The sequence below is a fragment of the Mobula hypostoma genome, chromosome 3, assembly GCF_963921235.1.
Source record: "Mobula hypostoma chromosome 3, sMobHyp1.1, whole genome shotgun sequence".
Classification (NCBI taxonomy): domain Eukaryota; kingdom Metazoa; phylum Chordata; class Chondrichthyes; order Myliobatiformes; family Myliobatidae; genus Mobula; species Mobula hypostoma.
This window is the reverse complement of record NC_086099.1, coordinates 205,581,497-205,725,675: the sequence shown is the minus strand read 5'-3', so window position 1 is coordinate 205,725,675 and position 144,179 is coordinate 205,581,497. Positions and strand designations below refer to the sequence as shown.

Below are 144,179 nucleotides of genomic sequence, written 5' to 3'. Positions count from 1 at the left end.
CGCACCACTCACTGTAGAGTCCTGTGATGAGGGAGGTACAGTTCCCAGACCAGGCAGTGATGCAGCCAGTCAGGATGCTCTCAATTGTGCCCCCGTAGAAAGTTCTTAGGATTTGGGGGCCCATAGCAAACTTCTTCAACCGTTTGAGGTGAAGGAAGCGCTGTTGTGCTTTTTTAACACTCAGCTGGTATGTACAGACCACGTGAGATTCTCGGTGATGTGTATGCCGAGGAACTTAAAGCTGTTCAATAAATAATGAGAGCATGAAATAACAAGATAAAGAGTCCTTAAAGTGAGATCATTTGTAGTGGGAACATCTCAATAGATAAGTGTAGTTATCTTCTTTTGTTCAAGGGCCTGATGGTTGAGGGGTAGTAACTGTTCTTGAACCTGGAGGTGCAGCGATGGCAGCAGTGAGAAAGGAGCATGGCCTGGGTGCTGAGGATCTTTGATGATGGATGCTGCTTTCCTATACGAGCATTTCATGTCGATGGGCTCAATGGTTTTGAGGGCTTAACCGTGCAATACTGGGCCGAATTCACTTCCTTTTGTAGAATTTTCCATTCAAAGGCATTGGTGTTCCCATACCAGGCCATAAGGCAGCAGGTCAATACACTTCCCACTACACATCTACAGAAGTTTGTCAAGCTTTTTGACGTCATGCTAAATCTACACAGACCTCTAAGGAAGTAGAGCGCTGTCTTTGCAATTACATTTATGTGATGGTTTCAGGACAGTGAAACCCAGGAATTCATATTCTGTGATGTATCATGAAAGCTTTATGGAAGCTACATCACTGGATAATTGTGTTTATACCTCTGACTATTCTATAACAAATTCCTTCCACTTTTCAAGGCCATTTTTCTAACTTTATACAAATTATTCCAGACAATATTTTTACTGTTTTTTTCTCTCACTTGTGACTGCTTTTTAATTACTGTATAACCATTGTTGCCAGCAGAGGGCGCATTTACTCCACGATGCTCTGTAACTGTGCAGTTAAGCTGAAGTTCTCACTGTGACTAATTTGCCTACATTATTTAATCTTTGTTCATAAGTTCACATTCAATTGTCATTCAACCATAAATGAACCCCATGAATATAACCAAATGGAACAACATTACTCTAGCACCAAGGTGCAAAGCACAGTACCAACAGTCACACACAGCATAAGGCATACATAGCACATATAAGATAGCAGTAAACATTTAAGATACCAGTAAAGTACTATTACACAAAAAATAGTCCAAGATCCTGAGTCCATGAACTTGAATTTCTTTACCATTAACTGTCCCTTTTCATTTAGAGTAACGGCCCTTTCATTATCAGCATTATTATCAGAATCAGAATCAGGTTTAATATCATCGGCATATGTCGTGAAATTTGTTGACTCTCACCAATTATCAGTTGTACTTATTTTGGAGCCCAGCCGGTCCAGTTAGATTGGATTTCTCCAGGCTTTGGCTGCCCTTCACAAGTTTGTGCTCCTCCCCTACCTGGCCCAGCACCTTTTTATTCTCAAATTTCAAATTTCAAAGTTATTTTGTCGTCAAAGGTTGTGGGAAGTAGGCAGGAGAATGGGACTGAGTGGGATAGTACATCAGACATGATGGAGCAGATTGGCTAGGCGGAATGGCCTAATTCTACCCTTATGTCTTATGGCTTGTTCATTCCCCTCCATAGATGCTACTTGACCTGAGTTCCTCCAGCAATTTCTATTTTTTCCCTCTGGATTTCCGCATTTGCGGAATCTCATGTGTTTTCAACTAGCCTGATTGTTTGGCCTTAGGAATTTTAGCTAATGATTAACCTTTGGTTGGCAGCTAGCGTGACTAGTTTATATTCTTGTTCCTGCTAATTTACTTGCATTCATTTTAATTAATCTGCCAATTTAATGTAACCCACTAGTATCACTTACGAAGAGAAATTTACACATAGGCTGGCTGTGAAAACATGCTTTATTTTGAGAATGGAATTCACTCTTCCAACATAAATAACTATAAAATTAAAAGGGAGTGGATCTGTCCCTTCGGAACTCAAAACCATTTTAAATGCTTCTGGAAATAAAGCTCAAAGTAAGTTTATTCTTGAATATGGTACGTCAACATATACTACTATGAGATTTATTTTCTTGCAGGCATTCACAGTAGTCAAAGAAACACAATAGAATCAATGAAAAACTACACACAAAGACTGACAAACAACCAATGTGCAAACACAAACCATGCAAATATAAAAAAAAAGTAAACAAATAATACTGAGAACACGAGTTGCAGAGTCCTTGAAAATGAGTCTATAGCTTAGGGAATTAGTTCAGAGTTGAGGAGTGTGAAGTTATCCACATTGGTTCAAGAGCCTGATGACTGAAGGGTAATAACTGTTGCTGAACCTGGTGATGTGGGACCCAAGGTTGCTGTACCTCCTTCCCAATGGCTGCAGCAAGAAGAGAGCATGGCCTGGATAATGGGTGAATTGTGTTCTCAACCAGTACATGTGTAAGTGATATTAGTGGTTTACAGTTAATTGTTTGACAGATTAATTCGTTGATGGAAGCTTCTTCCTTGTGGCAGCATGCCTTGTAGACATGCTGGATGGTAAAGTTACCTTCTTCTTCCACAATATGTGTTAATCTGATAATGCACTAAAATTTCTGGATTTTGAACTTTATCTGCCTTTTATATATACAGTATCTTGCTGCTCAGTTTAACCAAACCTGGGAACATCTTAATCTGCCTAATGGGTCCAAAACTCTAAAACCAAATTCCCCAAATCTCCAAAATCTCATAGAGGAGCCGAAGCAAGGAAGCGCTGTGCAAAAAGAATGTGAATTGCCTTGCCTTGGTGGTAGAGATTTAACACCCTTGAATGACTTTCGATCTTCAGCTCTTGTGAAGGCTGAGGAATAGCTGCAGCGTTGAAGGGTCCCCAGTGGTTTTCTGCAAACGTTACTTTCACTGGAACAGTCTTGGAGAGCTTGAATGATCTTTCCCTGTGCCAAAATTCTAAAAGCATTTAGCAGTTTTTAATGAGTTCAGTGTGCTGGGTTCAAACATATGTCCTTGGCAAACTAATCCAATTATAATAAATCGGAACAATAAGGATGCAAGCCTGTAGCTTGTGTAATAGTGCAGAACGTTTAAGCTTATTTTTCTTATCTCCCTCCATTGGTCCTGCTCATATGTACTTTCAGACGCTAAACCAGCAGGGGCAAGGCGCTGGGTACATTTCAGACCTCTTCTCTGAGGACTGTCGCCTTGTTGTTGTGGAGAGGCTTGTGAGTTCCTGAGACCATGCATACCATACTGCCCGGAGTTTGGCCATCTGGCACTTAGCTCAAGGTAAGGTCACCCATGGCGGTGAGGCAGTTCCAGACAAAGAATGATTCAACCAAGAGAACTTCAATGAAGCTGGTGGAAAATAGAACATAGAACATAGAACATAGAATAGTACAGCACTGTACAGGCCCTTCAGCCCACAATGTTGTGCTGACCCTCAAACCCTGCCTCCCATATAAGCCCCCACCTTAAATTCCTCCATATATCTGTCTAGTAGTCTCTTAAACTTCACTCGTGTATCTGCCTCCACCACTGACTCAGGCAGTGCATTCCACGCACCAACCACTCTCTGAGTAAAAAACCTTCCTCTACTATCCCCCTTGAACTTCCCACCCCTCACCTTAAAGTCATGTCCTCTTGTATTGAGCAGTGGTGCCCTGGGGAAGAGGCACTGGCTATCCACTCTATCTATTCCTCTTATTATCTTGTACACCTCTATCATGTCTCCTCTCATCCTCCTTCTCTCCAAAGAGTAAAGCTCTAGCTCCCTTAATCTCTGATCATAATGCATACTCTCTAAACCAGGCAGCATTCTGGTAAATCTCCTCTGTACTCTTTCCAATGCTTCCACATCCTTCCTACAGTGAGGTGACCAGAACTGGACACAGTACTCCAAGTGTGGCCTAACCAGAGTTTTATAGAGCTGCATCATTACATCGCGACTCTCAAACTCTATCCCTCGACTTATGCAAGCTAACACCCCATAAGCTTTCTTAACTACCCTATCCACCTGTGAGGCAACTTTCAGGGATCTGTGGACATGTACCCCCAGATCCCTCTGCTCCTCCACACTACCAAGTATCCTGCCACTTACTTTGATGATGATGTCACGTCACAACGGCAGTGAAGGTGCACAAAGGCTGCGGCATTGAAGGATCCCCAATGGTCTTGCACTTGACGCCACTGGACCCTGACCCCGATCTGTCAAGGACCACATGGTAGCTGTCCACACATCAGCCTCCCCATATTAAGCAAAGTCACGCATAAGAATTCTCCTTTAAGGGAATCCACCTTAACATCCTGGATTAAGTCCAGTGGCAGTCATTAAGTGGCAAAGGGGGCAGGATTGTGACATCTGTAAGACCCTAGTAGTATATGGATTCCAGATTGGCCTCTACAGTCACCTGAGGACCACCAATAGATAACTTCTCAGGAGAACATCATAAACGACTTGAATGACTGCACTACCCTTGTAGATCTGGCCAAATATTAAAAATCAAAAGATAGAACTTATATTTACATAGCACTTTTCTGACCAAACCTCTTTGACCCCAATAAAGTACTTCTCAAATGTTGTCCATCTTGTAGTGTAGGAAACATAAGAAATAGGAGCAGGAGTAGGCCATCTGACCCATTGAGTCTGCTCTGCCATTCAATAAGATCATGGCTGATCTGGCCATGGACTCATCTCTACCTACCTGCCTTTTCCCCATAACCCTTTATTTCCCTACTATGCAAAAATCTATCCAACCTTGTCTTAAATATATTTACTGAGGTAGCCTCCACTACTTCATTGGGCAGAGAATTTCACAGATTCACCACTCTTTAGGAAAAGCAGTTCCTCCTCATCTCCATGCTAAATCTACTCCCCAAGTATTGAGGCTATGTCCCCTAGTTCTCGTCTCACCTACCAGTGGAAACAACTTTCCTGATCTATCTCTTTCATAATTTTATATGTTTCTATAAGATCTCCTCTCATTCTTCTGAATTCCAGCAAGTACTGTCCCAGGCGACTTCTCAGAGAAGAAGTCTAAAATGTGCCCGGTGCCTCACCAGTGCTGTTTTGCTGTTTTAGTGTTCAGTTAGACAAGCGGGTTCACACAGTATTGGAATCAGGATCAACTATTCTGTTTAACTTATGTTTCATAGGAATAAAAACAAATCAATGTTTACAAATTATTTCGGGCTATACAATTCAATATTTGAGAACCCAAATAAACAGGTTTATTTTTATTTATTTACAGGCTGTCAGCATTACTAACATGACCAGTATTGGTTACCTGTCACTGTTTACTGTTGATAAGTGGTGGTGTTGGGTCATTGCCAGCAACACTAGACCCATAAACTGTGACTTCCTCCAAGCCATCAGGCTGATCAATGTCCCCAGCAGGCACCACTCTTGTACCTAATAAAGTGGCCACTGAATGCAGCTTTGTGGACTTCTGATACTGTAGCCCGTCCACTTCAAGGTTTCAATAGGATTCAATAGATACATTGAAAATCAGAGAAATGTATTCAATAAACATCCTGACATTATTTTTCTTCACAAACATCCACGAAAACAGAGGAGTGTACCAAAGAATGAAAGACAGTTAAATGTTAGAACCACAAAGCGCCCTCCACTCCTTCCCACGCACAAGCAGCTGCAAGGCAATGACCCCCACCCTCCCCAACCAGTAAAAAAGCATTGGCACCCTCCACCAAGCACTCAAGCGTGCAGCGAAGCATCAATAAAGACGCAGACTTGCAGTACCTCAAAAACTACTCACTCACCGAACAATTCGACATACAGGTTTCCCCCGCCATCCGAAGGTAGAGCGTTCCTATGAAACGGTTCGTAAGCCGAAATGTCGTAAAGCGAAGAAGCAATTACCATTTATTTATATGGGAGAATTTTGTGAGCATTCGCAGACCCAAAAATAACCTACCAAATCATGCCAAATAACACATAAAACCTAAAATAACAGTGACATATAGTAAAAGCAGGAATGATATGATAAATACACAGCCTATATAAAGTAGAAGTACTTCTCTACAACGATTGCCTGCACAGATCTCCGTAGCGAAAATCTCACGCAAGCGCTCTCGGCAGAAAATCTCACGCAAGCGCTGTTGGCATAAACGCGCTCTCTAGTAACCTTTAAACTATGAAGCTGCCAAATCTACCAAATAACACGTAAAAATACATGGCCTATATAAAGTAGAAATAATGTATGTACGGTGTAGTATCACTTACTGGAATTGGGAAAACAGCGCAGAGCACACTGATGATGGTATGTTAGGCTGAGTCGTTGCAGGCTGGGTGGTGCAGTGCCCCCACCCTCCGGACCACCGATCCGATACATTGCTGTGAAGAACGCAACGGTAGCCGGGAGGCACACAGCACATCGTTAAGAAAAAAGCCGAAATAAACATGATAATTAATTAGGTGTTGCCGATTGCATCGCCTTTGATCTGGGCCGACAATTACGTGCAAGGTGGCACCTAATTAATTAGCATGTTTATTTCGGCTTTTTTCTTAAAGATGTGCTGTGTGCCTCCCAGCTACCGCTGCATTCTCCACGAATCGGTACAGTATCTGTCCGGGGCCCGGGTGTTGGGGTGATGGGACACAGGGGGGTGTCATCTCATCGTCAATCAGGGCAGGCAGCTCATCTTCCCCTATGACTGCCTGCTTCGATGTCGAAGGTCGAGATTCGTCGTTTGCTGTGGCTGATGCGGAAGGCTTGCTTGACTGCTGAGCCTTGCGCATTTTTCTATCATACAGTTGTTTGTAAGCACTCAAACCATCCTGCAAATACCCCCTAAACTTACGTACCCTTTCAAAATTAAAGTCGTACTTTATCATTGCAGCGAAAATCTCACGCAGTTGCTTCACTTTCTGCATTCGGTTGCATTCGGTTTCGATTGTTATCCTTTCCTCTTCCAATTGCATCAGCTCTTCATCTATCAGTTCTTGGTCATGGGATGCCAAAACCTCTTCAACATCATCTTCGTCAACTTCCACAAGTCAAACTCACTTTGTCCTTACTTCGTTCACCACGATCGAAATGCTTAATTATGTCTAGTTTTATGCTAAGTGTAACACCCTTACTCTTTCAGGCTTTTCCAATACCTTAGAACTCATCTTGCTAACGGCTGCTCAATGCAACGTGTTAAAGTAATGCTGTTCCGAATCCGGGGGAGAGCGGCTGCTCGGGGCGCGCGCTGCCTTTTATCGCGCGCTGATTTTTTTATCGTGCGCTGCCTTTCTTCCTAACAGTGAAAACACCTTCTGAAAGTAAAAACAAGATACTAATGTAGGTCTTTCGTAACAGTGAGGTTTCGTAAAGCGAACGTTCGAAAAGCGGGGGACACCTGTACTACAGGCTCTCTCTCTCTAATAAGGGAAAAAGAGGTGTCCCCGTTTCACAGCTAGAGGGGAGACATAACAAAATAGCTCGCTGATTTATGGCATTAAAGTCTGGTGGGTTGTTTTTTTCGAGCTCAGTGCCTCTGAGCAGACAGCCAGTAGCAAGTCTGCTGCATCCGATCTTCCTTGTTCTCCCGCGACGCCTCAGTCAGGGGCACCAGCCCTAACTCAGCCGCCACCAGAGCCATGAAAATCTGGCACCTTCAACACGCGCTAGTCCTCCAGGCCACATCCTTGGGATATCGAAAAGCGGCTGGTTGTGAGGCCCTGAGAACGGGTCCCATTCCCACAAAGAACCGAAGTCAATGTTTAACTCCAGGTCAAGGTCTCCAAAAGAACCTTGAAAGGGAAAATTAGAGATATCAAAGATAGAAATAGAGCTGTGTCTGAAGATGCAAAGAAAGAAATCGCCATTTAGCACCGTCATCCTAAGCTCCGCCCTCTTTGACGTGTTGTGCATTCAGAGATGCTTTTCTGCACACCACTGTTGTAACAGTGGTTATTTGAGTTACTGTCGCCCTCCTGTCAGCTTGAACCAGTCTGCCCATTCTCCTCTGACCTCTGTTATTAACAAGGCATTTTTGTTCACGGAACTACCACTCACTCGATTTTTTTTTTTGTTTTTTGTATCATTCTCTGTAAAGTCTAGAGACCGTTGTGGGTGCAAATCCCAGGAGATCAGCAGTTTCTGAGATACTCAAATGCCCCATTTGGCACTGACAATCATTCCAAGGTCAAAGTCACTTAGATCACACCTCTTCTCCATTATGATGTCTGGTCTGAACAACCCCCGAACCTCTTGACCATGTCTGTATGCTTTTATGCATTGAGTTGCCGCCCCATGAATGGCTGGTTAGATATTTGCATTAATGAGCAGGTGTAAAGGTGTACTTAATAAGGTGGCCACTGAATGTATGTACAGATACTCCAGTGCCTAGCACCGCCTTATGTATATACAATATGTCGACGTATATCAGCTAATTATATGTATTTATGTGTTCATATTGTATTCATATTCATAATATGTGTTCATATTGTATCATTCCTGCTCATCGTATGTTTTTTTAAATGCTGCATCAGATCCGGAGTAACAATCATTTTGTTCTCCTTTGCACTTGTGTACTGACACATGGCAATAACAATCCTGAATCTTGAATCTTGATTCTCGACTCTCGGCTTTTGCAACTCACACCGCACAGTCTGCAGGGTGCGGTGCTGAAATGTTCCGGAATTCTGGCACGGTAGTGAGAAAGGAATGAGGATCATATTTCCACCTTGGAATGATGTGCGGCTTGGAACAAACTTGGACGTGGCAGTGCTCACTGCCTTCATCCTTCTTGGTGGCAGCCAACGCGGGCTTTGGAACTGACATTGAAGAAACCTTGGCAAATTTCTGCAAGACATCTTCTCTGGTTAATGGAAAAACTGAATTCAGCTGGATAATTCCCAGAATCCGGGGAGTAAGCAGCCAAAATGTACTGCAGAGATGATGATAAATTGAATGTTTTTTCTAGTTTTCAAAGATCTCCTTTGGTTTTCCAGACATCGATTTACACTGCTAGGTGCCTTAATCAAACGCGTCTCCTTCAATCCTCCAGGCACTAACTCATCTGAAAATAAGATAGTTCAGGACTCAACAGTACTCTTGCTGGACTGAATTTCTGTCAAGTATGTCCTGATTTAGATCCCAGAGACAGACAGCACAGGAGCAGGCCTTTTGCCCCATCTTATATGTGTTGACTGCTGTTCTGTACCCATCCAAGCTAATCCCGTTGACCTATATCAGGGTCATTCTTGGTCTATTCTTCAAAGTTCAAAGTTAAATTTCAAAGTAAAATTCAAAGTAAAATTTATCATCAGAGTATATTTTAACTATTTTTAATATTTAATATTTGTAATCCAGGGAGTGGGAAGCGCAGAATCAAATATTGCTGTAATGATTGTACGTTCTAGTACCAATTGTTTGGCGATAATAAAGTATAAATTATATATGTCACCACATACAGCCCTGAGGTTTTTTTTCCTTAGACCATAAGGCCATAAGATATAGGAGCAGAATTGGGCCATTTAGCCCATCGGGTCTGCTCCGCCATTTCATTATGGCCAGTGGAAAGCAGCCAGAGCGTGAGTGGGCCGGTGAAGGAGTGGAGCTTTGAGGCTTTGACTTGAGAGGCTTCGACAAGAAGAGGCGGAGGGCAAGCTAGCTCGCAGTTAGTTTTTACAATGTCCCCTGAGACGGTGATGTGCCTCTCATGTGAGATGTGGCAGTCTTGCGGGAACTCCCCTCTCCCACAGAGTCACATCTGCCAGAAGTGCATACGGCTGGGCGATCTGGAAGACCGTGTAAGGAATCTGGAGCAGCAGCTGGATGACCTTCGACTCATAAGGGAGAATGAGGCAGTCATAGATGAGAGCTACAGGGAGGTAGTCACACCTAGGCTGTTGGAAGCAGGTCGTTGGGTGACAGTCAGAGCGGGGAAAGCGAAGGTGAGCAGACAGGTAGTGCAGAGCACCCCTGTAGCCATTCCCCTGAATAATAAGTTTACTGTCCTGGATACTGTTGGCAGGGACGACTGACCAGGTGTGAGCCACGGTGGCAGGGCCTCCGGCACGGAGTCTGACCCTGTGGTGAAAAGGGTGGGACGGAGAAGAGGAGAGCTGTCGTCATTGGAGACTCTATAGTCAGGGGAGCAGACAGGAGATTTTGTGGACGTGAGAAGGACGCCCGCATGGTTTGTTGCCTCCCGGGTGCCAGGGTCCGGGAAGTCTCTAACCGGGTTCACGACATCCTGGTACGAGAGGGAAAGCAACCAGAAGTCGTGATACATGTTGGGACCAACGACATAGGCAGGAAGAGGGATGAGGTCCTGAAGTGTGAGTTTCGGGAATTAGGCAGAAGGCTGAAGAACAGGACCTCAAGGGTGACGTTCTCAGGATTGCTGCCAGTGCTACGTGACAGAGATGGTAAGAATTGGAGGAGACAGCAGTTGACTGCGTGGCTGAGGAGGTGGTGCAGGGGGCAGGGTTTTAGATTTTTGGATCATTGAGATCACTTCTGGGGAATGTGGGACCTGTACAGATTGGATGGGTTGCACCTGAACTTGAGGGGGAGCAATATCCTTGCAGGTAGGTTTGCTAGCATGGTTCGGGAGGGTTTAAACTACTTTGCAAGGGGGATGGGATCCAGAGCGATAGAGCAGTGAAAGAAGTGCATGGAGTAAAGCCAGATCTAACATATAGAGAGGCTTTGAGGAAAGAGAAGCAGAATAAACGGTGTAAAGTAGTCAGGTAGAAGGGCTGAAGTGTGTGTACCTCAATGCAAGAAGCATCAGGAACAAAGGTGATGAACTGAGAGCTTGGATACATACATGGAATTATGATGTAGTGGCCATTACAGAGACTTGGCTGGCACCAGGGCAGGAATGGATTCGCAATATTCCTGGATTTCAGTGCTTTAAAAGGGATAGAGAGGGTGGAAAAAGGGGAGGAGGGGTGGCATTACTGGTCAGGGATACTATTACAGCTACAGAAAGGATGGGTAATGTAGCAGGATCCTCTTTTGAGTCAATATGGGTGGAAGTCAGGAACAGGAAGGGAGCAGTTACTCTACTGGGGGTATTCTATAGGCCCCCTGGTAGCAGCAGAGATACAGAGGAGCAGATTGGGAGGCAGATTTTGGAAAGGTGCAAAAATAACAGGGTTGTTATCATGGGCGACTTTAACTTCCCTAATATTGATTGGCACCTGATTAGTTCCAAGGGTTTAGATGGGGCAGAATTTGTTAAGTGTGTCCAGGACAGATTCCTGTCACAGTATGTGGACAGGCCGACGAGGGGGAATGCCATACTAGATCTAGTACTAGGTAATAAATGGGGTCAGGTCACAGATCTCTCAGTGGGTGAGCATCTGGGGGACAGTGACCACTGCTCCCTGGCCTTTATAATTATCATGGAAAAGGATAGAATCAAAGAGGACAGGAAAAATTTTAATTGGGGAAAGGCAAATTATGAGGCTATAAGGCTAGAACTTGCGGGTGTGAATTGGGATGATGTTTTTGCAGGGAAACGTACTATGGACATGTGGTCGATGTTTAGAGATCGCTTGCGGGATGTAAGGGATAAATTTGTCCCAGTGAAGAAGATAAAGAATGGTAGGGTGAAGGAACCATGGGTGACAGGTGAGGTGGAAAATCTAGTCAGGTGGAAGAAGGCAGCATACATGAGGTTTAGGAAGCAAGGATCAGATGGGTCTATTGAGGAATATAGGGAAGCAAGAAAGGGGCTTAAGAAGGGGCTGAGAAGAGCAAGAAGGGGGCATGAGAAGGCCTTGGCGAGTAGAGTAAAGGAAAACCCCAAGGCATTCTTCAATTATGTGAAGAAAAAAAGGATGACAGGAGTGAAGGTAGGACCGATTAGAGATAAAGGTGGGAAGATGTGCCTGGAGGCTGTGGAAGTGAGCGAGGTCCTCAATGAATACTTCTCTTCGGTATTCACCAATGAGAGGGAACTTGATGATGGTGAGGACAATATGAGTGAGGTTGATGTTCTGGAGCATGCTGATATTAAGGGAGAGGAGATGTTGGAGTTGTTAAAATACATTAGGACAGATAAGTCCCCGGGGCCTGACGGAATATTCCCCAGGCTGCTCCACAAGGCGAGAGAAGAGATTGCTGAGCCACTGGCTACGATCTTTATGTCCTCGTTGTCCACGGGAATGGTACCGGAGGATTGGAGGGAGGCGAATGTTGTTCCCTTATTCAAAAAAGGTAGGGATAGTCCGGGTGATTATAGACCAGTGAGCCTTACGTCTGTGGTGGGAAAACTGTTGGAAAAGATTCTTAGAGATAGGATCTGTAGGCATTTAGAGAATCATGGTCTGATCAGGGACAGTCAGCATGGCTTTGTGAAGGGCAGATCGTGTCTAACAAGCCTGATAGAGTTCTTTGAGAAGGTGACCAGGCATATAGATGAGGGTAGTGCAGTGGATGTGACCTATATGGATTTTAGTAAGGCATTTGACAAGGTTCCACACGGTAGGCTTATTCAGAAAATTAGAAGGCATGGGATCCAGGGAAGTTTGGCCAGGTGGATTCAGAATTGGCTTGCCTGCAGAAGGCAGAGGGTGGTGGTGGAGGGAGTACATTCAGATTGGAGGATTGTGACTAGTGGTGTCCCACAAGGATCTGTTCTAGGACCTCTACTTTTCGTGATTTTTATTAACCACCTGGATGTGGGGGTAGAAGGGTGGGTTGGCAAGTTTGCAGACGACACAAAGGTTGGTGGTGTTGTAGATAGTGTAGAGGATTGTCAAAGATTGCAGAGAGACATTGATAGGATGCAGAAGTGGGCTGAGAAGTGGCAGATGGAGTTCAACCCGGAGAAGTGTGAGGTGGTACACTTTGGAAGGACAAACTCCAAGGCAGAGTACAAAGTAAATGGCAGGATACTTGGTAGTGTGGAGGAGCAGAGGGATCTCGAGATACATGTCCACAGATCCCTGAAAGTTGCCTCACAGGTGGATAGGGTAGTTAAGAAAGCTTATGGGGTGTTAGCTTTCATAAGTCGAGGGATAGAGTTTAAGAGTCATGATGTAATGATGCAGCTCTATAAAACTCTGGTTAGGCCACACTTGGAGTATTGTGTCCATTTCTGGTCACCTCACTATAGGAAGGATGTGGAAGCATTGGAAAGGGTACAGAGGAGATTTACCAGGATGCTGCCTGGTTTAGAAAGTATGCATTATGATCAGAGATTAAGGGAGCTAGGGCTTTACTCTTTGGAGAGAAGGAGGATGAGAGGAGACATGATAGAGGTGTACAAGATAATAAGAGGAATAGATAGAGTGGATAGCCAGTGCCTCTTCCCCAGGGCACCACTGCTCAATACAAGAGGACATGGCTTTAAGGTAAGGGGTGGGAAGTTCAAGGGGGATATTAGAGGAAGGTTTTTTACTCAGAGAGTGTTTGGTGCGTGGAATGCACTGCCTGAGTCAGTGGTGGAGGCAGATACACTAGTGAAGTTTAAGAGACTACTAGACAGGAATATGGAGGAATCTAAGTTGGGGGCTTACATGGGAGGCAGGGTTTGAGGGTCAGCACAACATTGTGGGCTGAAGGGCCTGTACTGTGCTGTACTATTCTATGTTCTATGTTCTATGTTCTAATCCATTTTTCCTCTCAGCCTCAATCTCCTGCCTTCTCCCCATATCCCTTCATGCCCTAACCAATCAAAAATCTATTAACCTCTGTCTTAAATATATATAAAGAATTTGTCTCCACAGCTGCCTGTGGCACCATGCTCAGGCTAAAGAAATTCCTCATAATCTCCATTCTAAAAGAATGCCCCTCTATTTTGAGGCTGTGTCCTCTGGTCTTAGGCACTCCCACCATAGGAAACATCCTTTCCATATCCACTCCTTCAGCTTTCGATAGATTTCAATGAGGTCACCCCTCATTCTTCTAAATTGTAGTGAATACAGGCCCAGAGCCACTCTTCATATGACAAGCGTTTAATCTTGGAATCATTTTTATGAACCTCCTCTGAACCCTCTCCAGTTTCAGCACATCCTTTCTTGGATACGTGGCCCAGAAATGCACACAGTACTCCAAGTGAGACCTCACCCGTGCTTTATAAAGTCTCAACATTATATCCTTGATTTTATATTCTCGTCCTCTTGAAATGAATGCTAACATTGCATTTACCTTCCTCACCACAGACGCAACCTGCAAATTAACCTTTAGGGAATCCTGCACAAGGTCTCCCAGATCCCTTTGCACCTCAGATTTTTGTATTTTCTCTCCATTTAGAAAATAGCCAACTCTTTTATTTCTTCTATCAAAGTGCATAATCATACACTTCCTGACATTGTATTCCATCTGCCTCTTCTTTTCCCGTTTCCCTAATCTGTTGAAGTCCTTCTGTAGCCTCCCGATTTCCTCAAAACTACCTGCCTCTCCACCTATCTTTGTATCATCTGCAAACTTTTCAACAAAGCCATCATTTCCATCATCCAAATCATTGACATATATCGTAAAAAGAATCAGTCCCAACACAGACCCCTGTGGAGCACCACCAGTCACCAGCAGCCAACCAGAAAAGGCTCCGTTTATCCCCACTCTTTGCCTCCTGCCAGTCAGCCACTGCTTTGTCCATGCTAGTACAATACCATGGGCTCGTAGCTTGTTAAGCAGCCTCATGTCTGGCATCTTGTCAAAGACTTTCTGAAAATCCAATTACACAAAATTGACCAACTCTCCCTTGTCTATCCTGCTTGTTATTTCCTCAAAGAAATCTGATAGATTGGTCAAGCAAAATATTCCCTTGAGGAAACCATGCTGACTATAGCCTATTTTATCATGTACCCCAAAACAATATACTTAACAATCCACTCAAACGTCTTCCCAACCACTGAGCTCAGATTAACTGGCCTATAATTTCCTTTCTTCTGCCTCTCTCCCTTCTTGAAGAGTGGAGTGACATTTGCAATTTTCAGGTCGTCCAGAACCATTCCAGAATCTAGTGATTCTTGATAGATTATTACTAATGCCTCCATAACCTCTTTCACAACCCTGGGGTGTACACCATCTGGTCCAGGTGACTTATCTACCTTTAGATCTTTTCTCTAGGAATGGTAACTTCACACACTTCATGACCTCTGACACCTGGAACTTCCTCCATATTGTTAGTGTCTTCCGCAGGGAACACTGATACAAAATACTTATTCAGCTCGTCTGCTATTTCCTCCCCCCCATTACTACCTCTTCAGCATTGTTTTTCAGTGATCCAATTTCCACTCTTGCCTCTCATTTACACCTTATGTATCTGAAGAAACTTTTGGTATTCCTCTTTCATATTATTGGTTAGCTTACTTTTGTATTCCATCTTTATCTTCTTAATGATTTTTTTAGTTGCCATCTGTTGGTATTTAAAAGCTTCTCAATCCCCTAACTTGACACTAACTTTTGTTCCGTTATATGCCCTCTCTTTAGCTTTTATGTTGGCTTTGACTTCCCTTGTTAGTCATGGTTATGTCATCTTGCCTTTAAAATACTTCTTCCTCTTTGGGATGTATATATCCTGTGTCTTCCAAATTGCTTCCAGAAATTCCAGCCTTCGCTGCTCTGCCATCATCCCTGCCAGTGTTCTTTTCCAATCAGTTCTGGCCGATCCGCTCTCATGCCTCTGTAATTCCCTTTACTCCACTGTAATATTGATACACCTGACTTTAGCTTCTGCTTCTCAAAATTCAGGGCAAATTCAATCATATTATGGTCAGTTTCCCCAAAGGGTTCTTTTACCCTAAGCTCTCTAATCTATTCCAGTTCATTGCATAACACACAGTCCAAAAAGCTGATCCCCTAGTTGTCTCAACTACAAACTGATCTAAAAGGCCATCTCATAGACACTATAGAAATGCTCCGTTTTGGAATCCAGCACCAACCTAATTTTCCCAATCTACCTGCATATTGAAATACCTCATGACTATTGTAACATTGCCCTTTTGGCATACATTTTCTATTTCCCATTGCAACTTGCAGACCACATCTTTTTTGTGGGGGGATCTGTATATAACTTACATCAGGGTCTTTTTACTCTTGCAATTCCTTAGTTCTACCCACAACAATTCAATACCTTTCGACCCCATGTCACCTCCTTCTAATCATTTCATTTCATTTTTTACCAACACAGCCATACCATCTACTCTGCCTTCCTGCCTGCCCTTTCGAGACAATGTGCATTCTTGGACATTAAGTTCCCAGCTATAATCTTCTTTCAGCCAGGATTCAGTGATGTCTACTACATCATACTTGGCAATCTTAGCAAATATACTTGGCAAATGTAGTTCCCTTGTTTAAAAAAGGTAATAGGGAGAATCCTGGGAATTATAGACCGGTGAGTCTTAAGTCGGTGGTATGCAAACTATTGGAAAGGATTCTTAAGGATAGGATCTACGAGCATTTGGAGAAGTACAGTCTACTCAAGGATGGTCAACATGGCTTTGTGAAGGGAAGATCGTGCCTCACGAACCTAATTGAGTTTTTTGAAGAGGTAACAAAAGAAACTGATGAGGGTCGGGTGGTAGATGTGGTCTACATGGATTTTAGCAAGGCATTTAACAAGGTCCCCCACGAGAGATTCATCCAGAAAGTCTGAGGCATGGGATCAGTGGAACCTTGGCTGTTTGGATAAAAAATTGGCTTGCAGGAAGAAATCAGAGCGTAGTAGTGGAAGGAAAGTATTCTGCCTGGAGGTCGGTGACTAACGGAGTGCCACAAGGATCTATCCTGGGATCCCTGCTCTTTGTGATTTTTATAAATGACCTGGATGAAGAGGCGGAAGGATGGGTGAGTAAGTTTGTGGATGACACGAAGATTGGAGGAGTTATGGATGGAGCTGTAGGTTGTCAAAGGTTACAAGAGGATATAGACAGGATGCAGAGTTGGGCAGAAAAGTGGCAGATGGAGTTTAATCCGGACAAGTGTGAGATGATGCACTTTGGAAGGACAAACCAGAAAGCTGAGTACAAGGTTAATGGTCGGTTACTTAAGAGAATGGACGAACAGAGGGACCTTGGGGTTCAAATCCATACATCCCTCAAGGTCGCTGCACAGGTTAATAGGATAGTTAAGAAGGCCTATGGGATGCTAGGCTTCATTAATGGGGGATTGAGTTCAAGAGTAGAGAGGTCATGTTGCAACTCTACAAATCTCTGGTGAGACCACACTTAGAGTATTGTGTTCAGTTCTGGTCACCTCATTATAGGAAGGATGTGGAAGCTATGGAGAGGGTGCAGAGGAGATTTACCAGGATGTTACCTGGATTGGAAAACAAGTCTTATGAGGCAAGGTTAGCAGAGCTGGGACTTTTCTCTTAGGAGCGTAGAAGGATGAGAGGGGACTTGATAGAGGTCTACAAGATTATGAGAGGCATAGATAGGGTGGATAGCCAGTACCTGTTTCCCAGAGCACAAATAGCAAACACCAGAGGGCATATGTACAAAGTTAAGGCAGGGAAGTTTAGGGGAGACATCAGGGGTAAGTTTTTTTTACATAGAGGGTTGTGGAATGACTTGCCAGGAATGGTGGTGGAGGCTAAAACATGAGGGGTATTTAAGAGCATCTTGGACAAGCGCGTGGATGAAAGAAAGATAGAGGGTTATGGAGTAGTGTGGGTTTAGTACTTTTTTTTAAGGAATATATGGGTCGGCACAACATCGAGGGCTGAAGGGCCTATACTGTGCTGTGGGGTTCTAGAGTTCCAGTATCTGTAACTGTGTTACAAGTTCATTGACCTTAATTCAAATACTCCACATATTCAAATATAACATCTTTAGTCCTATATTCACCTTTTTCAATTTTGCCCACCATTTACATTACAACTCATCCTGTTGACTGCAATTCTGCCCTATCATCAGCCTCTTCTTGTCAGGAGTCTCACTACACATTGCCCCTGCTTGTAAGCCATCTACCTCACTTTAGCACTATCACTCCAGTTCCCATCCCCCTACCAAATTAGTTTAAACCCACCTGAACAACTCTAGCCAACCTGCCCGCAAGGACATTGGACCCCCTCTGGTTCAGGTGCAACCCATCCCTTTTGTGCAGGTCATACCTTCCCCATATGAGATTCCGATGATCCATAAATCTGAACTTCTGCCCCCTGCAACGATTCTTCAGCCACGCGTTCATCTGCCAGAGCATCCTATTCTTACTCTTACTGTCACGTGGCACAGGCAGCAATCCATAAATTACTACCCCGGAGGTCCAGTTTCTCAGCTTTCTACCTAGCTCCGGAAAGTTTCTCTTCAGGACCTCCTCACCTCCTGGCCAATATGTACCAAAACCCCTGGCTGCTCACTCTTGTCCTTGAGAAAGCAATGGACATGATCTGAGACATCCCTGACCTGGCCACCAGGGGAGGCAGCATACCATCCGATGTCTCTGTCACGTCCACGGAAGCTCATCTCTGTTCCTCTGCCTAAGTAATCTCCTATCAATATGGCAGTCCTCCTCACCTCCCTGTTCTTCTGAGCCACAGCACCAGGCTTGGTGCCAGTGACCCGGTCACTGTGGCTTCCCCCCACCCCCCAGTAGGCTGTTCCCCTCAATAGTATCAAAAGTAATATATTTATTATTGAATGGAACAACCACATGTGTACTCTGTACTGGCTGCTCATTTCCATTCCTTCTCCTGACAGTCACCCACTTACCTGTCTCCTGCTACCTGGGGGGTAACTACCTCCCTGTCGCTCCTGTCTATCACCTCCTCCTTCTCCTGTATAAGTCGAAGGTCATCGAGCTACAGCTCTAGTTCCTTAATACGTTCTCTCAGGAGCTGCGTCTCGGACCCTCCCAGACTTCCCACATCCCACACACAGTACAGGACACTGCCCCTGGAGCCATTCTCGCTAATCTTCAGATAATGAATGAATAGTTAAGGACAGAAAGAAAGCAACATACAAGTCAATCTATCTCACCCAAACCTGATGAGTCAAAGCCACTCAATAGAACGGCCGCTCTGCTTGCACTTGAATTATACTTATTGGCCCTTTCTAATGAATCCCTCTTGCCAATTGGTCACTCCTTCAATCAGAAAAACTGCTGCGAAACTCTGCCTTCAAAATCTTGATTGCTGCCCTGATTAAAAAGTAGCTCCTTTCACCTACCTGTGATGTGGATTCTTGTTCAGATCTCTCTCCTGTCATCGTGGCTATCCCTGGAGGTCCAGGATGATGGTTTTCATTCTGTTGATCTACTTATGGGCTCTCAAGTGGCTTATGAGTCCAATCTTGGCTTTGGAAGTTCTTCCGCATTCAGGACAGGTAGTTCCAGATGGCAGATCGGGCTTTGGTTGTTGCTGCCTCTCTTTCCATTTTCTTCTAATTCTGCACATCTGTTGGCTTCGAAAGTTGCTGTTCCTTCTCAGATGATGGCTTGTTAGAGTTTCCCGTCTTTGGCATTGGTTTCCCAATTGTTGATGTCGATGTTACATTTCTTCATGTTAGCTTTTAAGACGTCTTTGAATCTCTTCTGTTGTCCGCCTCTATTACATTTGCCTTCTTTAAGCTGGGAGTAGAAGATTTGTTTCGGCAGACATTCGTCTTTCATCCGAACAACATGACTGCTCCATCTTAGTTGGTTCTTGATGACGTAGGCTTCAATGCTTGTTGTTTTTGCTTCATTTAGCACACTGACGTTGGTTCTTCTATCTTCCCAGCTGATATTTAAGATGTTTCGAAGACAGCGTTGATGGAACTTTTCAAGTGCCTTCAGATGTCGTCAGTATGTTGTCCAGGTTTCTGATGCATACAGGAGCATTGGGATTACCACTGCTTTGTACACTAACATTTTGGTGTCTGTTCGGATGTCACGATCATGAAAGATTCCTGTTCGGAGATGTCCAAAAGCTGTTCCAGCGCATTTAAGACGATGTTGGATCTCGTCATTAAGGTCAACGTTGGAGGAGAAGTGACTTCCAAGATACAGAAAATGGTCCACGTTTTCCAGGGTTGTTTCACCAAGTTGAATTGATGGTTCCATCTGATTTGTCTCAGTTGGTGAAGGTTGGTAGATGATCTGAGACTTCTTGGAATTGATGGTAAGTCCAAGTTTCGTGTATGCACGGTTGAAGGCAGTCAGAATCTGTTGTAGGTGGTTTTCTGAAAGAGCTGCAACACTGTTGTCATCTGCGTATTGGAACTCGATGAGGGAACTCATGGATGTCTTGTTTTTGGATTTGAGATGGGCAAGATTGGAAAGTCTGCCATCTGTTCTATAGACAATTTCGATTCCTGGGGGTACGTCGTCCTTGATAATGTGGATGATTGTCACAATGAAGATGGTGAACAAAGCAGGGGCAATCACGCATCCCTGTTTTACTCCTGATCTAACTTGAAAAGGCTCACAGTTACTGTTGCTGACCATGACTGTGGCAAGCATGCCATCGTGGAGGAGTCTCAGGATTCGAATGTACTTTTCAGGGCATCCATAGGTGGATAGGACATCCCATAGGAGTTCCCTTGATACCGAGTCAAAGGCTCTAGTGAGGTCGATGAATGCCATGTACAAAGGTTGAAGTTGTTCACGACATTTTTCTTGTAGTTGCTGCATTGTGAAGATCATGTCGATTGCTCCACGTGATGGTCTAAAACTGGCTTGTGTCTCCGGAAGGATCTTCTCAGCTAAAGGCTTGAGCCGGTTGTTCATGATGCGGGTGAGGATCTTTCCTGCTGTTGCTAACAGGGAAATTCCACGATAGCTTCCGCATTCGGATCGATTGCCTTTCCTTTTGTAGATGGTAACGATTGCTGAGTCTCTAAAGTCTGCTGGTACGTCTTCATTTATCCAGACCTTGATGAGAAGTTGATGCAGTTGATAATGAAGCGGGTTACCTCCAATTTTGTAGACCTCGGCTGGTATTCCATTGAGTCCAACGGACTTGTTGTTTTTCAAGGTTTTGATGGCTTCCTTGAGTTCTTCCTTGAGTTTTGAGAGTGGCTTGACCATGAGTGGGTGGGCCAAAAATAGCTTTAGTTGCTCTCTCTCTCCTGTACCTCTCTACTGTCAGTGTTCCGCAGTCTGAGTTCTGAAGGAAGGCCCCAGACCTGAAACAGTACCTATTTCTCTTTCAATTGTTTCAAATAGTTCAATTTAATATCAGAGAATGTATTAGACTAGATTAGATTCAACCTTATTGTCTTTGTGCCGAGTACAGATACAAAGCCAATGAAATGCAGTTAGCATCTGACCAGAAATGCAAAGAATAGTGTTATTTACAAAATAACTGCGAATAAAAAGTAAGTACACAAATATAAAAGTACTGAGACAGTACGATATGGGTGCAATACTGCTTAGTGCTGTGATGTGAGGTTCAGCAGGGTCACAGCCTCAGGGAAGAAGCTCTTCCTGTGCCTGCTGGTGTGGGTGCGGAGGCTCCTGTAGTGCCTACCGGATGGGAGGAGAGTAAAAAGTCCTACAACCTGAAACTCTTATTCTTCGCAGACCTCCACAAAACATGAAGCCCCAAAGAATGAAAGATAAAAAACATCAAAACTATCCATGAGCCTATATTGCCATAAGAAGACATGATCCTATCACTCATCTCAGTACACGAACACCAAGAAAGATATAAGTTCAATTGGGAAACTACAAGAATCCTGGCAGAAGCACAAAACAAGAAATCACGAGAAATTCTTAGAAGCTTGGTTTTCAACGGAAGACTCTATTAACAAGCATATTAAACCGGACACAATTTGCAAGTGTGACACTCAGGCTCACCCAGATCGTGTTTATCTCGGGGAAACAGCCTTCGGCCCCGCCAAACTGCGTAATCACGTTCGTGTGGATGCTGTGTAATGTACCCCCCGTTACAAACTCACAATGCAAAATATCAGACAGTACACCATATGCAATTAAATGATTGAACTTTATGAATCTTAATATGAATATAGGGTTAGTAATGAAAATAAAACAGGACCCAAGTCAAGTCAAAGTCACGTTGGAGCTCACTCAGTAGTCATTCTTCCACCATTGATCTCTTCCGAGCATTGCCGACCTTCAAACCCTCAGATCCCCGTCCACTCCATCCGATGGTCTATCAGCTCTCTCCACACGCGTCTTCCCTCTTCATCTCTCCTCGACAAAAGACCGCGAAAGACAACATCCTTCCAGATACACAAGACAAAACAACAATCTCTGATTGGCTAACATGCATACTACAGTCCTGTTATCTCCAGCCATAACCCAAACATTGCTGCTACAGAGAAACCGTTACCTCAGCAGTAAACATTACAGAAAAGTCATTACATTAGCCTTAGCCGTGAAACATTACAAAGAAGCCATTACATTCTCCCCCCACCAAATTTAGTCATGTCCTCATGATGTTGAGATAATTCGCCAACCCTTCCTGCAAACACAAAGCCCGATCCAGGTGCAAAAGACAGTGACATAGCTCCCCAAAACAGTAGATATTATGCCTCGTTCCCCAGGCACAACATAGGCGAGTGGTCTATCCATAGGCCAGACTATCCAGTGGTCTCCCAATTCTCTGAGACCTCTGTACCTCCTCACATAACTCTTTGAGCTCAGACGCTACTGGGGATACTTCGGGTCTACTTGGCGAGTCCTCCCTCAATCTATCACTCATGCCCCCCTGCAACTCGGAGCGCTCTGTCCCATGTCCAGGCCCTGCTTCCTCTCCTTCAGGGTCCCGCTGTAACCCAGTCTGCCCACGGATAGCAACCCCACCCCCGCCCCTCAACTTCACCTGACTCAGTGGGAGAAGGGCCAGGACTCTCTTCCTCAATCAATGGGGAGTTAGCGAACAGCAGTATCTACCACACATCCAGATCATCATCCTCCGAATCAGTATCCCTCTCATGGGCGGGGCCCAGCCCAGTCTCTCCCACTGTGGGCCTTGCAGTCGCCCTGCGTTTTCGCAGAGTCCTCTTACGAGGTGTAGGCTCCAAGTTGGGCTCTGGGTCTACCTGCGCCTCTTGTCCCAGGGGCAACAGGTGGTTCCGATGGAGAATCTTGACAGGGCCATTCCCCTCCTCTGGTTTCACCTGGAAAACTGGTGGGTTTGACATCTGACTTTCCACTACATAGGGTGTGGCCGCCCAGTGGTCAGCCAACTTGTGCTTTCTAGGTAGCCCCAAATTCCTTATGAGAACTCGGTCTCCCGGCAGGAGTTGGGAGAATCTCACTTTCTGATCATACCTCCTCTTATTTCCCTGATTCTGCTTGGTGGCTGCGACCTCAGCCAATTCATAAGCTCTTTTCAGCTCTCTTCTCGTATCAGACACATACTTCAGATAAGGCTTTGGTGGTAAGTCACCCTCGTCAATCCCAGAACAAAGGTCAATGGGCAACCTCGCCTCGTGCCCAAATATCAGATAATATGGCGAGTACTCAGTAGCTTCATTTCATGTACAGTTGTAACAGTGAACCAGACGCCCAATATGCTGATTCCACCTGCTCTTCTTGCTGATCTCCAGGGTCCAGAGCATGTCATTCAAGGTCCGATTAAACCTCTCAGGCTGGGGATCGCCCTGCGAGTGATAGGGCGTGGTCCTCGACTTCTCAACTCCAAGCATGCCCAGTAACTCATAGATGAGTCTGCTCTCGAAGTCCCGTCGTTGGTCACTATGTATCTGCCTGGGAAGGCCATAATAAAAGAAATACTTCTCCCATAACACTTTTGCCACTGTTGTCGCCCTCTGGTCCTTTGTAGGAAAAGCCCGAGCATATCTGGTGCAGTGGTCGAAGACATTTGCCGTGTTGCTGGCATCTGGTTCTATGGACAGGAAATCCATACCCACCCAGGTCCAGGGGCCCTGCACTCTGCCAGTGGGACAAAGGAGCCGCCCATGTAGGCAGTGTCTTCTGCCGTATGCAGAAAATGCACAACTTGCAGTATTCTTCAACCTCCGACTTCATTCGGGGCCAGTAAAACAGGTCTCTGAGCAATCCATAAGTCTTTTCCACCCCCAAATGTCTAGAATCATCATGAAGTGACTTCAACGCAATCCTCCGATACTTCTTGGGCAGAACCAGCTGGCAACACCGAGGTTGGTCCGGGGGTGACGTGACCCGGTATAAGATCTGGTTCTTCAACTCCAACCGAGGCCATTCTTTCAGTAATGGAGGCACCAAAGTGTGTTTTGTCTTCTCCACCTGAGCCATGTCTTCCTTTTCGACTGCGGACCAAATAGTGCCAATGCCTGGATCATCTCGCTGAGCAGTTGCCATTTCCCCAAAGCTCAATTCCGGCAATTGATTTGTCTTCAGAGCAGTCAGGTTACAGTAAACTTGGGGTATGGCATCATCAGAAGCCCCCAATTGATCCACTGCTTGATCCTGCCTCTCCTTTTCCTCAGCCTTCATGGTGATGGTGAACTGACACATGGCCTTCACCCCAGGGGCAGGAGTGCTCTCCCACTCCTTGTCCCTGTCCAGTCCCTCATGCACCGTTGAGACAAAGCATCCGCATCAATGTTCCGGCTCCCTGGCCAGTACTTCAGGCTGAAATCATAGGCAGACAACGCTGCCAACCACCGATGGCCCGTGGTATCCAGTTTCACTGAGATCGGGATATAAGTTAGGGGGTTGTTGTCCGTCCTCACCTCGAACTTGGCCCCGTAGAGATAGTCCCTCAGCTTATCAACTACCGCCCATTTCAACACCAGGAATTCCAAATTGTGGGTGGGATAGTTTCTCTCGGAGGGCGACAAACTCCGGCTGACAAACGCCACAGGCCTCAACCTGGTGCCCTGATCCTGATACAGTACGCCCCCTAAACCCTTTCGGCTGGCATCTGTGTGCAGTACACACGGCAATCGGGGGTCCACAAAAGCCAGCACCAGCCCCTGGGTCAGCAGCTCCTTCAGTGACTGAAAAGCCTCCTCACATTTTACATCCCACCTCTGTCCAAAGGACTCCGACGGGTTTAGATATTCTCCACCGTCCTCTCCTTTTCTCCCCCTCCCTTTGTTCCCCAAGGGAGGGTAACCACACAGAAGCTGATACAAGGGGTGACTCACTTTGGCATAGCCAGTCACAAATCTCCGATAATAACCACAGAACCCAAGGAACAAGCGCAGAGCGCTCACAGTCTGGGGCCTTGGCCAAGTGGTCACTGCTTCTATCTTAGCCGGATCTGTAGCTACTCCATTCTGTGAGATTATATATCCGACATAGCTAACAGACGTCTTGCAGAGCTGGCACTTGTCTAGGGGAGATTTTAACCCTTCAGCTTTCAGGCAGCCGAGCACCTTCAGTAGCCTCGCTTCATGTTCTTCCAAGGTGGATCCAAATACTATGAGGTCATCCAAATACACCAACACCCCAAGCAAGTTCATGTCCCCCATCATCTTCTCCATGACCCGCGGGAAGGTTAACCTTCACGGCTCTTACTACATTGGCCTCCAACCCCTTCAAACTTTTAACCAATCTCTGTCACTTTTCGTCATCAGAGCACTGCCACTCATCTAACAACTGAGAGGTCCGCTCCACCCACATCTCATACTCCTCTTCCCCCTCGGGGGTGGGCGCCAGCGGGGCCCTGCTGCCTGTGCACTGGGCCACTTATTCGCCAGGGAGATAAGGGCTGATGCCAACTCAGAACCCTCACTCTTCACTGGGGGACGGGGACTAATTAAACTTCCCAAATCCGACTTTCCAAATCTTTCCCCTCACTCCTCAGAAATGATAGAGCTCTGTCTCTGAAATCTCCGTCCCTGACTGCGGGCAACTCAGCTTGTGACCCAGCCTGCTGGGCTCCCTTCTCCTCCTCCCTGACCGTATGGACAGGCCATAGCCCCACCTCACCTGGGGCACTGATAGACTCTGGCAGTCCCACTGCCATTACGTCAGCGCTAGTCTGAACTACAACAAGGTCTGAGCCCGCCATTTTATCAAACCTTCGTGCTACGATTTCAGCTTTGCCAACAGCTTTAACCAACTCAAGAATCGAAATAACAATTCATCTGGGGTGTGAATATCCACCCCACTCAAAACACAAGCATTAATTACCGGCAACCCCAAGGAAACACACCACTGCTCTACCCCAGCAACATCCATACCAGCACAGTTTTAAACAGGGCAATCACACAGCACCCAACGGAATCAATCCCGGACATATCCCCCACAGTTGTAACCCTTAGACTCGCCCAGCTTGTGTTCGTCTAGGGAAACAGGCTTCGGATCCGCCAAACCGGGTAATCACGTTTGTGTGGATGCTGTGTAATGTACCCCCAGTTACAAACTCACAATGCAAAATATCAGACGGTACACCATATGCAATTAAATGATTGAACTTTATGAATCTTAATATGAATATAGGCTTCATAATGAAAATAAAGCAGGCCCCAAGTCAAGTCAAAGTTACGTTGGAGCTCACTCAGTCGTCATTCTTCCACCATCGATCTCCTCCGAACATCGCTGACCTTCGGACCCTCAGATCCCAGTCCACTCCGTCCAGCGGTCTACCTGCTCTCTCCACACGCGTCTTCCCTCTTCATGTCTCCTCGACAAAAGACCGCTAAGACAACATCCTTCCAGATACACAAGACAAAACAACAATCTCCGATTGGCGAACATGCACACTACAGCCTTGTTATCTCCAGCCATAACCCAAACATTGCTGCTACAGAGAATCCGTTACCTCAGCAGTGAACATTACAGAGAAGCCATTACGTTAGCCTTAGCGGTGAAACGTTACAAAGAAGCCATTACACAAGTCTGTGTGCCTGCAGGATCGGGGCTGAAGGGTGAGAAGTGAACACCTGAGGAACCAACGCTCACAACGACAGATAACCAGGTATAACCTGAGATCACTCAGCGATCTGATTGGCTGGGACCCAGTGGAGCCTAGTGGACATCACAACCGTCAATCTATCAGAACAACAAGATGGACCAATATAAACGGGGGGCACTCGGCAGAAACATCACTCAATTGCGCACTGATGATGTCACCTCAACTGGTGACAAAACATTTGCGACCTAATCGCCAGGCTTGGTGAACAACCCCACAAACATATCCTACTAAAATAAATTTTGCTTCTTCGATGAAAAGTTTAAATCCACTGCAGGAAACATTTGGCACAGAGAAGGAAGTACAAGTAACAAGTTATCTTCAAAACATTGGTGTAATATGTGTGGAAAATTATCAACATGCAGACGATTCCAAACCTGAGCTAATTCCTCTGTCTATAAAATTCATCACATCAGGTTGATTGGAGTAGTTCCCAAAAGTGCAGTGATTCGTGTCATATTGATTGAAAGTTGAAACACCTTTTGCCAGCAGTCCCATGCCATAAAAAAGAATTTTGAAGAATTTCTGGCTGGAACATTGCGTTGAGATGTGACAGTTGATGTTAAGCCTTTGGCTGGCTCGGCTGAGGACTTGATGAATGTTGCACTCTCTTACTGCCTCTGCCCACGTCACTAATGCATTCTGGTATTTCTTTTAAGTACCTGGATGACAGAGGCGTCACAAGAGGATGAAGAAGTTTGGGCCATTTCCAGGTTTTCAATCAGAAGGCATTCCTATCAGTTCAAAGCAGGCTGAGTTTAACCATGACTCTGTCTTTAAGATTATAAGAGGGATGGATAGAGTGGACTTTTTTTCCACAGTGGCTAACACCAGAGGAAATCCTTTTAAGGTGTGTGGAAGAAAGTTTAGAGGAGATGTCAGAGGTAAGTTTCTGTTACACAGAGTGGTAGATATCTGGAGTGCACTGCCAGGATTGTGGTAGAGGCTGAAACAATATTTATTCTGAGTTATATTTTATTTAAGAGATACAGCATGGTAACAGGCACCTGTGCCCCATGAGCCCACACCATGGGAGGAATCTGGAGCAACTGGTTCTGGGCCGGTAGGGTAGGAGCAGCCCTGTACAGGACCAGCGACCTGGATTTAATTCCCGCCACTGCCGATAAGGAGTTTGTGCGTTCTTCACCTTTCCTCTGTATGCTCCCGTTACCTCCCAAGTCCAAAGTCGTGCCAGTTGGAAGGTTAATTGGTCATTGTAAATTGTCCCGTGATAAGGCTAGGTAGGATTAAATTGGGGGATTTCTGGGCGGCGTGGCTTGAAGGGCAAGAAGGGCTAAATGAATAAATAAATCTGGAGGAAACCCATGTGGTAATGGGAAGAACGTACAAACTGCTCATAGAGAGCAGTGGGAATTGATCTCAGGTCACTGTACAAACTCATCGCAGACAGCGGGGGGAAATGAACCCTAGTCATTGTACAAACTCATCACAGACAGCGGGGGGAAATGAACCCCAGTCACTGTACAAACCCATCACAGACAATGGGGGGAAATGAACCCTAGTCACTGTACAAACTCATCACAGACAGCGGGGGGAAATGAACCCCAGTCACTGTACAAACCCATCACAGACAATGGGGGGAAATGAACCCTAGTCACTGTACAAACTCATCACAGACAGCAAGGGGAAATGAACCCCAGTCACTGTACAAACTCATCACAGACAATGGGGGGAAATGAACCCCAGTCACTGTACAAACTCATCACAGACAATGGGGGGGGGGAATGAACCCCAGTCACTGTACAAACTCATCACAGACAATGGGGGGAAATGAACCCCAGTCACTGTACAAACTCATCACAGACAATGGGGGGAAATGAACCCCAGTCACTGTACAAACCCATCACAGACAATGGGGGGAAATGAACCCCAGTCACTGTACAAACTCATCACAGACAATGGGGGGAAATGAACCCCAGTCACTGTACAAACTCATCACAGACAGCGAGGGGAAATGAACCCCAGTCACTGTACAAACTGATCACAGACAGCGAGGGGAAATGAACCCCAGTCACTGTACAAACTCATCACAGACAGCGGGGGGAAATGAACCCCAGTCACTGTACAAACTCATCACAGACAATGGGGGGAAATGAACCCAGATCACTGTACAAACCCATCACAGACAATGGGGGGAAATGAACCCCAGTCACTGTACAAACCCATCACAGACAATGGGGGGAAATGAACCCCAGTCACTGTACAAACTCATCACAGACAGCGGGGGGAAATGAACCCCAGTCACTGTACAAACTCATCACAGACAATGGGGGGAAATGAACTCCAGTCACTGTACAAACTCATCACAGACAATGGGGGGAAATGAACCCCAGTCACTGTACAAACTCATCACAGACAGCAAGGGGAAATGAACCCCAGTCACTGTACAAACTCATCACAGACAGCGGGGGGAAATGAACCCCAGTCACTGTACAAACCCATCACAGACAATGGGGGGAAATGAACCCAGATCACTGTACAAACCCATCACAGACAATGGGGGGAAATGAACCCCAGTCACTGTACAAACTCATCACAGACAGCGAGGGGAAATGAACCCCAGTCACTGTACAAACTCATCACAGACAATGGGGGGAACTGTACCCCAGTCACTGTACAAACTCATCACAGACAATGGGGGGAAATGAACCCCAGTCACTGTACAAACCCATCACAGACAATGGGGGGAAATGAACCCCAGTCACTGTACAAACCCATCACAGACAATGGGGGGAACTGTACCCCAGTCACTGTACAAACTCATCACAGACAATGGGGGGAACTGTACCCCAGTCACTGTACAAACTCATCACAGACAATGGGGGGAAATGAACCCCAGTCACTGTACAAACTCATCACAGACAGCGAGGGGAAATGAACCCAGATCACTGTACAAACTCATCACAGACAGCGAGGGGAAATGAACCCCAATCACTGTACAAACTCATCACAGACAATGGGGGGAAATGAACCCCAGTCACTGTACAAACTCATCACAGACAATGGGGGGAAATGAACCCCAGTCACTGTACAAACCCATCACAGACAGTGGGGGGAAATTAACCCAGATCACTGTACAAACTCATCACAGACAGTGGGGGGAAATGAACCCCAGTCACTGTACAAACTCATCACAGACAATGGGGGGAAATGAACCCAGATCGCTGTACAAACTCATCACAGACAGCCGGGGGAATTGATCTCAGGTCTCTGTACAAATATTGTTTGGAATTTGTCCACTCCTCTTGCTCTGCATCAGTCCCAAACTTCCCTACCTGGCTCTGTTTGCTCATTGTTTCTGCTCAACCACCATCAGCTACCAGCCCCATCTCGCCTTTCCCCATCTGTTTGGTATATACTGACTACCCTTCCTCTCGGTCCCAACCGAAAACATCGGCCATGCCTTTATGTCCACAGATGCTGTTGGGCCCACTGGGCTCTTCAGGCATGTTATATTTTGCTCCAGATTCTGGCGTCTGCAGCAGTTTGTGTCTCTGTCCTCACGTGATTGTTTGTTCATGTTGTCATTCAGACATGTATTCATATTCACAGTGAGAGTCAATCAACATACAAAATGATGGAGGAATTCAGCAGGTCAGGTAGTGTCTATAGAGGAGAGTGATACATTCTGCGCTGAGACCCTTAGTCAAGACTCAACTATAAAACCATAGGACCATAAGATATAGGAGCAGAATTGGGCCATTTGGACAATCGAGTCTTCTCCGCCATTTCATCATGGCTGATCCATTTTTCTGCTTAGCTCCAATCTCCTGCCTTCTCCCTGTATCTCTTCATGTCCTGACCAATCGAGAATCTATCAAACTCTTCCTTAAATGTACGTAAAGACTTGGCCTCCACAGCTGCATTTGGTAAAAAATTCCACAGATTTACCACTGTCTGGCTGAAGAAGTTCCTTCTCATCTCCGTTCTAAAAGGACACTCCTCTATTCCGAGGCTGTGTCCTCTGGCCTTCGACTCTCCCACTATCAGAAACATCCTCTCCACATCCACTCTATCAAGGCCTTTCACCATTCGATAGGTTTCAATGAGATCACCCCTCAGTTTTCTGAATTCTAGTGAATACAGGCCCAGAGCCATCAAACACCCTTTATATGACAAGCCATTCAATCCTGAAATCATTTTCATGAACCTCTTTTGAACTCTCTTCAGTTTCAGCACATTCTTCCCAAGATAAGGGGCCCAAAACCACTCACAGTACTCCATTTGAGGGCTCATCAGTGCTTTATAAAGTCTTAACATTACATCCTTGCTTTTATATTCTAGTCCCCTTGAAATGAATGCTAAAATGCATTTGACTTCCTCACCACAGACTCAATCTGCAAATTAACCTTTAGGGAATCCGGCACAAAGACTCCCAAGTCCCTTTGTGCCTCTATTTTGTTTTTGTATTTTCTCTCCATTTAGGAAATCGTCATGTCTTTCATTTTATCTACCAAAGTGCATAGCCATACACTTCCCAACACTGTATTCCATCTGCGATCTCTTTGCCCAGTCTTCTAATCTTAGTGCTTCCGTGTCTCTCGACTTCCTCAAAATTACCAGCACCTCCAACTATCTTCATATTGTCTGCTAACTTTGCAACAAAACTATCAATTCCATCATCCAAATTATTGACATACAAGGTAAAAAGAATCGATCCCAACACGGAACCCTGTGGAACACCACTAGTCATGACAGCCAGCCAGAAAAGGCTTCCTTTATTCCCACTCTTTTGCCTCCTGCCACTCAGCCACTACTTTGACCATGCTTTAATCTTTCCTGTAATACCATGGGCTCGTAGCTTGTTAAGCAGCCTCATGAATAGCCTTCTGAAAATCCAAGTACACAACATCAACTGACTCTCCTTTGTCTATCCTGCTTGTTATTTCCTCAAAGAATTCTGATAGATTGGTCAGGCAAGATATGCCCTTGAGGAAGCCATGCTGAACACAGCCTATTTTATCATGGCCCCTGTTTTCTATGTGGCCAGGCTACACAACAAACTATAAATTAAAATGCTAGAGAATGGAGCTAAGTTAACAGAGGCTTTTACTTAATGGAACCTGAACTAAACACACATATACAGATCAATACACGCCTAATAGCGCATGCTCAATACAATGTATTATTACAACGTAAAGTAGTCCTATATTATACAGTAGGTTATATGGTACACTCCTCCCCTTTTATTTTAATAGTGTATCAACTTTTTTTTATTGGGGCACTACACTAAACAATATGTGTACCCTTAACATACAAACACTTACCAATTATTTACTTAGTAACTTAATAATATCAAATTATAATGTAAAGTGATAATGATAATTTTAATAATTATAACTTGAGTCTCTGGAGGGGGTCTTCTTTGCCCCTCTGGGTAATGTCTGTCAATAAACTTGTTTGTTTCAATACAGATTTCCATATAAAAGTCATGAAAGTTGACTCCTGAACATAGGGAGTTTCCATGGTCTGCTTCAAAGGTGACTTGTCACTAACAAAAGAAGTGGTTGGTGATCTGCTGTCTCTGCTAGTTATTCAAAAGTCAGGGCAATCCAATGACTCACAGAAAGATCAGTATTTTACCAGTAATCTTTCACCATTTGATTCACAGTTGATCGAAATCCTGTTGTTCGTTCCATTGTTCTTAAGCTGCTGTTAAAGTACAGTTTTGCTGACATTAAGGATTACCTGCAGTGCTATCTGTCTGGCTCGAGAGGGAGAATTCCTTCAGACGCACATTCAGCACAAGTGTGAAAATACAACAATAGAAACCTCACAGTTTGTTGCCAGAATTTGCTTCTGTTTTGATGCTGTTTCCCAACTTCTTTGTACAAAACAAGACACATTGGCTGAGGATTCAAAATATGTACGTGTAAAAGAAAGTTTCCTGCGAAGGATTAAGTGTATGATTCTCAATGGAGGAAATGATTAGTTCAAGATTTACCTTGTGTCCCAGCAACCTAGTTTTCATTTATTTCACCACCCTCAGTAATTTCTCCCTGAGGCTGGTCGCTATATTGTGGGCGGTGACCATAGCGACGACGAACAAAGTAAGGTGGGTAACGCTGACTTCTGTAAGGAGGGCGATGTTGCTGATTCTGATCATCTTGGTTTTCTCCACCTGTTGCTGTCTCTGCTCCATCTCCTTTCTCTCCACCTCCAATATTCTGTTGGCGGTGGACCTCGGCGGCGAGGGTTGTAGCGACGATAACGATTTCTGTCCGTGGCATCTCGGCTTCCTTGGACAGGATCTCCTCTGGGACCAGTTACGTTTGCTGCTTCTGCACCCTTTTCCCCTTTCACTACGTTGAACTCCACAGTTTCACCGTCTCCAACACTACGGAGGTATTTCTGTGGATTATTCTTCTTTATAGCAGTCTGATGTACAAACACATCTTCCTTTGTATCATTCTTGTTGATGAATCCATATCCATTTCATATGTTGAACCACTTTACTGTTCCACGAACCATTGTTGCGATGACTTTCTTCTCCCCGGGGGGATTTGGGTTTGTCTGGCTGTTCGGGTTGCTGCTCCATCCCGGCCTCGCTCATGGTGTTGACAGGCTGCGTGAGGTGGTTGCAGCTCGGCCCGGTCTGAGGTGGGGGCTCCTGCGCTCTCTCCACTTCTTTCTTCTCTCTAATATAATTCCTTTCCACTTTTCCTGTCTCCAGTTGCAGAAAAAGCTCTGCATTTCATATTCCTTTCTTGTATTGTTGATCTAGTTTCTTCATCCTTTTCTGATACTCCTGCAAAGTGCCTTCCTGTAACTGCTGCAACTGTCTTTTGAGAGATGTCAATTTCTCCTGGTACATCTGCTCTTTTACTTCCAGGTAGTCTTCATCATCCTGCTTATTGGCAATATCTGTCTCCCTTGCATCCTCTGTAACTTCATCGGAGTCGCGGCCATGGATACTGCGTTCGTCCTCATCGTTGACACTGCCTAGCTCCTCATCGTCATTGTAATAGTCGACAATGGGTGAGAGGAGAGCTGCGGACATCTTCCTGCCGAGCTACCCTCCTTTGTTGATGCATCTAGTGCCTTGATGGTGTGCCAATCCAACTGGATTTTCCTGAGCCATTCACGTCCCGGCAACAGTGGTCCTCATTTTTCAGTACACAGAGGTTCAGCAGCTGTGTGTTGTCTCTGAAGGTCACTGTCACTTTAATTTTACCTTTGGGACGTAGTTTCTGTCCTGTGTGAGGCTACGTGCACACTACGCCGGATAATTTTGAAAGTGAAGCTTTTTCCCTTGGTTTTGACCTTCCGTCCACACTGAAACGACGTTTTCATCCCCTAAAAATGAAGATTTTCAGAAACGGTCTCCAGAGTGAATAAATCTGAAAACGCCTAATATTCGTTGCAGTGTGTACGGGTAACCGGAGCTTTTTAAAACCGCTGTCATGACGTGCCGGAACAGATGGCGGCAGCACGGCATTTCATTGTTTTATTATTATTCTTACTACATTATTGTCGCCAAACAATTAATACTAGAGATAAAATCACAGCAATATTTGATTCTGAGTTTCATAGAACCTAACAATTTCAGAACAGACGGCAACAAGTCTGAAGCCAGAAGAGTTAGAAATGTACTCACCAAATATTTTGACCCATAGCTTACTGAATAAATAAGTATACTCACTTTGCCCTGTTTTCTGTGCTTGCTTGTATGAAGGTGGTTTACCTATTTGTGCAAGTACTTCTCTGACACTGTGTGGGCATGTGGCCAAGTGGTTAAGACATTGGACTAGCAACCTGAAGGTTGTGAGTTCAAGCCCCAGCTGAGGCGACGTGTTGTGTCCTTGAGCAAGGCACTTAATCACACATTGCTCTGTGACGACACTGGTGCCAAGCTGTATGGGTCCTAATGACCTTCCCTTGGATAACATTGGTGTCCTGGAGAGGGTAGACTTGCAGCATGGGCAACTGCTGGTCTTCCATACAACCTTGCCCAGGCCTGCGCCCTGGAGAGTGAAGACTTTCCAGGCGCAGATCCATGGTCTTGCAAGACTAACGGATGCCTTTTTTTTCTCTGACAATAGATGTGTAACAGCCTAATGTAACATTATATGGAAATACAAGATAACACTGATGCAGACATGTTTTATACATTTAACAAGGTGCCTTATTAGTGCAACAGAGTTAGTCAGTTTTTCAACGTTCATCATCAGCCGGGTCATACTGTCCGTGAACTCCCTGTCGGTTGCCTCCATACGCTCCAGTATTTTTTTTTAGTTTTAAGTCCTTCTGCGCTAGAGCCAAGAGCAATACCTTTTAAGTTCTTCTACTCTGTAACTGGACAAATGCGCACCAAGTATACTGTTTCCTCTTCGCTTGTTTTCTGTGTGTCCTGCGCATGCCCAGTAGAGGAGATTCGCCCAAATATCCGTCTAATGTGGACAGAGATATTTTGAAAAACGCTTAGTGTGGACACCTGTCATTTCTACTCAAAACCAGCGTTTTCAAAATTATCCGGCGTAGTGTAGACGTAGCCTAAGTCTTCAGCAGTAGTTTAGTTCGTTTCAGAGGTATGCGAGAAAACAGTCGTTTGTAGTTGTGTACAGAGATCACTGTTAAAGCTGACACCGTATCCAACTCCATTTTCAGTCTCACGCCTGCCACTTGTGGAGTGATCCTTTATTACTCTTCGATCATCTGTCTCTTTCACGGTGTAAAGTTGCAGACAAGACAATTCAATTTCGTCGGAGTTGTTTTCATCAGAACCGTTTTCATCAGAACTGCCTTCTTTCATTTTGTGTACCTTGTTGTATTTTCCTTTCTGGGGTTTCTTGTTTCTCTGTTTTTTGCCCTTTTCCTGCTGTTTACTAGCCTTGCATGCTTTGCCAGTGTGGCCCTGTTTGCCACAGTTTTGGCATTCTTTATCTTTAAACCAACAAGAATCAGGGTTATGTGACCTGTTCCCACAATGGTAACATTTCTTTCCTTCATTTCTGCGCAGTGACATTTTATTCGTGGCATATTCTAGAGATTTTTGTTGTATCTTGGAAGCACCCCATGCCACTGTTTCTGTTGATATTGAGATGTTCAGCGCTTTCTCGAATGTAAGGTCTTTCTCACACAGGAGCTTCTTCTGTGTGGTTTCACAGTATATGCCACACACTAACTTGCCCCTCAATGCTTCTGATAGACCAGCTCCAAATTGACAATGTTCTGATAATTTGTGCAATTCAGCACAATATTCAGAAATGCTAATGACAGGAATTCTGCAGATGCTGGAAATTCAAGCAACACACATCAAAGTTGCTGGTGAACGCAGCAGGCCAGGCAGCATCTCTAGGAAGAGGTACAGTCGACATTTCAGGCCGAGACCCTTCGTCAGGACTAACTGAAGGAAGAGTTAGTAGGAGATTTGAAAGTGGGAGGTTGCCTGTGTGTTATTCAGAAATGCTTTCATTTTTGCTCTGATTCTGATTGTGAAATTTAAATCTTTCAGCAATGACCAGTGGTTTGGGGTTTAAATGCTGTTGGAGAGTGTCTACTATTTGCTTGAACGTTTTGTCAGCTGGCTTTTCAGGGGTTAACAAGCTCCATAGCAGGCTGTATGTTTTCGCGCCCATTACACTAAGTAAGACACTGGCTTTCTTTTCTTCATTAACATCATTAGCATCAGAATATAACTCTATTCTTTCAATATAAATTGCCCAGTCTTCAATGCCACTATCAAATGCTGTAATGGTTCCAATTAACACCATCCTTTTTATGTTAATTCAGCCTTGGTCCCTTGTTAACTTATACTTTATACTTTATTGTCGCCAAACAATTGATACTAGAACGTACAATCATCACAGCGATATTTGATTCTGCACTTCCTGCTCCCTGGATTACAAATTGATAGTAAATATTAAAAATTTAAATTATAAATCATAAATAGAAAATAGAAAAATGGGAAGTAAGGTTATACAAAAAAACCGAGAGGCAGTTCCGGGTATTTGGAGGGTACGGCCCAGATCCAGGTCAGGATCTGTTCAGCAGTCTTATCGCAGATGGAAAGAAGCTGTTCTCAAATCTGGCCATACAAGTCTTCAAACTCCTGAGCCTTCTCCCGGAGGGAAGAGGGACGAAAAGTGTGTTGGCTGGGTGGGTCGTGTCCTTGATTATCCCGGCAGCACTGGTCTGACAGCGTGCCATGTAAAGTGAGTCCAAGGACGGAAGATTGGTTTCTGTGATGTGCTGCGCCGTGTTCACGATCTTCTGCAGCTTCTTCCAGTCTTGGACAGGACAACTTCCATACCAGGTTGTGATGCACCCTAGAAGAATGCTTTCTAAGGTGCATCTATAAAAATTAGTGAGGGTTTTAGGGGACAGGCCAAATTTCTTTAGCTTTCTCAGGAAGTAAAGGCGCTGATGGGCCTTCTTGGCAGTGGACTCTGCTTGGTTGGACCAAGTCAGGTCATTTGTGATATTGACCCTGAGGAACTTAAAGCTTTTGACCTGTTCCACTTGCGCACCACCGATGTAAATTGGGTCGCGCGGTCCGCTACTCCTTCTGAAGTCAACAACCAATTCCTTCATCTTGCTGACGTTGAGGGATAGGTTATTGTCTTTGTACCATGTCACCAGGTTCTTAATATCCCCTCTGTACTCAACCCCAAATTTAACTCCGGTCCCTTGTTTTTGACTCAAATGACTTTTTTTTTGCTAGCGTCGCAAGCGTACTCTAGCTAGATGCGTGTGTCGTTCCTTTTTTAAATCTCCGTTGAGGCAGGCAGACCCTCAGTCCTGGGGTTCAGCGCCGGCTGTGGTATCACCTGGAAGCGCCGTGGCTCCAACTGTTTCTTTCGGTCTCCCGACGTTCCCGATCCCGGCTGAACTTCTGCTTCCTTTCAGGCTGTCGGCCTCACTCTGCCTCTTCGAAGTGGCATTATCAATTAAAACATGGCGTTCCAATACGATGCAGGTTCATTTACCTCGTCGCCAATTTGTTGTCTATGTGGCCGGGCTACACAACAAACTATAAATAAAAATGCTAGAGACTGGAGCTAAGTTAACAGAGGCTTTTACTGAGCCAGATCTGAACACGCATATACAGATCAATACGCGCCTAATAGCGCATGCTCAATACGATGTATTAGTACAACATAAAGTCCTATATTATACAGTAGGTTATATGGTACAGCCTCCAAGTACCGAGACCTAATAATCAACTCTGACATCTTCCCAACCACTGAGATCAGACTAACTAGGTTATAATTTTCTTTCTTCTGCCTCTCTCCCTTCTTGAAGACTGGAGTGACATTTGTAATTTTCCAGTCTTCCGGAAACATTTCAGAATCTAGTGATTCTTGAAAGATCATTACTAATGCCTCCATGATCTCTTCAACCACCTCTTTCAGAACTCTGAGATGGACATCATCTGGTCCAGGTGACTCATCTACCTTCACACCTTTCAGTTTCCCCAAGAACTTTCTCCCTAGTAATGGTAACTTCACACACTTCGTGCTCCCTGACACCTGGAACTTCCACCATACTGCTAGTGTCTTCCACAGTGAATTCTGATGCAAAATACTTGTTCAATTCATCTGCCATTTCCTTATCCTCCATTGCTACCTCTCAAACATCACTTTCCAGGGGTCCAATAACCACTATTTTACTCTTCTTGTATCCGAAGAAACTTTTGGTATCCTCTCTAATATGCTTTTGTATTCCATCTTTACCTTATTAATGACATTTTTAGTTGCCTCTGTTGGTTTTTAAAAGCTTCCCAATCCTCAAACTTCCCACCAATTTTTGTTCTATTATATGCCCTCTCTTTGGCTTTTATGTTGGCTTTGAGTTCTCTTGTTAGCCATGGCTGTGTCATCTTTCCTTTAGAAGACTTCTTCCTCCTAGGGATGTATATATCCTGTGCCTTCCAAACTGCTTCCAGAAATTCCAGCTATGGAGGGGAATAAATCATTACTCTTATGACGTGTCTCGGCCTGAGACATCTTAACATAGAAAATAGGTGCAGGAGTAGGCCATTCAGCCCTTTGAGCCTGCACCGCCATTCAGTATATAATGGCTGATCATCCAACTCATCCAGCTTATTCCCTTCTGTAGATACTGCCTGGCCGGTTAAGTTCTTCCAGCCTCTGCAGAACCTTTTCTGTTTGCGAGACAATCAATATCCACTTTTGCCTGGGAAAGTTTATTCAAAATATTGTAGGCTAGATCCTCTTCTAGCAATCTTTCCCCCCTGAAATTGGTTCAACTGGTGCAAAAAATCATAGAATTTTAAATGCAAATTACATTCAGCCAGATTGGAGTACTGTGCAGACACAGCAGAAGTGTTCCCGCGGAGTTCCAGCAAAAAGCTTTAAAAACCCAGTCTCTATAAAAGAGAGGTACTGCCTAGCGGAGCGATCATCGTGGGAACGGTCATTGTCGGAGTAGTCTGAGAGTAGTAAGGCTTTGGTTCAACAAGGCTTCAGTGAGAACAGGCAGAGGAAAGATAAAGTAGCTAAGTGCATTCCCTATTTCTTATTTAAATTTTGAGACAATAGCGGGTATGGCAACAGAACCATTGTTCAGCTCCGGGTGTCAGATGTAGGATTTCCAGGAGATTCGCAAACTCCCCGATGGCCACATGTGGGCCAGGTGCATTGAGATGTAACTCCTTAGACACCATGTTAGGGAACTGGAACTGCAGCTCAATGACCTTTGGCTTGTTCAGAGAGTGGAGCATGTGGCTGTCCCTCTCAACAATGTACTCCATTTTGAGTAATGTTGATGGTGGGGGGGGGCATCTACCTGGGGGAAGCAACAACGGCTGTGCCTCTGGCACTAAGTCTGGCCCTGTGCTCAGAAGGGAAGGGAACTGAAGAGGTTAGCAGCAGTAATAGGGAACTCTATAGTTAGGGGGACAGATAGGTGATTCTGTGGACGTGAAAAGGAAACACAGATGGTAGTTTGCCTCCCAGGTGCCAGGGTCCGCCATGTTTCTGAATATGTCCACAATATCCTGAAAAGGGAGGGTAAGCAGCCAGAAGTCATAGTAAATATTGGTACCAATGACATAGGTAGAAAAAGGGAGGAGGTCCTGAAAAAGAATACCAGTACAGGGAGTTAGGAAGGAAGCTGAGAAGCAGGAGCTTAGGGGTAGTAATCTCGGGATTGCTGACTGTGCCAAGCGACAGTGAGTGCAGGAATAGAATGAGGTGGCAGATAACTGTGTGGCTGAAGAAATGAAGCAGGGGGCAGGGATTCAGATTTCTGGATAATTTGGACCTCTTCTGGGGCAGGTGATACCTGTACAAAAGGGACGTGTTGCACTTGAATCCGAGCCGGACCAATATTCTTGCAGGCAGCTTTACGAGAGCTTTTGGGAGTGGTTTAAACAAATGTGGCGGGCGGGGGGAGGAAGGGTTGGGAACCAGACTGATAGAGCTGAGAATGAACCAGCAGGTTTACAAATAGATGATGGGTGTAAGATGAATGTAAGGATGGATTGGGTACAAATACAGACAGAGCAAAGAGTTAAATCATCTCACAGAGACAAAATTCAAAAGGGCAAAGAATGCAGGACTGAAGGTGGTGTATTTAAGTGCACGTAGCATTCAGAATAAGGTGGGTGAATTTGTGGTGCAATTTGAGATTGGCCGGTATGACGTTGTGGGCATCACTGAGTTGTTGCTGAAAGAAAGCCATAGTTGGGAGCTTAACATCAAAGGATATACTTTATATCGAAAGGACAGGCAAGAAAGCATAGGCGGTGGTGTGGCTCTGTTGGTAAGAGATAGAATTATATCTTTAGAAAGAGGTGACATAAGGTCAGAGAATCACAAATCTTTGTGGGTGGCGTTAAGAAACTGTCAGGGTAAAAAAACCATTATGGGAATCATATGCAGGCCTCCAAATAGTAGCTAAGATGTGGGGCTGAAATTGCAAAGGGAGCTGGAAAAGGCAAGCAATAAGGGTAATGACACAAGTATAATGAGGGACTTCAATATGCAAAGGGATGAGGAAAATCAGGTTGGTGTCAGATCACAAGAGAGGGAATTTATTGAATGCCTGTGAGAAAGCTTTTGAGAGCAGCTTGTGCTTCAGCCTTCTCAGGGAAAGGCCATCTTAGATTAGGTGTTGTGTCATAACCCAAATCTTATTAGGGAGCTTAATGTAAAGTAACCCTTTGGAGGCAGTGATCATAATGTGATAAAATTTATACTGTAATTTGAGCCGGAGAAGCAGAAGTCATATGTATCAGTTTTGCAAATTAATAAAGGGAATTGCAGAGGTATGAGAGAGGAGCTTGCTCAGGTGGAATGGACAAGGATAGTGGTGGGGATGACGGCAGAGTGGAAATGGCTGAAATTTCTGGGAATAGTTCACAGGGCGCAGGATAGATATATCACACAGAAGAAGTTGTTCTCAAATGGCAGGGGTCGGCAACTGTGGGTGACAAACAAGTTAAGGACTGTATAAAAGCCAAGGGAAGGGCAAATAAGGTAGCAAAAGTGAGCGGGAAGTTGGATGATCGGGAAGCTTTTAAAATCCAATGGAAGGCAACTGGAAAAACTATAAGAAGGGAAAAGGTGAAATATGAGGGCAAACTAGCCAATAGTATAAGCAGAGACCGAAAGTTTTTTCCAGTTATATGAAGAGTAAAAGGAAGATAAGAGTTGATATTGGACCACTGGGAAATGATGCTGGTGGGGTAGTAATGGGGGACAAAGAAATGGCCCATGAACTTAATGGGTATTTTGCATCTGTCTTCACTGTGGAAGACACTAGCAGTGTTCCAGAGGTCTGTGAGTGTCAGGGAGCAGGAGTGAGTGCCATTGCTATTACAAAGGAAAAAGTGCTAGGCAGACTCAAAGGTCTTAAAGTGGATAAATCACCTGGACCAGATGGACTACAAGCCGGAGTCCTGGAAGAGGTTGCTGAATAGATAGCGGAGGTGTTGGTCATGATCTTTCAAGAATCACTTGATCCTGGAAGGTCCTGGAGGACTGGAGGGTTGCAAATGTCACTGCACTCTTTAAAAAGGGAGGAAGGCAAAAGAAAGGAAATTATAGGCCAGTTAGCTTAACCTCAGTGGTTGGGAAAGTGTTGAAGTCTATTATTAAGGATGAGGTTTTGGAGTACTTGGAGACTAATGATAAAATACGTCAAAGTCAGCATGGTTTCTGTAAAGAAAAAACTTGACTGACGTATCTGTCAAGTTCTGTGTGGAAGCAACAAGCAGGGTGGACAAAGGAGAGGCAGTGGATATCATTGACTTGGATTTTCAGAAGGCTGCTTAATCAGATGCAATTCTATGACATTACAGGAAATATACTGAGAACGGTAGAATGGCTGACAGGCAGGAGGCAGCGAGTGGGAATAAAGGGGGCCTTTTCTGGTTGGCTGCCAGTGACTAGTGGTATTCCTCAGGGGTCAGTATTGGGACTGCTACTTTTCAGATTGTTTGTCAATGATTTGGATGATGGAATTGATGGCTTTGTGGCAAGGTTTGCGGATGATACAAAGATAGGTGGAGAGGTGGGTAGTGTCAAGGAAGGAGTACAATTGCAGCAGGACTTGGACAAATTGGATGAATGAGCAAAAATGTGTCAGATGGAATATAGTATTGGGAAATATATGATAATGCATTTTGGTAAAAGGAGCAACAGTGTGGAATATTATCTAAACGGGGAGAAGGTTGAAATATCGGAGGAGAAGAGGGACTTAGGAGTCTGTGTCCAACTCTCCCAGAAGGTTAATTTACAGGTTGAATCTGTGGTCAAGAAGGCAAATACAATGTTGGCATTTATTTCAAGGGGAATAGAATATAAAAGCAAGGAGATAACGCTGAGCCTTTATAAGACACTAGTCAGGCCGCACTTGGAGTATTGTCAACAGTCTTGGGCCCCATATCTCAGAAAGGATGTGTTGTCATTGCGGAGAGTCCGGAGGTTGTTGACAAGGATGATTACAGGAATGAAGGGGTTAACATATGAGGAGCGTTTGGCAGCTTTGGGCCTGTACTCACTGGAATTTAGAAGAATGTCGGGAGGGGTGTGAATCTCATTGAAGCCTACTGAATGTCGAGTGGACTCGATAAGGTGGATGTGGAGGGGATGTTTCCTATGGTGGGGGATATCAAGAACTAGAAGGCACAGTTTCAAAACTGAGTGGCAACCTTTCAGAATAGAAGTAAAGAGGATTTTTTTTAGCCAGAGAGTAGTGAATCTGTTGCATTCTCTGCCACAGACTGCGGAGGAGACCAAGTCCATGGGTATATTAAAGGCAGAAGTTGATCTTTTCCTGATCGGTCAGGGCATCAAAGGATATGGTGACATGGCAGCTGCATGGGGTTGAGTGGGATCTGCGATCAGCCAGGATGGAATGGCAAGCACACTCAATGGGCTGAATGGCTTATGGACTTTCCACGATCTCTTTGTCAGGTTGAAAAGCATTGCATAGAAACTGACCTTTTTCCCAATTAGAATGGATCACTTTTGCATGTTTCCAGTAATTACATTTATTTTTGGGACTTTCAGTAGACTGCTTAAACTAAACTGGGTGCACTTGGCTATGCACAGGAACTTAAGCTCAACTGCTTTCAGATGCATCATGAACATGTCCTAACGTGCAGAATTATTATTGAGGGAAGTCAGTCCTATTCTTGCTCTCCCCACTCGCACACTCCCCTGGACAAGAATACTAAGACTGGTGAAGCAACTACTTCTTAAGAAAAGCATTCAAACCCTACAGAATCACTTTCAAAAAGTTTACAACTCAAGTTCTCAATATTACTTATTTATTTGCACATTCTGTCTTCTTTTTCACAACGGTTGTTTGTAAGTCTTCTTTATGTATGGTTTTTCACAAGTCCTATTGTGTGTCTTTATTTTCCTGTTAACGCCTGCAAGAAAATGAATCACAAGATGGTATTAATGACGTATTTGTACTTTGTTAATAAATTGACTTTGACTTTGGTGCCCAAATGGATTGGCTTAAGCCAAGCTTTGTTTGCTAATGTTCAGCTGACTTTGAGTGGAAACATGAGGGTTAAGAAGTATTACTGAGAAATAGAAAAATTATAAAAGGGCAGTGTTTTGTTCGGTCTTCAATGACATTCAAAGCAACATTCCAGTTTATTTGATATCCATTCCTCCCTTTTACTACGGTCAGGGAGGAGTGAAGGAGCCAGGAGATGCTCATTGAGTGATTTAGGAGCAGCTTCATTCCTGTCACTAATGGATTTCTGAAAGGTCCATGAACAAATGAACAATATCTTGTTGTTCTTTTTTAATCCACTACTTATTGGTGGATTTTTCTGTCTTTGAGCTGTGCAGCCGTCATCATATGTTAATGATAATAAATCTGATTTTGACATATTGGATATTATTTCTAACTTAATCGACTTAGTTCATAAGACAATAAGACCATAAGATATAGGAACAGAATTAGGCCATTTGGCCCATCGAGTCTGCTCAGCCATTTGATCAGAGCTGATCCAATTTTCCTCTCAGCCCCAATCTCCTGCCTTCTCCACATATCCCTATATGACCTGACCCATAAAAATCCATCAACCTTTGTCTTAAATATACATAAAGACCTGGCCTCTACAGGTGCCTGTGGCACAGAATTCCACAGATTCACCAATCTCTGGCTAAAGAAATTCCTACTCATCTCCATGCTAAAAAGATGCCCGTCTATTCTGAGGCTGTGTTCTCTGGTCTTAGACTCTCCCATCATGAGAAACGTCCTCTCCCTTTCCACTCTATCAAGGCCTTTCATGATTTGATAGGTTTCAATAAGGTCACCCCTTATTCTGAAATCTGGTGAGTACAGGCTCAGAGTCATCAAACGCTCTTCAAGCGACAAGACATTCAATCCTGGAATCATTTTTGTGAATCTCCTTTGAACCCTTTTCAGTTCAGCACCACCTTTCTAAGTTAAGGGGCCCAACACTATTCACAACACTCCAAGTGAGGCCTGATCAGTGCTTTATAAAGTCTCAACATTACATCCTTGATTTTATATTCTAGTCCTCTTGAAATGAATGCTAACATTGCTTTCATTTACATAGTATTCCATGAGAATAAGTGGTTGGGTCTGTTTATCACACATCTGACTCTTTTTCTATGGAATAATAGTTGCAATTTACAGCACACAGACCTGATTTCTTAATCTAGAGAGCTTTGGACAACCATCAGCAACACACACAAAATGCTAGAGGAACTCAGCAGGTCAGGCAGCATTCAACGTTTCGGGCCGATGTTTCAGACAACCATGACTGAGTTGAAATTTCCTTACCCAGTTTTCATTGCAATGGTCTGTGGTCTGATCAATAACTTTATAACTCCGTGATACAAGCTTCAGGAATGCTCTTCTTCCTAAAGTGATGAGTGGGACGGCCAATGCCAGAATCATAAGATGTCTGATGCGTAGCTGAGCCAGAAACCATGGTTCCCATGCTTCACAGCTCAATATAATATATGATGTGACAATCAAGACACACTCATTATTTTTCATCACTGCCTAAACTTTTATCATCTGGAGTTTCTCTCCATTTGTCACATGATCTTGTTGATCCTGGAATGATTTGGAGTCCATGTCTTGATTATAGTTCAAAGGATTTTACACATGAGTAATGAGAATAACATATAAATATTGCCAAAGTATTTCGGAGGTCATGTGAAGTTGTAAACTAATCACATTGTGAATTTGATATGTAAAGTGAATATGTACTTTTGAAGTTTTTTGATATTGCCCGAAATTCTGTTTAAAGGACTGTAAATAATTGTCATCATTGTAGGAAGGAGAGTGAATTTTAGTAGTTGGAAGTTACTGAGCATTTGAAATCGCATGTTTATAATGCAGGAGAGAAGTTGCAATACTAGCTGCACTACTGTGGACTATACAGCGATGCAGCTGATAGAGTTGCTACCTCAAAGCACCAGCAACCCTGGATCCAATCTTAATCTCTGCTGCCACTGCTGTGGAATGAGTATGTTCTCCCCGAGGGTCACGGTGTCCTCCCACATCACAACATCTGGCAGGTTGGTTGATGAATGCCTGCTGTAAATTGTGTAGGTGCGGGGTAGGTCATTGAGAGGAGTGGGATAAATGGGCCCTCAATGTTCTCATTGGCCGGAGGGTTTGTTTCTGTACTCTGTCTCCATGGCTCCTGCTCACCGGTCGGCTCCTGTCTGGATTCAGAGACTGTGCATTGACTCAGTCCACCGGGATGTGGACTCCGAGATTCAACTCCAGCACTTGTGATGCTGGACTTAACAATATATGTGCTGAGGAGAGAACCTTGCTTCTTGCCCCCTAACCTTCTGCTTCAGGATAGCTGATGTAAGAGGTATGGCCCAACTCATTTGAATAGGCGCTTTATTCTGCATTCCCTTATTGCTTTTCCTTGTACTCACCTTGTCCTTGATCAACACACACAAAATACTGGAAGAACTCAGCTAGTCGGGCAATATCTGTGGAGAGAAATCAACAGTTGACATTTTTTTGCCTAAGCCCTTCAGCAGGACTGGAAATGAAGGGGGCAGAAGACAGATGAAGAAGGTCGGAGGAGCGGGAGGGGGAGGAGTACAAGCTGGCAGGTGATAGGTCAGACTAGGTGGGTGGGGGTGACGAAATGAGAAGCTGGGAGACGATAGGTGTAAAGGGATCTAATCGGAGAGGACAGTGGACCACAGAGGGGGGAGAAGCAGAGGGATGTCATGGCCAGGTGAGGAGAAGAGAAGCAGTGAGAGGCTAACAAGAATGGGGAATGCAAACGGAACGAAGAGAGGAGGGAGGATAAATTGCTGGAAGTTGGAGAAATTGATGATCATGCCGTTGGCTACTGAGACGGGATATGCGATGTTGCTGTCCTTGAGCCTGACGGTTTTCCTGTGAGGCACGTTCCAACACCGTCTAAAGCAGTAAAGTATCTCAGTGAGAGAGGGGAATAGCTTGCACTACCTGCCTTCCTCTCCTGGTGATCACCTGTCCAGCTGGTTGAATCTACAGTGTGACTCCCACCCTGAAACGCCTGCCTGCAGCACCTCCTGCCTCCTGTTTGCTCCTCATGCTGTTGTTCCAGCTGATGCACGTAGGTTGAGAGGAGCTTCAGGTGGGCACATTTCCCACAAATATAGTTGTCGAGGATGCTTACTCTCTCCCTGATCTCCCACATGTGACAAGAGGAGCATACCACTGACTAACATTTCTACTTCTGAAATGAGTGTCGGATTAAAAGGAAGAAATGAAAGGAAAGATATTATCCCGACACACCCTGTCAAAGCTGTTCCACCTCCACTTCGGGCACAGGACTTCAACCTCTTAAAAATGAACACTCTGCTTAGAGCTATCAGCTTTTCAAAATCCCTCCTTTCCCTTTATGCAAGTACTTTTGGACTAAAACTTTGGGTGAAGATGCTGGTGGTCTACAATGGTCACATCACCAGAGGGAATAGTGTCCATCAACTGCAAAAAGTCCTTTAATCAATTACTTCAATAGGACCATCAGTTTTATAATTCAATATCACCTAACCATTTCAGCCCTCATCTCTAGAATGGAGCTAACCTTCCCAAAGAGCAGTGCTCAGAGCATTAAGTAAAATTGTATCAGAATCAATGAAATATAGCTTTTACCTCCCTGTTTTACAGTTCTTCATGCTATAAAGTCCACTTTTACCAGAACTTTGACATGGTAAGCTGGTCTGGAAGATTCCCATAGGATCACATGGGATCCAGGGTGAACTAGAGAGTTGGAATTGGTGGAAGGCAGCCTGTGAACAGTGGTGTACACCAGGTGCTGGTGCTTGGTCTCCTGTTATTTGTCAGATATATGAATGATTAAGAAGAGGTGGAGTGGAGTAATAATGGCGCAAAAAGCCGGCTCCTTTGCTTGCATCTTCGGAAACAGCTCTATTTCCATCTTTATTATCTTTATTTTTCCCTTTCAAGGTTCTTTTGAAGACCCTGACCTGGAGTTACACGCTGACTTTGGTTCTTTGCGGGAATGGGACTTGCTCTCGGGGTATCACAACTGGCCGTTGTTCGGCACGCCAAGGGCTCGGCCTAAGAGTCCAGCCTGGATTTGGAAGCCTAGGCTCTCGGGGCTCTGGAGACGGCTAGATTGAGGGTCGGTCTCATGGCAGGAGACCCGTATGTCATCGGGGGAGTCGGGATATCTGCGGCTGGGTGCCTGGAGACCCGAGATCTTTGAGATCTTCAGGCACAGAGCTCGAAAAAAGTGACGTAACGGACTTTTAACATCATAAACCAGCGAGTTGTTTGTTATGTCTCCCCACTCGCTGGGAAGATGGAGACACATCCTTCTCCTTTAGGGAGAGAGAGAGCCTGTGGTATGTCGTATACTGGGTGAAATGCAAAGTCTTTGGGGTGCCTGCAAGTCTGTGTCTTTGCTATTGCTTTGCTCACGCTTGAATGCTTGGTGGCGGGTGCCAGTGCTTTTTTTTGCCGGTGGCGGGGTGGGGGGAATCATTGCTTGCTGCCGCTTACGCAGGGGAGGGAGGGAAGCTGGGGGGAGCTTTGGGGTTCTAACATTTAACTGTCATTCATTCTTTGGGGCACTCCTCTGTTTTCGTGGATGGTTGCGAAGAAAAAGCATTTCAGGATGTATGTTGTATACATTTCTCGGACATTAAATGTACCTTTGAAACTTTTGAATCAATAAGATAGGCAGGAACACCTCCAGCACTTGTTCGCCCGCTATTCGACATACCACGGGCTCTCTCTCTCTCCCTAATAAGGGAGAAAGAGATGCCTCCGTTTCACAGTGAGAGGGGAGACATAACAAACAACTTGCTGGTTAATGATGTTAAACGTCCGTTGCTTCGCTTTTTCTGAACTCTGTGCCCAAAGCTCTCTGGTTTTTGGGCACACAGCCTTAGATCTTCCATCTCCCACAACATACCGATCTCCTGCCTGGACACCAACCTCTGATCCCCCTGTCTTCAGAGCCGCGGAATCTTGGTTCTCCAAAGGCAAGCGGACTCTCAGGTCACACCCTTGGTGTGCTGAGTAATGGACATTTGTGCAAGCCCAAGAGTGGGTCCCATTCCCGCAAAGAACTGTAGTCAGCACGTAACTCCAGGTCAGGGTCTTCAAAAGAACCCTGAAAGGGAAAAATAGAGATATTAAAGATGGAAATAGAGCTGTTTCTGAAGATGCAAGCAAAGGGGTTGCTGTTAGGTTGTGGTCTGTTGGTCAGGAAGTCGAGGATCCAGCTGCAAAGGGAGGTGTTGACTCAACAGTGAGGAAGGCTATCATGGCTTGCAGAGGGATCTGGATGAGCTGGAAAAATGGGCTGAAAAATGACAGATGGAATTTAATGCAGACAAGGGCGAGTTGTTGCACTTCAGCAAGACCAACCAGAGTAGGTCTTACAGAGTGAACGGTAGGGCACTGGGGAATGTGGTAGAACAAAGGGATCTGGGAATACAGGTGCATAATTCTAGATAAGGTATTAAAGAAAGCTTTTGACATATTGGCCTTCATAAATCAAAGTACTGTATTAAGTTCAGGGGCTGGGATGTTATGTTGAAGATGTATGAGATGTTGGTGAGGCCTAATTTGGAGTATTGCGTGCAGTTTTGGTCACCTATCTACAGGAAAGATGTAAAAATTGAAAGAGTACAGAGAAAATTTACAAAAATGTTGCTGGGTCTCGAGGACCTGAGTTATACAGAAAGACTGAATAGGTTAGGAATTTATTCCTCAGAACATAGAAGATTAAGAGGAGATTTCATAGAGGTATACAAAATTATGAGGGGTAGAGATAGAGTAAATGCAAGCAGGCTTTTTCCACTGATGTTGGGTGGGGTTACAACCAGTGGTCATGGGTTAAGGGTGAAAGGTGAAAGGTTTAAGGGGAACATGAGGGGAAACTTCTTCACTCAGAGAGCTGTGAGATTGTAGAGTGACTTGCCAGCAGAAGTGGTGCATGTGAACTCAATTTCAATGTTCAAGAGAAGTTTGGATAGATGCATGGACGGTAGTGGTATGGAGGGCTATGGTCCCAGTACAAGTCAGTGGGAGTAGGCAGCTTAAATGGCTCAGAATGGACTAGATTAGCTGAAAGGCCTGTTTCTGTGCTGTGCTTTTCTATGACTCTATAACTCTTAGATTTAGGAGTTTGAAAATGAGTTTCCTTGGAATTATAGTATTAAAATGATGAAACTATGTACAGGGAAGAGGTCAAACACCTAGAGAGCTGGTGCAGGGATAACAACTTGATGCTTAATGTCACCAAAACCAAGGCGATGATCGTCGATTTCAGACGGTCTCAGCCTGAGCACACACCCCTCAGCATCAGCGGCTCCACAGTGGAGAGAGTGGAAAACATCAAGTTCCTTGGGGTGCAGATCTCGGACAATCTCACCTGGTCCAGGAACACTACTGGGATTGTGAAACGGGCCCAGCAGAGATTGCACTTTCTGAGGAAGCTTAAACAAGCATCACTCCCCACTAACATCTTAACTACATTCTACAGAGGCGTGGTTGAGAGGGTGCTGACCTTTAGCATCACAACCTGGTACTCCAGCTGCAGTGCTGTCGACAAAAGAGCCTTGCAGAGGGTGGTTAGGGGAGCAGAGAAGGTTATTGGGGTCTCCCTACCTTCTGTCCAAGACCTCTTTCAGAGTCGATGCCTCCAGAAGACACGGTACATCATTAAAGACCCCTCACACCCTCTCCATGAACTGTTTGTTCTTCGGCCATCAGGCAAACGTTACAGGAGCATCAAAACTAAAACCACAAGGCTACTAAACAGCTTCCTCCCACAGGCAGTCAGACTGCTAAATAGCTGCTCTACCTGACTCTACTTTGGACACTTTTAACTTGCACTGGACACTTATAACTGATTTTAACTGACATGTGACTGCTGTGTTTTACTATTTATTGTTATGTTTATTATTTAGTGTTGCGTTTGTTATGTTATGATTGCACTGCCCCTGACAAATGCTGTCTCATTCTGCCCTGCAGAGCTGATGTATGGTTAGAATGACAATAAAGTTTTTTGAATCTTTGAATCTTGAATCTTTGAATTAAAGGCAGAACTGTAGTCAGTAAACAATAGTCTGACATAAGCGTCTTTAACATCCAGATGCTCCAGGGCCAGGGGAATAATGCCTGCCCATGACCTTTTTAGCACTAGGCAAATTGCTGTGGATTGAAGCTGTCTAGCAGTCCCATTCCAAAACATTGACTATCCATTTCCCTCCATAGATGCTACCTGACCTGTTGAGTTCCTCATCTCCTTTGTGTGTAGCTCCAGATTTCCATAATCTAGTATTCTACTGTGCAACCTACAGTTTGCTGCGTCTATTTTTCGGTAATTGCATTACTTACAATCACCATTGATCTCTCGAGGAAACAATTGAGGTTACAGATAGACTATTAGTAGCTGAAAGTGAATTTAACTTCTATGTAAATGAGTATTGTCAACATGTTAAACAGGACCAATCATCTAACACCCTTCGAATTCTATTATCATATCTGCCTCCAGCCCTACCTCTGGCAGCCTGCTGTAGACACATATATTAATATACCTTAGTCCTGAGCAGTGAATCCTGATGAAGTTTCGTGGCCTGGAACATTAACTCTATTCCTCTCCATACATGCTGCTTCACCTGCTGAGTTCCTCCAACATTTTGTGTGTGTTATTCAGGATTTCCGGTATCTGCAGAATCTCTTGTGTTTAATTACCTTCCTATACCTGGTTTGAAGACGAATACGCCGTCTTGTATTTTGGCTTTGACAAAGGGTGCCTAAATGAGACATTGCCCAAACATCCTGAGCTAGACATAAATAGGTCAGCAATCCGTTTCCAGCTGTTTTAGTTTTTTTTACATAAGATTCTCAGCTCTGGCTGCTCTTCCTTCTCAGTAGTATTTATCATTGTTTTGATTACTAAATTTATTTAAATCCTGTTCTTTAGTGCTGCGTCTGATGAAACCGATGCTGCTTATTTTCTGTTAAATCTTTGCAGTCGCTTTTCCCTTTTTTCGCTTTTGGACGTGGTTAGAGAACCATATGTGAAATACATAATAGACTACATGCAGAATTAATTGTAATTTTGCTAATTAAGACCAAGAGCTCACAGGATTATAGAATTCATTTATTCATTCAGCCAATTAGTCTCATCTGTATTTTCGCTTTCATTACTTTAGCCCACTTATTGCTGATTAATTAACATTCCAGCTCATTATTTTAATTCCTTTGATCTCTTTACATCTTTTCTAAGACATCCTGATTCTCCTTTGCGTCATTTGCACTGACACTGACAGATGATGTCCTTGAAACTCTCCTTTTATATGGTGTTTCTCTCCTTCTCGTTACCCTCTCTTGCTTTTCTGGCCCCTCTCCTTTGCACCTTTCCCTCTTTCTTTCTCTCTTGCTCACAGTCTTTCCTTTCCTCTCCCCTTCTTCACTCTTTTGAGAGAGGAGTACACTCAGTGGAGGGGGGTACTGGCAGGGGTGTCAGCAGAACAGAGGTGGCAGACTTTCTGGGAATAGTTCACAAGCAGAGAATAGATATGTCCCACAGAAGAAGTTCTCAAATGCCAGGGCTTGGCAACTGTGGCTGACAAGGGAAATTAAGGACTGTATAAAAGCCAAGGAAAGGGCATATAATGTAGCAAAAGTGATTGGACAGTTGGATGATTGGATAACTTCTACAATCCAACAAAAGGCAACTAAAAAAGCTATAAGAAGGGAAAAGATGAAACATGAGGGCAAACTAACCAATAATATAAAGCAGGATACTAAAAGTTTTTTTCAGTTATATAGAGTAAAATGGAGATCAGAGCTGATACTGGGCCATTGGAAAATAATGCTGGGGTACCACGAAAAGGCGGATGAACTTAATGAGCATCAGTTTTCACTGTGGAAGACACTAGCTGTATGCCAGAGGTCAGGGAGCAGGAGTAAATGCCATTGCTATTTCAAAGGAAGAAGTGCTAGGCGAACTCAAAGGTCTTAAGGTGGATAAGTCACCTGGACCAGATGGACTATATCCCAGAGAGAGGTTGTTTACGAGATGATGGTCATAATCTTTCAAGATTCACTTGATTCTGGCACGATCCCGGAGGACTGGAAGATTGCAAATGTCATTCCACTTTTTAAGACAGGAGGAAGGCAAAAGAAAGGGCGTTATAGCCAGTTAGCCTGATCTTAGTGGTTGGGAAAGAGTTGGAGTCTATTATTGAGCATGAGGCTGCAGGTACTTGGAGACTAATGATAAAATAGTCAAATTCAGCATCGTTTCTGTAAAGGGAAATCTTTCCTGACAACCTGTTAGAGTTCTTTGAGAAAATAACAAGCAGGGTGGACAAAGGGGAGACAGTGGATGTCACTCACTTGGATTTTCAGAAGGCATTTGATAAGGTACCACACATGAGGCTGCTTAACAAGATAAAGTCCTATGGTGTTTCAGGAAAGACACTGGGAATGGTAGAGGAATGGTTGACAGGCAGGAGGCAGTGAATGGGAATAAAGGAGGCCTTTTCTGGTTGGGTACCAGTGACTAGTGGTGTTCCTCAGGGGTCAGTATTGGAAGCGCTATTTTTCAGATTGTTTGTCAATGATTTGGATAATGGAATTGATGTCTTTGTGGCAAACGTTTGTGGATGGTACAAAGATAGGTGAAGAGGCAGGTAGTGCTGAGGAAGCAATGCGATTGCAGCAGGACTTGAAACAGATTGGAAGAATGGGCAAAAAAGTGGCAGATGGATTTCAGAGCGGAAAAATGTATGAGATGCATTTTGGTAAAAGGAACAAAAGTACAGACTGTTATCTAAATGGGGAGAAGGTTCAAACATCAGAGGTGCAGAGGAATTCAGGAGTCCTCGTGCAAGACTCCCAGAAGATTAATATACAGGTTGAGTCTGTGGTCAAGAAGGCAAATGCAATGTTGGCATTTATTTCAAGGAGAATAGAATATAAAAGCAAGGAGATAGTGCTAAGCCTTTATAAGACACTAGTCAGGCTGCACTTGGAGTATTGTCAACAGTCTTGGGCCCCATATCTCAGAAAGGATGTGTTGTCATTGCAGAGAGTCCAGAGGAGGTTCACAAGGATGATTCTGGAAATGAAGTGGTTAACATATGAGGGGCATTTGGCAGCTTTGGACCTGTACTCTCTGGAATTTAGAAGAATTCAGGGGAACTCATTGAAACCCACCACATGTTGAAAGAACTCAATAGGGTGGATGTGGAGAGGATTTTTTCTCTGGTGGGGATATCCAGAACTAGAGACCACAGCCTCAAAATTGAGGTTGACCTTTTAGAACAGAGGTAGAGTGGATTTTTTTTTAGCCAGAGAGTGGTGAATCTGTGGGATGCTCTGCCACAGACTGCTTTGGAGGCCAAGTCTGTGGGTATAATTAAGGTGGAGGTTGATTGTTTCCTGATTGGTCAGGTCATCAAAGGATATGGCGAGAAGGCAGGTGTTTGGCGTTGAGTGGGATCCGGGATTTGCCATGATGGAATGGTGGAGCAGACATGATGGGCCAAATGGCTTAATTCTGCTCCTATGTCTTATGGTCTTATGGTTTTTTTCTTGTTTTTCTCTTGTTCTTACTCTCCACCCCTTCTTCTTTCCACCTCTGCTCTACCTACGGTGCTAACAGCAACCAACACTACTTCAGAGCTGATTCCTCAACCGAATACCGAATCACACAGCCTGAATGGTTCAAAGTGTTAAATGTAGTGTAGTTAAAACACATTTGACGTACTTGGTAAATCTTCATGCCATGAGTAAAACTTTGTGACCTTTTTAAATAAGCTCAGTTTAGACATGAATGAAGAAATTGAACTGAAATCTGAGGAAATCATCTTGCAGAAAGAAGGAATAGAAACAAGATTCTCTTCTTCTTTTTCTTCCTCAGCCCATCACCCTTACTGGGGCATAGACCTCCGACAGCAGCTTATCAGGATCCTCTGTCCTGCACTGGTAGTTGATAGATCAGCCCAGTAGCTTTCACTTTTGCCGCATAACTTCATATGTCTTATAGGTGGAGATCCTTCCTGCCTGTGTTTTTTATGGGTTGGGATTGCTAGCTCCATGCACAATCCTTCTCCTTTTACAGCCGGGCTTTCGATCGTCCATGGCGGAACCAAAAATAAGATTAATTTCTGAAAGTTCTTAAGAGTACTAAAGCTTCTATCCCATGAGTGTAGCTTTCCATTCGTCAGTAGCCACATAACTACTTTTAAGTTCTCCATAGCTAATACTCCAAACGTTCTTGGTGCTTATATTCAATGATGACCTGATGAAGGCAATCATGCCCCTATGCCTTCTTTGCTAGTCTATTTGTGTTGCGTGAAGCTATAGACCTGCACTGCAAAATTGTCGATTTCAAAGCTCCTAATGCCATTAACGGTATTAACTTTTCTCTTGCATTCGATCTCCTAAAGTGTAACACATCACACTTGCCCTAATTGATCTCCATCAGTCATTTTGTCCCTCATGCCTGCAGGTAACCTCCAAGAGGACTACAACCTTGTTGTAGGGTTTGGAGGCTTGCAGACCTCAATGATCTGCAGAGCTATGTTGGCTGGAGTCAGGACTCTTGGCAGGGTCACCCATGCCAAAGGGGTCAAAAGGTAGAGGCCAGACAGGCAGTGGTCCACCTGTCCTTCAGGTTCAGCTGAGGGCTAACAACCCTGACTGGTAAAACAGAACAGTTTCAGCAATGTTGTCTGTGCACTTTACACTAGTGTGTGGCTAATTCTGGAAAGGAACTTGGTGAGGTACAATATAAACACACATTGTGTTAGTATCTGTGCTTCTGACGTTCTAGCAAAGGTATGCACCTATAAATTTTGAACAGTTTAATGTCTGTCTTAAAGCAGCTGAGAAAGGAATGTGACGCAAACACTGAAAGCATTTTTACGGTCATTTCCAAGCTATAGAAACGTCTTGATATAATCATAACAAGCTGTCATGGAAGCAGATGGATAGGGAGATAAACACATGAGCTTGGGTGAGAGAGGGGGATTACTTTTCATGGAGCACTGGTTATAGCACAGGGATAGAACAGATTCATACTGATGGGACAGTTTCCGCAGTAGTCAAAATTGAAAGAATACTCTTGAGGAAAATCTATGGGTTGGCAGAGGTTATAGGAGTTGGAGGTGGGGTCTGTAAGAAATGAACCAAACTAAAATATTAACAAAACACTAAAAACAAGGGTTGGGGGGGGGGGCAACAAACTCTGTCCTTTCTTGTACTGACTAACTGCTGAAAAAAGAATAAAAATTATTTATATTGAGCAACACACACAAAATGCTGGAAGAACTTAGTGGGTCAGGCAGCATCTGTGGAGAGGAATAAGCAGTTGACGTTTCTGGCTGAGGCTCTTCGTCATGGGTGCCACAGTAGCGTAACAGCATAACGCCGTCACAGCTCGTGATGTCGGAGTTTGGAGATCAATCTTGGCTTCCTCTGAACATCCTCCTGGTGGAATGTGTGAGTTTCCTCCGGGTCCTTCAGTTTCCTCCCACAGTCCAAAGGTGTGTTGGGTGGGTTAATTGGTTATTGTAAATTGTCCCGCGATTAGGTTAGGAACGGTGTTGTCGGGGGTTGCTGGGTGGTACGGCTCGAAGGGCTGGAAGGGCCTATTCTGTGCTGTATTTCTAAATAAAATTAAATAAATCAGGAGTGGAAAGGAAGTGGGAGGAAGCCTGATGAAAGGTCTCTGCCTCAAATGACATCTCTCCATAGGTGCTGCCTGACCTGGTGAGTTCCTCCAGCAGTTTGCTTGTGTTAGTCTGGATATTCAGCAACTGCAGAATCTCTTATGTTTAAAATTATTTATCTGCCATATTTCTATAATCTTATCGATACCCTAACCCCCACATGGAAGCCCATTGGATCTATGGAACTCCCATGTCAGCAGTCCTATTGGTCTCATTCACTACCTTCTTATTTCCTTGCATGCTGTTAAATATGTTTAGACAGTCTCTTCTTGGAGGTAGTCAATACCTGGTACAAATGAGTTGTAACTTACCATTTAACAGGCCAACTCTGAATATTACCTGAGACTCTCTGCACATAGAGAAGGGCTCTTCCATTGCTCGAGGACTTACGTTTGAAATTTAACACTAGAATTAGCACTTCTGACCAAGTTACACACACAAACTGCTGGAGGAACTCAGCAGGCCAGGCAGCATCGATGGAAATAAGTACAGTCGATGTTTCAGGCCGAAACCCTTTGGCAGGACTGGAGAAAAAGAAGCTGAGGTGTGGATTTAAAAAGTAGGGGGAGGGGAGACAGAAGCACCAGGTGATAGGTGAAACCTTGAGGGGGAGAGATGAAGTCAAGAGCTGGGAAGTTGATTGGTGAAAGAGACAGAAGGCCATGGAAGAAAGCAGAAGGGGGTGGAGCACCAGAGGGTGGCGATGGGCGGGCAAGGAGATAAGGTGAGAGAGGGAAAAGGGGGTTTGAAATAGTGAAAGGAGGGGTGTGGGGGGCACTACCAGAAGTTTGAGAAATCGATGTTCATGTCATCAGGTTGGAGGCTACCCAAATGGAATATCAGGTGTTGTTCCTCCAACCTAAGTGTGGCCTCATCACGACAGTGGAGGAGGCCATAGATGGACATATTGGAATGGGAATGGGAAGTGGAACTAAAATGGGTGGCCACTGGGAGGTCCAACTTGTTCTGGAGGATGGAGTGTAGATGCTAGGCGAAATGGTCTCTCAATCTACGTCAGGTCTCACTGATACACAAGAGGCCACACCAGGAGCGTCCTGACCTAGTGTTGGAGAAGCGAGCATTGATGAAGCAAATAAAAGTGGATGCCTCAAACATTCTATCCCAAAAGCAACTGAAGATCCTTCCTGGGGAATATGATAGGTTTCTATCATCCCCCTGTGTGCCTTCCCTCTCACATCATCTCTGGAAATCAACTCTTTATACAGAGGTCTGGAGCTGTGCAGTCCTGGTAAAGTTGTTGGAATCATTAATAGTACATTCTGATGTAATTACTGAAGCGTATCTCTTTGCTGGTGATTGGGAGTGAACCGATAGTGTGATAATTGCCTGAGTTATCTGGGTCTTGTGTGCTCTGTGGACATGGGCTGTTTTCTGTATCGATTGGCAGACGCCAGTGTTGCAGCTGCACTGGAACTGAGCAGCAATCTCCAGTATCTGTTAACATTAGTAAATTGCACTGATTTTGTCCCCAATTTGCCACTGTGCTGTCCTGGTGAGCACCGGGAGTCAGTTGGTAATTGGCAATTAGTTTATTATTGTGCACGTGTAGTGAGATGAAGGTGAAAAGCTTTTATCTGTACACTATCCAGACAGATCATTCCATATATACAGCGGCATGCAAAAGTTTGGGCACCCCTGGTCAAAACTTCTGTTACTGTGAATAGTTAAGTGAGTAGAAGATGAACTGATCTCCAAAAGTCATAAAGTTAAAGATGAAACATTCTTTTCAACATTTTAAGCAAGATTAGTGTATTATTTTTGCTTTGAACAATTTTAGAGTGAAAAAAAAGGAAAGGAGCACCATGCAAAAGTTTGGGCACCCCAGGAGATTTGAACTCTCATAACTTTTACCAAGGTCTCAGACCTTAATTAGCTTGTTAGGGCTATGGCTTGTTCACAGTCATCATTAGGAAAGGCCAGGTGTTGCAAATTTCAAAGCTTTATAAATACCCTGACTCCTCAAACCTTGTCCCAACAATCAGCAGCCATGGGCTCCTCTAAGCAGCTGCCTAGCACTCTGAAAATTAAAATAAATGATGCCCACAAAGCAGGAGAAGGCTATAAGAAGATAACAAAGTGATTTCAGGTAGCCGTTTCCTCAGTTTGTAATGTAATTAAGAAATGGCAGTTAACAGGAACGGTGGAGGTCAAGTTGAGGTCTGGAAGACCAAGAAAACTTTCCAAGAGAACTGTGTGGTTGTAGGATTGCTAGAAAGGCAAATCAAAACCCTCGTTTGACTGCAAAAGACCTTCAGGAAGATTTAGCAGACTCTGGAGTGGTGGTGCACTGTTCTACTGTGCAGTGTCACCTGCACAAATATGACCTTCATGGAAGAGTCATCAGAAGAAAACCTTTCCTGCATCCTCACCACAAAATTCAGCGTCAGAAGTTTGCAAAGAAACATCTAAATAAGCCTGATGCATTTTGGAAACAAGTCCTGTGGACTGATGAAGTTAAAATAGAACTTTTTGGCCGCAATAAGCAAAGGTATGTTTGCAGGAAAAAGGGTGCAGAATTTCATGAAAAGAACACCTCTACAACTGTTAAGCACGGGGGTGGATTGATCATGCTTTGGGCTTGTATTGCAGCCAATGGCACGGAGAACATTTCACTGGTAGATGGAAGAATGAATTCTATTAAATACCAGCAAATTCTGGAAGCAAACATCACACCGTCTGTGAAAAAGCTGAAGATGATAAGAGGACGGCTTCTACAACAGGATAATGATCCTAAACACACCTCAAAATCCACAATGGACTACCTCAAGAGGCGTAAGCTTAAAGTTTTGCAAATGGCCCTCACAGTCCCCTGATCTAAACATCATCGAAAATCTGTGGAAGACCTCAAAAGAGCAGTGCATGCAAGACAGCTCAAGAATCTCACAGAACTAGAAGCCTTTTGCAAGGAAGAATGGGCAAAAATCCCCTACAGAAGAATTGAAAGACTCTTATTTGGCTACAGAAAGTGTTTACAAGCTGTGATACTTGCCAAAGGGGGTGTTACTAAGTACTGACCATGCAGGGTGCCCAAACTTTTGCTTCGGGCCCTTTTCCTTTTTGTTATTTTGAAACTGTAAAAGATAGAAATAAAAAAGTAATCTTGCTGAAAGTATTTAGAAAAATATGTCATCTTTAACTTTATGCCTTTTGGAAATCAGGTCATCTTTTACTCACTTAGCTATTCACAGTAACAGAAATTTTGACCAGGGCTGCCCAAACTTTTGCATGCTACTGTAGGTACATTGAGGATAAAAAGAAACAAAATGCAGAACATAGTGTTTGAGTTACAGAGAAAATGCAGTGCAGGCAGACAAATATAGTGCAAGGGCCGTACGAGGTAGATTGGGAGATCAAGAATTCATTATTATTGTACAAGAGGTCCTTTAGCTCTGCCATGGATGTTCCCAAGCCTGACTGTGATAGATGGAGAGTTGGGCATGGAGCTCGCAGCCCATCCCGTAAAAAACCCAGTGCTACAGAAATGCCAGTCGTCCCTGGGACAGGAAGGATCTTCACCAAGAAGATATAAAAGAAGGGCTACACCTGGGGACACCTTGAAAGACTGGCCCAGGACAGGGGGCTCTGGTGAGTACTGTCAGCAGCCTATGTCCCAGTTGGAGTGATGGGCTCAAAAGAAGAAGATGAAGAAGATGTCCTTTCAAGAGTCTTATGACAGTGGGATAGAAACTGAACATGAGCCTGGTGGTAAATGTTTTCAAGAACTTTGTACCTTCTGCCCAGTGGGAGGGAGGAAGAAGAGAGAAAGGTGTCCTTCATTATGTTGGCTGCTTTTCCGAAGCAGTAGAAACTGTAGACAGATTCAATGGAGCAAAGGTTGGCTTGCCTGACAGGCAGTGCTGCATTCGCAACTCTCTGCAGTTTCTTGCAGTTTTGAGCAGAGCAGTTGCCATGCCAAGCCATGATGCATCTGGATATACTGTAATGTTTTCACTTGTGTATCTGTAAAGTCTAGTGAGGGTGATTGGTGGCAACATAACAGTAAAAATACTTACAAGAGTGTGACAGACAAATATCTGGCAGTAGCTCTCCACTCAGGACTACAGTATGATTCCAGTAACAGGGCAAAGGGCACAGGAGCTTGGTTACACTTATAGTCACTGACACATGATGTTATACATCTAGAGACTCGTCCAGCATATCCATGTGGGTATTAGGATAGAATAGAGTTGGATCCATTACTAATATCCACTGGTTGAAAGCCTTGACTAAGAAGATTTATGTACATATTCAAGTTAATCCGCCATGGCTGGAGAAGCCAACAGTTTGACAGGTGAAGCTCACAGACAAAGTGGGGTGTATGACACAAGAACGTAAGAAAATAGGAGCAGGAACAGACCACTGGGCTCTACAAACTTGCCCTGCAATGAAGATGATCATATCTCAACTCCTCCTCTGTACCAGTTCCACACAGACCTCGTTTCCTTTATCTTCCTCTTTAAGTATCACTCGTGATCTGGGCTAGTACGCCCCTCTAGAGGTTCACCAACCTTTGCAAGAAGAAATGTCCATACACCTCTGTTTTCAATTATTATTACTCCCTACCTTATACAGTAACTAGGTTGCCTCATTCGAGAGCCCTCCCCCCCCAACATTAACCTTGTCATGGCCCTTAGTCCTCATATATTTAATAAGATCACCCTTCATTCTTTAAAGCTCTAAAGAATACTTATGTAGTTGCTTGTGATAGGACAACCCACTCATTCCATCAATTAGCCTAGTAATCTCTTCTGGACTGCCTCCAGTGCTAATATGTTCTAAAACCACTTAGCCTTTGGCAGCCTTGTTGCTACTGGTAAACTGGAGGCGCTGACTGATGGTGCCCAGAGGCAAATCCCATAATGGAACTTAAATGTAATTAATTGAATAAAATGCTTGCAATAAACATAAGACTCTCAGCTTGGCATAAAAACCCAAGTGTTTCTTCAAAACATGCCATTGTGAGATTACATATTGCAGGGGAAGGAGGAGGGGGGTGGGGGGAGGAGGTCTAGTGTTAGAAACAGAGCACTGAATATTTTTGAGGAAGCGACTCTACAACTCTATGGTTTCTTCATGTATGGATGAGCAAGGAAGAGGAAGGGTGAAAGGAATAGGTGTGCAGAGCTGAAGCAACTCTCCCAACTACAAATTTTCCTTCGTTCTCACAGCTATTGATAGCAAGGTATGAGGCAGCCACCCACATCTGCCTGAGATGGTGAGCCTGCCTGATATTGGTACCATGAGGTACAAGGTGCAGAATGCTGGAAAAACTGTGGAGGGAAATAGATATTTACAGATGCTGCCTAATCCTCTTGATTCTAATCCTCTAACCAACTAAGATGGAGCGGTCATGTTGTTCGGATGAAAGGCAAACATAAAAGAGGCGGACAACAGAAGAGATTCAAAGGCGTTTTAAAAGCCAACATGAAGAAATGTAACATTGACATCAACAATTGGGAAACCAGTGCCAAGGACAGGAAACTCCGGCAAGCCATTATCCCCAAGAAGGAACAGCAACTTTCGAAGCCAACAGATGTGCAGAATTAGAAGAAAAGAGAAGAAAATGGAAAGAGAGGCAGCAACAACCAAAGCCCGATCTGCCATCTGGAACTACCTGTCCTGAATGCGGAAGAACTTCCAAAGCCAAGATTGGACTCATAAGCCACTTGAGAGCCCATAAGTAGATCAACAGGATGAAGACCATCATCCTCGACCTCGAGGGATAGACATGACAATGAATCTTCTTGAGTTCCTCCAGTGTTTTGTATGCAGCTCCCAATTCCAGCATCTCAATCCTTCCAAAAAGGTACAATGCCTGATTTGTGATGGAATGCACAATCAACAAATGGCCATTTTACGACATTTTTTCATTAAACTGATTTCCCTGTTATTCTTTCTTTGGCACGTGCTTATAAAATGTGCTTATTGTACAGACATAACAATACAAGTTAACCCTGCAGTTCATTATACTTAACTACATAATTTACATTGATTATTTAATGGGTTATGTTTTGGTGTCTTATTTCCAGAGCATGAACATTATAAGAACCGTTGACACCGGAGTCGTCAATAGCCTGTTATAAATCTGCAAATTCTGAATGTAATAGAGGTGATTTATTTTGGTGCAAATTAGTGTGAATTGCCTGCCAAGTATTTAAAAACATTAGATTTTCAATAACATTTATCTTTTAATAACACACATGAGGATTCAATATCAGGATAATGAAATAGATGAAGTTTTATTTAAAATATAGAAATGGGTTTCTTGTTCAGCCAATAAGCTTTCCTTAGCTTTTTGACCCTGCATGTTATCTTGGGAATAGTCTCATTAACAAAATGGTAGACAATAAGACTGGGTCTCAGCCCGAAACATTGACTGTTTACTCTTTTCCATAGATACTGCCTGGCCTGCTGAGTATTGTGTGTTGACAATAAGACCATGTATGATCCTTCCTGTATATGCTGCCCAATGGAGGGCAAACCTACTGGAGTTACTCCAGTTTTCTTTGGAGAGGGTTGGGGTGGGGATGAGGAATTAGGGCAGCAAGGTGAGCAGGGCAAGGAGGGAGGGTGAGGTAGAGTGGGAAAACTGAGGGAGAGGGGACAAGATGCAAAGGGGGATGCGAGTTGGAATGGGGGGGAGGAAGTGTAGGAGTTAAGGAAGGGTGTGACAGTGGCAAGTGAGGGGGTCAGGATGAAGGGAGGAGGGATGACAATGGGTCTGGTTAACCCAGCTAGAGCTTGGGCTTTTAGAAGAAATATTCTTGCATTTTTAAATACGTCCACTGATCGTAAGCAAATGAATATAAGGACATATGGAATAGGTGCAGGAGTTGGCTAAATAGCAGCTCAAGTCTGTCCCACCATTCAATAAAATCATTGTTGATCTGCTAGCTGATCTCGACTCTTCTTTCTTGCTCTTTCCCAGAAAGCAGTCGTTATATTGGAATTGAATAACTCCAGTGCAGACAGTTGGCTTCAGTCATAACACGTTCCAGTACTTAGGCATATAATTAATCATTCAGGTACTACATAGAACATAGAAATCTACAGCACATTACAGGCTCTTCGGCCCACCACGTTGTGCCAACCATGTAACCTACTCTAGAAACTGCCTAGAATTTGCCTGCTGCATAGCCCTCTATTTTTCTAGGTTCTGCTGAAGGGTTTTGGCCCGAAACATTGACTGTACTTTCTTCCATAGATGCTGCCTGGTCTGCTGAGTTCCTCCAGCATTTTGTGTGTGTTGCAAGGGTAAAAAGACCCTGATAGGAGTTACATACTGGCCTCCAAACATAACAGGAAATTATAACAGGAAATCGAAAAGACATGTAAAACTGGCAATGTTACGATAGAAATGGGGGATTTCAATATGCAGATATAGTGGGAAAATCTTTTTGCTGTTGGATCATAAGAGAGGGAGTTTGTAGAATGCCTAAAAGATGGCATTTTAGTGCAGCTTGTGTTGAGTCCATGAAGGAAAAGGCAATTCTAGATTGGATGTTGTGTCATGAACCAGGTTTGATTAGGGAGCTTAAGGTAAAGGGACTCTTAGAAGAAAGTGATCATATTATGATAGAATTCACCCTGCAGTTTGAGAGGGAGAAAGAAAAGTCAGATGTATCATTATTACAGTGGAAAAAAAGGGAATTACAGAGGCATGGGAGAGGCGATGGCTAAAATTGATTGGAAGAGGACACTAGAAGGGATGATAGCAGAATAGTAATGGTTAAAGTTTCTGGAGCAATTGGGAATGCACAGGATAGGTACATTTCAAAGATGAATAAGTATTCTAAAGGAATGATAAGGCAACCATGACTAACAAGGGAAGTCAAAGAGCATAAAAGCAAAAGAGAGGACATATTATATATAAAAATTAACAAGCCGTAGAAAACTGCTGCACAGAAACAGACCCTTCGGCCTATCCAACCCAAACTATCTAGTCTCATCGACCTGCACCTTGTTCACAGTCCTCCATTCCCCTCCCATCCATGTACTGATCTAAACTTCTCATGAACATTGACATTGAAATCATGTCCAGTACTTGTTCTGGCAGCTCATTCCACATTCTCACCACTCTCTCAGTGAAGAAGTTTCCCCTCATGTTCCCCTTAAACATTTCACCTTTCACCCTTAACCCATAACCTCTGGTTGCAGTCTCAGTGGAAAAAGCCTGCTTGCACTTACTCTATCTATACTCCATCATAAATTTGTACACCTCAATCAAATCTCCCCTCAATCTTCTACATTCTAGGGAATAAAGTTCTAATCTATTCAGTCTTTTCTCATAACTCAGAAGGCCTGCTGATTTCCTCCAGCATTTCCTGTGTGTTGCTCGGATTTCCAGCATCTGCAGATTTTCTCTTGTTTGTGACCTCACACTTATCTGCTTTAAGTTCCATCTGCCATTTTTCAGCCCGTATTTCCAGTCAGTCCAAATCTCACTGCAAGCTTTGATAGTCTTCCTCACCGTCCACTACAACCTCAACCTTGGTGTCATCCACAGATTTGCTGATCCAGTTAACCACATTATCATCTAGATCGTTGATATAGATTACAAGCAACAATGGACCCGGCACCTATCCCTGCAGCATTCCACTAGCCACAGGTCTCCAGTCAGTGAGGCAACCATCTGCTACCACTCTCTGGCTGCACCCTCGTTTTGAATGCCAAGCGACTGAACTTTCTTGAATAACATTTCATGCGGGACTTTGTCAAGTGCTTTGTTGAAGTCCATGTAGACAATATTCACTGCCTTGCCTTCATCAACTTCCCTGCTAAAATCCTCAAAAAACTCTGTAAGATGGGTTAAGCATGACATATCACACACACAGAGGGGATTTGGAGGGACGGAGCAAAGTTATGACAGCACCAAATGGCGACTCTTTTGCTTGCATCTTCAGAAACAGCTCTATTTCTATCTTTGATGTCTCTTTTTTTTCTTTTCAAGGTTCTTTTGAAGACCCTGACCTGGAGTTACACTCGGACTTCGGTTCTTTGCAGGAATGGGACTCAAGACCGGCTGCTTTTTGATATCCCAAGGATGCAGCCTGGAAGACTAGCGTGCCTTCAGGGTGCTGGATTTTCGTGGCTCTAGAGACGGGCCGATTCTAGGCCGGTACCCCTAACTGAAGCGTCACGGGAGAACACAGGACACTGGGAGCAGCAGGTTAGCTGCTGTGGGTTGTGTGTCCAGAGAGCTGCATATTTCTGGGGTCGAATCTCCAGGCGCAGAGCTCAGAAAAAGCGACACAACAGACTATTAACATCATAAATCAGCGGGTTGATTGCTATGCCTCCCCTCTTGCTGTGAAATGGGGACACCTCTTTTTCCCTTATTAGGGAAAAAGAGAGCCTGTGGTATGCCGAATTACCGGGTGAACGAGTAGTCTTTGGGGTACTGCAAGTCTGCGTCTTTATTAATGCTTGCTGCACGTTTGAGGGCTCGGTGGAGGGTGCTGATGCTTTTTAGCTGGTGGGGGAGGGGGGTCATTGTCTTGTTGCTGCTTATGTGTGGGCGGGCGGAGCTGGGGGGGTTTGGGATTCTCACGTTTAACTGTCGTTCATTCTTTGGGACACTCCTCTGTTTTCGTGGTTGTTTGCAAAGAAAAATAATTTCAGGATGGATATTGTCTACATTTCTGTGACATTAACTTGATCTTATTGAACAAAGCCATGCTGTCTATCCATAATCAATTTCTGTCTATCTATTCAGTCTCTTGGAATTCCTTCCAATAACTGTCCCACTACTGATGTCAGGCTCACCAGTCTATAAATTCCTGGTTTATTTTCAGAGCCTTTCTTAAACAGCGAAACAACATTAGTTATCTTCCAATCCTCCAATACCTCATCTGCCACTAAGGATGATTTAAATATCTCTGCTAGGGCCCCTGCTATTTCTGCACTTGCACCTGCACTCCCACAGGGTCCGAGGGAACACCTTGTCGGGTCTTGGGTATTTGTCCACCCTGATTTGCCTCAGGACAACAAACACCTCCTCCTCTGGGAAGTTAGAGGATTTTGAAGCTTTTAAAAACCAACAGAAGGCAACTAAAAAAAATGAGAAAAAAAAATGAATTATAAGGGTAAGCTAGCCAATAATATAAAAGAAGATACCAAAAGTTTTTTCAGATATATAAGGAGTAAAAGACAGATAAGAGTAGATATTGGACTACTGAAAATGATGCTGGAGAGATAGTAATGGGGGGCAAAGAAATGGCAATGAACTTAATAAATATTTTGCTTTAGTCTTCACTGTGGAAGGCATTAGTGATATGTTCAGAATTTCAAGAGTGTCAGGGAGCAGAAGGGAATGTAGTTGCTATTACTAAGGAGAAGGTGCTTAGGAAGCTGAAAGGTCTGAAGGTAGATAAGTCACCTGAACCAGATGGACTGCACCCCATGGTATTGAAAGAGGTAGCTGAAGAGATTGTTAAGACATTAGTAATGATCCTTCAAGAATCACTACATTCAGGAATGGTTCTGAAGGACTGGAAAATTGCAAATATCACTCCACTCTTTAGGAGGGGCTGAAGGTAGAAGAAAGGAAATTATAGGCCAATTAGCTTGACATCAGTTTTATTGTGAAGATGTTAGAATGCAAATAATAAGGATGAGTGGGAATAAAGGGGGCCTTTTCTGACCAGCAACTAGTGGTGTCTGCAGGCGTCTGTGTTGGGACTGATTATTTTTGCGTTCTATGTCAATGATTTGGATGACAGAATTGCTAGCTTTGTAGCTAAGTTTGCTGGTAATGCAAAGATAGGTGGAGGGGCAGGTAGTGTTGAGGAAGCAGAGAGTCTGTAGAAGGACTTAGGTTGGAAGAATGGGCAAGGAAGTGGCAGGTGGAATACGTGGGAAAGTCATGCATTCACTTTGGTAGAAAGTATAAAGATGTAAACTACTTTCTAAATAGGGAGAAAATTCAAAAATCAGATTTGCAAAGGCACTTGGGAGTCCTTGTGCAAGATTCCCTAAAACTTAACTTACAGATTAAGTGGGTGGTGAGGAAGGCAAATGCAACGTTAAGATTAATTTCGAAAGGACTGGAATATAAAAGCAAGGATGTAATGCCGAGGCCTTATAAGACATCGATCAGACCACACATTGAGTATTGTGAGCAGTTTTCGGCCTCTTATCAACGTGCTGGCATTGGTGAGGATCGAGAGGAGGTTCACCAGAATGATTCTGGGAATGAAAAGTTAACGTATAACAAATGATGGCTCTGGCCCTGTACTCACTGAAGTTTAGAAAATCGAGGGCGCATCTCATTGAATCCTATCAATAATTGATAGGGTTAGTAGATGTAGAGGGATGTTTCCTATATCAGAGGAACCTAGGACCAGAGGGCACAGTCTCGGAATAGAGGAACATCCATTTAGAACAGAGGAGGAATTTCTTTGGCCAGAGGGTAGTGAATCCATGGAATTCATTGACACAGCTGTGGAGGCCAAGTCACTGAGAATGTTTAAAGTGGAGGTTGATAGTTTCTTGATTAGTAAGGGTATCAAAGGTTACAAGGAGAAGGCAGGAGGATGGGGTTGAGAGGGACAAAAATTGGCCCTGCTGGAATGGTGGAGCAGATTCGATGAGCCGAATGGCCTACTTTGTTCCTATGCCTTATGGTCTTATGGATTCTAATGAAGTCTAGATCCATTTTGTAGTTGATAGCAATCGGAGGGTCTCCTGCCATGTGCCTAGGGAGAGACGGCACTGATATTTTACAAAACTCTAGTTTCTCAGAAATAGTTTCCTGACAGTGGAAAATCCATTGTCCCTTCAAAAATGTTGGAAAAAAGTGTTGCAAGAATCCAGCCCCACAACTTTTTTTTTAGTAAATGGTATTTTAACACTTTGGAAGTAATTTACGAGCAATGACCTAATGCAGTTTTATGGATATGAGTTTATGCTGTAAATCCATTAGCAATTTCCAAGCCCCTGTTACAGAGCTCAGAGCTTTCCAAAGCCGTGATTTTGAAGTGTTGGAGAAATGGTTCCATTGGCAGGGATGCAGATGGAGAATGCCAGCGTGCTTTATCTCTGTTCTTCCATTTCACAAACACAAGAGGTTCTGCAGACGCTGGAAATCTTGAGCAGCATCCACAAAATGCTGGAGGGACTCAGCTGGCCAGGGAACATCTATGGGGAGGAATAAACAGTCGTCTTTTCGGACTGAGACCTGATGCTGCCTGACTTGATGAGTTGCTCCAGCGTTTTTGTGTCTTTTTCCTTCATTTCATGCTCTGTTTCTCAAGCCTGTCAGAAAAGGAAATTCCCGCTTGTGCTATCGTCAATGAACAATTGTTGTCCTTTGTGGGATAGAAAGGGAGGATACCATTAGAAGCAATAAGGATGTGAACTCTTTTTTTTTATCAGTGCAATACAACACTTCAGAGGATAGATGGTCACACAGAACTGAAGGGTGCTGGGTCAAAAGCGTTTGAAACCATCTGCTTTGGTGTCCCTCATCCCCACCCCAACCCTCTCCTGTAGGCAAGGTGCAGAAGTCCTCAGTGATCAGGTGGCATGGTAGGGTGGTGGTGTGCAAAATGCTTTAAGCACTAGCCGCTGTTTGTACATTCTCCCTGTGACTGCGTGGGTTCCCCCAGCTGCTCCGATTTCCTCCCACTGTTCAAAGAAGTGCCAGTTTATAGGTCAATTGGTCATTGTAGATTGTCCAATGATTAAGCTAGGGTTGAGACGGGGGTCGTTGGGTGGTACGGCTTCAAGGACTGGAAGGCTTACTCCACGCTGTATCTCAATAAATAAACGTGGAATCTGCCTCCTGCATTTTAATTATGATAGACCTCATGGTAGGTGGGCAACCTGAATTAGTTGGTGCACCAATCAACAGAAAGCCAAGCACACCTTTACCTGCCCCACATTCTCTGTTTCCCCCAGGGATCATTCCCTCTGTGATTGCCTTGTCCATTCGTGCCTCCCCACTAATCTCCCTCCCGGCACTTATATCTGCAATCAACAGACATGCCACACTTGCCTATTTACATCCTCCTTTACCTCCATTTTGGGCCCCAAAAAGTCCTTTCAGGCAAGGCAATGCTTCACTGGTGAATCTGTTGGGGTTGTCTACTGTATTTGGTGATCCCTATGCAACCTTCTCTGCATTGGCCAGACCAGACATAAATTGGGGAACCACTTTGTTGAGCACCTCTGTTCCATCCGCCAAAAGCGGACGTTGCTGGGTAGCCAACTATTTTAATTCTTATCCCCATTCCCTTTCTGACATGTCACTCCATGTTCTCCTCTTTTGTCATGATGAAACCCCTATCAGAGTGGAGGAGCAGCACCTCATATTCTGTCTAGGTAGCCTCCAACCCAATGGCATGAACATTGATTTCTCCTTCTGGTGATTTTTTCCCCTCCCCTCCTCACTTCTTTCATACCCTACTCTGGCCTCTTACCTTTTCTCCTTAACTGCTTATCACCTCCTCCTGGTGCTCCTCATCCTTCCCTTTCTCCAATGGTCCACTCTCTCTCCTATCAGTTTCCTTCTTCTCAAGCCCTTTACCTTTCCCACCCACCTGGCTTGACCTATCACCTTCTAGCCATCCTCCTTCCCCTCCCCCCACCTTTTTATTCTGTCGTCTTCCTTCTTCCTTTCTAGTCCTGAAGTAAGGGTCTTGGCTTGAAACTTCGACTGTTTATTCAATTCCACAGATGCTGCCTGACTGGGTGAATTCCTCCGGCATTTTGTGTGTGTTGCTCTGGATTCCCAGCATCTGCGGAATTTCTTGTGATTGCATCTAATTGTGTCTGATTGATTAATCAACAAATATTTTAAACTATTCCAGTTCCCCAACCATATCGCTGCCACCACCCTGTGACCAGACATTGTCCTAGTGTCTGAGTCTGCTAAGCAAGTGGTGCTGCTGGAGCTGACAGTCCAATGGGAAGATAGCTTGGAGGAGGCCTTTGAAAGGAAGCTCTCCAAGTACGCAGGACTGGTCAGCAACTGTCAGCAGGCTGGATGGAGAGCGAGGTGTCTCCCAGTGGAGGTTGGTTGTAGGGGATTCGTAGCCCGTTCTTTAGTTAGAGCCTTCAGCATTTTGGGCATCGAGGGAGAGAGGAAGAGGAGAGCCATCCGCAATACCACTGATGCGGCAGAGAGGGCCTCAAGATGGCTGTGGCTCAAAAGAGGGGAGCCAAGGAGTCATAAGTAGCTAGCCATCTGGACAGAAGCTGGGGTATGATCAGCCCCGGCTGGGTCACCTGGAGGAGGTTGTATGATGTTGAAAGACCCAAAACACCCGATGATTCCAGGAACATCACTGAAGATGTGTCCAGAAGCACCAGTAGGTGTAGGTACACAGTTCAATTCCACAGATGCTGCCTGACCAGCTGAATTCCTCCAGCATTTTGTGTGTGTTGCTCTGGATTCCCAGCGTCTGCGGAATTTCTTGTGATTGCATCTAATTGTGTCTGATTGACTAATCAACTAATATTTTAAACTATTCCAATTATGCTGAGTCATTCATGTTTCATGCAATTTGTTTTACAGCATAAATATCCTTAAAAATATATTAGATTTAAGAGTTTAATTCAGCATGTTCTGGCATAGGTTTAAGTTGGCTTTCAGCATTCAGTTTAAATGGTAACAGCAGTGATATTTATTTAAAATAATGCTTTGGATTTAAATATTGAAATATTTAATGTTGAAATATCCTTTCATTTTATTGCACAGATATGATCCTTATATATTTATACGTCTAAAACAGTCTTAAATTGACGGTATGTCATTTCTTTTAAATATGCATTCTCACGATGTGGATGTCGCTAGCAAAGCCAACTTCCTGTTGCCAAATCCAAAACAGGCTCACAGAGATCATAAACACAATGATTTAAACAAAGTAAGCACAATCTTGATGAAGGGCTTTGGCCAGAAATGTTGACCGTTCATTCCCTTCCAGAGATGCTGCCTGACCTGCTGAGTTCCTCCAGCATTTTGTGTGTGTTGACTTGGAGAGAGTCATTTTCTTTAGCCACTACAGTTCACTGGTGTATGGTTTTTCCTGACCTGACGAATCTGGTATTTTGACTCAGTGACACTGAAGGGACAGCCACGTATTTTCAAATTGGAATGGTGAGTGGTTTGGTGGGAAACCTGTTCACTTCACTTCAGACTGTATTTGAAACCTTTGATATAGTCAAATAAGACATGAAATGTAGTCAAGGTGCCCACTTAAATGATTAGATATCTGTTTGGAACGTAACACATTGAACAGTACAGCACAGCACAGGCTCTGATGACCTTTCAACTTTCTCCATGGTCAACCTAACACTTCCCTCCCACAGAGCCCTCCATTTTGAAAACCAAGATATCACTTCTTTGTGGGGAATGATGAACTGAATTAATTCTGAGAAAGTGGTAAGGCAATGATCAGCAGAAGTGACATAAAATTTTAACTGTGATGTACAAAGAAAAGAATGTGATACTTTAACTTGAGCTGAATCTACAAGTGACATCAATTCCCCATGATAGAGCACTATGATTAAACAGTATATTCTATAATTCCATTGTACAACACAGAGTAAAATACCAATGTGGAGCGAAGGAAGTGAGGTCACCCTTATCACCTTAAGTCACGATCCATGATAAAGTGATTCCAAGAGAGTATGCTGTTTCTAGATAGCCTTTCTTAGCAATTCAAAGGTATGCAGAGGTGATATTGAATCCCCTCCCATTTGCACCATGTTCTTTCACCCAATCCCACTGGAGAAACTCTTTAGCCCATTGCCATCCTTTTTACACCCATGCACACATTTTCAAAAACCCAAGCTAGGCACCATGTGACTATTATTTCTTGAATCATTTCACCTTTTCATCCATACCCTTCCATCCTTTTGGTGGCCCACATTGCCTCTTTGCTCTGTGTGTCACTAGACAACCAAACAAAAATAAAATAATCAAAAGTGGGGGAGCAACACCTGATATTCTGTCTGGATAGCCTCCAACCAGATGGCATGAATATTGATTTCTCCTTCCAGAAAAAAAATTCCCCACTCCCCTTTTCTTCTATTCCCCACTCTGACCCTTCACCTCTTCTCACCTGCCTATTACTTCACCCTGGGTCCCCTCCTCCTTCCTTTTCTCCTTTTGTCCGCTGTCTTCTCCTATCAGATTCCCTCTTAACCATATAACCATATAAAGATTCCTTCTTCTCCAGCCCTTGACCTTTCCCGCCCACCCGGCTTCACCTATCTCCTTCAGACTAGCCTCTTTCCTCTCCCCCACCTTTTTACTCTGGCATCTTCCGCCTTCCTTCTCAGTCCAGAAGGAGGGTCTCAGCCGGAAACGTCAACTATCAATTCATTTCCATAGATGCTGCCTGACCTGCTGAGTTCCTCCAGCATCTTTTGTGTGTTTCAAAAGTTATTTTGTTCTAACCTGCATTATGGCCATGGAAGGGTACCCTTTTATGTTATAGTAACCATAGAGTGTTCATATAGTTAATAATCTGTTGCTATCGATCAGCCATGCCATTCCACATTCATGCACCAATAACTAATATAGTAGAAATAATATTTAGAGATTTTTTTTTCTGTTTAGAGATACAGCACGGTAACAGGCCCTACTGGGCCCAATGAGACTGCACTGCCCAATTACACCCATGTGACCAATTAATCTACTAAACTGTAAGTCTTTGGAATGTGGGAGGAAAGCGAAGCACCAGGAAGAAACCCACATGGTCACAGGGAGAACGTACAAAATCCTCACGGGCAGCGGCAGGAAATGAACCTGGGTGTAAAATTCATTCACTTTTTTTGTAACGTTATCTTTGAATCTTATGTTGTCACCCTTTTGGTTAATCCATTTCAGGCCACAGCTTGTTGAGCTCAAGAAGTCAACACAGAGGCAACACGTCTTTATATTTACCAATTATCTGAAAACTGGAATAATTGTGTAAGGGGTGTCTTCTTTTATGTTACTGCGTATGTTAATCAAAATGGCTTCTTTGTTATGTTAAATGCTGAGAAGGTTCTCTCGCTGCAGCTTGTTTGGGTCATTGAGCAAATGAACCAATGGGTGTCCATGTTATTCTTTTTTGGGGTGATGTTCTGTCTCATATGGTTGGGAAACGGTGTTTTTGACGGGTGTTTGGAGGAGAGACCGGGAGTAAGACGGACGTGCTGGGAGCGCTCTGGTCGATCACTTTGGCTGGTCCCGAGCTGCGAGTCGAGGGGGTCGAAGTGGATCGCAGGGTGAAGAAAGAAGACGGTCCCGGGTATTTGAGCTCCGACTGTGCGCACAAAGAAACTGAACTTAGACAAGTCGGGCGCCTTTTTTTCCTTTTCCTTTAATATTGTATCTCTATTAATCGCATAGTCCTAGTAAGATTTATAAAGTGTAATCTGTAAGATATACACTGTGTGCTGGCTGATGATTGATGTTTGAGGCCGAATCAGGTGGCATTGCACAGCAACTGATGCAACCGGGAGACACGGTTGGGCGGCGGACAGGGCTCCCCCTAGATAAATACGAGCTGAGCATTACAACTGACTTTTCTGCCAGTTCCCTTGCACGTCATCTAATATATCAATTTCATAATCTGTTACTGAACTTTTTTTTTCTAAAGACTTGAAATTATTCTCCGTCCATGTATCTTGGCACTGAATTCTCCACAACACATACTGCCACCGTCTGTAAGAAGTTCGTACGTTCTCCCTGTGACCGCTTGGGTTTCCTCCGGGTGCTCTGGTTTCCTCCCACAGTCCAAAGGCATACCAGTTAGTGGGTTAATTGGTCATTGTAAATTGTCCTGTGTCCTATGCTAGGGTTAAACCGGGGGGCTGCTGGGTGACGTGGCTCAAAGGGGCAGAAGGGCTTATTCCGTGCTGTATCTCAGTAAGCATTGTGTGAAAGAATAACTCCAGCGTTCACTTTTATCATCCTGAATCTAATTTCCCAGTCTGTTTAAGAGTGGTTGAGCCTTACAGAATCATTTTACATATTGTGATGAATAGCAAGTTTAATGCATACCTGCAATTATGTGGAGGTAGCTTCATGTTTATAATTGGCCAAAAGAGAAAATCAAATGATCAGTGAAAGGATGCCATGATAGGTCAAATTATATTCAATCAGCTTGAATTAATCTCTTTAATCTTCATAATGTTTGGTAGAAAGTACATACTTCAGTTTTATTTTACATTGATAAGCTGGTTTATTATTAATTTATTATGGTAATGTGTACCGGGGTGCAGTGGTAAGCAAACAACAGGAATTCTGCAGATGCTGGAAATTCAAGCAACACACGTAAAAGTTGCTGGTGAACGCAGCAGGCCAGGCAGCATCTCTAGGAAGAGGTACAGTTGACGTTTCAGGCCGAGGCCCTTCGTCAGGACTAACTGAAGGAAGAGTGAGTAAGGGATTTGAAAGTTGGAGGGGGAGGGGGAGATCCAAAATGATAGGAGAAGACAGGAGGGGGAGGGATGGAGCCAAGAGCTGGACAGGTGATAGGCAAAAGGGGATATGAGAGGATCATGGGACAGGAGGTCCGGGAAGAAAGACAAGGAGGGGGGGGACCCAGAGGATGGGCAAGGGGTATATTCAGAGGGACAGAGGGAGAAAAAAGAGAGTGAGAGAAAGAATGTGTGTATAAAAATAAGTAACAGATGGGATATGAGGGGGAGGTGGGGCATTAGCGGAAGTTAGAGAAGTCGATGTTCATGCCATCAGGTTGGAGGCTACCCAGACGGAATATAAGGTGTTGTTCCTCCAACCTGAGTGTGGTTTCATCTTTACAGTAGAGGAGGCCGTGGATAGACATGTCAGAGTGGGAATGGGATGTGGAATTAACATGTGTGGGTAGTGGGAGGTCCTGCTTTCTCTGGCGGACAGAGCGTAGGTGTTCAGCAAAGCGGTCTCCCAGTCTGCGTCGGGTCTCGCCAATATATAAAAGGCCACATCGGGAGCACCGGACGCAGTATATCACCCCAGCCGACTCACAGGTGAAGTGTTGCCTCACCTGGAAGGACTGTTTGGGGCCCTGAATGGTGGTAAGGGAGGAATTGTAAGGGCATGTGTAGCACTTGTTCCGCTTACACGGATAAGTGCCAGGAGGGAGATCAGTGGGGTAGGATGGGGGGGACGAATGGACAAGGGAGTCGCTTAGGGAGCGATCCCTGCGAAATGCAGAGGGGGGGGGAGGGAAAGATGTGCTTAGTGGTGGGATCCTGTTGGAGGTGGCGGAAGTTACGGAGAATAATATGTTAGACCCGGAGGCTGGTGGGGTGGTAGGTGAGGACCAAGGGAACCCTATTCCTGGTGGGGTGGCGGGAGGATGGAGTGAGAGCAGATGTACATGAAATGGGGGAGATGCGTTTAAGAGCAGAGTTGATAGTGGAGGAAGGGAAGCCCCTTTCGTTAAAAAAGGAAGACATCTCCCTCGTCCTAGAATGAAAAGCCTCATCCTGACAGCAGGTGCAGCGGAGACGGAGGAATTGCGAGAAGGGGATGGCGTTTTTGCAAGAGACAGGGTGAGAAGAGGAATAGTCCAGATAGCTGCGAGAGTTAGTAGGCTTATAGTAGACATCAGTGGATAAGCTGTCTCCAGAGACAGAGTCAGAAAGATCTAGAAAGGGGAGGGAGGTGTCGGAAATGGACCAGGTAAACTTGAGTGCAGGGTGAAAGTTGGAGGCAAAGTTAATAAAGTCAACGAGCTCAACATGCGTGCAGGAAGCAGCGCCAATGCAGTCGTCGATGTAGCGAAGGAAAAGTGGGGGACAGATACCAGAATAGGCACGGAACATAGATTGTTCCACAAAGCCAACAAGAAGGCAGGCATAGCTAGGACCCATACGGGTGCCCATAGCTACACCTTTAGTTTGGAGGAAGTGGGAGGAGCCAAAGGAGAAATTATTAAGAGTAAGGACTAATTCCGCTAGACAGAGCAGAGTGGTGGTAGAGGGGAACTGATTAGGTCTGGAATCCAAAAAGAAGCGTAGAGCTTTGAGACCTTCCTGATGGGGGATGGAAGTATATAGGGACTGGACATCCATGGTGAAAATAAAGCGGTGGGGGCCAGGGAACTTAAAATCATCGAAAAGTTTAAGAGCGTGAGAAGTGTCACGAACATAGGTAGGAAGGGATTGATCAAGGGGGGATAAAACCGTGTCGAGGTATGCAGAAACGAGTTCGGTGGGGCAGGAGCAAGCTGAGACAATAGGTCGGCCAGGACAGGCAGGTTTGTGGATCTTGGGTAGGAGGTAGAAACGGGAAGTGCAAGGTGTGGGAACTATAAGGTTGGTAGCAGTGGATGGGAGATCCCCTGAGCGGATAAAGTCGGTGATGGTGTGGGAGACAATGGCCTGGTGCTCCTTAGTGGGGTCACGATCGAGGGGTAAATAAGAGGAGGTATCCGCGAGTTGTCGCTGTGCCTCGGCAAGGTAGAGGTCAGTACGCCAGACTACAACAGCACCCCCCTTATCGGCGGGTTTAATAATAAGGTTAGGATTAGTGCGGAGGGAGTGGAGAGCAGAGCGTTCCGAAGGAGTGAGGTTGGAATGGGGACAAGGTGCGGTGAAGTCGAGACGGTTGATGTCCCGTCGGCAGTTAGCGATAAAGAGATCCAGAGCAGACAGAAGACCAGAGCGGGGTGTCCATGAAGAAGAGGAGGGCTGAAGACGGGAGAAGGGGTCATCGGTGGGCGTGGAAGAGTCCTTGCCGAAGAAGTAGGCTCAGAGACGGAGACGGCGGAAGAAAAGTTCCGCATCATGGCGAACACGGAACTCGCTGAGGTGTGGGCGAAGGGGGACAAAGGTGAGGCCCTTACTGAGAACAGAGCGCTCTGCCTCCGACAGTTGAAGGTCGGAGGGGATGGTAAAGACCCGGCACGGATGAGAGCTGGGATCAGAGGGGGGATGGGGGAGGCTGGGGGTGTCAATGGAGAGGGGAGGGTTGGGGTGAGAGGAAGATGGAGCCTCTGAGGGCCCAGGAGCTGACGGTGGGATCTGAGGGAGATGGAGTTGCAGAGTATTGGTGGGGGAAGGGGAGACGGGAGTCACAATAGCAGCACATAAAGACCCGGCCTGGAGTTCAAGGCTGGAGTCGCAGTTGGTGGTTGCGCAATCACTTTGAATGTGTCCATGGTCGTTGCTGGAGTCCGGGTTTTGAATATGCCCTGAGGTGTTGGAGCCGGCGAGATCAATGGCAGAGGCCGCAATCTGAATTTCAGGCCTTCTAGTTTCATTGTTTCATAGTTTCATAGTTGCAGTGGTAAGCGTTGTTTTGCATGCCGTTCATGAAGATAGTTTCGTTACAACTATTCAAAAATCTGAGATGCAAAGGAACTTGGAAGTCCTTGGGCAGGATTCCCTGGAGTTTAACTTGCAAGATGAATTGGTGGCGAGGAAGACAAATGTAATGTTGGCAATCATTTTGAGAGGACTAGAATATGAAATCAAGGATGTAATGCTGAGGCTTTATAAGACACTGGTGATGACTCAATTGGAGTATTGTGAGCAGTTTTGGGCCCCTTATCTAAGAAAGGATGTGCTGACATTGGAGAGGGTTCAAAGGAGGTTTGTGAAAATGATTCAAGGATTGAAACTCTTGTCATATGAGGAGAGTTTGAATGGCTCTGGGCCTGTACCAGCTGGAATTTGGAAGAGTGAGGGGGGATCTCATTGAACTTATTGAATGTTGGAGGACCCTGCTGGAATGGATGTGAGCAGGATGTTTTCTATAGTGGGAGAGTCTAGGTCTAGAGAACACATCCTCAGAATAGAGAAACATCCACTTAGACTGGAGATGGGAAAGAATTTCTTTAGCCAAAGGGTGTAGAATCTGTGGAATTCATTGCCACAGGTGGCTCTGGAGACCAGATTGGTTACTGATTACATTTAAGAGGGATGTTGACAGATTCTTGATGTCAGGGTGTGAAAGGTTATGGGGAGAAGGCAGGAGAATAGGGTTGAGAGGGAAATAGATCAGCCATGATGAAGTGGCAGAGCAGACTCAATGAGTCAAATGGTCTAATTCTGCTCCAATGCCTTATGGTCTTAATGATGGATGCTGTCTTTTTGAGGCATCGCCTTTCGAAGATGTTCTTGATGCTGGGGAGGCTAGTGCCCATGATGGAGCTGGCTGAGTTTGCAACCCTCTGTAGCTTTTCCCCTTCGTTTAAGTTTCTGAACCACTGCATTTCAGGACTGTTACTCGTTATTAGCGTGAAACAATGGGCAAAATGGCCTCCTATGCCTTTAATTATCTACAGTTCATTGGTGATCCCAGATGAAATACAAAGAGAAGATTGAATTCCTCAACTGCATTGATTATTTTGAAGAACCATTTGCAAATCAGCCACGCTTTTCATGTTAAACTTTGTATTGAGTTTATGGTTGAAATTCTTAACTCTCACCATGGGCACCTGGCCAACTCTGGGGAAGATTTACAGCCTCAAAGCTTGATATCGTTCCTCAATCGTTTTGAACTTAATTCAATATTTTCTCGATAGATATCTTTTATTGAACCAACAGGTTTCTATCATCCACCCCTCATGAAAGCCCTTCTAATTCATCTAATGTGGATTTTTATTGGAAAACGTGATTGCCCCTATTGAGCTTCCTGCGGGACTCTCAGTTTACACTTCAGTAACTCCAAGAAGTAGAAAGGATACTCGGATGTCTGACAGATTATTTCAATCCTGCCTCTCCCAAGGTACTTTGGAGCTTTGAAAATGCACATTATTTTTTATGTAGTGGTGAATTTGGAATAATATTTCCAGATGGTTTGCTGTTATTTTCTTATTCCTGCTGTTACACCATATTGTCAAGAATTTCATGATAAACGAAAAGAAGTAGTGCTAAAGGAAACCGTATTTTGAAGAAAGCTTTTGAACAATGGGGAAAATATAAATTTATTCTATAATTTATGGTTCAAGTGGAAATTATTTTTGGGATTCATGACAACGCATTAGGTGATTGTAGAAAAAGACACCTAAAATACACATAAAATAGCCTTTCTGCCAAAATGGCTGCAAATCAAACTCAATCAGAAAATGCCTTTCAAGCTAATGTAAGTTCTTCTTTGACTACAAAATAAAATTATTTTGAAGGTTGGAGGTTGATGGGTATTTCAATAGGGAAATTCTGGAACAGGTTACTCAAAACTAATGCAACAGCAAAAGAGTCCAGATTATGACTACATGGAAAGTTCAATTCAAACCAAAATCACAAAGTCAAGAGAGCAGTTGCTTCATTCTGAATCTTGACCAGGTTCATTGTACCGTCTTAGTTAAATTTGTGGAGATTGTGAGGCTGTGGGTTCAAGCAGAACTCTAAGTGTTTTCCAAAGGGAAAAGGTGAAATGTTTTACTTCAAATTGTTCTCAGATGTGGAAACTGTTGCCAGGTCTAAACTTGTTGTTCATCCCTAGATACCCTGAAAAGCTAGAAACTGATCTTCTCCACGGACTGGGATCCACTTACTCTTGGCTCTCTCAGTGGTAAGCAGGAATTCCAACCATGAGTGAGCTAACCCAGAGGCAATGAAGGAAACCTCTCCAATCCAGGCCAACTAAGAAAGACCAAGACTTCCAGTCAAGATGGCAACGCTCCTTCGGTCAATGTCTTCTGGATAGGTCATGAAACCAAATATTTCACTTCTTTTATGTCTCTTACATCTATTTTTCATCTTGGGTATAATTCTAGAACAGTTGGAGCTGTTTGGAGATCGTCTAGGCATTCTTGTACTCCGTAGCCTCCGAGAGGATTCCAGGAGACAGAGGTAACGTGCGTGAACCTCATTTTGGGCAGGCTGCGGGACAAAGTTGGACTCCATTTTGCTGATTAAAGCTCCCATTGTGCACTGATTAAAGAGACGGGGGAGACTGAAGCATCGAGGTGAATGCAGAAGGTGCGTGCTGACTGCCTGCCTTTAGGTCGCTTTGCTAACAGAGAGGGAGCGGCCTGCCGCTGTGCTCAGAGAATGTTACCCGGGTTTTCTACATTTTGGATATGGACTTGGACTATAGTCTTATAGTTTTTTTATATTCTGTGTTTTCTTGCCTGATCTTTCTAATTTTTTTTTGTGCAGGGAAAGGGAATTTGGGGTCAATGTTCCATTTTGTTTGGGTTTTTTTTGCGTGGGGAGGGAAGATTTCGGGATTGATGTTCGTGCTACCTTTCTTTTCTTTCTTGGTTTCCTGGTTACCCGGGGAAGAAGAATTTCAGAGTTGTATACTTTCATAATAAAAGAACCTTTGAACCTTTGAAAAATAGATATAAATCAGGATCAAACATGACCATAGAGCAGGGGTCCCCAACCTTCTGCGAACTGCGGACCAGTTTAACATTGACGATATTCTTGCGGACCGGCTGACGGGGGGGGGGCGCGGGTGTTCAAGTTCAACAGTGTGTGACAGGGAATGAGGAAAGGTGCAGCTGACTCATATCGTTTCCGCGTGGCCCAGTAGCAAATGCTCGCAGTCCCGTACTTGGGGACAACTGCCATAATGTATATGGACATCTAGTGCAGAAAAAGACCCTTTAGTACACTGTGCCCACAACAGCAAGCAAGCATCAGTCTGGAGCAAAGCTATTTATCTGCACTTGGAATGCCAGAAGAACTCAGCAGGTCAGGCAGCATCTATGGCAGGGGTTCACAACCATTTTTATGCCATGGACTCCTACCATTAACCTAAGGGTCTGTGGACCCCAAGTTGGGAACCCCAGGTCTATGGAGAGGAATAAACAGTTAACATTTCAGGCTGAGACTCTTTATCAGTATAATAAACCAATATTAGATTGTTTTATTATCAGTCTCATGAATGGACTTCTTGGACAGTAAGATGGAATCTTGGCCTTACAATCTACCTGATTATGATCTTGCACTTATTTTTTACCTGAAACTGCACTTTATAGCTGTTACACTTTATTGTTATTTGTTATTGCTCTCTCTTGTTTTCCTCAATGCACCATGAAATGATTTGATCTGTGTGCACAATATACAAGACAAGCTTTTCACTGTATCTTGGTACATGTGACAATAAAAAAACAATTCCAATACCAATAGCAATACTAGTTACAAAGAATGTGCTGTAGAAGATTTGAGATGTTATGTTACAGCTACTTAAGCACAGGCAAAAACGCACATGGCAAACAATGTGCAGTTCTGGTCACCATATTATAGGAAGGATGTGAATAAGCTGGAGAGGGTGCAGAGAATATTCACAATAACTTTGCCTAGATTTGTGTACTTGAGTGGTAAAAGAAATTGGGTAGGCTGCCGTTGCACTTCTTAGAGTGAAGGATGCTGAGAGGTAACATGATTGTGGTAGGGATAATTATGAAGGCACAGAGAGACAATAGACAATAGACAATAGGTGCAGGAGTAGGCCATTTGGCCCTTCGAGCCAGCACCACCATTCACTGTGATCATGGCTGATCATCCACAATCAGTACCCCGTTCCTGCCTTCTCCCCATATCCCTTGACTCCGCTATCTTTAAGAGCTCTATCTAACTCTTTCTTGAAAGCATCCAGAGAATTGGCCTCCACTGCCTTCTGAGGCAGAGCATTCCACAGATCCACAACTCTCTGGGTGAAAAAGTTTTTCCTCAACTCCATTCTAAATGGCCTACCCGTTATTCTCCAATTGTGGTCTCTGGTTCTGTACTCCCCCAACATCAGGAACGTGTTTCCTGCCTCTAGCGTGTCCAATCCCTTAATAATCTTCCGGCATCTGCAGAATTCCTGTTGTTTCCATTAATAATCTTATATGTTTCAATCAGATCCCCTCTCATCCTTCTAAATTCCAGTGTATACAAACCCAGTCGCTCCAATTTTTCAACATATGACAGTCCCGCCACCCCAGGAATTAACCTCGTGAACTACGCTGCACTCCCTCAATAACAAGAATGTCCTTCCTCAAATTTGGAGACCAAAACTGTACACAATACTCCAGGGTGTATACCTAGTGCTTGTTTTCCATGGTAGGAGTGTCTAAAACAAGAAGGTATTGGTTTCAAATGAGAAGGAGGAGGTTTAGAGAGAATTGTAGGGGTAAGATTCACATTTTTTCACACAAAGAGTAGCTGATATCTGAATGAGAATCCAGAGGATGTGATAAAAGCAGGAACAGCATCAATATTTAAGAGGCATCTGGACAGGAATGAGCAAGGTATAGAGGGACATGGAATTAATGCAGACAAGTAGGATTAGTGTAGATAGGTATGATAGTTAACAGCGAGGTGAGAGGCCCAGTTGTATGTTGAACAACTCTATGAATCCATCTTCACTTAGGCACCGGGGTAGAGATTTTAGAATTAGAGGACACAGACTTAAGGTAAGAAATTTGAAGGAGATCATGAGGGGAAATTTTTCACACACAAGATGGCGAATGCGTGGAATGAGCTGCCAGAAGAGGTGCTGGAGGCAGATAGTATTACATTTATTGGCATTTGGACAAGTACTTGAATAGGAAAGTCTAAGAGGGGTATGAGCCCAATGCTGGCAAAAGGTATTAGCATAGACAGACATTACGGTTGGCAAAGAGAAGGACCCAGTTCTGTGCTGTTCGTTTCTGTGATTCAATGATAACTGCATAAGCTGTTTTGTAGTTGTTTGAAGGTTTCATTAGACTGGGATGCTGATATGCAGTTATTTTGCTCAGATACAATTAATTAAACACTGAGGGCACCCTGATGAATACTCAAAAAAGGTAAACTGTTGAGATAGCTAAAGAAGGATTCACATAAAGCAGCCGTTCCATTGCCAAGGGACAATGTGCCTGCAGAATCTTGCATTTATTGCGTCCCCAGTGTGAGCAACACTCTTGTGGGAAAGTTGCCTCAGAAAACAGCAGTGCATGGCATGGATCAGTAGCAGGTAGAATTAATCCAGGCAAGTTTGAGGTAATGTAATGTTGGAGAACAAATTTGGGTAGAAGCACAGAGTGAATGGAAGGGACCATCGAAAGGTTGATGTACAGATAGTTAAATCTTTGAGAAGAATACAAAAGTCTGCACAGCGACAAAGTAATCCCAAAACCATGCCACCTATGGAAAACCCCTTAGAGCCCACCGGTCTGCTCACCAGAGCCAATGGCAAACTTCTAAAAAGCCAAAACAAAGTGAGACAATATCCTGGAGGGGGGGGGGGCGGGAAAGCAGGAAGAATGCTTTTCCCACAGAGCAATAAAACAAAGGATTAATTATGGGTAGTACATAGAATTTACAGCACTGATAAAGGCCATTTGGCCCATGATAACTGAGCTGGCTTTGTAGGAACTATGTGAAAAGGTGGACCTGAAGTAGCAGAACCTCCATTTTATTGGATGGCAGTTCATGCTACAAGAGGGCCAAAGTCTACCTGTGCTTCTTTTTCTTGCAGGTCGGCACTTCTGCTCATGAGTCTGCTCATTCCAGCCGATTAGGGTTTCTTGGAGGTTGCATTTCACTCCCTTCCATTTGTTTCAGTCTTGTTGAGCCTTGACTGAAGCACAGTGACGGCAATGCTTCCTGCTTACTGTAGCCCACATTTCAGGATTGAAGACTACGATTTTGATTGATGCCATAAAGCAGGGGTCCCCAACCTTTCTTGCACCGTGGACCGGTTTTAATATTGACAATATTCTTGCGGACCGGCCCACCGGCGGGGTGTTCAAGTAGGGTTAAACTCACCTCAACATGTCTTTTACAGTTAGGGTCACCAACTTCCTCACTCCCAAACAAGGGACAAAAGTAGCAGTCAAATCCCGGGACACTTTACCCCAGGAAAGACCATAAGACCATAAGACAAAGGAGCAGAAGTAGGCCATTCGGCCCATCGAGTCTGCTCTGCCATTTTATCATGAGCTGATCCATTTTATCCTATTTAGTCCCACTGCCCCGCCTTCTCACCATAACCTTTGATGCCCTGGCTACTCAGATACCTATCAATCTCTGCCTTAAATACACCCAATGACTTGGCCTCCACTGCTGCCCGTGGCAACAAATTCCATAGATTCACCACCCTCTGACTAAAAAAATTTTTTCGCGATTCTGTTCTGAAAGGGCCCCTTCAATCCTGAAGTCATGCCCTCTCGTACTAGACTCCCCCATCATGGGAAACAACTTTGCCACATCCACTCTGTCCATGCCTTTTAACATTCGAAATGTTTCTATGAGGTCTCCCCTCATTCTTCTAAACTCCAAGGAATACAGTCCAAGAGCGGACAAACGTTCCTCATATGTTAACCCTCTCATTCCCGGAATCATTCTAGTGAATCTTCTCTGTACCCTCTCCAACGTCAGCACATCCTTTCTTAAATAAGACCAAAACTGCCCACAGTACTCCAAGTGAGGTCTCACCAGCGCCTTATAGAGCCTCAACATCACATCCCTGCTCCTATACTCTATTCCTCTAGAAATGAATGCCAAGACTACCATGACCATGAAGCCTTGCGCGGGCACCTGTGTGCGCATGCGTGACGTGCGCATGTGATGTGCACATGCACGTATGTGCTGATTTTTTCTCCCCACAGATCGGTTTTGCCTTCATCTTCCCGACTATACTGTACATACATTATTTCTACTTTATATAGGCTGTGCATTTATCATATCATTCCTGCTTTCACTATATGTTAGTGTTATTTATTTTTGGTTTTATGTGTTATTTGGTATGATTTGTTAGGTTATTTTTTGGGTCTGGGAACGCTCAAAAATTTTTCCCATATAAATTAATGGCAATTGCTTCTTCTGTCGGCACAAGAGGTTTCATAGGAACGCTTTACCTCAGCGGGGGAAATACGGGACAGGGGCGGTCCCCTATGGGACAAACCAGTTTAGCCCAATATACGGGATGTCCCGGCAAATACGGGACAGTTGGCAACCCTATGTTCAAGTTCAACAGTGCGTGACAGGGAATGAGGAAAGGTGCAGCTGACTCATATCGTTTCCTCACGGCCCGGTAGCACATGCTTTGCGGCCCGGTACCGGTCCGCGGCCTGGTGGTTGGGGATCACTGCCATAAAGGAGTGGTATCAATTAAGCATTAAATTACTGTTTCTGAGCTGCGGTGACAGTGTTAGATTTTAGTTTGAGAGTTTTAGTTGGCGGCCCTGTTAGCCTAGTGCGTATTATTTTCCTTTTGTTCTGAACAGTTCTTAAAGCTCAGTGAACTGTTTATTCCACTTCTGCAGCTCTCCCTCTGAACTTGGCTCCTCACTGAACACCACGTCAGCCAGACTCAGCCATCAAAATGGACACAGAGCAGAGAGAACAGCTGACCTTGGCCCTGAAATTTGTTGGTCAAGTTAGGAGAGAAGTTAAGGTCAGTAGAGACTGGGTTGGCAAAAGTAGCTCATGCAGTGCGACAGCTACTCTCTGAGACACTCCCAACCGCGCCAGTTTCTGCTCTAACCTTCTGGAGTATGCATAGCTGGTGTGGCCCCTTTAAGGGTTCAGGACCATCCCACTAATTGGCAACCATGTTTTGGGTGCCAATAATTGAGTATTTAAAGACCACCTAAACTGAGGTCCAGTGCTATATTAAAAGACTGCTGGGAACATAATATGTCAAATTATAATAGTTTTGGATGGATCGAAGATGCAGCAGCACAAAAATATGGTCTACACTTAATGGAATATAGCCCTACAGTTCCAATATCTGATGTTCCTCCATGGCTCTTTACAATGCATACAGTGGATATAAACCTGCAACAACTTTTAAAAAAGAAGTCGAACTATGGAATCAAACTGATAATTCAAGAATATATAGGCTCGCATTTTAGAAATGAACTTGTAATATTTACGGATGGATAAGAAGACCCTAGATCTGGCCACACAGGTATTGCAGTCTACATTCCTCAGTGCAAAACTAGTATCAGGAAAAGAACATCAAACCATTTATCAGTGTATGCAACAGAATTAATGGCAATATTGAATGCATTATCTTGGAAAGAAGAAAATAATATCAAAAAGGTTGTAATCTGTTCAGACAGTTTATCTGCATTAATCTTGATCAAATCAAGAAAACCAGAAAGTAGACAGGATATTTTATTGGAGATTCTATGCAAGTTATATACACTGACCAAAAATGGGGTAGAAGTAAGCTTTCTTTGGGTTCCTGCTCTTTGTGGAGTGGAGGGTAATGGAAAGGTGGACAGTATAGCTAAACAATGGCTCAAATCATCTATAATAGAGGTCCAGATCCCTCTTAGCAAAGCAGAAGTCAAGAGATTTATTAAAACACGTATTGAGGAGACATGGCAGAAGCATTGGGATGAGAGTGAAACAGGGAGACAACTGTACAAAATACAGAGGCAAGTCAGATACAAAAGAATATCAAGGGAATATAGAAAGACAGAAGTGATCATCAGTTGTTTGAGAATTGGGCACACTAGTCTTAAATACACATTACACAAAATAGGGAAACATCCAACTGGGTTGTGTGAGTACTGTAATCAACCAGAAACAGTTGAACATGTATTGATAAAATGTAAGAAGCATCAAAAAAGAAAGAGTGAAGATGATAGGAGCGCTTAAGATAAACAAAAAAACTGATGTGGGTATAGAAGACATTTTAAGTGGGAATTCAAGAGAAATACAGACCTGTATCATGAAGTATGTGAAAGACTCAGGTTTATTATATAGAATTTAGGGAACGCAATTCTTTTCCCTTCTCCTGTTTATCCAATGATCCACACTTCAGTCTAGCAGGTGGCGGTAATGCACCTAAAAGCTGGTTTGCCAACCGCCAAAAAACAACACAAGAAGAAAAAGGTCCAGTGCTCAATGTAACCCTACTAGTGATATCGTCTAGCATTTGTTTTGAGCTCAGTTCTCAATCCTTGCCTTGGATACTCCAGCACGTTGGTCCAACCCATCCTCGTCAAGGACTCTTGTCACAGGCAAGTCCAGCTCCATCCCTCCCCCTCCTGTCTTCTCCTATCATTTTGCATCTCCCCCTCCCCCTCCAGCATTCAAATCCCTTACTCACTCTTCCTTCAGTTAGTCCTGACGAAGGGTCTCGGCCTGAAACGTCGACTGCGCCTCTTCCTATAGATGCTGCCTGGCCTGCTGCCTTCACCAGCAACTTTGATGTGTGTTGCCCAAATTGAAATTCCTTGGTTAGGTGGAGAAGTTAATGTCAGTGGAGGCTGGGTTGGCAGAAATGGTTCACATAGTGTGACAACTACTTTCAGAGCGGCAAGCCCAGTTCGAGCAGAAAGGACAGGTGTCAACTCCTGCAGTGACAGTTCAGCAGCTCACTACAGACAGGCACAATCAGGTGGCAGCCATTACGGCTCTCACTGCTGCTATTCAGCTGCCTTCTGCCAGCCAGGACAGAGGGCAATGTGGTAGGGAAATTCTAGGCAGTTTCTAGAGTAGGTTGGCACAACATTATGGGCCAAAAGGTCTGTAATGTACTGGAGCTGTCTATGTTCTATGACAGTTCCACTCCCAGCATCAACATCTCCCACACTCTCCTCAAAAGCAGTCTCATCAACCTCAGCCAGTAATGCCCCGATTCGCTTGGCAGATTTCAGATCTGAACCGATCATTTTTCCACCTGGCAGATACTCCAGTGACCCCTAACTGCAGCAGAAACTTTATTACCCAGTGTGAGCTGATGTTCCAAGCCCAGCTAGGCTGGTTCAGGGATGATGCACGTAAACTGGCTTGCAAGGTGAATCTCTTAGACGGACCCCTGCAGAGCCTGTTCAACCCTCTAGCCCAGTCTTTCCAACAATTTGTAGTTGAGTTCAAGGGAGTGTTTATTCTTCCAGTATGGGGTCAGGAGGCTGCCCAGTGACTCCTGGACCTGGGCCAAGAGAGAGAGAGACTACACAGTAAAGTTTCACACTCATGCAGTTGAGATGAAATGGAATAAGAAATCTCTCACCAGTGCTTTCCAGCGTGGGCTGAGCACAGGTGACCGGCATGAGGTCGCAGTATGTGAGAAATAGAACAACCGGGATGACCTGATAAGCCTGGCCATTCAAACAGACAGCCAGGCAATGGAATGGCACAGAGGGAGAATGCCTGAAGCCTCCTACTCTTTAATCACCATCTGTCCACACCCTCTCTCTCATCCCCCAGTACACAGCTTGCAGAGAAGCACAAGCAAGCAGGGTCCTTCACCTATCTCAGGGGGAACCAGACTGGTGCAGGAGAACAGGGTGCTGCCTCTACTGTGGCTCTCCAGAACACTTCTGGGCCTCATATCCAAAGAGTTCAGTAAAAGAGGATACCCGTCAACAAAAAGGGGAATTCTGATGGGTCAAATTGCTGTGCAAGAAACTTCCCCTAACCAAGTAATGCTCTGAGCTTCCTTGTCATGGGGGGGTGGGGGGGTGTGGTGGTGTGAAGGGGAGTCTCGGGACCATGAGCTTCAGGCATTTAATAACCCTGGGGTAGCCGGGAACCTCATAGAAACCTCTCTTGATCAAAGATGGAGAGTTCCAACTCAGCAATTGAGAGAGAATAATGATGTCAGCGCTCTGTCTGGTCAGCTTCTGCGCACTGGCTGGATTCACCCTTCCACAGAACCCCTCCGACTTGTGCAAAAGGCAACCACAGAGAACAGCTCTCTTTCTATCTTTTTTTATTCACCTGAACTGCTGCTGGTGCTTGGCCTTCCCTGGGTACCTTGACACAACCCATGGATCAATTGGTCCCTAAAAGCGTTCCAAGAGTGGGGACTGGCAGGCCTGTCTACTTGTCTGGGTTTAGCTCAAGCCACTGTCAGCGTATCCCCTCCTGTGCTGACTGATGTGGACCTGTCTGGCGTTCTGGGCAGCTGAATATGCTGAACTCTTGAGGCCTTCAGGAAGAAGAAGGCCGCCTCCCTGCCTCCACAGCTGCTTTATTGCTTCGTACCTGGTTCTATTCCTCCCCGGGACAGGCCCTTTAACCTCTCTCATCCTGAAATGGTGACCATGGAAGAATGGATCAAGTAGGCATTGCCCTTAGGATACATCCATCCGTCAACCTCGTCAGCAGGGCTGGGCTTCGTTTTTGTGAGCAGGAAGGATATACGCATCCATCCCTGCATTGATTATCACATTGAAGAACCGCTACCCCCTCCCCTGCTTGCCTCCGTGATTGAACATCTCTAGGGAGCAACCATATTCTCCAAGATAGGTCTGCACTATGCTTACAACCTGGATCGTATCTGAGAAGGGGCTGAGTGGAAAACAGCATTCAGCACCTTCACTGGTCACTGTGAGTACCCTGTGATGCCAGCGGCCGAGATGTTTTTCAGGCCCTAGCTAATTACGTGCTCCGGGACATGTTAAATCAGTTTGCTTTTGTGTATTTGGACAATGTTCTTATCTATTCCCACTCTTGCCAGAAACACATCCAACATGTCTGGAGAGTTCTCAAATGGCTCCTCGAGAGCAACCTTTATGCCAGTGTGAGTTCCACAAAGAGCAGGTATCATTCTTAGACTACATCCTCACCCCTTCCAATGTTCAAATGGACCCAGGTAAAGTTCATTAAGTCACAGAGTGGCCCAAACCACCAACAGTCAAGCAGGTGAGGTGCTTCATGGGATTTGCAAACTTTTATTGCAACTTCATCAAAAACTTGAGCTCTTCTGCGGCTCCCATAAATGCACTTAGCCAGAAGATATCTGCAGGATCCCTGTGGACAAGTGAAGTAGACCAACAATTCTGCTTCACTTAAAGTGACACTTCACCACCATCCCAGCACTGCAATATCTAGACCCATTCTGTCCATTCATCATTGAGTTTGATGCATCAGGTGTCAGCATTGGAGCTATACTCTCCAGGGGTTCTTCTGTAAATAATCGGCTGCACCCCTGTGCCTTTTTATCCCATTGCTTGACTCCTGCAGAGTGTAACTATGATGTTGGGATCTGAGAACTTCTGGATGTCAAGGAAACCCTGGAGGCATGGTGACACTGGCTGGTGAGGACAGAGCACCCCTTTCTGATATGGATAGATCACAAGAACCTCTCCTACACTTGCGATGCCAAAACACTAAACTCCCGTCAAGCCCGTTGGGCTCTCTTCTTCGCCCGTTTTGATTTCAGTCTCACCTACCGTCCTGGCAACAAGAATACCAGGGCTAATGCTCTCTCCTGTCAGTCTGACATTTCTGAGAACAATACCAATCCACAGCCCATCCTTTATCACTTGTGCTCCAGTGATTAGGGGAATAGAAGCAGAGGTGAGGGGTGTCCAGTAATTGGATCCAAGCCCAGGTGAGGGAGCCTTCTAACCAGTTGATTGTCCCTGATACTGTGCATCCCAGAGTGTTGGAGTGGGGACATTCTTCCCATCTGGTTGGTCATCTGGGAATTCAATGGAACCTGGAATTTATAAAGAGATGATTTTGGTGGCCATCTATTTTGCAAGATATCCAAGGCTTCATCTTTGCTTGTACCCAGAACAAGATGTCACATCAGCTGACTTTTGGTCTGCTCTGCCTGCTGCCTGTGCCTCATTGCCCCTGGTCCTACCTCTCAGTAAATTTCATCACTGGTCTGCCTCCATCAGATAGGAACACTACCATTCTTAGAAGTAGGAAAGTTGTTTCCATTGGTAGGTGAGACTAGAACTAGGGGACATTGCCTCAAGATTCAGGGGAGAAGATTTAGGACAGAGATGAGGAGAAACTGTTTTTCCCAGAGAATGGTAAATCTGTGGAATTCTCTGCTCAGGGAAGCAGTTGAGGCTTCTTCACTAAATATATTTAAGATTCAGTTGGATAGATTTTTACATAGTAGGGGAATTAAGGGTTATGGGGAAAAGGCAGGTAGATGGATCTGAGTTTACGTACAGATCAGCCATGATCTTATTGAATGGTGGGGCAGGCTCGATGGGCCGGATGGCCTACTCCTGCTCCTATTTCTTATGTTCTTATTCTGGTAGTTGTGGACCAGTTCTCCAAAGCTGCCCACTTCATTCCTCTACCCTAATTCCAATCAACTTGTGAAACTGACACCCTTATGATTCAGCACATATTCCGGCTGCAGGGCTTCCCTCAGGATTGAGGAGCAGAGTTCCTGTATTTGGAAGGCTTTCTGTACTCTATTAGGATCCACCCCTCATCTAATAGTCAGACTGAGTGAATCAGGAGCTGGAGACAACTCTGCGCTGTCATGTCTCATCGTAATCCATGACCTGGAACTCCCAACTGCTTTGGGCAGAGATTGCCCACGATGATCTTCAGTCTCCTCTACTGGCATGTCCCCCTTTGAATGCCAAAAGGAATTCCAGCCACTTCTCTTCCCTGACCAAGAGACAGATGTGGAACTTTCTGCTGCTGAACATGTGGAGATAGGCCTGGGCTTCTCTGCTGCGAATTCAGAAACAACATGACCGACAGGTTGATCGACTCTGCTAACAGGTGAGGCCTCTCAAGCCAGGGGGAAAGGTCTGGCTAGTATCTAGGGACCCTTCTTTGAGACTAGGGAGCCCCAAGTTGGCTCCATGTTATGTAGGTCCATTCATAGTTGAGTAGGCTTTCAACAGAGCCCCCTTTAGACTGTGCCAACCATCACAGATGAAGATTCACTCAGTGAATTTCCTAGCTCAGGCTGGTGACTTCCCTCCTCCTTGCTCCAGTCACCCCATCTTCCCCTCCTCTGCATTTGATGGATGGGTCCTGGTTTATTCTGAAAGGCGTCTCCTGACATCTTGATGGGGGTGTTGAGCCTGGTCCAGTACCTTGTAGATTGGGAGGGGTGCGACCCAGAGGTGATTTCTTGGGTTCTGGCTCGTGACATCCCAGACAAGCTTCCCATCTGGGACTTTCAATGGGCACAGGTCTCTGTCGCCTCGGGATCTGTGCCTCAGAAGGGGGAGCCAGTCACAGCTATGGAATCTGCTGAGGAATCTGGGCACCCCTGCACTCGTGAGTATGCACATTTCAGCCAATTAGGGTTCCTTGCTGATTGAGTGATGCTGTGAAGGAGTGGAATGCGGCAGTGATGGTGTTAGATTTTAGTTTGGGAGTTTTAGTTAGCAGCCCTGTTGCTCCAATATTTATTATTTTCTTTTTGATCTGTACAGTTCCTATTCGAATTCAGTGAAGCGCTCATTCCACTTCTGTGTGTGTCTCTCTCTCTCTCTCTCTCTGCACTTGGGCCATCACCGAACACTGTGTCACCTGATGACGGACGGGGAGCTGAAACCAAGGCCCTGGTAATGGAAAGGGAGGTTCTGCTGATGGGATGGGAACCAGCCCCACGGGGGTTGGGAAGGGAGCCACAACCAGGGCTCCTGTGATGGAAGGGGACCACAGCAACCTGGGTCCCAGAGAGCGGGAAGGTAGTCTGGGAACTGGTCGCTGGTAATTGGGAAGGGACCATGGTAAACATCACCTGGTCAACCACATGCAGGATTTACAGGCTTTTAGACAACAGATTATCAGAGTTTTACTGTGGTGTTATTTCTTGATCTTTCTTTACTAAGATAGGCAAGCTCTTGGCTCTTATAAAGACAACAACCCCCTCACCCAGATGAGCTCAGTATAGAAGTGAAACCGTCTTGTGGATATTTTACTGTTTTTAAGCAAAAACGTGTGATTACCAGATCAGGACAAGCACGCAGCCTCTGAAGTTGTTATTGTATGACAGCAGTCTACAATGCTGACTCATCTAATACACAGCACGCATCTGCAAGGCCCTTGTGCAATGGACAGCTGAGCTTTGGAATTTGCTGAAGAACTTTGTGTGTGTGTGTGTGTGTGTCCTGCCTTCTCTGTTGTTCCCACGTCTATCAGATGCCCCGGGGAGGTCAGATGTGGACAGTCCAGATCACTGCTACGTGTATTGAATGGCTCAACTCTGTCTCTTTATGGGAACTGGTCAGAAATGGTACATGTGGCTGTTAGTCTAATGATTTGTTACTAATGTAAATAGAAACTGAGGCAAATTCAGCGTCAGCTGAACGATTGCAATACCTACGTGTTGAAATTTACCAGGGCAAATTTTCCTGGTCAAGTTAAATCACCTCAGTCAGGAAGACAGAGTTGCCTTTGTATTGTCCATAATATCAAAGAAAGTTCACAATGTAAACATCTTCTGCCGACTTTCCACACCACAATCTAATCGAACATTTCTACACAATATCATTTAATGAATCTATCGGGTGTTTCACTTCTTTCACACAAACCCTTGTGAGTCTGTTCTTGCAGTGATGCTTCTAAATCATTGAATGCGGAAATAGAAATGGGGCTTCTTACAGCTTTATGTTGTTTGGGTGTGATCTGTAACAGAAAACCCAAAATAGGTCTGAAATTCAACAAGCCTCCTGTACCTCGTTCTGCAATCTCTGTGTGACCAGCAGAGGGCATACTGTACCCAGCCAGAAAATGACTGCCATTGGAGAGAGTTTCAGTTAAGGTAAAAGCTGCAGGGTACAGATGTAAGCGCACTTAGCCCAAAGGATGCAAGCAAATTTACCCTTTCTTGCTTCTGGAAAATCATTCAAGTGTCTCCTTGGCATGACTTCTGCTGAGGCAGTTTCAACCATGTAGACACCACACCCAAGAAAGCTCACCAAGCCTGTACTCTCTCAGGATGCTGAAGACATTTGGCACGCCCCATCCACCCTTCTCAATTTTTATCGATGCACCGCAGAAAAGTATCCTACATTGCATCAGTCTTCACTGTGGAAAGCATTAGCAATGTGCCAGACATTGAAAGGTGTGAGGGAAGAGAAGTGAGTGTGGTTACTATTACAAGGGAGAAGGTGCTCAAAAAGCTGAAACACGTAATGGGCACATAAGTCACCCAGACCAGATGGACTGCATCTTGGGGTTTTGAAAGATGTAGCAGTAGAGATTATGGAGGCATTAGTAATGATCTTTCAAAAATCATTAGGCTCTGGCATGCTGGCAGAGGACTGGAAAATTGCAAATGTCACTCCACTCTTTAGGAAAGGAGGAAGGCAGTAGAAAGGAGATTATAGCCTGACCTCAGTGGTTGGGAAGATGTTGGAGTCAATTGTTAAGGATGAGGTGATGGAGTACTTGGTGACACAGGAGAAGAGAGAACAAAGTCAGCACAGTTTCCTTAAGGGAAATCTGCTGGGCAAACCTATTGGAATTCTTTGAGATTACAAGTAGGATAGATAAAGGGGATGCAGTAGATGTTGTATATTTGGACTTTTAGAAGGCCTTTACCAAGGTGCCTCACATGAGGCTGCTTACCAAGTTAAGAGCCCCTGGTATTACACGAACGTTACTGACATGTTTAGAGCATGGGCTGATTGGTAGGAGGCAACAAGTGGGACTAAAAGGATCCTTGTCTGACTGGCTGCAGTGACTAATAGTGTTCCGCAGGGGTCATTGTTGGGACCACTTTTTATGCTGTATATCAATGATTTAGATGTTGGAATAGATGGCTTTGTTGCTAAGTTTGCAGATGATACAAAGGTTGGTGGAGGGGCAGGTAGTGTGGAGGAAACAGGCTGCAGAAGGACTTAGACATATTAGGAGAATGGGCAAGAGAGCGGCAAACAAAATACAATGTTGGAAAATGAATGGTCATGCACTTTGGTAGTAGAAATAAATGTACGGACTATTTTCTAAAAGGGGAGAAAATCCAGGAATCTGAGGTGCAGAGGGACTTGGGAGTCCTTGTGCAAAACACCCTGAAGGTTAACTTGCTGGTTGAGTTGGTGGTGAGGAAGGCAAATGCCATGTTAGCATTCATTTCAAGAAGTCCAGAATACAAGAGCAAGGATGGGATGCTGAGGCTTTATAAGGCACTGGTGAGGCCTCACCTTGAGTATTGTGAATAGTTTTGGGCTCCTCATCTAAGAAAAGATATTCTGGCATTGGAGAGGGTTCAGAGGGTGTTCACAGGAATGATTCTGGGAATGAAAGGGTTATCATATGAGGAGCATTTGACGGCTCTGGGTCTGTACTCGCTGGAATTCAGAAGGATAAGAGGGGATCTCATTGAGGCCTTTTGAATGTTGAAGGCCTGCACAGAGTAGATGTGGAAAAAATGTTTCCAATGGTGGAAGAGTCTAGGACAAGAGGGAGCACCCTCAGAATAAAGGGGTATCCATTTAAAATAGAGATATGGAGAAATTTCTTTAGCCAGATGTGGTGAATTGTGGAATTTGGCACCCCAGGCAGCTGTGGAGGCCAGATCGTTGGGTGTATTTAAGGCAGAGATTGATCGGTTCTATATTGAGCACTGCATCAAATGTTATGGGGAGAAGCTCGGGGAGTGGGGCTGATTAGGACAAAAAAGGATTAGCCATGGTTGAATGGTGGAATAGACTTGATGGGCCAAATAGCCTAATTCTGTTCTCATGTCTTATGGTCTATATGGGCGCATTAGGCTTGGTATGGTGGCTGCTCCACGTGTAACCGCAAGTAATGGCAGAAGGTTGTGAACACAGCTCAGTGCATTACAGAAACCAGCCTCCCCTCTATGGATTCTGTTTAAATTTCATGCTGCCAGAGTAAAGCAGCGGGCATAATCAAGATTCTACCCACCATTGACAATCTCTCTCTTCAGGCAGAAGTAACAAAAGCCTGAAAGCACGTACCACCAGGCTTAGGGATAGCTTCTTCTCCAGTGTTATAGACGTTTAAATGATTTGGTATGATTGGATTTCAGCTGTCCCCCGAATTTCCTCACCACCCCACAGCAGTTTTATGAAAGCCAAAGTGGTCAGGTTAAGTACAATGGTGACCCGTCTGACCCATTCCCCATCAGTACCAGCAAGGCTGTGATTTTGGCATGCAAGAGCCCATTCTCGAGCTACTATATGTAGATGACCGTGCTCTTCTCACACACAGAGGACATGCTACAGGCTGCAGTTACTCAGTTCGCCAAAGCTGCAAGGGCTTTCAAGTTAATGGTCAGTCTGAAGAAAACAATGATCTTCCATCAGAAGCCCCCTCGTGGTGGTTACAATCACCCCGGATCACCATTGGTGAGCACCCTCTCACCATGGTAGAGCAGTTCACTTATCTGTCATCTCCAACAACACTACAGTAGCAAGGGACGTTGACAATTGACCCTCCAGAGCTGGCAGTGCCTTTAGGCTTTTCCAGAAACGTGTGGATGAACCACCAGCTGCGTCCGCCCACAAAGATCCAGGTGTCCAGGGTTGCTGTTGCCACAGCACTGCTATACAGTTCCGAATCCTGGACCTTGTAACGTAAACAAATCTGGTCATTTGAGCGTTTCCATCAGCACTGCCTCCACTCCATCACAGGTATCAACTGGCAGGATCGTGTCTCCAACAACAAGGTCCTGGAGAAGGCTCAACTTCCAAGCACTGAAGCCCGTTTGCTGCTGAAGCAGCTCTGCTGCTCAGGCCACGTACCTCACATAGGCAACTCCAGGTAAGCAAAAGCACTATTCTATGGAGAACTCTCTCAGGGCAAGAGTGATCGTGGTGCCCCGCACAAGAGGTACAAAGACCAACTTAAGGAGCGGCTCCCTCAGGCAAACAGAGATCACAGAGTGGCAGCAGATGACTGGTGACAGAGACCGCTGGAGAACACTGATCCACGGAGCAGCCAAGAACTTTGAGGCATCCAGAAGAGCGACTGCTGAAGAGAAAAGGAGATGCGGGAGGGATCCTAGTACCCAAGCACCTGTATCCCAGCTGTTTTCGTGACCCTGCTGCTCCAGAGTCTGCAGATCCAGAATTGGCTTCTTTCCTCCTGATCTTCACAAGCGAAGAACCAGCTATCAGCATGATAAGATGAACTCCTGACCTAACAACCTACCTTATCACGATCTTGTTCCTTGTTGCTTTACCTGCACTGCACTTTCTCTGTAGTCTTCACACGTTGTTCTGTATTATCTTTCCCTACTTCAGTGCACTGTCTAATGACTTGATCAGTGACAAGTTTTTCACTGTAACCTGATACAGGTGATAATAATATTCCAATCCCAATTCAAGGATGACTTGCTTCCACTCCAATTCAGTTGCATCGGAGATGGCTGATGGGGGCAATGTAGAGATCTTCAGACTATGACACGAGGTGCTTGAGTGGCTGAGTAGCTTCAGAAATGACGTGCTCCTTCCACTGATCTCACTAGGATTCCAAATGCTCTGATTGAAGGGACCAGATATACTTAATGCTTTCCTGAATTCAGAACATTAAGTATAGAATTTGGCACATTAAGTTGCAGTTGGACAAAATTGGTGAGGCCTCGTGTAGAATATCACGTTCTGTTTTGGTCACACTTTTACAAGAAGAATTCCAGTAATCTTAAAGGTTGCAGAGCAGATTTATGTGGATGCCAGGGCTCAAAGCACTGAGTGAGAGAGGTTAAGCATCCTAGGACTTCACTCATTGGAGTGTGGGAGATTATGAGGTGATCTTATAGAAGTGTATTTTCATTGGAGTGTAGGAGATTATGAGGTGATCTTATAGAAGTGTATTTTCATTGGAGTGTAGGAGATTATGAGGTGATCTTATAGAAGTGTATTCAGAGGGGCATTGATGGAGTAAATGTACACAGTATTCCCCCCCGCCCCAGGTTTGGAGAATCAAGAACTAGAGGACATAGGGGGAGAGGGTGAGATTTAATAGAAACCTGAGAGGCTACTTTTGCACCCAGAGGACAGTCAGTATATGGAATGAACTGCCAGAGGATGTGGTTGAGACAGCTACAATACAACATTTAAAAGGCACTTGGACAGGAACATGGAGGGAAAGGTTTAGAGGGATGTCGATCAAACACAAGTGAATGACAATTGCTTAGACGGGAATTTTGGTCAGGCCTTGTTTCCATGCACTGGGATTCTAATTACTCCTTCTCCATTTTTGGTGGTGGTGGGCCAGGGGCTCTGTGAAATTTATGACAGAGGTTTAAATCGTTTCCTCTGTCCACCTGGCCATCTTTTGCTCTGGTAGAGCCTGGAATAAAGTGCCTGCTTCAGAAGGTCGGGGCAAGTATATGAACAATGCACTGTGTCCAAGAGAATAACCAGATCTTGTCAGACACCAGTAGTGGTGATATTGCTCTGGGACAGAATGCTGAAGTCAATTCACCTGTCCTGCCTGTGGATATTGGAGGTCTCTCAGTTACATTGCCAGAGCTTTGAGGCATTACAGTTTCCTTAATGATGCATGACAATAGCACAACACACAATGGATATAAAGCTCAATGAGGTTCACAATCCTTTTAATCTTGTTAGCGTATTATTCACAGCTGTAAATTCAGTGTTCACCAGCTGTAAAAAATGGAGACATTAAAGCAGCAACATGTCACAAGAAGATAAAACAGTTAATTTGATGGCATTTATTTATTTATAGACCATAACACCATAAGGCTTTGGAGCAGAATTAAGATTCAAGATTCAAGATTCAACTTTATTGTCATTGTGCCGAGTACAGATACAAAGCCAATGAAATGCATTTAGCATCAGACCAGAAATGCAAAGAATAGTGTTATTTACAAAATAACTGCGAATAAAAAAAAGTGCTACAGCACACAAATATAAAAGTACTGAGACAGTACGATATGGGTGCAATACTGCTTAGTGCTGTGATGTGAGGTTCAGCAGGGTCACAGCCTCAGGGAAGAAGCTCTTCCTGTGCCTGCTGGTGCAGGAGCGGAGGCTCCTGTAGCGCCTACCAGATGGGAGGAGAGTAAAAAGTCCATGGTTAGGGTGAGATGCATCCCTGATAATGCTTTTCACCCTGCCCAGGCAGCATATATGGTAGATGTTCTCAATGGTGGGCAATTGGGTGCCAATAATCCACTGGGCAGTTTTCACCACACACTGGAGTGCTTTGCGGTCCGATACAGGACAATTGCCACACCACACGGCCCTTCGAGTCTGTTCTGCCATCTGATCATGGTTGATCCATTTCCCCATCAACCCCACTCTCCTGCCTTCTCAACCCTGAATTAGCAAGACTCTATCAACTTCTGCCTTAAGTACACCCAATCAAAGGTTCATTTTATTATCAAAGTATATATGTACAATGAGACCATGAGACAAAGGAGCAGAATTAGGCCATTTGGCCCATCGAGTCTGCTCTGCCATTCAATCATGGCTGATCCTTTTGTCCCTTCCTCAGCCCCACTCTCTGGCCTTCTCCCCGTCACCTTCGATGCCATGTCCAATCAAGACCCTACCAAGCTTTGATTTAAATACACCCAATGATCTGGCCTCCACAGCTGCCTGTGGTAACGAATTCTACAAATTCCCCAATATAACGCTGATATTTGTCTTCTTCAGATACCATGAAATAGAGAAAAAACTTCATTGTTGAAAGAAAAGACATCAATTTCCCTCCTGCACAATAAAAACTCGCAAACCTCAAAACCCTCCACTCCCTCCCTCTCAAATAAAACAGCATCCACAACATCAACCCTACCCCAACCATCTCCCTCGCAAAGAAAAACAGCGACAATAATATCAATTCCCCAACCTCGTCCTTTGCAAAAATCAGCGACAATAACATCAAACCCCCAAACCCCTCCCTCACAAAAAACCCCAACCCCTCTCTCACACACACAAAGCTAACAGATCGCCCACACAGAAAAAACACCAACAAGACCATCAGACCACAAATCCCCAAACTCCTCCCTCTCACAAAAAAATGACCTATCGCCCACTTGCCAATTGGCAACAAGAAAGGAGATACCAAAAGCTGAAGGAAATCAATATAAAGTATAGTCTACTAATCACATACACCTCAGAATATCGAAAATATCATTCTATCAGCATTCGAGGAGTGCGGCTGCACATACTCAGTCCTTCCATGAAGAGCTACCGCCTCACCAGCTCCGAACAACACCGACCACAGTCGCCCATGTGGCCTCCATTGAGAGCAACGGTTGACCTCCTCCACATTCGCCTCAATGCTTCAGTCTTCCTTGAAGCTTCAAAATGGAGCCATTTAGACTCTGTGACCCATCTCTGGTCTTTTCCATGAGGTAGTTCGTGCTTGTGCTCTTGCTCCTCTCTGGGCAGACCATGACCATAAGATATAGAAGCAGAATAAGGCCATTCAGCCCATCGAGTCCACTTCGATATTCCATCATGGCTGATCCTGGATCCCACTCAACCCCATGCACCTGCCTCACCATAACCTTTGATGCCCTGACCAATCAGGAAACCATTAATTTTCACGTTAAGTATACCTACGGTCATGGCCTTCACAGTTGTCTGTGGCAGAGCATTCCACAGATTTACTATTCTCTGGTTAAAAAGATTCCTCCTTAACTCTGTTCTAAAGGGTTGCCCCTCGATTTTGAGGCAGTGCCCTCTAGTTCTAGGCACCACCAACATAGGAAGCATCCTCTCCACATCCACCCTATCTAGTCCTTTCAACATTCGGTAAGTTTCAATGAGATCCCCCTCAACATTCTTCTACATTCCAGTGACTACAGGCACAAAGCTGCCAAACGCTCCTCATATGTTAAACTCTTCATTCCTGAAATCAACTCCGTAAACCTCCCCTGGACTCTCTCCAATGACAACACATCCTTTTTGAGATATGGGGCCCAAAACTGTTGACAATACTCCAAGTGTGGCCTGTCTAGTGTCTTATAAAGCCTCAGCATTATCTTCTTGCTTTTATATTCTATTCCCCTTGAAATAAATGCCTACATTGCATTTCCCTTCTTCACCACAGACTTGACCTGCAAATTAACCTTCTGGGAGTCTTGCATGAGGACTCCTAAGACCCCTTGCACCTCTGATGTTTGAATTTTTTCCCATTTAGATAATTGAAAGAACTTTTGTTTCTTTTACTGAAATGCATTATCATACATTTCCCAACACTGTATTCCATCTGCCACTTTTTTGCCCATTCTTCCAATTTGTCTAAGTTCTTCTGCAATTGCATTGCTTCCTCAGCAATACCTACCTGTCCACCTATCTTCGTATTATCTGAAAACTTTGCCACAAAGCCATTAATTCAACTATCTAAATCATTGACAAACAATGTGAAAAATAGTGGTCCCAATACTGACTCCTAAGAAACACCATTAGTCATTGGCTGCCAACCAGAAAAGGCCCCCTTTATTCCCACTCACTGCCTCCTGCCTGTCAGCCATTCCTCTATCCATGTCATTATCTTTCCTGTAATTCCATAGGATTTTATCTTGTTAAGCAGTTCATGTATGGCACTTTATCAAATGCCTTCTGTAAATTCAAGTAAATGACATCCACTGCCTCTCCTTTGTCCACCCTGCTTGTGACTTCCTCGAAGAACTCTAATAGATTTGTCAGGCAAGCATTCCCTTTACAGAAGCCATGCTGACTTTGACTTATTTTATCATTAATCACTAAGTATCCCGAAACCTCATCCTTAATAATGGACTCCAACACTTTTCCAACCTCTGAAGTTAGGCTAACTTGCCTACAATTTCCTTTCTTTTGCCTTCCTCCCTTCTTAAAGAGTAGAGTGATGTTTGCAATTTTCCAGACTGCCAGAACCATGCCAGAATCAAATGAATCTTGAAAGATCACAACCAATGCATCTGCTATCTCTTCAGCAACCTCTCTCAGAACCCTGGGATGTAGTCCATCTGGTCCAGGTGAGTTGCCCACCTTAGGGCCGTTCATTTTGCCTAGCACTTTTTTCCTTTGTAATGGCAATTGCACTCACTCCTGCTCCTTGACAATCACGGACCTCTGGCACACTGCTAATGTCTTCCTCAGTGAAGACTGATGCAAAATACCTATTAAGTACATCTGCCATGTCTTTATCTCCCATTACTACCCCACCAACATCATTCTCATCTCCCTTTTATGCTTATATAACTGGAAAAGCTTTTAATATCTTATGAAATGTGTCTGTCTACAGCGAGCACCAAAAGTAATAGAATTGTGTGAAACATTTTTATCCAAACCCAGGAATGGCAAATCTTTTTGAGAGCATATGCTCAAAATGGAAATCATCTTCAATAAAATTCTTTCATGTACCAATATAATTCTAAGCAGAGTTTATCATTGAATAATGAATTAGTAACAATAATTACGGACTCTTATAAGGAAAAAGGATGAGGCCAATTGTTTATTTACATGCATTCATTGTTTTACTATTAATAAAGGTACACCAGAGGCAGATTGAAATACATGAAGCTTTTTAGAAATCCTGTTCAAAAATTGTTATAATTAATCTTTTAGAAAGTCAATTGAAAAATAAACTACAAACCGTATTTGCCATTATTATCACTGAATATCACAAACAACAAAAAAAATACAAGCAGAGTGAAGCCATTGGCAACTGGCCCAACTGTTCACCATCCAAATAGTGTACACCAGGTCTGTGAGGATTTAAAAACATATCATCCAATGTCATGTGTTCATGCAACCATCTAGTTGGTACTAAGCTGGCATGAGATGCTTCCTGTGAAAACTTCTCATTGCTCTTGGGCAGAATTGCTCACTGCTTCACTTGCAGTAAGTATAATCATTATGTACCTTTTTATCATGGGTGGGGTTTAGAGAATTGAAGGGTGTCACTGCAAGGCACATGGCAACAAAATTGTTGTTTATGCCATCTTGGGCACACATGGCACAGGTTCGCCACCCCTGTACCTTGACTGAAGAGAGTTTGTCATTTTACCTGAGGACAATAGTGACCTGGTAGTCATGTTTACCAATCTATTTCTAAGCATAGACCCGTTGTAGTACACAATATATAGAAGCTTTTCTTCTAAAGTGCACCTTCCCTGATCGTGCACAAGTACCTGCTATAGACAGCATTTAAAAAGTGCAAAAGCAAGTGTTTGTTGCTTGATTACTAAATTGGTCCTAATATTGGGTCTGCTGTGCAAGCAGGTCACGTTGACCACCGTATATTTTAGCCATTTATCTTGTGAGACAAGAGTGATCAGCAGAGATCGGTGTTAATGAGTGAGAAAGCGGACACAAGATTCACCAAGGTGATACCTCAGACCCTTCTCTGAGGATCATCACCTTGTTGTGGCAGAGAGGTCTGTGAGTTCCTGAGATCCCGTCTGGAGCTTAGCTCTTGGTAGGGTCACCCATGGCGGTAAGGTCGAGGGGAGCTTCCACACAAAGAAAGATTCAACCAAGATCTCACTGATGGAACTTGCATAAAATATTGACACTTCACAGCGGCAGTGAAGGTGGAGGCAGGCTCTGAATGGTCCATACCATTGTGCCCTGACTCCAATCTGTTAAAGACTGTATGATGGCTGCCTGTGTGTCAGCCTCCCCGCATTAAACAAAAGTCACACACAGGCATTCTTTATTAAGGGAATCTACCCTCACATCCTGGATTAAGTCACCCATCAACAGACGACCCCATAGGAGAACATCATGGTTGACTACTTCCACCTGAGATGGAGGAGCTCAATTACAAGGAGAGACTGGATGGGCTGGGTTTGTTCTCCATGGAGGAAGAGGCTGAGGGGGGACCTTACAGAGGCATAGATAGGAATTCGACCAGAAGACAAAGAGGAATCTGGAGCTCATTGCCTGAGAGGGTGGTCGAGGCAGAGACTCACGACATGTAAGAAGTATCTATTCGGCAAGCACCTGAATCACCGAGACATAGAAGGCTAGAGATCAAGTCCTTGTAAATGGGATTAGTATAGATAGGTACTTAATAGTTGCCATGGGAATAGTGTGCCAAAGGTCCTGTTTCGATGCTCCGTGACTCTGTGATTGGGACGAGTGTCAGTGAGTTTGAAATAGCTGGCTGATGGGCAACAGGAAGGGAATAAGCACTGTCCTTCCTTGAAGGGATGTCCAATTTGTCTTCTACCAATCCAATCCAACTTTCTTACAGTATTTGTTAGTGAGATATCAATATAATGCCAAACAGTCTGCTGCAATTAGTGACGCTATGCATGTCCTTGGCCTTTGTGGGTTTTTCTGATGGTCAGTATTGGAGTCGATGGGTAGTTTACTGATCCCCTCTGTCCTTAAGCGATGTTTTTGTGGTGTCACCTCGTCATACCTGCTGGTTTCTCAGTCCAATCCATCCATTTGGGATGCAGAATTGGAATTAATAAACATAATATTAGTGATGGGCTGCAGACATTGCAACAGATCAAAAGATGTGTTCCAGTAATGTATATATCAGCAATCCATCTGTGCAGACTTCTGGAAGCATAACTGGTCACATTCAGACTCTGTGACAAATCAGTAATGGAGAATATCCAGAGTCATCTCTTCTTTTAGATTTATTTATCGATAGTATTCCAATGCACCCTGCATTCCAGCCAAGAGTAAACCTCCTTTGCTGTGGTGGAGCTCCCTCCAGGTCAGAGTGGAGAAGGACAGTAGATTTCCTTCCCTGAAGTTCATTATGGAATCAGAGCAACACACACACACACACACACACACACACACACACAGAATACTGGAGGAAGTCAGCAGGTCGGACTGGGGGGGAATGAACGGTTGACCTTTCAGGCCGAGACCTCAGGACTTGAAAGGAAGGCAGCAGAAACCAGAATAAAAGGTAAGGGTGAGGGGCATGAGCAGGAACTGGCAGGTGATAGGTGAGTCCAGGTGCAAAGGAGGAGGCAGGAGGATGGGGAGGGGTTGCTAAAAGCAAGTGATGTGAGATGCTGAGAGGTGATATAGGGAGAAGACAAACGGTTGGAGAAGAAGGATTCCGGTAGGAAAGGACAGCAGACCATGGAATAAAGGGATGAAGGCAGGGAACCAAAATGAGAAAAGTGGGGGTGGAGTTCATGCTTCTGGATCAATTGACCAGTTCTCTCTATTCTGGTCCAGTAACTAAAACCACTCACATCATCTCTCATGCACAGGCATACTTTGGTGTCATTACAGTTAGTAAGAGAAGAACTTTCACCTCATCCAATCTGAGTCTTCCAGCAGACGAGCGGTGCAATCTTCCCGTATCAGCTTTGATCTGTACCTGGCAAGAAAGAGGTGCTCTTTGTTTGATGCAGCAGGTGAGATGCTGAGCCAAGTTCCAAATCACAATGACACTTTTGGAGTCAAACTGACCCAAATGAAAGTACAAATCTAGATTTTTAATGCATAGTGTTCTTGGCTGGAGAGCAACTATATTACAATACCGCTAGATAGTTATCCAATATGCCCGGTTTTATAAATTATTGGGTTTTTTTTGTTTGAGGTACTCTGTATTTCTACAGTTAAAGGTAAATTAATTGTTCAGGCTGGGGAGGGATCCAAGTCTGAACAAAATTGAAACAGTATTTCATAGACGTCTTCAAGGTGAAATGGCTCCAGCATTTGCTATAACCAAGAACCTTATACTTTCCTATTGACTATGAGAAATTGTTGATCTTATTCAGAACCTACAGTTTTAAAAATGTTTTACTTCAGTGATGGGATGCATTAGTAGTTTGTGACTGTTGTTTGTACTAATGCAATAAGACCGCTTCTGGGAGTGGGATTCGCAGCCTGAATCAATGCATAATGGATATCTTTACAATCGTTCCTTGAGATGGTTTAATTAACATGAGCTAAATCTTCATTGCAAGAAAGGCTTAGTGATAAAATACTCACAATTCTGACAAGACGAGTAATGTCAGTCAGTCAGGTAGAACCAATGGAGGGTGAAACTGAATGAGAACTTGTCGCAGCTGAACTCCAAGGAGAGCTCATTCAAGGTTCAAGACTCAAGATAGTTTAATATCATTTCCAGTACACAAATGTAAAGGGGAATAAAATAATTGTTATTCCAGCACTGATGCAGCACAAAAACACACACAATAAAATAAAGAACACAATAATAAAAAAAACATGAAGTATAAATACATAAGATTGCTTATGTACATAGATGGATTGTACGTGCATAAAGTTACACTAGGCACTGGAGTGTCTGTACATAGGGTGACTGACAGAAAATTATAAAGTAGTGGTGATGGGGGTGTGGTGGGGTGGGTTAGTGGGTGGAGGTGTTGATCAGACTTACTACTTGGGGAAAGTCTTGTGGTCCTGCCGTGGATGTAACATAGCCTCCTCCCTAATGGGAGTGGGACGAAGCGTTCATGGGCAGGGTGGGTGGGATCCTTCACGTTATTGCTGGCTTTTTTTCTGGCACCTTTCTGTATATGTCCTTGGAGACGAGTCGGCTGGTGCTGGTGGTGTGGAGGGCAGTTTTGATCACCCATTGTATAGCCTTCCTGTCCTTTGCAGTGCAGTTTCTGTACCATGTGGTGAAATGGCATGTTAGGATGTTCTCCACTGCACGTCTAGAGAAGGCCCAGTCCAGCTGTCTTCAGTCCCCACAGGAAGTAGAAGAGTGTTCAAGCAATGGGTTCAGCACTGTGGGGCACACGTTTTGAGGATGATGGGGAGGGGGGAGCAGCCGTGCACCCTGTCTATCTGGGGTATGTTGGTTTGCAATTCCCACACCCATTTGCACAGTGGTGTATTTAGACCGTGGAGCAGGAGCTTGTTCACCAAGGTCTGTGGGACAGTGGTGTAGAATACCAAAATGAAATCCAGAAACAATATTCTGACATTGTTTGCTAGGTGCGTCAGGGCCAGGTGCAGGACAGACTCTGTGGCATTTGTCGTAGAGCGATTCTGTCGGTAAGCATATTGGTAAGAGTCCAGTGTGGCAGGGACGGAGTTCTTGATGTATGTCATTATCAGCTGTCAAAGGTTTTCAAGATGGTTGACATCAGTGCCACAGGGTGATGTGTTGTTTAGTTCTGAAGCTGTAGAGTTCTTTGGTGCAGGGATGAATGGTCGCTGATTTGAAATATGTGGGGACAACAGCCCGAATGAGTGAAGTGTTGAAGATGTCTGTGAAGATGTCAGTGAGCTGGTGTGCACACTGAACAAATGCAATTGAATACAGTTATTTTATTTTAAATGGAGTACATTTTACCTTGAGGAGTAAGTCCCAACAAAAACTGTAATTCTATAAAAGATTTCCAAAACACAAGTATATTTCCTATAAGTTAGAAATGCATACCAATAAGTTCACTTCAAAGTTTAAAGTAAATTTATTATCAAAGTACATGTATATCACCATATAGATCCCTAAGATTCATTTTCTTCAGGACGTTCACAGTAAATACAAGAAAGCAGTGGAATCAATGGAAGACCGCACCCAACAGGTTGGACAAACAAGTCGTCTGTCAGAGAAAGAAGGCTCTGGGAGGAGATCCTTCTTGGACAAAGGCTAAGGCACCAGAATTATTATCACTGACATAGCATAAGTCGTGAAATTAGTTGTTTTGCAAAAGTAGGATAGCCCAATACATAAACTACACTCAGTGGCCACTTTATTAGGTACACCTGTACACCTGCTCATTAATACAAATATCTAATCAGCCAATCACGTGGCAGCAACTCAATGCACAATAGCGTGCGGGCACGGTCAAGGGGTTTAGATGTTGCTCAGACAAAACATCAGAATAGGGAAGAAATCTTCAGCAAGAGGTGACATAGGATCGGAAGATGTAGAAGTGTCATGGGTACAGTTTAGAAACTGTAAGGGTAAAAAGACGCTGATGGGAGTTATAGACAGGCCTCTGAACAGTAGTCAGGATGTGGGGTACAAATTACAACAGGAGATAGAAAATCATGGGATTTTCACACACAGTCTCTAGAGTCTATAGAGAACGGTGTGAAAAACAAAAAAACAGCCAGAGAGCAGCAGTTCAGAGGTGTATATGCCTTGTTAATGGGAGAGGTCAGACGACTGTGGCCAGTCTGGTTCAGGCTGGTGGAAGGTAACAGTAACTGAAATAACAACGTGTTATAACAAGAGCAACTCTGAATGCACAACATGTCAAAACTTGAAGTGGGTAGGCTATTGCAGTAGAATACTGCAAATATGCACACAGTGACCACTTTATTATGTACAAGAAGTGCCTAATAAATTGGCCCTGAATGTATACTATACTGTAAATTACAATAAGATATATATATAATAAATAAGTACAGTAGATTATATGTCTTTATCTCTGTAACCCTTAGCAGCCCTCACTGTCTTTTAGTAGTGCTTTAGTTTATTTTAACCAATTCTCTATTTAAATCATCATCTGCAAGCAATGTTTCATAACTGCAATGATCAGGTCATGTGGCCTGAACATCTTCATTAGGTTAACAAGGACAATGCTGTTTCCTGTGATCAGGCCAACACGGTCCAATGTAATCAGTTCAATGATGTTTTTCTTGGTTAGGTCAGGACGATGAGCAAAGTGTACCAGCTAGAAATTTACATTATTTAATGATAAGCATCTTGACACTTTACACAGAATATGGTCCTTTAGAGCACAGCAAAAAGCCCTTTAGCCTATGATGTTGTGCCAAACTGATTAAACTATTAATGAAATATCTAACTAAACAAATCCCTTCTGCTTACACAATGTCCATATCCCTTCATTCTCTGTGATTATCTGAGTCTCTTGAACTCCTCAACTGTATCTGTCTTCACCACCACCCCTGGCAGCTCAGTCCAGGCATCCATTGCTCTCTGTGTAAAAAAAAATCTTGCCCCACTAGTCTCCTTTGAATTTAACCCCTCCACTTTAAATGCATTCCGTCTAATATTAGACAGATTGACTCTGGGGAAAAGGTACAGGCTGTCTTTCTGTGACTCTCATAATCTTATAAACCTCTATGAGATCTATTTTCAAATTGGATAAAGATTGTGAATCTGCTGGTGTGTGTTTTCAAGCTTTTGTATCATTTGCCTGATAGAAAGGGGAAGGAGAATGATTGGGGAAGGTGAATGATTGGGGAAGGAGGACGATTGGGGAAGCGGGGAGGGTAGTCTTTGATTATATTTCCCGAGGCACTGTTAGGTGTAGACAGTGTCCCTTCATATTGGTATTGTTTTATTTGTGTCATATGTAGCAAAATACAGTGAAAATCTTGCATACTCTTTATACAGATTAAATCATTACACAGTGCATTGAGTTAGAACAAACAAAAGCAATAGCAATGAAGAATGAAGTGTAAAAACTACTGAGAAATACAGTGCAGGTGAATGATGAAGAGCAAGATGATAATGAGGTACTGTAGATTGTGAGGCCAAGAGTCCACCTTATTGTATAAGGAGGGGAGACTGTTTTTTATATGGTAGATAAGGCCATGCTATCAGAATGTTCATTTCAGAAACATGATTTCTATTTGTTCTGCAACTGTATTCTGCTGTGGGCCAGGAAAGAATTAGAAAAATGTTTTACCAGCTAAAAAAAAAATCTGCTTCATCTAGTATCTGATGTTGTGAATAATGAGCAAGAGTAAAATTCATAAATTACCCAACATCACCTGTTCATTTTCCTCCACAGACACTGCCTGACTTGCTGAGTTCCTGGCAGCATCTCTAGGAAGAGGTACAGTCGACGTTTCAGGCCGAGACCCTTCGCCAGCACTTCGTGAGTCCTGACGAAGGGTCTCAGCCTGAAACGTCGACTGTACCTCTTCCTAGAGATGCTGCCTGGCCTGCAGCGTTCACCAGTAACTTTGATGTGTGTTGCTTGAATTTCCAGCATCTGCAGAATTCATGTTGTTTGCTGAATTCCTTCAGCTTTTTCTGTGTTGCTCAAGATTTCTGGCATCTGACAGTTTATTTTGTCTCTATAATGACTGAGAGTAAAGAAGTTAAATAGACCTTTGCTCAGAGTTCACAGAGCTAACACAGCCTGTGAATCCAAAGATTTTTTCCACTCAGAGGTTAATCTACTGTAACAAATAGCTATTTCTCGCTATTGTCTCTTGTTGTCATTCTCTAAACTTACACCATGTCACTTTTATCCATTCCACCATTTGATCCACACTGGCTTCCATTTGAAGTGGACTCAGTTTTGAGATTTACAAATTGGTCCATGATGCTGTGCCTCGCTGTCCCTGTCAGGCCCTCTGTCTTTGCTGTCCGGTGACATTGCTACATTCCACCAGTTCTGGATTTAACTCTTCAATTTTTGTTAGGGCCCTAAGCTCCATAGTTTCACCAGCAACAACATCAACAGCCTTCCCCCACCTCAACTAAATGTCTCTGCCTTTCTTTCAAGTCAAGTCACTTTTTTTTAAAGATGCTACTTTAAATCTGCTTCTTTGACTATGCCTTTTGTTACCCTCCTGAATATCATATCATGTAGTCAATGTCAAACTTAGACCATAAGACCATAACACATAGGAGCAGAATTAGGCCATTTGGCCCATCATGTGTGCTCTGCTATTCCGTTATGACTGATTTATTATCCATCAACCCCATTCTCCTGCCTTCTCCCTGTACCTTTGATACCCTGACTAATCAAGAACTGCTTAAGAAGGCATCGACTTGGCCTCCACAGCTGTCTGTGGCAATGAATTCCACAGATTCACCATCCTCTGGCTAAGTAAATTCCTTCTCATCTCTGTCTGACTGGTGCAGGCGCCACAACCTATCGCTCAACATCAAGAAAACAGAAGAAATGATATTGACTTCAAAAGCCAAGAGTTCCCGAACAAGTCCCACTATTCATAAATGGTGAGGTAGTGGGAAGGGTTTCCTGTTTCAAGTTTTTAGGGTGAACATCACAGAGGAACTCTCTTGGTCTGTTAACACAACCTTGATAGTAGGGAAGGCACACAGCGACTACACTACCTGAGGTGCTTAAGGAGAGAAAACCTGCCCCAAAAATTGTTGGCCAACTTTTATCGGTGTGCGATAGAGAGCATACTGACATATGGAATGACAGTCTGGTACTCCAGCTTCAGCAAGGCAGATCACAAAGCACTTCAACGGGAGATTAGGATGGCTCAGCACACCACTGAGTCTCAGCTACCGGACCTGTACACACACTCGATGCCTACAACGTGCTCATAACATCATTAAAGACCCATCCCATCCCGACACTGTCTGTTCAATCTCCTGCCATCTGGTAGGAGATGCAGAAACATCTTAGCCAAGACAATAAGTCAGAAAAACAGCTTCTTCCTGAGGGCTATTGTGCAGCTGAATAATATTACACTCCGGCTTTCCAATGGCCTTTGAGTGTTATGGACTACCTAAGTCACTTGTATGTAAATATGGGATTAAAAAAAATAAGCTATACATTATGCATTGTAAATAACTGTTTCACATGGACTGGAGTAGCACCGCAATCTTGTTGTCTTGAGCAAAGACAATAAAATTCTGTTCTATTCTATTCTAAAGGGTCTTCCTTCTATCCTGATGCTGTGCTCTCTGGTCCTAGACACCCCCTATAGGAAACATCCTTCCCACATCCACTCATTTAGGCCTTTTAATATTCAATAGGTTTCAATAAGATCCCCTCTCATTCTTCCAAACTCCAGTGAGTACAGGCTTAGAGCCATCAAATATTCCTCATATTATTCCTGGGATCTTATTGGACAACACTTTAGTGAAATGCTTTGAAATATTTTTCCAAATTAAAGGGAGCTACCTAAATAAAATTCAAATTGTTATGAGTACTGACTTAGGACTTTGGTTTAAACTTCCTTACTCATGTATGGCCCTTACGGAAACTGAATGGAGTTGTCAAATTTCTTGAAAATAAATTGTAATTCTGATTTTCAATGTTCTGGAAGAAAATGTTCGAACATTTAGATGATAATATTAACAGTCTCTTTGTGAGCTACAGTTCTTGTGTATTTACTTAGGGGAGTTTAGGACAAGAGGGCACATCTTCAGGGTTGAAGGACATCCATTTAGAACGGAAATGCAGAGAAATTAGTCAGAGGGTGGTAAATCTGTGGAATTTGTTGCCACAAGCGGCTATGGAGGCCAAATCACTGGGTACATTTATGGAAGAAATAAATAAGTTCCTGATTAGCCAGGGCATCAAAGGGTATGGGTAGAAGGCAGGAGAGTGGGGATGACTGGAAGAATTGGATCAGCCCATGATTGAAGAGTGGAGCAGACTCAATGGACCAAATAGCCTACTTCTGCTCCTATATCTTATGGCATAATGGTCTTAAGAAATGAATAATTTATTGACCGGATGAATAACTTTTCAGTAATAAGATGGATAATTCAAATATTGTGAAATATTGGGCTTGTACACGCTGGAATTAAGGAGATTGAGGGGGGGGGATCTGATTGAGACATATAAGATTATTAAGGGATTGGACAAGATAGAGGCAGGAAATATGTTCCAGATGCTGGGAGAGTCCAGTACCAGAGGGCATGGTTTAAGAATAAGGGATAGGTCATTTAGGACAGAGTTGAGGAGGAACTTCTTCTCCCAGAGAGTTGTGGAGGTGTGGAATGCTCTGCCTCAGAAGGCAGTGGAGGCCAATTCTCTGGATGCTTTCAAGAAGGAGCTAGATAGGTATCTTATGGATAGGGGAATCAAGGGTTATGGGGACAAAGCAGGAACCGGGTATTGATAGTAGATGATCAGCCATGATCTCAGAATGGCGGTGCAGGCTTGAAGGGCTGAATGGTCTACTTCTGCACCTATTGTCTATTGTCTATAAAAGAGGACTTGAAATTCTATACCTGGACCCTATAACAAAGCAGGCATGCCACCAGGTGGTTTACCTCTCGCTGTTAGCTTTACCAAGCATATTTTTCTTTATGAAGATGCACAACACTTAGTGGTCTTGACTGAGGGGTGTGGAGTTAAAACTCTCTGTGGCTCAGCGCCCTCAGTGTATTGCGTTAAGTTGGAAGTTTTGTGAGGTTTATTAACGTAACATAGCAGTACAATCTAGAACTTGCATGCATAAATATTGGATAATGGATACCTTTTTTAAATGAGGTGATGAAAAGAAAACCTTTGAAAACCAGGACGGTGCAACAGAAATATTGACATCAGCAGTTATTGCCGCCTGAATAAAAACCACTGGTTAATGCTTATTAGGTTCTCCTGAGCCTAACAGGATTAAATCAGAAGAATGATTTATTAAAAGCAGGCTACATGTTACATTATAGGCTTGTCTTATAAGGAAACATTGAGCAAGCTAGGGCTCTATTTAGAAGGAGGATGAGAGGCAACTTGATAGAGGTGGGTAAGATAATAAGAGGTACAGATAGAATGGATAACCAGAGTCTTTTTCCCCCAGGGCAGCAATGGACAATCCTGTTTGGGTGGAGGGAAGTTTAGGAGAGGTGCCAGAGGTAGGTCATTTTACACAGAGAGCCAATGACACACTGCTGGGGTTGGTGGCAGAGGCTGATGCAATAGAGCATTTAGGAGAATCTTGATAGGCACATCAATGTAAGAAAAATGGATGGTTCTGGGCTGTGTAGGAGAGAAGGGTTAGATTGATCATGGAGTAGGTTTATCTAGATCAGCTCAACACGTGGGCTGAGGGCTCGCTCGTACTGTGCTGTTAGGTTCTATGCTATATGTTTGATTAATTCCTCTTTTTCAATTAATGATCTATTAGAAGAACTGTTGCAAACTTGCTCCACCTGTCCAGCATCTTTCTTCCCATGACTAGCAGATTATTTCCTCAATGACCTATATTTATCAGCATTTTAAAGTAATCCAGTTTCGATATTTGCTGTGACGAAGTCCCTTCAGGTCTCAGAATCAACCTTTCTGTCTTTTATAAACTCCACCAATTGTGTCCACATTTTATTCCAATTTGAAGAGTTTGAGCTTTCCTAGCAAGACTAGGATTTGTTGCCCATCCATAACTGACCTTGGGAGGGTGGTGGTGAGCTGCCTTCCTGAACTGCTGCAGTCCTTCCGTGACAATCAGGAATCGCGAAGAGATATTGGGGAGGGAGTTAAGAGTTTTAGTTGCAATGATGATAAAGAAGTGCCAATATATTTGCAAGTCAGGGGGGTGCACAGTTTGTCAGAGACCTGCAGCTAGGGGAGCTCCAACTGCCTTACTTCCTCTTGCTGGGATTTGGGAGATGCTACATTTAGGTCGTAGGAAAAGGAAAATTAATGTACAGTTGCAGAGAAATGGAAATGCAGGTAGACAAATAAGGTGCAAGGGTCTTCATTATGTAGGCTGCTTTTTTAAGGCAGTGGGAATTGAAGAGTCAATGGGAGGGGGGAGGTTTGATTTCTGTGATTGACGTTCAGTGCTCTCTGCAACTCCTTATGGTCATGGCAGACCATCTGCTAAACCAAGTTATGATGTATCCCTATTAGATGCTTTCCCTCGTGCATCTGTAAAAAGTGGTGAGGGACATGCCGAATTTCCTTTGTCTTCTGACAAAGTCGAGGCACTGGTGTGCTTTCTTCGCTGTGGTGTTCACGTGACTGGACAAACCCAAATTGGTGGTGATGCTTACACCTAGGAACTCAAAGTTTCAACCATCCCTCCTCAACGCCATTGATACAGACAGGGGCGTGTGCTGAAGTATATTTCAAATCAAGGTGGTACAGGAACCTGCTGATGGTCATATTCCCATGCACTTGTATAATTTTTTTCTTGGCAGAGTTGTGGGTTTGGAAGGCAAGTAATTGCAATGCATTTTGTGAACAGTATGCCAACGTGTGCAGATGGTGGAGGGAATGAGCATTTAGGAATGCCAATTAAATGGGCTGCTTTAGCAGTTTTTTACCAGCACGCAACATAATGGAGGTTATCATTTTTGTGAAGCCAGGATATTGTCTCCCAAAGGATAGGTGTTATTACAGGCAGCACATCTACACAGCTGGACTGGTTTGAGGTCGATGAGGTTGTTGCTTTACTCAACACCTGCTGCTGATACAGTCTGGGAATTATGATTTTCATGACTCAGCCAGGTCAATCACTGGTGGTGCTCTCTGTCAGCTTTTGGTGATGAACATGGAAGTCCCCACCCACTGCCTTACCTACTTACCGTGCTGCATCCAACTGTTGTTCAGCGTGAAAGAGAACCAATTCATCAGCTGATGGAGGACAGGAGGTAGTAGTGAAGAGGGGGTTTCTTTGTCTACCTCTACCTGATTCCAAGCGACTTCATAGAACTTTCAGTTAAACATAGAACATAGAAATCTACAGCACATTACAAGTCATTCAGGCCACAGTGTTGTTCCAACCATGTAACCTACTCTAGAAATTGCCTAGCATTTCCCTAACATATAGCCCTCTATTTTTCTAAGCTCCATGTACTTGCCTAAGAGGATCTTAAAAGATCCTATTGTATCCGCTTCCACCACCGCCAAAGGCAGTGCATTCCACGCACCCACCACTCTTTGTGTGAAAAACTTACCCCTGACATCCCCTCTGTACCTACTTCCAAGCACCTTAGAACTATGCCCCCTCATGTTAGCCATTTCAGCCCCGGGAAAAAGCCTCTGGCTATCCATACAATCAATGCCTCTCATCACCTTATACACCTCTATCAAGTCACCTCTCATCCTCTGTCGCTCCAAGGAGAAAAGGCCAAGTTCACTCAGCCTATTCTCATAAGGTACACCCTCCAATCCAGGCAACATCCTTGTAAATCTCCTCTGCACTCTCTCTATAGTATCAACATCCTTCCTGTAGTGAGGTGACCAGAACTGAACACAGTACTCCAGGTTGGGTCTGACCAAGGTTTTACAAACGTTTGTATATAGCTGTAACATTACCTCACGGCTCTTGAACTCAATCCCATGGTTGATGACTGCCAACACACCATACGCCTACTTAACAACACTGTCAACCTGTGCAACAGCTTTGAGTGTCCTATGGGCACGGGCCCCAAGATCTCTCGGATCCTCCAACTGCCAAGAGTCTTACCATTAATACTATATTCTGTCTTCAAATTTGACCTACCAAAATGAATCTCTTCACACTTATCTGGGTTGAAGTCTCCATCTGCCACTTCTCAGCCCAGTTCTGCATCCTATCAATGTCCCGCTGTAACCTCTGACAACCCTCAAGACTATCCACAACATCTCCAACCTTTGTGTCATCAGCAAACTTACTAACCCACCTTTCTACTTCTTCATCAAGGTCATTTATAAAAACCACAAAGAGGAGGGTCCCAGAACATATCCCTGCGGAATACCACTGGTCACCTACCTCCATGTAGTATACAAATCATCTACAACCACCCTTTGCCTTTTGTGGGCAAGCCAATTCTGGATCCACAAAGCAAGGTCTCCTTGGATCCCATGCCTCCCTACTTTCTGAAGAAGCCGTGCAAGGTAAACCTTATCAAATGCCTTAATGAAGTCCATATACACTACATCCACTGCTGTACCTTCATCAATGTGTTTTGTTCTCAAAGAATTAACTCAGGCTCGTAAGGCATGACCTACTCTTGACAAAGTCATGCTGACTATCCCTAATCAGATTATTTTTTTCTTTTTTTTTTGTAATTTATTTTTTATTGAAGTTCATCATCAAACAAACATTTCCATAAGATGTATTTCAGATATTGTAAAATATATCATATGTCATATATGCCACAAATCTCCACATAATGTTTATCTGAGGTATACACTGATAGAAAAGAGAGGAAAGAAAGAACCCAGCAAAATGAGAAAGCTATGTACAAGTAGGGACCGATCTTTTTTTTTAGAACATATTCCTTGATTTGTGAGAATAAAATCAGGTCTATGAGGTGCTATGTAGTTAAACCATTTTCCTAGTATGAATCAAATTGTTCCAACTTATGATTAACAGATGCTGCTATCTTCTCCATTTTGTAAATGTCCATTGTAATTTCCATTCATGCATTTAAAGTTGGGCTCTCCTGTGATAACTATTTCCTGGTAAGGGTCTTTTTACCAACCACCAGCAGTATATTCATTAAATATTTATCTCTTTTCAACCATTCTTGAGGTATACACCCAAAATATATGGTCTTACTTTCAATCTTCCGTCCTTGGACTCACTTTACACCGCATGCTGTCGAAGCAGTGCTGCCAGGATAATCAAGGGCACGACCCACCCAGCCAACTCACTTTTCATCCCTCTTCCCTCCAGGAGAAGGCTCAGGAGCTTGAAGACTCGTACGGCCAGATTTGGGAACAGCTTCTTTCCAACTGTGATAAGACTGCTGAACAGATCCTGACCTGGATCTGGGCCGTACCTTCCAAATATCCGGACCTGCATCTCGGTTTTTTTGCACTACCTTACTTTCCATTTTTCTGTTTTCTAGTTATGATTTATAATTTAAATTTTTAATATTTTCTATCAATTTGTAATCCAGGGAGCGGAAAGCGCAGAATCAAATATCGCTATGATGATTGTACATTCTAGTATCAATTGTCTGGCGACAGTAAAGTATAAAGTATAAAAGTATAAAGTATAAGGGTATTTCACATTTAAAGATGTCTTGTAGGACATTGTGTATCCCACTCTAATGGTCTTTGATAACGGGGCATTCCCAGAAAATATGATAATAGTTTGCATTTTGATTTCCACAATTTCTCCAGCAAACGGGGAGGTTACTATTATAATGGGATTTCTGAGAGGGTTTAACAAAAAATCAAGTTTTTCCATCCGAACTCCCTCCATTTCTGTGAACTGGTACACTTCCATTGATACCTCCATATTTTTGTCCATTCTTCCTCAGATATAATTATCCCTCCTTCCTCCATTTTGTTTTAATGTATGAAGTTGAATGTGTTTTAAGATTTGACAAACCCTTATACACGCTTGAAATGATTCTACTACCGTTATCTGAATTATATGCTTTTCTAAATTTCTAAATAAATTTGATTTTCTAAATCAAACATGTACTTGGCTTGGTTACATTTTTAACTGTCCTATTAACATACTGTCGCATCTGTAAATACCGATAGAAGTCTTGTTTTTCTATTAAGTGTTTCTCTTTAAGCATTTCAAAACTGAACAGTGTTCTTTCTTTCATTTTTATATTGCAAAGAACTGTTATTCCTTTAGTTGTCCAGTCCTTAAGTCTAGCATCCATTTTATTCGACGTAAAATCCAAGTCATATGCACACCATTTAAGAATTGCAATATCTTCCTCTAGTTTATATTCTTTTATAATAGTTTTCCATATTTTAAGAATCAATTTCACCCCTGGGTTATCGATAGTATTTATGTACCTGTGTAGGTCGTTATCAGCCAAAATTGCCTGTATGGGGATGGGAAGTATCCCCTCCTCAGTGTTTTTCCATTGAGCGTCATATGATGGATTGCACCAACATATCACAGCTCTCAACAGTGCTGCAAAATAACAATCTGTAAGAGAAGGTAGGTCCCATCCCCCCTTTTTCTTGGCTAATTGAAAGTTTTGAGACGAACTCTAGGCCTTTTACCTTGCCATATATATCTTGATAGCATCTTGTTCCATTCATTGAATTGATTTTGGTTAATCTCTATTGGTAGGGTCTGAAAGAGATATAGTAGTCTGGGCAGTATATTCATTTTAATAGATTCAATCCTTGAACTGAGACTAAAAAAAGGAATTAGGTTCCATCTTGTTATATCTTCCTTTTTTTTATATATAGGCTGATAATTGCATTCTGATAATTTTGCCAAATCTTTTGGCATAATGATGCCCAAATATTTGAAAGACTCTTGTTTGCCATGCCCAGGGATATCTACTTTCCATTTCTCTTGGTGGGCTATAGTTATATGAAAGTAATTGGGTTTTATCTATGTTGATCTGGTATTCTGATAATTGGCCATATTGTTAAAGGATTGCATCAATTTAGGTAAGGAGTATGTTGGTTGTCCTAGATAGATCAAAATGTCATCCGCGCAACAGGCCAATTTATGCTCTGTCCCTTTAATAGTAATTCCCCTGATATCTTCATTTTGTCTGACGTATTGAGCTAAGGGTTCCAGATATAATGCGACGAGTAGCAGTGACCATGCACAACCCTGTCTCGTGCCCCTTTCTAGGGTAAAACTGTTTGATAAATACACATTGATTTTAATCCTAGCAGTAGGGTTATCATATAGTGCCTGTATAGTTTTAATAATTGTGTCATGGAAACCAAATCTATGTAAAACTCAGTAAAGAAAATTCCAATTAACCGAATCAAATGCCTTCTCAGTGTCCACGCTTATCACTATTGCTTCGATTTTATTTTTTTGTATATGATCCATAATGTGAAGTGTCCTTCGTATATTGTCTTGTGTTTGTTGTTGTTGTATAAAACCTGTCTGATCCTTATGTAACAGTATGGGTAGAAACTCTTCTAATCGTTTGGCCACGAAGGAGGTAAATAATCTGTAATCCACATTAAGAACGGATATTGGTCTAAGTGACCCACATTCCATTTTATCCTTGCCTTCTTTCAGTATAGCTGAGATTACCGCCTCCTTCCAGCTGGGTGGCATTTGGCCTTTTTTAGAGCCCTGTTCAGTGTGGGGAGTAAGACAGGAATTAAAGCGACACACACAATGACATTAACGCATTTTTAAATTCTTTGTACCACTCTGCCGTATACCCATCTGATCCTGGTGACTTGCTTAATTTAAGCCTACTAATTGCAGCTTTTAGTTCAGCTTCGGTTATGTCAGCAGTCATCGTTCTATTTTGTTCTTCACTTAAAGTGGGTAACTCTAGAGAATTCAGGAAGGTGTCAATTTGGGTTATGCTTTCCCCTGGAATATAGAGTTTGGTAAAACACTTCAAAAGCTTCTTGAATTTCACTTAGCTTATTTTTTTCTCATTTTTGTTCTTGGATCCCTAATTCTATGAATTGTATTTTCTGCTATCTTTTTCTCCAGCTTCCACGCCAGTATTTTCATAGACTTAGGTCCACTTTCATAATGTCACTGTTTCAGAAACATTAAATTTTTCCTGATTTCTTGCATAGCCAAACTATTAATTTCATTCTTAATTTTTTAAAAATTTCCTCTAATGTATCCTGTGCCAAATTCAATTTGTGTTTTTTTTTCTAGCTCCTTCAGCCCGTTTTGTAATTCCTCTAATGTTTTATTCCTTATTTTTTTCTTACATGAAGATATCGCTATAAATTTCCCTCTTAAGACAGCCTTCAGAGTATTCCATAGAATGGGAGGTGAAACCTCTCCATTATCACTGAATTCGAAGTAAAGACCAATTTCTATATTAATTTGTTCCTTAAAGTAGGGTCATTGAATAGACTTGAAAACAGTTTCCAAATAGTATTCTTTGGTTGTAGGTCAAGATCAACAGATAAATATATAGGTGCATGGTCACCTACACTTATTGTCCCAATTCCACAGGTGTTTATTTTGTCTTTGTCTTTTCCAAATGTTATGAAATAGTCTATTCTTGTATATACAGAATGGAGGGCAGAATAATGAGTGTAATCCCTTCTGTCGGGGAAAAGGTCCCTCCATATATTAATTAGACCAACATCCTCAAAAGGTGTGTTAAGTTTCTAATGTAAGGATTTCGTTTCATAGGTTTTTCTATTGGAAGAGTCTAACTTTGGTTGTAATTGTAAATTTAAGTCTCCCCCACATATCAGGAGACCTTCTGTTTCAGTTACCATAATATCAGTAATTTTCTGAAAGAAACTAATATCACTTCCTGGAAGTGCGTATATATTCAATAGAGTAACTGAATTTCCATCTATATTCCCCCTTACCAGAATATATCTGCCCTCCTTATCTCCCATTTCGAATTTTTTTTCAGAATTTAGCTTTCTTGAGATGAGAATAGAAACTCCTCTCCTATGTCCTGATTTATATGAGGAGAAAAACAAATCAGTGAAACCCATTCTCTTTAGTTTTCCATGCTCATTATCACTTAAGTGAGTTTCCTGCAAACATACTACATGGGTTGTTCTGTTTTTTCAATTTGGATAGAATTTTACCAGTATATCAGTATACCTGCCAGTATATCATTGAAATGAGCAGAATAAAACTTAATCAATCTACTCCCTGAACAAATGAGAACCAAGAAACGTGAATAATAAAAAAAAAGGCAATGAAGGTGTGATTCTAAGGCTGAGGTCTCTAGTAGGTGACCCTGGGTTGAGCTAGAGGAAAACGTCTAGCTGTGGGGGATAGCCCCTCTTACCTGTGAGTTGAGGGCCCTTACTGCAGTACCCATGAAAGTAAGTGAACAAATCTATGTCCATTACACAGAAAAGATTTCCCTGCGTATTCCTCTCATATATATATATATATATATGTGGTAAACCATGTATATATGTTGTAACTCGGTTACCTGTCTGGACACACCCCTCTGCTGACTGCCCCTGTGGCTCCTCCCACAGAGTCCTGTATAAAGGTGTTCGCCTTGCCCCTCCCCCTCAGTCCGGGGGCAGACACTCACTGTGGAGGTCGTATTGTACAGCGAATAAAAGCCTTTCAGTATTTTACCAAACCTCAGTCTTTTGGAGTAATTGAAGGTGCTTCAATATATTCTCATTTAGGTGGGGAAAAAGGAGTAAATGAATGAATTTTAAAAAATTGCCCTCCTCCCGTCCCCTGCTTTCTCGGTTCTCTTACTATTTCCCAAGCAGATCGGGAAAGCTGCTCAGCCAGGCTTTCCCTCGGTTTGATCACGCTAATGGGCAGCGCTCTGTTCTTCATGTCTGTAGTTGCCTCTTCCGCTGTCTGATACAGTTGCATCCCATCTTCATAAAACACTCGCAGTTTAGCAGGGTACGGAGTTTGGAATCTAATCTTTGCTTGCTTTAATATTCACTTTACTTCAGAGTATTCCTTACATTTCTGCAGGACTGCCGGGGGGTAATCTTGATCGAAATATATTAATTTCCCGTTCAAAAACACCCTCTTCTTACCCCAGGCCCTTCGTAGAATCTCCGCCTTGGTATTGTATCGAAGGAATGTATTTACTATTGAGCGTGGCTCATCTTCTCTGTCTCCAGCAGGCCTCGGGATGAGCGCACAATGTGCCCTCTCAATTTCAAGCTCCATAGTCGAGGGAATCTCCAGTGCATCCTGCAGCAACTTTCCTATAAACTCTATCATAGACAAACCGTCCGTTCCTTCGGGAACATTGTATGTCCTGATATTTTTCCGTCGTGATCTTCCCTCCTGGTCAACAGTTTACTTTCTTGTTGATTTAATATTTGTATCGTCTTGCTTAGTATCCGTTCCATGTTTTGCACGCGATCTTCCACCTTGTCAATTCGTGTCTCTGTCACCGCGATTGACGTTGGCGAGCGCTGACTTGATATCATTGAGTTGTTGTTTTATATCTTTTTGGAATCCCCGTATCTCTTCCAGAATTTTTATCATATTTGCCGCTTCGCCTGAATGAGGCCCATCGTCAGCCTCGCTACCACCCATTCGGGTAGAAGACCCACTTATTGTACCCCCTCGTCCTTAGGCTCTGCAGTGATGCTTTTTTTATCTCCTTTCTTTTCCCCCATTCTTGCCAGCCTTATCAATTCAGTTATTTTCAAAAGATCTTATATTTGATAGATTAACGGGGCAAAATATGCGTTTTTCCGGAGGAGCTATTGATTTAAGCTGCCATTCTGGACGATGATGTCACCGGAAACCCCCTAATCAGATTATGTCTCTCCAAATGCTCACTAATATGGCCTCTCAGGATCTTCTCCAACAACTTGCCCACCACTGAAGTCAGATTCACTGGTTTGTAATTTCCTGTGCTATCTCTACTTCCTTTCTTGAACAAGGGAACAACATCTGCAACCCTCTAATCCTCCAGTACTCCTCCTGTCCCTACTGATGATGCAAAGGTCATTAGAGTGATAAACAAAAAAAAAATCTAGTGAGCAGCAGTTCTGTGGGCGTAAATGTCTTGTTAATGAGAGAAGCCAGAGGAGAATGGGCAGACTATTTCAAGCTGACAGGAAGGCAACAGTAACTCAAATAACCACCGTTACAACAGTGGTGTGCAGAAGGGCATCTCTGAACACACAGCGTGTCAAACCTTGAAGAGGATGGGCTACAACAGGAGAAGACCATGAACATACACTCAGTGACCACTTTATTATGTACCTCCTGTTCTAATAATGTGGCCACTGCTTGCACATCAGCTGTATACTGACGCTCTATCACTCAGCTCAACTCAGTGGTGATATTCACTGAATGATTTCCTGCAGGTTATCTCCATTCTCACTGCATGGAATCAGCAACGGATTACTGGCAAACGATGGGAGAAAAGAATTACCACTGCTAATCCCTCCATGGTCAGCCTGACCAAGAGTCTAAGGAGCTTGGCAATGAATTAGCGGGAAAGGCTTTGAAAGATTGATGGATTTTTATCTAATAGGTAAATATTTGGACTTCATCAAGCTTATTATGTTCAGCTGCACTCTTATTAACCACAGAATCGCACAGCGGGAGAGGCATTACATGCTGTAATTTACTGCGTATTTTATGAAAGAATTAACTCTTCACTAAATGACTGTAACAGGATGTAGTTAAACCCCGTCCAGTATTGACAAGAGATTGTCCTGATTTTGCAATATCTGAACAATTCTGAAATAAAAAGCAGACATGCTGGTAGAAAAATTGTTAAGCAGCCTCTATGAAAAAGAGACTGAGCACCACGATAGAGTAGCGGCTATCGTGATGCTGTTACAGCTCAGGACATTCTGGAGGTCAGAGTTCAGTTCTGGCATTGTCTGTAAGGAGTTGGTATGTTCTTTATGTGAACCGCATGAGTTTCCTACGGGTGCTCCACTTTCCTCCCGCAGTCCAAAGAATTGGTCATTGTAAATTGTCCTGTGACTAGGCTAGGGTTAAATATATGGTGATGTGGTGTGGCTCATTAGTCTGTTCTGTGCTGTATCTCTAAATAGATGGCAGTGAAGTTTCAGGCCAGGAGCCTTTCCTCGGAATGAAGGTGGAGAACAGAGGGTTTATGGTCTGGGAAATTGTTTTCTTATTGTTTTTCTGTTACTATGTTAATGTTTTCCTTTCTCGTCCAACTCCTTTCAAGTGTCAATGCTCCTTACCACCTGATCTTTCTGAACCTGGCACACTAGGAGCTGTTGGGCACTCCTTGAGTGGAATTTATATGTGGGTTTGCTCCTGGTGCTTTGGTCTCCTCCCACATCCCAAAGATGAGCAGGCTAATCGGCCACCATAGTTAGCTCCGACTTGATGGGGGAGTGGTCAAACTCAAAGGGAAGTTGATAAGAATGTCGGGAGAACTTAAACACTGGGATTGACGTAGGATGAGTGCAAATGAGTGGGCAGCACAGACTCTGTGAGCTGAAGGGCTGATTTTTTTTTGCTGTGTAGCTCTATGACTCTCGAACTTTACTCCTTCCCCCAGTTCTGCTTTGAAAACGGTAAATCCACCTTTCTCTTCCCCTCACTTCCCTCATTCTCCCTTTTCAAAAGAAGTAAATTTATTATCAAAATATGTAAACGTAGATTGATTTCCTTGTAGGCATTTGCAGTACAACAAAGAAATAGAATACAGCCAGTGAAAAACTACACACAGGGATTGGGAAGTTGTTGAAATCGATTGTTAAGGATGAGATTACGGAATACCTGGAGGCACAAGATAAGCCAAAGCCAGCATGGTTTCCTGAAAGGAAAATCCTGCGTGACGAATCTACTGCAATTCTTTGAGGAAATTACAAGCAGGGTAGACCAAGGAGATGTAGTAGATGTGGTGTACTTGGATTTTCAGAAGGCCTTTGACAAGGTGCCACACATGAGGCTGCCAAGCAAGATAAGAACCCATGGAATTACAGGGGAGTTACTAGCATGGGTGATGCTTTGGCTGATTGGCAGAAACTAGAGTGGGAATAAAGGGATCCTATTCTGGCTGGCTGCCAGTTACCAGTGGAGTTCCACAGGGGTCGGTGTTGGGACCGCTGCTTTTTACGATGTATGTCGATGATTTAGACTATGGGATTAATGGATTTGTGGCTAAATTTGCCAATGATACAAAGATAGGTGGAGGAGCAGGTAGTTGTGAAGAAACAGAGAGCCTGCAGAGAGATTTAGATAGTTTAGGGGAACGGGCAAAGAAGTGACAAATGAAATACAATGTTGGAAAGTGTATGGTCATGCACTTTGGTGGAAGAAATAAATGAGCAGACTGTTATTTAGATGGGAAGAGAATTCAAAATACAGAGATGCAAAGGGATTTGGGAGTCCTTGTGCAGGATACTCAAGTTGAGTCGGTGGTGAAGAAGGCGAATACAATGTTGACATTCATTTCTAGAGGTATATAATAAGAGCAGGGATGTGATGTTGAGGCTCTACAAGGCACTTGTGAGACCACACTTGGAGTATTGTGTGCAGTTTTGGGCTCCTTATTTTAGAAAGGATATACTGACATTGGAGAGGATTCAGAGAAGATTCACGAGAATGGTTCCAGGAATGAAAGGGTTACCATATGAGGAACGTCTGGCAGCTCTTGGGCTGTATTCCCTGGGAAATCTCGTAGAAACATTCCAAATGTTAAAAGGCCTGAACAGATTAGATATGGCAAAGTTATTTCCCATAGTAGGGGAGTCTAGGACAAGAAGGCATGACTTCAGGATTGAAGGACATCCATTTAGAACAGAGATGCGGAGAAATGTCTTTTAGTCAGAGGGTGGTAAACCTGTGGAATTTGTTGCCAGAGCGGCTGTGAAGGCCAAGTGATAGAGTGCATTTAAGGCAGAGACAGATATGTTCTTGATTAGCCAGGGCATCAAAGGGTATGGGGAGAAGGCTGGTGAGTGAGGATGATTGGAAGAACTGGATCAGTCCATGATTGAATGGCGGAGCAGACTCGATGGGCCGAATGGCATACTTCTGCTCCTATATCTTATGGTCTTGTGGTCTTAATAAACATAATAGGCACAATCAAGTGGCAAATATTATTCATCAAAATCTTGCTTTAAAATACAACTCATAAATGAAATCACACCTTACTATAAATACAAGCCTGATCCAATTTTAGAGTCAGGGATCGCTCCCTACACAACTCCCTTGTCCATTTGTCCCCCCCATCCCTCCCCACTGATCTCCCTCCTGGCACTTATCAGTGTAAGCGGAACAAGTGCTACACATGCCCTTACACTTCCTCCCTTACCACCATTCAGGGCCCCAAACAGTCCTTCCAGGTGAGGCATCACTTCACCTGTGAGTCGACTGGGGTGATATACTGTGTCCGGTGCTCCCGATGTGGCCTTTTATATATTGGCGAGACCCGACGCAGACTGGGAGACCGCTTTGCTGAACATCTACGCTCTGTCCGCCAGAGAAAGTAGGATCTCCCAGTGGCCACACATTTTAATTCCACATCCCATTCCCATTCTGACATGTCTATCCACGGCCTCCTCTACTGTAAAGATGAAGCCACACTCAGGTTGGAGGAACAACACCTTATATTCCGTCTGGGTAGCCTCCAACCTGATGGCATGAACATCGACTTCTCTAACTTCCGCTAAGGCCCCACCTCCCCCTCGTACCCCATCTGTTACTTATTTTTATGCACACATTCTTTCTCTCACTCTCCTTTTTCTCCCTCTGTCTCTCTGAATATACCTCTTGCCCATCCTCCGGGTCCCCCCCGCTTGTGTTTCTTCCCGGACCTCCTGTCCCATGATCCTCTCGTATCCCCTTTTGCCTATCACCTGTCCAGCTCTTGGCTCTATCCCTCCCCCTCCTGTCTTCTCCTATCATTTTGGATCTCCCCCCTCTCCCTCCTACTTTCAAATCCCTTACTCACTCTTCCTTCAGTTAGTCGTGACGAAGGGGTCTCGGCCTGAAACGTCGACCGCACCTCTTCCTACAGATGCTGCCTGGCCTGCTGCGTTCACCAGCAACTTTGATGTGTGTTGCTTGAATTTCCAGCATCTGCAGAATTCCTGTTGTTTGAGCACAATACGGGCCCTTCGGCCCACAAAGTTGAGCCGAACATGTCCCTACCTTAGAAATTACAAGGCTTACCCATAGCCCTCTATTTTCTAAGCTCCATGTACCTATCCAAAAGTCTCTTAAAAGACCCTATCGTATCCGCCTCCACCACCGTTGCCGGCAGCCCATTCCACGCACTCACCACTCTCTGAGTAAAAAACTTAGCCCTGACATCTCCTCTGTACCTACTCCCCAGCACCTTAAACCTGTGTCCTCTTGTGGCAACCATTTCAGCGCTGGGAAAAAGCCTCTGACTATCCACACGATCAATGCCTCTCATCGTCTCAACCTCTCAACCTCAGGTCACCTCTCAACCTCCGTTGCTCCAAGGAGAAAAGGCCGAGTTCACTCAACCTGTTTTCATAAGGCATGCTCCTCAATCTCAGCAACCCCCTTATAAATCTCCTCTGCACCCTTTCTATGGCTTCCACGTCCTTCCTGTAGTGAGGCGACCAGAACTGAGCACAGTACTCCAAGTGGGGTCTGACCAGGGTCCTATATAGCTGCAACATTACCTCTCAGCTTCTAAATTCAATTCCACGATTGACGAAGGCCGTATGCCTTCTTAACCACAGAGTCAACCTGCGCAGCTGCTTTGAGTGTCCTATGGATTCGGACCCCAAGATCCCTCTGATCCTCCACACTGCCAAGAGTCTTAACATTAATACTATATTCTGCCATTGTATTTGACCTACCAAAATGAACCACTTCACACTCATCTGGGTTGAACTCCATCTGCCACTTCTCTGCCCAGTTTTGCAGCCTATCAATAGACAATAGACAATAGGTGCAGGAGTAGGCCATTTGGCCCTTTGAACCAGCACCGCCATTCACTATGATCATAGCTGATCATCCACAATTAGATTAGATTCAACTTTATTGTCATTGTGCTGAGTACAGGTACAAAGCCAATGAAATGCATTTGGCATCTGACCAGAAATGCAAAGAATAGTGTTATTTTCAAAATAACTGCAAATAAAAAAAGTGCTACAGCACACAAATATAAAAGTACTGAGACAGTCCAATATGGGTGCAATACTGCTTAGCGCTGTGATGTGAGGTTCAGCAGGGTCACAGCCTCAGGGAAGAAGCTCTTCCTGTGCCTGCTGGTGTGGGAGCGGAGGCTCCTGTAGCGCCTACCGGATGGGAGGAGAGTAAAAAGTCCATGGTTAGGGTGAGCTGCATCCTTGATAATGCTTTTCGCCCTGCCCAGGCAGCGTTTATGGTAGATGTTCTCAATGGTGGGCAATTGGGTGCTGATAATCTGCTGGGCAGTTTTCACTACACGCTGGATTGCTTTGCGGTCCGATACGGGACAATTGCCATACCACACTAAGATGCAGTTGGTGAGTATGCTCTCAATGGTACAGCGGTAAAAGTCCGTCAGTATCCTGGGACAGAGGTGAGCTTTCTTGATGCTCCGCAGGAAATAAAGGCGCTGTTGTACCTTTTTTGATCAAGATGGAGGAGTTCAGGGACCAGGTGAGATCCTCGGAAATGTGGACACCAAGGAATTTGAAGCTTGATACACGCTCCACTACAGTTCCGTTGATGTAGATGGGGACATGAGCATGACTCCTGGGATGCCTGAAGTCCACAATGATCTCCTTGGTCTTCTGGGTGTTAAGGGCCAGATTGTCGTCGGCACACCACGCAGCCAGGTGCTGGACCTCATCCCTGTAGGCCGTCTCGTCATCCCCTCTGATCGGACCAACCACCGTCATCTGCGAACTTGATTATGGAGTTAGAACCATGTACAGGAACGCAGTCATAGGTGAAAGGGGAGTACAGAAGAGGGCTCAGCACACAGCCTTGAGGCACACCGGTGTTCAGGGTGAGAGTGGAGGAGGAGAAGTTGTCTAACTTAACTGATTGGGGTCTGTTAGAAAGTCCAAGGTCCAACTGCAGAGGGATACCAAGGTGGCCAAGTTTTGGTGATCAGCTTGGAGGGGATCACAGTATTGAATGCCGAACTAAAGTCAATGAACAGCATTCTGACGTAAGAGTTGGGGCTGTCCAGGTGGGTCAGGGCAGAGTGAAGTGCCGTGGATATGGCGTCCTCTGTTGACCTGTTGGTGCGATAGGCAAATTGATGGGGGTCCAGTGTAGAGGGCAGACAGGATTTCAGATGTGATAGAACCAGTTTCTCAAAGCACTTTGCAATGATGGGGTGAGTGCAACTGGGCAGAAGTCATTCAGGCCCATGGCAGTGGAATGCTTTGGCACTGGCACGATGGTGGCGATCTTGAAACTTGTGGGGACAACTGCCTGGGCCAGGGACAGATTAAAAATGTCCATGAAGATCCCGGCCAACTGCCCTGCACAGACTCTGAGCCCATGGCCAGGTATTCCATCCGGACCAGCTGCCTTCCGTACATTCACCCTGCTCAGGGTGGCGCAAACATCGAAGGTGGAAAGTGAGAGGGGCAGTTCACCAGGTGGGAGATCCGCTTTGATGGTGACCTCCTTGTTCTCTCGGTCAAAGCGAGCGTAGAAGTAATTGAGCTCATCAGGGAGGGAAGCAGAGCTGGAAGGGGGCACAGTACTAGGGGGTTTGAAGTCTGTAATGACCTGTATGCCATGCCACATGCGCTGGGGGTCCGAGAACTTGAAATGCTCCTCGATTCTCTGTTTATATATGTGTTTAGCCTGAGAGATTCTCCTCCTCAGGTTGGCCCTGGCTGAGCTGTAAGCCTCCTGGTCTCCAGACCCGAAGGCTGAATTTCTGGCTTTGAGCAGGAGGCGAACTTCTCTGTTTAGCCATGGTTTCTGATTGGGGAAAACTTTTATTTGTCTTTGTGATGTCACTCTATCTAAACACTTGTTGATGTACTCAAGGACAGAGTTGGTATATAAATCAACCCGTTCCTACCTTCTCCCCATATCCCTTGACTCCACTATCTTTAAGAGCTCTCTCTAACTCTTTCTTGAAATCAATGTTCCGCTGTAACCTTTGACAGCCCTCCACACTATCCACAACACCTCTAACCTTTGTGCCATCAGCAAACTTACTAACCCATCCCTCCACTTCCTCATCCAGGACATTTATAAAAATCATGAAGAGTAAGGGTCCCAGAACAGATCCCTGAGGCACACCACTGGTCACCGACATCCATGCAGAAAATGACCTGTCTACAACCACTCTTTGCCTTCTGTGGGCAAGCCAGTTCTGGATCCACAAAGCAATGTCCCCTTGGATCCCATGCCTCCTTACTCTCTCAATAAGCCTTGCATGGGGTACCTTATCAAATGCCTTGCTGAAATCCATATACACTACATCTACTGCTCTTCCTTCATCAATTAAACAAGCAAGAACAACTTATTTAATGGATATATCCATTCCAAGCACACATAACCTACAGAAATCAATATGTGAAAAACACCAGAAATATGCTGAATTAAAAGAGGAAATTGAAAGACTTTGGAACATGAACAGGTTATACATGGTCCTAGTAGTAATATCTACAACTGGTATCATCTCAAAGACACGACACAATAGCATTAAACAATTAGGTCTACACAGCAATATCTATGTAAATCTTCAGAAAGCCACAATACTAAACACCACCAGAATGGTCCAAAAGTTCCTAGCAATTGATCAATGAGTGTGCTTGGCTATGCCTGCACCTCAGGTTTTACCAGCTTGAGCTGAGAAAAAAATAAATAATAATAATAATAAATAAGTAAATAAATATGATCGAGAACAAGATTTGTAGGAATCAATGAAAGTGAGTCTATAAGTTGTGTTTAGGGATAAGTTCAGTGTTGAGGGGAGTGAGTTCATCCAGACGTTTCAGAGCTGATTGAAGAGCCTATGGATTAGCATCTGCTGTTGCCTGCTGTGACTAGGTCGCTAATCAGTAAAGTTAACTGTTTTTTCTGCGCAGATCCTGCTTGACAGAATGCTTGTTCTGCTTGTTCTTTTTCTTTTTGTTTCAGATTCCAGTGTCTGTACACTCTATTTGCTTTACATTTCTGAATGGTCCTTTTTCATTTACACATAAAAATAATACAGTGGCAAGCAACCAAGGATAATTAAATGCCGGAGGAACTTAGCCAGGGAACTTTTTTCAGTGATGATACGCTGGTTAGTGTTCCTTGTTTGTGCTATTGTAGTAAATCATTGTAATTGTAAGACACAGATGGCCAATTGTTTCCAGAATATTTTGAAGACTTGGATAAGATCATTAGACAGTATATGTTTTTAATATTAATTTAACTCCTCAAAATTAATAAAAGGCACAAAAGCATGGGAATGCCATGACCTGGCTATTTCCTCCAAGATGAAATATATCTTTGTTCATTCAACGCCCTGGGTCAGAATCCTAGAACTCCTTCCATAACAGCATTGTGGGTGTTCTCACACCTTGAGGACTGCAATGATTCAATAAGGTAGCTCACCAACATCTTCTCAAGGGCAATCAGCAACGGGCAATTAAATGCTGGGTCACCCTAAAAGGAAGAGTAATAAATGGATTCAAAAGGCAGAATTGATAGTATGTTGAATCTTCATTGTGGACAAGCTGTCACAAGTGTGGAGCACAGGTGGACTTAAATGCAGGACACAAACACGTTTTGTAGTGTTAACAAAAGTAGAGTTTATTAATAGTTAATAGAAAAGCAGGGAAGCAAGGATTGTACAGAGAGACATCAAGGAGTCAATGAAACGGAAGTGGGAATATGCGTGGCTGGGGTTGGGCTTGGACCCAGGGCTTAGACTGGGACTCGGGACCTGGACTTGGACTTGACCTGGGACTTGGAACTCAGAACCCGGACTTGGACTTGGACTGGAAATTGGGACTAGGAACTCGGAACATTGGAGCCTGGACTTGGAACTCGGAACATTGAAACACAGAGCCGGGACTTTTCCTTGGATACAGGACGCAGAGCCGGGACTCTTCTTGGACGTAGGACACAGAGCCGAGACTCATATTTGGATACAGGACACTGAACACAGAACATGGAGAGATAGTTCTCCACTCAGGGTAGCAGCAAACGGCCAGACCTACCCAGCGGATGCGAGGACACAAAGAGACAGTTCCCAACTCAAGGTAGCGGCAAACGGCTGGACCTACCCAGCGGAGACGAGGACATGAAGAGACAAAACCACACAACGATAGCCAGTTCCTTATCTTGGCACGAAGTGGCTCCAAGTAGCGGTGAGCTCTTGACTTGGCCCAGGAACTACATACAGCGGCTCTTGACTCACTCCGGCGGGTTAACTTGACGGACCCGCTCTGGTGAGGAGAGGCAACTTACTGGCACTCGCTTCGGAGAGGAGACTTGGCTCACTCCGGCGATGTGACTTGCTCGCACTTGCTTCAGTGACATCAGGTGACGGTCTAGCGCCAAGCAGCTGTATGCCTGACACTATATGCTGACCATTCAGCTGAGAATCAAGTGCCTTTAATTACAGAGCCCAAGAAACATGGGGAAACAATGAATGAAAGGAAAACAAGGAGTCAACTGTCCCGATCGTGACACAAAGGAAATTTAAAGGGAACCAGGGAATAACCGATCGGGACTGTGGCATAAACCTCCTAAAATCTTCCAAGAACGCAGACAGTCTTTATTCCTAGGTTTGGGGAATCCAAAAGATTCAAAGATGCAAGAAAAAACTTTATTGTCATTCTAACCGTATATCAGCTCTGCAGGGCAGAATGAGACAGCATTTCCCAAGTGCAGTGCAATCATAACATAACAAACGCAACACTAAATAATAAACATAACAATAAATAGTAAAACACAACAGCCACATGTCAGTTAAAATCAAGTTATAAGTGAATAAATGAAAATCAAGTTATAAGGAATGAAGAACTACAGAGTGCATGTTTAAAGTGAGAGGGGAGAGATTTAGTAGGAGTCTGAGGAGCATTCCACCCAGAGGGAATGTACTGTCAGAGGAAGTGGGTGAGACATGTACATTAACAATATTTAAAAGGTATTTGGATCAGTAGATGGATGGGAAAGGTTTAAAGTTCAAGTCAAAGTAAATTTATTATAAAAGTACATAAAAGTACATTGGCACGTGGCCAAGTGGTTAAGGCATTTGTCCAGTGATTTGAAGGTCGCTAGTTCGAGCCTTGGCTGAGGCAGTGTGTTGTGTCCTTGAGCAAGGCACTTAACCACACATTGCTCTGCGATGACACCGGTGCCAAGCTGTATGGGTCCTAATGCCTTTCCCTTGGACCACATCAGGGGCATGGAGAGGGGAGACTTGCAGCATGGGCAACTACTGGTCTTCCATATAACCTTGCCCAGGCCTGCACCCTGGAAACCTTCCAAGGCGCAAATCCATGGTCTCATGAGACTAACGGATGTCTATACATATACGTCACCATAAACAACCCTGAGATTAATTTTCTTGTGGGCATTCACAGTAAATATAAAAAACACAATAGAATCAATGAAAGACCAAAACCAACAGGACGGACAAACAATCAATGTACAAAGGGCAACAAACAGTGCAAATACAAAAAGAAAAAAATGAAATAGTGATAATTAATAAATAAAGAATAAATATTGAGAACATGAGATGAAAAATCCTTGAAAGTGAGTCCATATGTTGTGGGAACAGTTCAGTGATAGGGCGAGTGAAGTTGAGTGAAGTTATCCCCTCTGATTTGTGAGCCTGATGGTTGAGGAATATGGAACCAAATTGTTTTAGAGTAATGTGAGCCAAATGTGGGTAAGTGGGACTAGCTTGGATGGGCATCTTCGTCACAATGGACTAGTCAGGTTGAAGGGCCCTATTCCCTGCTGAATTCATCTATGACTCTTTGAGTGTAATTGGATAGAACTACATGTTAAGCTGAGAAATCCGAGGCAGGAAAGGTAGGACATACGAACATTGAAAGTTTAGTAAGGGTAATGCAGAGAGAAATACGGCCAGATGAAGATACAACCAAAGAGAGGTGCATCATCAGATAGTTATGACAGTTTTCTGAGGGCCATAAGGTGACAAGTGATAAGGATGAGCAAGTCCATAAAGCAATTTGACCTGTGAGTCATGGATAGAAACATAGAAACATAGAAAATAGGTGCAGGAGTAGGCCATTCGGCCCTTCGAGCCTGCACTGCCATTTATTATGATCATGGCAGATCATCCAACTCAGAACCCTGCCCCAGCCTTCCCTCCATACCCCCTGATCCCCGTAGCCACAAGGGCCATATCTAACTCCCTCTTAAATATAGCCAATGAACTGGCCTCAACTGTTTCCTGTGGCAGAGAATTCCACAGATTCACCACTCTCTGTGTGAAGAAGTTTTTCCTAATCTCAGTCCTAAAAGGCTTCCCCTTTATCCTCAAACTGTGACCCCTCGTTCTGGACTTCCCCAACATCGGGAACAATCTTCCTGCATCTAGCCTGTCCAATCCCTTTAGGATTTTGTACGTTTCAATCAGATCCCCCCTCAATCTTCTAAATTCCAACGAGTACAAGCCCAGTTCATCCAGTCTTTCTTCATATGAAAGTCCTGCCATTCCAGGAATCAATCTGGTGAACCTTCTTTGTACTCCCTCTATGGCAAGGATGTCTTTCCTCAGATTAGGGGACCAAAACTGCACACAATACTCCAGGTGTGGTCTCACCAAGGCCTTGTACAACTGCAGTAGTACCTCCCTGCTCCTGTACTTGAATCCTCTTGCTATAAATGCCAGCATACCATTCGCCTTTTTCACCGCCTGCTGTACCTGCATGCCCACTTTCAATGACTGGTGTATAATGACACCCAGGTCTCGTTGCACCTCCCCTTTTCCTAATCGGCCACCATTCAGATAATAACCTGTTTTCCTATTTTTGCCACCAAAGTGGATAACTTCACATTTATCCACATTAAATTGCATCTGCCATGAATTTGCCCACTCACCCAACCTATCCAAGTCACTCTGCATCCTCTTAGCATCCTCCTCACAGCTAACACTGCTACCCAGCTTCGTGTCATCCGCAAACTTGGAGATGCTGCATTTAATTCCCTCATCCAAGTCATTAATATATATTGTAAACAACTGGGGTCCCAGCACTGAGCCTTGCGGTACCCCACTAGTCACCGCCTGCCATTCTGAAAAGGTCCTGTTTATTCCCACTCTTTGCTTCCTGTCTGCTAACCAATTCTCTATCCACATCAATACCTTACCCCCAATACCATGTGCTTTAAGTTTGCACACTAATCTCCTGTGTGGGACCTTGTCAAAAGCCTTTTGAAAATCCAAATATACCACATCCACTGGCTCTCCCCTATCCACTCTACTAGTTACATCCTCAAAAAATTCTATCAGATTCCTCAGACATGATTTTCCTTTCACAAATCCATGCTGACTTTGTCCGATGATTTCACCGCTTTCCAAATGTGCTGTTATCTCATCTTTGATAACTGACTCCAGCAGTTTCTCCACCACCGACGTTAGGCTAACCGGTCTATAATTCCCCGGTTTCTTTCTCCCTCCTTTTTTAAAAAGTGGGGTTACATTAGCCACCCTCCAATCCTCAGGAACTAGTTCAGAATCTAACAAGTTTTGAAAAATTATCACTAATGCATCCACTATTTCTTGGGCTACTTCCTTAAGCACTCTGGGATGCAGACCATCTGGCCCTGGGGATTTATCTGCCTTCAATCCCTTCAATTTACCTAACACCACTTCCCTACTAACATGTATTTCGCTCAGTTCCTCCATCTCACTGGACCCTCTGTCCCCTACTATTTGTGGAAGATTATTTATGTCCTCCTTAGTGAAGACAGAACCAAAGTAATTATTCAATTGGTCTGCCATGTCCTTGCTCCCCATAATCAATTCACCTGTTTCTGTCTGCAGGGGACCTACATTTGTCTTTACCAGTGTTTTCCTTTTTACATATCTATAAAAGCTTTTACAGTCAGTTTTTATGTTCCCTGCCAGTTTTCTCTCATAATCTTTTTTCCCTTCCTAATTAAGCCCTTTGTCCTCCTCTGCTGAACTCTGAATTTCTCCCAGTCCTCAGGTGAGCCACTTTTTCTGGCTAATTTGTATGCTTCTTCTTTGGAATTGATACTATCCCTAATTTCTCTTGTCAGCCACGGGTGCACTACCTTCCTTGATTTATTCTTTTGCCAAACTGGGATGAACAATTGTTGTAGTTCATCCATGCAATCTTTAAATGCTTGCCATTGCATATCCATCGTCAATCCTTTAAGTGTCATTTGCTAGTCTATCTTAGCTAATTCACGTCTCATACCTTCAAAGTTACCCCTCTTTAAGTTCAGAACCTTTGTTTCTGAATTAACTATGTCACTCTCCATCTTAATGAAGAATTCCACCATATTATGGTCGCTCTTACCCAAGGGGCCTCTCACGACAAGATTACTAATTAACCCTTCCTCATTGCTCAAAACCCAGTCCAGAATAGCCTGCTCTCTAGTTGGTTCCTCGACATGTTGGTTCAAAAAACCATCCTGCATACATTCCAAGAAATCCTCTTCCTCAGCACCTTTACCAATTTAGTTCACCCAATCTACATGTAGATTGAAGTCACCCATTATAACTGCTGTTCCTTTATTGCACACATTTCTAATTTCCTGTTTAATACCATCTCCAACCTCACTACTACTGTTAGGTGGCCTGTACACAACTCCCACCAGCGTTATCTGTCCCTTAGTGTTATGCAGCTCTACCCATATCGATTCCACATCTTCCCGGCTTATGTCCTTCCTTTCTATTGCGTTAATCTCATCTTTAACCAGCAACGCCACCCCACCTCCTTTTCTTTCATGTCTATCCCTCCTGAATATTGAATATTCCTGAATGTTGAGCTCCCATCCTTGGTCACCCTGGAGCCATGTCTCTGTGATCCCAACTATATCATAATGATTAATAACAATCTGCACTTTCAATTCATCCACCTTATTACGAATGCTCCTTGCATTGACACACAAAGCCTTCAGGCGCTCTTTTACAACTCTCTTAGCCCTTATACAATTATGTTGAAAAGTGGCCCTTTTTAATGCTTGCCCTGGATTTTCGGCCTGCCACTTTTACTTTTCTCCTTAGTACTTGATCATGTAACAAGACAATTGTGAAACTTTATTGACAAGCATACAAATAAAGTACAAATAAATATTGTTAACATTCTGAATTGTACAGATGAGTCAAGCTCAAAGGTGATAAAAGGATATTGAATATTTGCCTTTGTTACATATTTAGAAAAGTAATTTCCTGAATAAAATCAGTCACAAATGGGATAGAGAGGAATGATGGCTCTGATGAAACACTGAATCTGCTGGTTTTTACTTGTCCTGTTGCCTTCTTACCCGTGAAGTCTTCATTCAAAATCACCTGAAACGTGAAAGATTTTCATCTGGGTACCAACTCCACTTTATCCGACAGGGACCATATCGATGTGTGGGGAACTAATGACACATTAAATCCACTCTAAATTGAATCTTTGCCCTGCAGTCTTTGGTGCCCTTTGACAGCTGCACACCGATGCCAGAATTAAACTGTTCACAATAAGCCACACATTATAATCAAATTGGATATATCAATCATTCTAGATGAAAGATTGTGATTGGAAACATAAAAAACATCACTCAGGCCATTATTAAAATGACATATGGACTTGGTGGCCACTTTAATAGGTACAGGAGTAGGACCTGGTGTGGTTTTTAGCTGTTATAGTCCATCCACTTCAAGGTTTGACGTGTTGTGCATTCAGAGAGGCTCTTCTGAACACCACTGTTCTAATACATGGTTAACTGAGTTACTGTCGCCTTCCTGTCATCTTGAACCAGTCTGGCCATTCTCCTCTGACCTCTCTCATTAACAAGGCATTTATGCCCATGGAATAGCAGCTCACTGGAAGTTTCTTGTTTTTTTTTGCAGCATCCTCTGTGATTTCTGGGAACAATTGTGCATGGAAATCCTAGGATATCAGCAGTTTCTGAAACCACACCATCCCATTCGGCATGGTCAAAGTCACTTAGATCATATTTTTCCCCATTCTGACGTTCGGCAGGAACAACTACCGAACCTCTTGACCATGTCTGCATGTTTCTATGCATTGAGTTGCTGCCACATGATTGGCTGATTAAATATTTGCATTAAGGGGCAGGTGTACAGGTGTGCCTAATAAATTGGCCACTGATTAGACATTCAATTACTCTGTCTAGCATCTTCTCCAATAAATTCCCTAATGTAGTGTAACACTCACTGACCTATAGTTCTCTGGCTTATCCCTGCTGCCCTTCTTACATAAAGGACTTTAGTTTTTGTAGCTCAACTGTGACTAACAAAACAATGTACAACGATCCCCATTACTGTCCCAGCAATTTCCTCCTGAACCTAATGAAGTAGCTACTGAGTGTATGTTTGAGGTCTTCTGTTGATGTAGCCTATCCACTTCAAGGTTCGACATGCAGTGCATTTGGAGATGTTCTTCTGCACGCCACTGTTGTACCGTGTGGTTATTTGAGTTTCTGTCACTTTGCTATCAGCTTCAATCAGTCTGGACTGACCTCCCTCATTAACAAGGCATTTTCGCTTACAGAACCGCCACTCACTGGATGATTTTTATTTTTCACACCATTCTCTATAAACTTTAGAAATTGTTGTGCATGAAAATCCCAGGAGATCAGCAGTTTCTGAGATACTCAAACCACCCTGTCTGGCACCAACAATAACTCCACAACCAAAGTCACCTTGATCATATCTCTTCACCATTCTGACATTTGGTCTGAACAACTGGACCTCTTGACCATGTCTGCATGCTTTTATACACTGAGTTGCCGCTGATTAGATATTTGCATTAACAAGCAGGTGTACAGGTGTACCTAATCAAGTGGTATTTGGCAGTATCTGATGCTAACATCAGATGGATGTTGCCACACTGGACTCAACACTGCAGGTAATAAGACAGTAAAATTGCATGAACTATTACGGTGATGCCTTCTGTATCACTGCTCCTTGCAGAGATATTTTGATACTGGCCTGTTCTGTGTTGTGTAATTCTAGGTGTCTCTGGTCTGTATACAATGGGCACCCATCATAATAACCAAAGAGCTAGTAGTTAGTCTCAAACTCTGTGATTTTCTGGAGGGAGACATCCAGGTAAGCACAGTGACAATGCAATTTAAAGCAGGGATGAGCATGTGAGAGTTAACAAGTTGCAGGGCATCAGGAATGAGAGAGGGCAATGGGACAGATAAGATTATTCTTTTGAGAGCTGGCATGGGCCTAATAAACTGGAACAGCTTCTTCTACATTGTAAGTGGATGTCACACAAAGGAGCTTGAAAAGGGCTGTTTGACTCATCAATCCTGGTCTCTGCACTCTGTCCCAATCGACCTACTGGATCTCTTAATGATGCTGTTTACTCAGTTAGGTGTCACTGTGTCACAGCATAGTCTCATTAAATCCAGCTGTTTGACATTTCCTGAGTAAAAATCAAAAATCTCACACAGGGATGCAACATCCTGTTTGATCTTCTTATCCGATTTTTGCCAAGGACCATAACAGTGAGAAAAAGACACGTCTCTTGTGCCCCTGTATCTTTGTGTGTGTGAGTGTGCATATGTGTACATGTCTAAATGTGTGTGTTTGCCTTAGTGTGTGCATGTGTGTGGTGGTTGGCATCCGTCTGTCTCGAAGGACAATGGGTGACGATGACCATCATTGCAAGCCTGGGCGGAAGGTCTGGAGATCCTGAGATGCCCAGTCATCAAGATCACTTCATTCTCCTAAAGAAATATAGTTGCTGTCTTGCCTTCTTTGTAGCTGCATTGATATGGTGGCACGAGGAATTCTGCAGATGCTGGAAATTCAAGCAACACAAATCAAAGTTGCCGGTGAACGCAGCAGGCCAGGCAGCATCTCTAGGAAGAGGTACAGTCGACGTTTCGGGCCGAGACCCTTCGTCAGAACTAACTGAAAGAAGAGCTAGTAAGAGATTTGAAAGTGGGAGGGCGAGGGGGAGATCCAAAATGATAGGAGAAGACAGGAGGGGGAGGGATGGAGTCAAGAGCTGGACAGGTGATTGGCAAAAGGGATATGAGAGGATCATGGGACAGGAGGTCCGGGGAGAAAGAAAAGCGGGGGGGGGGCAATGCCATCTACCTGATGGCATGAACATTGACTTCTCTAACTTCCGCTAATGCCCCACCTCCCCCTCATACCCCATCTGTTATTTATTTATATACACACATTCTTTCTCTCTCTCTCCTTTTTCTCCCTCTGTCCCTCTGACTATTCCCCTTGCTCATCCTCTGGGTTTTTCCCCCCCCTCCTCCTTTTCCTTCTCCCTGGGCCTCCTGTCCCATGATCCTCTCATATCCCTTTTGCCAATCTCCTGTCCAGCTCTTGGCTCCATCCCTCCCCCTCCTGTCTTCTCCTATCATTTTGGATCTCCCCCTCCCCCGCCCACTTTCAAATCTCTTACTAGCTCTTCCTTCAGTTAGTCCTGGCAAAGGGTCTCGGCCCGAAACGTCGACTGTACCTCCTCCTAGAGATGCTGCCTGGCCTGCTGTGTTCACCAGCAACTTTGATGTGTGTTGCTTGATATGGTGGCACCAGGTTAGATCCTCAGAGATCGTGACACCAGGAACTCGAATCTCCCCACTTCTGATCCCTCTATGAGGATTGGTATGTGTTCCTTTGTCTTACCCTTCCTGAAGTCCACAATCAGCTCTTTTGTTTTACTGACATTGAGTGAAAGGTTGTTGCTGCAGCACCATTCCACTTGTTGGCGTATCTTGCTCCTGTACTCCCTCTCATCTCCATTTGAGATGCTACCAACAGTGGTTGTATCATCAGCAGATTTATAGATGGTATTTGAGCTATGTCTAGCCACACAGTCATGGGTATAGAGAGAGTAGCGCAGTGGGCTAAGCACATACCTGTGAGGTGCGCCAGTGTTGATCATCAGCGAGGAGGAGATATTATCACCAATCTGCACAGATTGTGGTCTTCTGATTAGAAAGCTGAGGATCCAAATGCAGAGGGAGGTACAGAGGCCCAGGTTCTGTAACTTATCAATCAGGATTGTGGGAATGACTGTTAACTGATGGTGTTAACTGCTGAGCTATAGTCAATGAACAGCATTTCTGACATAGGTGTTTGTATTTTCCAGGTAGTCTAAGGCTGAGTGAAGAGCATTGAGATTGTGTCTGCCATTGACCTATTGTGGCAATAGGCAAATTGCAATGGGTCCAGGTCATTGCTGAGGCGGGAGTTCAGTCTAGTCATGATCAACCTCTCAAAGCATTTCATCACTGCATATGTGAATGCTACTGGGCGATAGTCATTTCGGCAGCTCACATTATTCTTTTTAGGCATTGGCATAATTGTTGCCTTTTTGAAGCAATTGGGAACTTCTGCCTGCAGCAGTGAGAGGTTGAAAATGTCCTTGTATACTCCAGCCAGTTGGTTGGCACAGGTTTTCAGAGCCCTACCAGGTACTCCATCGGGACCATCTGTCTTGCAGGGGTTCACTCTCTTTAAAGACAAATAATATCTGTTTCCAAGACAGAGATCACAGTGTCACCAGGTGCAGCAGGGATCTTCACAGCTGTAATTGTGTTCTCCCTTTCAAAGCCGGCATAGAAGGTGTTGGGTTCATCTGGTAGTGAAGCATCACTGCCATTCATGCTATTGGGTTTTGCTTTGTAGGAAGTAATGTCCTGCAAACCCTGCCAGAGCTGTCGTACATCCGATGTCGCCTCCAACCTCATTCGAAATTGTCTCTTCGCCCTTGAAATAGCATTCCGCAAATCATACTTGGCTTTCTGGTGCAGACCTGGGTCGCCAGACTTGAATGCCACAGATCTAGCCTTCAGCAGATGACATGTCTCTTGGTTCATCCACGGCTTTTGGTTTGGGAATGTACAGTAAGTCATTGTAGACACACACTCATCCACACAGGTTTTAATGAAGATGGTAACGACTGCAGCATATTCATCCACATTCGAAGATGAATCCCTGAATACAGTCCAGTTCACCAATTCAAAGCAGTCCTGTAGGCGCTCCTGTGCTTCCCTTGTCCATACCTCCTGGTCCTCACTACTGGTGCTGCAGTCTTCAGTCACTGCCTATGGTCAGGGAGTAGAAGTACAGCCAGGTGATCCGACTTCCTGAAGTGAGGGCGTGGAATAGCACGGTACGCATTCTTGATCATGGTGTAACAATGGTCTAGTGTGTTGTTTCCTCTGGGTCTATTGGGCAAGTGATCTGTTGATGGTAGTTGCATAGTGATTTTTTTAGACTGGCCCGGTTAAAATCCCCCAGAATGATGGTAAAGGCGTTAGGGTGTGCTGTTTCGTGCATGTTGATCCCATTGCTCAGATCATCTAAAGCCTCATTGACATTGGCCTGAGGTGGAATGTATACTGCTACCAAAATGATCCCAGAGATCTCCAGTGGTAGGTAAAATGGACGACACTTAAATGCTAGATATTCCAGGTCTGGTGAGCAGAATTGGGACAGTACTGATATATATATTTGTGCACCAAGAGGAGTTGATCATGAGGCATACTCCTCCACCTCTGCTTTTGAGAGACTCTATAGATCCATCCTAATGGTGTATCGTAAACCCCTCAATCTGAATCGTTGCATTCGGTACGAAACAGGTTAACCAGCATTCCATGAAACAAAGGACACATTCGGTCACCAATGCAGTCCAAAGGGAAGTTTATGAATCAATACATTTGGCACCAGCTTGGCTGCAGGAGCTGACAGAAGGATGTCCAATGACATCCGGCCGTCTTAGGGGCTCTGCTCCAGATTTGCTGTCTGGGTTCACTCCCGTAGCCTTCGTCTCTTCCAAGGCTGCCCACAATGCAATGGGGCTATTTACGCATAGCTGGGGATCTGGTTCACAAGAACAAGAGCATATCCACACACCGGTGGTCCTGCGTGCTGCGTGTGCAGGGGTCGGATAGGGTTGCCAGCTGTCCCGTATTTGCCGGGACATCCCGTATATTGGGCTAAATTGGTTTGTCCCATACGGGACCGCCCTTGTCCCGTATTTCCCCCGCTAAGGTAGAGCGTTCCTATGAAACCGTTCATAAGCCAAAATGGCGTAAAGCGAAGAAGCAAATACCATTAATTTATATGGGAAAATTTTTTGAGCGTTCCCAGACCCAAAAAATAACCTACCGTATCCTACCAAATAACACATAAAACCTAAAATAACACTAACATATAATAAAAGCAGGAATGATATGATAAATACACAGCCTATATAAAGTAGAAATAATGTATGTACAGTGTAGTTGGGAAGATTAAGCCAAAACTGATTTGTAGATAAAAATCGGCACGTACACACATGCGCACGTCACGCATGCGCACACAGGTGCCCGCGCAAGGCTTCATGGTCATGGTAGTCTTTCTCGGGGTAAACACAAGTGTCCCGTATTTGACTGCGACTCTTGTCCCTTATTTGGGAGTGAGAAAGTTGGCAACCCTAGGGCTGGACCTCCTCCCCGTCCTCTGCAGCTGAGCCTAAGTCCGAAAAGAATTCAGCTTCCGAGTATCACAAGCGAGGGGACACTACATGAGGCTTGCTGTTTGCTGTTGGAGAGGCTGTGTACTGGCAGGGAGAGACTTACACATTCTGCTCTCCTTTTTGCAAGACTGCTGGCCAGCGGTGGAAGCTGAAAGTGAGAGCGACAAGCACTACCCACTGCACTATCACAGTAGACGCATCACAACAGCCATTTTGACAGTGGGGGGGGGCGAGGTGTGTACAATGTGTATATATATGTGTGTGTGTGTGTGTGTGTGTGTGTGTGTGTGTGTGTGTGTGTGTAGTGTGTAAGTAAATATAAAACTACTGCATTATCTACAGTATTTGGTTCACAAAGTTTCTTCAGGGAAGAGTCTCTTTCATCTGCATCTGCCCTGTATAGGACTAAAATCCCTGTAACGTGGTGAGTTATTAACTACCTCTGGTTAGGGATAGCTAGGGATGGATAATACTGTAAGTGCTGGCATTATCAGTGATATCCACACCCTGTTCTACAGAACAAAATTGTTACAAACGTGGGCTTCTTTAAGGTGTTACTATCCAAAGTGTAAAGAATTGTCATCAAGGTGAATTCCTGACCAGCCTCCAGTGCCTGCAGGCAGATTACTTAAAATTGCTCTGTAAGTGAATCTCCAGTATCTTAAAACTGCCTCCAAACCACTTCAAAGTGTGTCTGAATAACTGCCTTACGTACTTGTTAGCTGTCAGTGCATATTGAACTGCTGTTCACTTCAAGGTCAC

The 144,179-nt window shown here is 44.0% G+C and overlaps 1 pseudogene; it reads right to left on the bottom strand.

Moving 5' to 3' along the window:
- Window positions 1-32,758: 32,758 nt before the first annotated feature.
- Window positions 32,759-34,091, bottom strand: LOC134343321 (Y-box-binding protein 1-like; annotated as a pseudogene).
- Between the last annotated feature and the right edge of the window lie 110,088 nt (window positions 34,092-144,179).